The sequence below is a fragment of the Zingiber officinale genome, chromosome 1A, assembly GCF_018446385.1.
Source record: "Zingiber officinale cultivar Zhangliang chromosome 1A, Zo_v1.1, whole genome shotgun sequence".
Lineage (NCBI taxonomy): Eukaryota > Viridiplantae > Streptophyta > Magnoliopsida > Zingiberales > Zingiberaceae > Zingiber > Zingiber officinale.
This window is the reverse complement of record NC_055987.1, coordinates 146,152,523-146,296,701: the sequence shown is the minus strand read 5'-3', so window position 1 is coordinate 146,296,701 and position 144,179 is coordinate 146,152,523. Positions and strand designations below refer to the sequence as shown.

At 37.7% G+C, this 144,179-nt stretch overlaps 8 protein-coding genes, 3 non-coding genes and 1 pseudogene across 12 annotated transcripts; 6 read left to right on the top strand and 6 right to left on the bottom strand.

The window, feature by feature from the left end:
• Window positions 1-2,401: 2,401 nt before the first annotated feature.
• LOC122004709 lies at window positions 2,402-3,614 on the bottom strand. Its single transcript, XM_042559558.1, has 2 exons — window positions 2,979-3,614; window positions 2,402-2,896 (listed from the first exon to the last, which is right to left on the bottom strand). Exons 1-2 carry the CDS (start codon window positions 3,612-3,614, stop codon window positions 2,402-2,404), a joined length of 1,131 nt encoding a protein of 376 aa, XP_042415492.1.
• Window positions 3,615-42,997: 39,383 nt separating this feature from the next.
• Window positions 42,998-50,034, top strand: LOC122037846 (dentin sialophosphoprotein-like). Its single transcript, XM_042597300.1, has 6 exons — window positions 42,998-43,221; window positions 43,299-44,015; window positions 46,321-46,957; window positions 47,561-48,959; window positions 49,064-49,150; window positions 49,690-50,034. The coding sequence occupies exons 2-6, from the start codon at window positions 43,370-43,372 to the stop codon at window positions 50,008-50,010; spliced, it is 3,090 nt and encodes a 1,029-aa protein (XP_042453234.1). The 5' UTR covers window positions 42,998-43,221; window positions 43,299-43,369; the 3' UTR covers window positions 50,011-50,034.
• Window positions 50,035-55,224: 5,190 nt separating this feature from the next.
• LOC122004699 (protein PLASTID MOVEMENT IMPAIRED 1-like) lies at window positions 55,225-56,535 on the bottom strand. The gene has a single exon (XM_042559549.1). The coding sequence runs from the start codon at window positions 56,533-56,535 to the stop codon at window positions 55,225-55,227; it is 1,311 nt and encodes a 436-aa protein (XP_042415483.1).
• A 422-nt stretch (window positions 56,536-56,957) lies between these two features.
• LOC122037837 (protein SPIRAL1-like 3) lies at window positions 56,958-60,019 on the top strand. The gene is made up of 3 exons (XM_042597290.1): window positions 56,958-57,102; window positions 57,767-58,002; window positions 59,712-60,019. Exons 2-3 carry the CDS (start codon window positions 57,781-57,783, stop codon window positions 59,790-59,792), a joined length of 303 nt encoding a protein of 100 aa, XP_042453224.1. The 5' UTR covers window positions 56,958-57,102; window positions 57,767-57,780; the 3' UTR covers window positions 59,793-60,019.
• Window positions 60,020-61,438: 1,419 nt separating this feature from the next.
• Window positions 61,439-61,523, bottom strand: TRNAY-GUA. The gene is given in 2 exon segments: window positions 61,439-61,474; window positions 61,487-61,523. It is a non-coding gene; the product is annotated as a tRNA-Tyr (tRNA).
• Window positions 61,524-61,618: 95 nt separating this feature from the next.
• Window positions 61,619-61,706, bottom strand: TRNAY-GUA. The gene is given in 2 exon segments: window positions 61,619-61,654; window positions 61,670-61,706. It is a non-coding gene; the product is annotated as a tRNA-Tyr (tRNA).
• A 141-nt stretch (window positions 61,707-61,847) lies between these two features.
• Window positions 61,848-61,932, bottom strand: TRNAY-GUA. Its single transcript is given in 2 exon segments — window positions 61,848-61,883; window positions 61,896-61,932. It is a non-coding gene; the product is annotated as a tRNA-Tyr (tRNA).
• A 205-nt stretch (window positions 61,933-62,137) lies between these two features.
• LOC122037830 lies at window positions 62,138-65,989 on the top strand (annotated as a pseudogene).
• On the bottom strand, window positions 65,870-66,714 carry LOC122037819 (photosystem I reaction center subunit VI, chloroplastic-like). The gene is made up of 3 exons (XM_042597272.1): window positions 66,507-66,714; window positions 66,292-66,418; window positions 65,870-66,204 (listed from the first exon to the last, which is right to left on the bottom strand). The coding sequence occupies exons 1-3, from the start codon at window positions 66,632-66,634 to the stop codon at window positions 66,025-66,027; spliced, it is 435 nt and encodes a 144-aa protein (XP_042453206.1). The 5' UTR covers window positions 66,635-66,714; the 3' UTR covers window positions 65,870-66,024.
• A 4,528-nt stretch (window positions 66,715-71,242) lies between these two features.
• LOC122037780 (probable CoA ligase CCL8) lies at window positions 71,243-98,828 on the top strand. Its single transcript, XM_042597236.1, has 17 exons — window positions 71,243-71,467; window positions 72,640-72,818; window positions 73,001-73,198; window positions 73,862-74,063; window positions 74,375-74,463; window positions 80,761-80,830; window positions 81,176-81,228; window positions 82,077-82,184; window positions 83,970-84,068; window positions 86,715-86,807; window positions 86,958-87,035; window positions 87,635-87,739; window positions 95,859-95,949; window positions 96,821-96,894; window positions 97,540-97,719; window positions 98,094-98,147; window positions 98,258-98,828. Exons 1-17 carry the CDS (start codon window positions 71,263-71,265, stop codon window positions 98,300-98,302), a joined length of 1,923 nt encoding a protein of 640 aa, XP_042453170.1. The 5' UTR covers window positions 71,243-71,262; the 3' UTR covers window positions 98,303-98,828.
• A 143-nt stretch (window positions 98,829-98,971) lies between these two features.
• On the top strand, window positions 98,972-101,333 carry LOC122037792 (auxin-responsive protein IAA21-like). Of its 2 annotated transcripts, XM_042597244.1 has the most exons (6): window positions 98,972-99,373; window positions 99,524-99,790; window positions 100,291-100,526; window positions 100,689-100,815; window positions 100,941-101,008; window positions 101,092-101,309. In XM_042597244.1, exons 2-6 carry the CDS (start codon window positions 99,561-99,563, stop codon window positions 101,124-101,126), a joined length of 696 nt encoding a protein of 231 aa, XP_042453178.1. In that variant the 5' UTR covers window positions 98,972-99,373; window positions 99,524-99,560; the 3' UTR covers window positions 101,127-101,309. The 2 variants fall into 2 exon arrangements, with proteins under 2 accessions (XP_042453178.1, XP_042453183.1); XM_042597249.1 differs by having other exon boundaries at window positions 98,972-99,790; window positions 100,941-101,002; window positions 101,092-101,333.
• Window positions 101,334-101,480: 147 nt separating this feature from the next.
• LOC122037808 (aldehyde oxidase GLOX1-like) lies at window positions 101,481-103,366 on the top strand. The gene is made up of 2 exons (XM_042597260.1): window positions 101,481-101,911; window positions 101,990-103,366. The coding sequence occupies exons 1-2, from the start codon at window positions 101,552-101,554 to the stop codon at window positions 103,319-103,321; spliced, it is 1,692 nt and encodes a 563-aa protein (XP_042453194.1). The 5' UTR covers window positions 101,481-101,551; the 3' UTR covers window positions 103,322-103,366.
• The last annotated feature ends 40,813 nt before the right edge of the window (window positions 103,367-144,179 follow it).

The window sequence follows — 144,179 nt, the reverse complement described above, 5'->3', positions numbered from 1 at the left end:
GATTTCCATGCAACTTCTGACCCTCTTGGCATGAAGAAATTATATGCATTTGTAACCCCCCTTCCGTTTCCAATAAACCAATCCATCATCCTCATATTTGCCTCTCCCACGCCACCCGAAGCATCTAGTATTTTGGTTCGGATCTCCAATAGTCTCTTGATTAATATCGAATCTGAGTTTTTCTTTTGCCATGTCCAAAAATCTGCACTTTCAATATAATGTTGACGCACCCACTTTACCCAAAGTGAATCCACATTTGCTTGAATATTCCATAATAATTTAGACAACAAAAGCTTCATTCCATGCTAGGAGGTCCCTAAGGCCATAACCCCCATCATGTTTAGGCAAGCAAATCTTCGACCATGAAATGGGTGGATGCTTTGAGGACCACACAAACGTTCGGCATAGAGCATATATTTTGCCAATCACACCACTAGGAATAGGGAGCATAGAAAGCCAAAAACATTCTATACCTTGAAGAACCGTCCCCACTAATTCCAAGCGCCCGACATAAAATAGAGTGTGCTTAGGCCATGAGTTGATCTTCCTTGTAATAACTTCAAGAAGTGGCCCATAATTCGTAATCCTTAACTTTTCCGCCCCCAAAGGGATGCCCAAATATCTAAAAGGAAATTTCCCTTCTTGAAAATCCAAAAGTTGCAATAATCGGTTCTTCAAGCTTGTGTCCACACCCGCCATATAAACTTGTGTCTTTTGTGGATTTGCTCTTAGGCCCGAGATCCCTCCAAATTGATTCAAGCAATCCACTAGGTGTTGGGTAGATGTCTCATCCGCTCTACAAAATATCATTAAGTCATCGGCATAGACAAGGTGAGTAATACCAACCTCCTTACACATAAGATGAAAATGAAATGAAGATTTCATGGAGATTTCCTTTAGCTTCCTTGAGAGAACCTCTATGCACAAGCTAAATAGAAGGGGGGAGAGTGGATCTCCTTGCCTTAGTCCTCTTTTCCCACCAAAAAACCCATATACTCCGCCATTCAATGATATAGAATATGATACCGTGGAGATGCATAATTTAATCCAATCACAAAATCGTTGGGGAAATCCAAAACCAACGAGTCCGGCTATAAGAAAATCTCAATCAACCATATCAAAAGCATTCTTCAAATCAACTTTGACCATGCATCTAGGAGAGATCCTTTTGCGAGCATACTTCCGAAGCAATTCTTGAATTAGATATATATTATCCCCTATAGAACGTTCCTATGTAACTTCACCCAAGCTTGTGGTTTGTCCCCATCCCTTTTCTTGAGCATAATGATAGCATTTCTCTTGTTGTTTCTCTTTACCACATCATGAAAAAACTTTGTGCACTTGTCCGAACTCCTCAAGTAAACGTTCTTTGCCCTTTGTTGATAAAATTGTCTTTCCGCCTCCATAAGTAGAGTAATTTTCTTTCTCACATGGCTGTACTCTGAGGGAATTGGACCACCATCAAGAATACCCTTTTGTATCTCCACAAGCTCATCTTTTGCTCTTCGAGCTTTCTCCATGATGTGACTAAAATGATTTTTGTTTAACTCCCTCAAGCATTTCTTCAATCGAAACAACTTTGTCTTTAGGATGAATTGGGCATTGCCTATCACCGGAGCTGCCCATGAATCTCCCACAACTTTCAAGAAATCCTTGTGCAACGTCCACATGTTGAGGAATTTGAATGGTCTATTTGGAGCACGGTCCTTGGCTAACGTATGAACAATAGTGCAAGAATGGTCAGAAAGACATCCAAGAGTCGTAAACTCCGCATACGCATCGAAATCTGCCATTAGCCAAAAAGAGTTTACAAGAGCTCTATCCAAGTTACAAGAGACATTACCATTTGACCATATAAGGCAACATCCAACAGACCGAAGATCCACCAAACCACAAGCTTGAGCAAAAATCTGCATGTCTCTCATTTCATGGTTTATAATCGGAGAACCACCTTGCTTTTCATTAATTGATAGGAATGAGTTGAAATCCCCCTTGATCATCCATGCTTCAGAAATAGTATCCCCAAGATCAGAAAGAGCTTCTCACAATGGCCGCCTTGTGACAATAGAGTGAAGACCATAAACAAAGGTCACCAAGAATCCCCTGCTAGAGATACGACAACACACGCGGCAATGTATATATTGTTCGGTGGTCAAGATAATATCCACATCTACCTTGTGCATGTCCCAAAGAAGAAGTATCCTACCATGGTTAGACAAATCAAAATTATGCACATAACCCATACCTGCAAACCTTCGTTGTAATATGGGACTTAAAGAATTTTCATTGAGCTTTGTCTCCATTAAAGTCATAATTTGGATATCTCTCTGTTGGAGGAGGTGTTGCACTCCCCCATGCTTTAGGAGCTTGTGAAAGCCCCTAATATTCCATGCAGCAACCTTCATTGATCCCCTTTGCGGGCTACTCGCGCCCGAAGTTGCCTCCCACAACTTAGTGCCGGTACTGTAACTCCAGCAGTCCCACCTACGCTCGAAGACGTGGTTAACGGTAATGATGAAGTTGACGCCGTAGATGTCGTATTAATTGTTTCACTTGATGCTGTATTGTTTTGTTCGGCTGATAAGGACGAAGAGGAAGAATTACCCAGGCTGGAATGTGCTGAAAGAATAGCATTCTGTTGACGCTCCTTCTCTATTGTCCGTTTTGCCTTCACACCAAGGTGATCCGCATATTTTCTCACATTTTTGTCAACATCTTGTACAGCAACTACATTATCATGTTGGTCAACAATTTGGACTTCCACTTGAGCAGCAACGTTAACATCTACACTCCCATTTTGGTCAACGTGTTTAGCAACAACATCAATGGCTACATTCCCAATTTGGTCAACGTTTTGGACTTCCTCAGGAGTAACAACGTCATGTGCTTTCGTTCCCTCCATCAGCATGAGCCGCAAGATGATCAGTAGGTTCCAGATTAGGATTTATCCCAATGGTCTCCAAGTTATTATGTTCAACCGGTGTTTCCATATTTTGTTTTTGTTGTGCCGGCCTCCATTGTTGCTTCATTCTTGTTCTCCCCCGACCCTTTGTAGATTGTGACCTTGCCCTCCATTGCCGTTGCTCGTCGATACCATTTTGCATATTATCTCTTGAACGATTTGTTTGCTGCCCTACTGATGCATCACTTCTACGACAGGTGTCCAGACGATGTCCTAATCTTTTACATACTTCACAGAAATCTGGTAGACTTTCATAGACGATACGGAGATCAACTTGAACTTCAGTAGGTAAAGTGATTGGAACCTCATACACCCTCTCTCCAATGGTCGGAATTTCCACTAGAAGTCTAGCATACTCCAAACAATCTCTTGTACGTGTCAAGTTATCAGTGTACAACGATTTACCAACCTCAGATCCAACCATACTTAACACCTTCTGCGTCCAACAATCTGGCGGTAGTCCATGGATTTGAATCCAAGCAGGGACGAAGCGACAATCTTCATTAAATAGAAAATGCTTTGGCATAATCTTTAGAAAAATAGGAATACCAAAGATAAAATATGGACCACCCTTCAGAACTTTTTCACTATCTTCTTTAGTATCAAACCGGTAGACCACCCAACCATTTCTTCTATACAATTCATATACCATTTTGATTAGAGATGAGATCCTTTGTCCTGAAAATGTTGTGTCCCCTTGTCCTAACATCGATCGGACGACTATGATATTTTCATGATGTACATTGTATCTTTGAGATGTGATTTAGTTCGTCCGATCGACGCTGAGACACGAGGACATGATATTTTCGGGACAAAGGATCTCATCTCTTTTGATTAGTGAGTTCATCACACACAAAAAAAAGAAATAAATAAATAAAATACCTTAATTCCATATATAAATTATAAGTTTTAAATATTTTTTACCTTATAAATATATTTAATGATGTTTTTTTTTCCAACTTTAATCCTTGAAAAAAAAAACCTCATTAAATATATTTATAAGATGAAAAAATACTAAAAATTATAATTTAGGCATAAAGTTAAGATATTTTAGATTTTTATTTTTTGTATGAATTTATTAAATAAAACGGTATTCTAAGTGGGTAGGAGACTAGAAGAGGGTAGGAGACTAGAAGAGGATTAGTAATTACGGACACTACGCCTTTAATATTACATTAAAATTAGCAAAGTTTAATGAAAGTTATATAAGTTATTTAATTTTATTATTTAGGTATTCTTGGGATTATGGTGCCACAATAAAATATCTAAATTATCATCCACTGACTTCTGGGCTGCCTGTAATTATTATTTTGTAATACTATAATTTAGGTGATATATTTTAAATATTTTTTAAATTTATAAATATCTATAAATAAAAAAATTAATAAAAATAATTTTACTTATTCATATCATTAAAAAAAATATTTCTCTTTTAAAATTATTAAAATAACACTCCATCTTATCCTAAAACACAAAAAGATCTTTTAAATATTAAATTATGAATAAAATATTATTTTAATAATTTTTAAAAGAATCATTTTAATCGTTACAATGTAAATAATTAATAGCGACTTGAAAAATAAGGGTTTGTTTTTAAAATTTTTTGCTCGATTATTTTTTACTTAGATGAAATAGGTGTTGGCGTTACCAGCTTGGAATGCTTCTCGCCGATCTCGTCTCCATGAAGTTACTGCTGCTATAGTAATATAAGGCAATTACAGCTCTTAGTGTACACAAGCAACGCATATAACATCCAGGTTATAAAAGAATTGGAAGAGAAAAAACATAGGGTGTGATTCAGAATAAGGATTTGTTATGTAAAAGTTTGAAGGGCTCTTTGATTTGTTTGTGATTGATCTTCCGTCGGTAAAGCACGAAGAACACGATCTATCGACTGTCATCGATCGATATAAGTGTTTACATTTGATTTCATTTCATGCTTTAAAATATTGTAGCAAAAAGGTGAATACGTTCGTCCTTAGCGTCCCCGCCAATCTGTCTCAGGGTCAACACGGAGGAGGTAAATCACGGATGACTATTAGCCTTTGGAATAGTGACTAGCACATAAGGGAGGTATTTACCTCGGCTTTGCCGAGATTCAAACCCAGACCTCATTGTGGCAATACCTCATGCGCTAGCCACTAAAGCATCCGAGGGGACTAAAACTGTATGGATAAACTTTTTATAGTGATCGACACCACCGCCGAAACGACCCTTTATCAGAAACCTCCGAAGGGATTTTTGGATGAACGGTACCACTTAATTGATAAGAGCCTGCGCAGGGGGTGCTCGAACCTAACACTTCAGTCAAAGGGTACAACATCATAACCAGAGCACCCCTGATTCAGTTGTAAAAGCATGATGAATACCTCTATTTGATGTCGAAATAATTGCCAACGGAGTATTGCTCCGTGGAGTTTTGCCATTGCCGGGCTGGTCAAGGACACCGACGACTACCTAAGATAGCTTGCGATCAATGTCTACGGCCAACAAATGGCAGCAACTGCGTTGAAATGTTGGTGATCAACCGGCCACCGTGTTCATCACGGGAAATATGTCACGGTTAAATCAAACGGAAAATAAATAAATTTACTTCTCTCAAAACACACATCAAAGAATTTTTTTATTGAAAAATTTTAATCGATTAATCAATATGTTTAATTGATTCATTTAATTGAATCGGTTAAATGAAAATCTGATCGATTAAATAGAAGATGAAGTTCTATGAACCCGTTTCATTTGATTGGTCCAAGTAGATCTTGGTCTAGTTTAAACTATTAGTTTGGTCTAGTTTAAACTAATAGTTTGTTTAGCCAGATCAATTAAAATGGTTTAATTAAATGTGCTTAGATTAAAAAAATAACTAAATGTCCAAATTAGATTAGTTTTAATGAGGACAAGAAACTGAACTAATGCTTAAGGTCTTGTTTCTCAATTGATTGGTTCAGTATGTTAGTCAATTAGAACTCCTTAAAGGAAATTTATTTTTCTTATTGTTGAACTATCATTTGTATATATGAATTGAATTAAATCAGTTTTGTTACTAATTTGTTAATTTTGTACTAACATTACTATTTTTAATTCCAGATGCCGAGGATGATATGCACGATGACCCATCGCGATGTACGACAGAATAAGGTACGGGAGGAGATTGAGTATGATCTAGTTTACGGACTCAGAGGATACATTGGACGACTCGATTGACTATTTTGGAAGTTTGAGCAAGAAGAGTTTTCCATCCTCGATAATTATAGAATCTGAGCTTTGATTCGTTAACTGCCAGGGAATCCAAAGGTGGTAGCACACCATATATGGGGTCGCTTAAAAGGGTGTATCTCATATGCAGAATTGTATGTGTAACTACTTCACCATGAGTTCCTAGAAGAGGATTCTGAAGTGTCTAAGGAGGATCTTGAAGAGTCTGAAAATGATCTTGAAGAGTCTAAAGAGGATCCAAAAGAATTTGAGCAAAATCTCGAAGAGTTTGAGGACGATCCAGAACAGGATTCTAATATGGACCAATTCGAGAATCCTGGAACTAATTTGCTTGAGATTGCCTGAGCTAAACCTAGCAAGATAGGACTTGTGATGATTACTACTAAGCTAGTATCTTTCCTAGTTGAAGTAGTAATGTCCTATCAAATACAACAACTAGTGTTAGTCCTAGCGGGAGTAGGGTTAGTTTACCTAGCAAAGTAGAGTTCAATTGTTATTACTGTCACGATCTATGGACAGTATTAAACTCTATTACTAAAATCATATAATAAAAACTGTTGTTATGTATAAACAATGTTATTTTAATGAAAAATTATATTATGTGTTAACGAACTTGAAAAGGAATGTTATGCGTTGACAACCGCAACAGAATGATTAGTTCATTTAACGATACGTTCATTGCATGATTAGTTCATTTAATGATTAGTCCATTTGATGAGATGTGTGTAATAAAACTAATCAATATTGATTAGATTGGAACATACAAATGATGAGTGGAAACATTGTTACTACTTGGTTATGTAAACTAATTCTAATTTACATTGAGTCAATCATTAATTACATGCATATGAATTATACTGAAATAATAAATAATGTGTTTATTTATTGTAAATTATAACAACTAAAAGTATCATAACTGAACTCAATAAGAGAGAAAAATTATGTAGGGATAACTATAAAATCTAGCACTTCAAAATACAATACGTTCTTAGGGACAAGAAGTTCTAGAGGTTGTAAATTAGTTCATCGAAAAAACCTACTGATGGTTCGAAAGCACAATAAAAGTGCGACCTTGATGGCTATAAGACATGGAAAAATGACTCTATTGCGAAGGGAATATTGATTAATTCAATGGTGGATGACTTGGTATTTGAGTATGAGCAGTTGGTGCTGAAAGCACAAGTTAATCTAACTTGAGTTTTGATATTGGCAAAGGTTTAAAATTAAGTTGTGTTGTTGTTATAATAAGTTTAACTAAGTGTGCATGAAAGTCCTAAGTAATTTTAGACAAGGTGAAAATCCTAGTTGAGGCTTGGCAAAGAATCCCTAGTGGACACTAGGCAGGTGGAAAGTCCTAGTTGCAGTTAGGTAACGAAGTCTTGATTCGGGGGACTGGTCAAAGTCTCGGTAGGTCGAGGACGTCGGGTGAAATCCTAGGATGGAGGGCACTAGGTGAAAGTCTTGGGAGTTGCGAACACTAGGTGGAAGACTGGACGGATCGGGGTTCAGATATCCAACGAAAAGTCCTAAGGTTTTGGATGTTGAGCAAAAGTCCAAACGGTCTAAAGAATCGATTTGACAAAAGGTAAACTCTCTTAAGAGGAGTATGTGAGGGTGCGTTACTCGTTGAGGGAACATTATGAATCAGTTCAATTTAGGGTTTTACTAGAAACTTAAAAGTCAGAACTAGACAGTTCGAAGAATGTCAAATATTTTATTTTCATATTATTTGTTATGCTTGTTGGATCAATTACACACGTAATAGGGGGGGGGGGTGAATCACGTGGTTTTAAAAAACTCGTCTTTTTGATTTTCAAATCACGAGTATGCAGCAGAAAAGAACAAGAAAAATAAACACACACCAGAGAACACAAGTAGTTTTATTTGGTTCGAAGCCTTCGACGACTCCTACTCCAAAACCCAGGTTCCGCAGACCTGTCGATGGGTAATCCACTAAAAATCTCTTCCGATACCTCCGGAAAAGAAAATCGAGTACAAAAAAAATTGAACAAGTGCAAGACACAACACTTGTCCTTTTGTAGTAATTAATTTTAAAATACCGACACTTTAAAGATCAAAGTGAGAGTGCTCGTGTCGATGTCGATCTGTCGGCCGTGATCGAAAGTCCTTGGAGTAGTCGTCGGGCACAGCAACTTTGTAGTAGAGTCGTAGCAGGAGTATGGAGCGATCCAAATCTCAAAAGAACTCGTAGTAGCTCGTATGGTAGTTGTTGTAGAATGCCTTCTCAAGATAGCCTTATAAAGGGCATGGAAGGCGCCTTCCATAGCCATGGAAGGTGCCTCCAATGAGGCAAAATCGATCCCTAACATCCTGGTGCTTATCCGCTGCAAAGTCAATACTTCATCCTGCGGAAGGTGTCTTCCATAACCATGGAAGGCGTCTTCTATGAACAGTACGAAGGCGCCATCCTTCGGGCACTGTTCACCCCGAAGGCAATTTTTTGCTCTTTGTCCTGCAAAACAACGTTAGTCCAAAATACTCTGTAAAATAAGTATTAGGATAATTCAATAATAATAAATAGTAGTAATTAGTTTCTGTCCTCCCAGGACTAGGAACTAGTTAAGGTCTCAGTTTAGAGATCCCAAATAGATCTAAACTAGACCAACGCCTATTGTCCCTTCAACCAGGATGCGTCCTCACTTGGTCATTCTCCTCCAGTGACTTACCTTAACTTACCAGTTTTCCATACATTCAGTTAGCTCGTCGATCTGTCTGGACTTCGTGCCAACTATTCGGTCGGTCCGTTGACCTAATTGAAGTTCTTACCAGATATTCGGTCAGCCCATCGACCTATCTGGACTTCGTACTAGCTATCTGATCGGCTCGTCGACCTAGTTGGATTTCGTACCAACTATCCGGTCGGCCCGTCGACCTAACTGAATTTTGTACCAACTATCCGGTCGGCATATTGACCTAGCTAGATTTTTTGCACACTTAATCAAGTGATTAGATCACAACAGAACCTAACTTAACTACTTGTTATTCATCAAAACCTGAGTTAGACCGTTAGTGTAAATTACACCAACAATGCTAACTCTGTTTTACAAGGTATCTTTGTATATTTGGACTAATGTGTTTTGTAGGAGCTAAAACACATAAGTTGGTCTTAGGTAACAATACTCAAGGTGCCTCGGAGCTAGTTGGAGGCACCTCAGACATGCTTGAAGGCACCATGGATGAGCCGGAGGAACCCTTGCATAGATAAACCTTGGGGATAAGGTTTTTGCCACGGGGAGGCACCCTGAAGCGCATGGAAGGTGCCCTCGAAAGGGTAAAAATTGCAAAACGTGGACATTATCGTGATTGAGGCTTTATGGATAAAAATCACAGCCAGAGGCGCCTCAGACGATGTTGGACGTACCTTCAATAGCTTATAAAAGTAGAATTTGGCTAGGGAGAAAGATACAACTTCAATTAACGATCTCTCTCTTGCGCGCCGCTCCAGAGACAAATATACGAAGCCATAACGCTGCTCCGATGATTGAAAGCTCGCAACTTCAACCCTTTAGTCGCCGGTATAATTTTTATTTGTAGCACTTAATCTATTATTCCATTATACTTGTATTTGTCTTTTTAATTCTCCAAATTATTAGTGAATTGTCCACCGAAAGCTATTGTTGATCGTGATCCTTGGAGTAAGAGTCGTCACAGGCTTCGAACCAAGTAAAACTAACTTGTGTCAATTGTCTTTTATTTTTGCTATGTTTATTTTGTGTTTTCCAAAAAATATGAAAAGGTCACGAGCGCTATTCACCCTCCTCGCCCATCCGCTTTAGCGTTTTCGATCCTACAATTAGTATTAGATCGGAGATACTCTGAATTGGATAACTACCATTCAAATAATATTTTCCGTCCATTTTTTGGTAAAAAATATTCTTATGCTTTCTTTTTCATTTTCAAATTTTTACTATAAGTTAGAATTGATATAATAACCTCTCTTGATAAATTTATCAAATTTTCAAATTTTCTCAATATTAGTGTAACACCACTCGAGCTGCTTTTTTTGTCTTTTCTACTACCGCACTACTAATCCATGATTAAATCTTGGAACAAGTTTCATTATTTTTTTTACGAGATCATCACTAAATGACCCATCAAGAAGGATACAGTACAACACACCCATTTCTTTTCTCTGGCGAGGATTTCAGATACTAGAAAGGTCAGATGGAGTACCACCTAAAGACACAAGTGGAGACGTGGATTATAATACAGATCGATTCATAATCTCCACCGAAGCTAGGGTACTTATCCCTTGCGACAAGTGGGATACACCTACAATGAAGAAGATCGATACGGATGCAAAGGCCACTCAGACTTTCCAATGCGACCTGATAAAAGAAGAACTGAATCGAGTCGGTCCGTTGTCAAGTACAAAAGACTATGAGAGAAATTAATCGAACTGTACGAAGGGACCTCCAATGCAAAGGTAGAGACTTGATTTTGAATAAATTATATAATATAAAAATATAGGAAGGTGGATCAACGAGCCAATTTCACACTCACATCCAAGATCTTCTCAATGACCTCCACGCGATCAGACAAAAGGTGTAGAACCGTGACATCATCAGGTACATGATAAATGTCTTTCTGAGAAACACTTTGTGGGCATCAATGGTAGATGCTTACCGAGTATCCAAGGATCTTTCAATTATTAGGTTAGATGAATTATTTTCTCAGTTTGAATTGCATGAACAAACTAATGATACTCCAATCAAGAAAGGTATTGCATTACTTATAGGAAAGCTCACAAACAAGAAGGTGAAGCCCAAGTACCAACCTGAATCTGAATCCGAATCCGAAGATGGATCGGATTCCGAAGATGAAGACAAGATCATCGCTGAGTTAGTCAACCGAGTTCAAAAAATGTTTAAGAAAAAAGAGATCATCCAATCCAAGAGCAAGCAGCCGAGTTTGAATCAAACAACGATGCCCAAATCAGAAGTGACCTACTACATGAATAACCAGAAGGAGCACTATAAGCCGGAATATCCAAACCAGAAGTAAAGAAGAAGGAATGCTTTTAAAGCAACGTGGTATGAGTCCTTGAAAGACTCCGATGAAGAACATGAACAAGAGAGCTTCCTTGCTTTACCAGTATAAGCTCACGTTGCTGAAATCGAGTCCGAGTCCGGAATCGTAGTTGAATCAGAGGCCAAGATTGAGAGAAGCTACAGATCTATATCCATTTCCGAAGGGCCAAACAACATTATAAGTTCTCTTACAAAAGATAATTATATAATTTTATTAATTATTTGATGCATAAATCAGTTAAGCTTAATATCCGGATCAAGTTACACCAAAAGGAGATTGAATCCTTTAAGGAGGAGGCTAACCAAGTCCTTTGACTGAACAAGTTCAAGATGGAACCTCAACTCAAGTCCAACAATTTGAGGAAGGGAATTCTAATTTAAAAACTCAAGTTAAAGAACTCAAGGATTCATTGGAATGGTTTACTTTGGGTTTCAAAAACCTTGATCTAATTATTGGAAAACAAAATGTCATATATAATCGATCCAAACTGGGATATAAGGCTAAACATCAATTTAGATCTTACTTTTCGTTAGTAAACTGAACAAATAGAAACCTAGTCCAAGCATGGATGCCTAAGTCTAACTTGACTAATCCAGCTGGAATTAATCAATATTGAATCCCCAAGAATCAAATCCACTACCTTGATAGATCTTATCGAGGCTATGATCCAGGAGGAGCCAATAGAAAGACCATTTTTATTATTAAATATATTTTCTTAAGTGTATGATTTATCACTTTTTTATTTTTGCTTAGATTAGGATATATAAGGGCTTAGACTTGATCAACACTTGATTAGTTGGACCAAGGTGTTAGTACATTTGACATTAATGATCAAACCTGAGTTTTGATGAATGACAAATGGATTAAAGTTAGATATATTATTGATCTAACCTTGTTACCAAGTGTGCATGGTTGACTAACTTGACAGGTTAAGAGGACATGACACCAGGCAGGAAGTCTAGTCGGGATGTTTGATTCCCGATTGGTGAAGTACAGGTGTGAGATTCTTACAGGAGGTAGGGATGTTCGATTCCTGACGAGAGGAAGTTCGGATGTGCGATTCAGGTAGGATGACCTGGTGGGCCAGATTGAACATCGAGGAGGCAACTTGACACTTGGTAAGTGAAGATAAGTCACTGGAGGAGAGTGACTAGGTGAGAACGCGCCTCAGTTGAAGGGATAGTAAACGTCGATTTAATTTAGGTCAATTTCAGAAACCTAAATTGAGACCCTGACTAGATCTTAGTCCGGAGGGCAAGGTCTAAGTCATAAATTATTCATATTATCATTGTGCTAACCTTGTTTTGTAAGATAAATATTTCTATATTGGATTAACATATTTTACAAGGCAAAGGGCGCACAAAAGAGATTGGGTGAACAATACCCGAGACGCCTTTGGGAGCTTGGAAGGCGCCTTCAGTACTGTTAATGAAAGGCGCTTTTGAGAGCTAGGAAGACACCTTCAGTCAGATAAAATCAAACTTTGGGAGTAGGAGTCACCGAAAGCTCTGAACCAAGTAAAATCGACCGAGTCGTGTTTACTTGTTTTCTATTTTTGTGTTTAAATTTCCCGCTCCGTATACTTTAATTTCAAAACCAAAAAGATAAGTTTTGAAACCCACATGATTCACACCCTCTCCCCTCTCTCATGCGTGCCTCGATCCAACAAGTAGTATCAGAGCAAAGTTCTGCTCTGAATTGGTTTAACCACCAATCAAGCTAGGGGAACTATTTTATTTTTGGATTTTAGCTTTTCATAATTTATTTAACTTGGTAAAATTTACCTCTTCAAATTACTCTTTATCGTTCGAATTCTACTCGAAGTTGGTGCGACACTACTCAAGTTATCAATATTTCTGTTTCTTAAAACTCTGCTAATCTAAGACCTAGTCATGGAATATTTCTCTTCATTTCTTTTTGCAGGATAATTTAAATGGTCCAACTTGAGGGATACAACACCTCTCGTCCTCCTCTCTTCAATGAAAATGACTTCCGTATTGGAAGAAGAGAATGAAGGTTACTCGAAGATAGACATCAAGCAATAGTTCACCATTCGATGAGGGTGCTGGGTGCATATAGATGAAGAAACTAAAGTACCACTCAATTCAGAAAGATGGAATCCAGATGATAAAAAGAAGACCCAGATTGAATCAAAGGCATTGAACACGATTTAGTGCGAACTTACGAAAGAAGAACTCAATCGAGTCGGTCTGGTTAAAAATGCAAAGGAGCTATGGGACAAACTTATCGAATTACACGAAGGAACCAACGATGCCAAGATAACTAAACGAGACATCCTTCTGAATACTTTATTTAATATTAAAATACAGAACAGAGAAATTGTTGGTGCAGGATGCACCAGAATCAAACCTAAGTCTTGATGTTGTCAAAGGTTCAAGTTAAGTCTTGTTGTGGTCTAATAAGTTGACTAAGTGTATAGGTTATTTACTTAACCTGAAGAAAGTCTTAATAGATCATGGAAGCCAGGTATAATGCCCAAGTGGGTCAAGAGGACCTGACACTTAGCAGGGAAGCTCGATAGGTCTGTAGGACCGTAGATCGAGGGAAAGTCCTGGTGAGCCGATCCAATGCTAAGCGGTAAAGTCTAAATAGGTCTGGAGGACCAATGTTTGGCAGGCAAGTTGAGGTAAGCAACTGGAGAACAGCGATAGTGAGGACGTGTTTCGGGAAGGAACAAACTCTAGGTCGCTGATCCAATTGAAGAAATCGGGAAGGTTTCCAAGTTGAGATCAAGACAGTCTTACTGCCTACTCATGCATCTTACTATATTACTTTGCTAAACTTTATTTTACAGGGATATATTGTCTAACTCTGTTTTGTAAGAAATGACTTGATCGGTCGACCGAACCTGAGGATCGGTCGATCGAATAAGGCTAACTCAGACTAGAGACTAGTTCAGACTAAAGCAGAGCAGAGTTCGATCGAAGTCCAGAGGACTTGACACCAGATAGGAAGTCTAGTTGGGATATGTGATTCTCGATTGGCGAAGTTCAGATGTGAGATTCTACTACGAGGTCAGGATGTTCGATTCCCAACTGGAGGAGGTCCGGATGTGCGATTCTGGCAGGAAGACCTGGTGGGTCAGATTGGATGTTGAGGAGATAACTCAACACTTGGTAAGTGAAAATAAGTTACTGAAGGAGAGTGACTAAGTGAGGACACATCTTGGTTGAAGGGATAGTAGACATCGGTCCAATTTAGGTCTATTTCAGAAACCTAAATTGAGACTCTAACTAGATCCTGGACTGGAGGATAGGGTCTAAGTCATAAATTAATCATATTATCATTGTGCTAACCTTGTTTTGTAGGATAAATATTTTTATGTTGAACTAATACATTTTACAAGGTAAAAAGAGCACAAAAGGCCTTGGATGAACAGTACTCAAGGCGCCTTTGGGAGCTTGGAAGGCGCCTTCAGTACTGTTCATGGAAGGCACCTTCAAAAGCTTGAAAGGCACATTCGGTCGGATAAAATCAGACTTCGTAGACTATAAGGAGTAATATTTTTTAGGATAAAACTTTGCCTATGGAAAACGCCTGCAAGGCTATGGAAGGCGCATTTCACACGCCATAAAAGAGCATGTTGACCAAGCCATTGAGGAGACATCTCTCATACAAGATTCTACGAGTCCGATTGGCATTTCGACTGCTCCGGCTTCTTGCTACTGCTTTGCTATGAAACTGCTGCACTCTAATACTACCGAGGAGCTATTCAACACCGAGAAATCCGATCATATTTGAAAGTGCTAGGTAACAAAGTTAAATTTTGTACTTACTTTTTGCAAAAGGAAAAGTGTAGCATGTTATACTTGTTCCTATTCATTTTGTACTCAATCCTATCTTCTGGCGTTTTCAGAATAGACATTTAGTGAATTAGCCATTGATAAGTTCACGAGACCTGAGCCTTAGAGTAGGAGTCACTGAAGGCTCTGAACTAAGTAAAACCGACTGAGTCATGTTTTCTTATTTTTTGTTTTTGTGTTTAAATTTTCCACTGCGTGTACTTTGATTTCGAAACCGAAGAGATAAGTTTTGAAAACCATGTGATTCACCCCCCCTCCCCCCGCGCCTCTCACATGTGTCTCGATCTAACACAAGGATTCTCAAAAAAAAAATTAAATATTCAATTTCCTTGAAAGACTTTGTCTAGAAGTGGTTGTTGTTCTAATATCCAAGAAGGCCTTGTGCCTCGTATAACCTGAAAGTCGATTATCGAAATAGATATTTAATCGACTAACTGTTAAACCTAAGTCTAACTCAAATGTAAATCAATTCTTATATTTTAATTTAAACTAAAGATAAAAATAACCATCTCACAAAACCCATAAGGTTTCCTTTTTGAAAATCTAGAAAAAGTTGACATAAATTTAGGTTAAAATTGAGAATTAGCTTAACCTAAACTTAATTCAATTCTAAACTAATTCACTTAATCAAATGTAATACAAACGTGATTTTAAAATCTTAATTAAAGTTAAAATCTTAATTAATTTTTAAAATCTTAATTAATTTTTAAAATCTTAAATAATTTTTAAAATCTTAATTAATTTTTAAAATCTTAATTAATTTTTAAAATCTTAATTAATTTTTAAAATCTAGATTAATTTCAAAACCTTAATTAATTTTCAAAATCTTAACTAATTTTTAAAACTTAAATTAATTTCAAAACTTAAATTAAATTTTAAAAATCTTAATTGATTTCAAAACATAATTATTTTCTAAAATATTAATTAATTTGAAATTTTAATTAAATTTAAAATCTTAATTAATGTCAAAACTTAATTATTTTCAAAACTTTAATTAAAATTCAAACATAACTATTTTTTTTTTAAAAAAATCAAACTTAACACTTATAAATTTAAAATTGAAACTTAATTATTTTCTAAAATTAAATATTATTCAAACTTAAATATTTTTTTCCAAAATTTTAACCAAACTTTGATTTTATTTTTTTTTATGCTTAGATTCTAGAGTCATAATTTTTTTTATTTTTTTTAAAAAATAAGTTTACCTTAGCTTATGTTTCCCTTAAATTAAGATAATTCCTTAGAATAATTACTTGCTTAAATCATTAAAGCAATTACTTAAAAAAAATATTAATCTAGGGGAGAAATTTTGGGGGGAGGTTTAAAAGTTAAAGTATTTTCAAAAGTTTTGTATTGATTTTTTAAAAGTTTTGTATTAATTTTTTAAAAGTGAAGTCTTTCAAAATCAAGTAATTGTTCAAAATTTAAACTCCAGTTCCTTTTCAAAAAGATTCTTTTTAAAGTTAAGGAATTAGTTAAGTAGTTTTTAAAAGTATAATTTCTTTTCAAACTTAAGTTTTTTTTTAAAAAAAGAAGAAATTAAAAGCTAAATATATATTTTTTTTGAAAAGAACGTTAAGTGAAGAGGAGCTTAAAGTCATTTTTTAAAAAAAAAATAATTAAAAGTTAAGTTGTTAACTTAAATTTTTTAAGTACTTTCAAAGCTAAGTATTTCCCAAAGGAAGTTTTCAAATTTAAGTACTATTTTTACAAGTTAACAATTTTTCTTTCTACTTAGTATTTTTTGATATATGTCAAATGAGGAGAAAAATATGTTAAAGGTAAAGTAAAATATTTTTTATAACATTTAATGAGGAGTAACATTGGCATTCATTTTATTTTTAGACTCAAAAATGTTACTTTATTTGTTTTATAAATCTTACGATATTATTTTGAATGTTTTTACTTAACTTTAAACTAGATTGTTATCAATTAAAAAGGAGGAGATTATTGGTGTTTGAAGCACTAGTTAATCTAACTTGAGTTTTGATATTGTCAAAGGTTCAAAGTTAAGCTGTGTTATTGTTCTAACAAGTTTAACTAAGTGTATAGGAAAGTCCTAGTTGAGGCTAGGTCAAAAAGTCTTAGTTGACATTAGGTAGGTGCAAAGTCCTAGCTGCGGTTAGGCAATAAAGTTCCAGTCCGAGGGACTCGGCAAAGTCTCGATAGGTCGAGGACGTCAGACGAAATCTTAGGGTTGAGGATACTAGGTGACAGTCCTAGGGGTCGTAGACACCAGGCGAAAGACTGGACGGATCGGGGTTCAGATATCCAACGAAAAGTCCTGAGGTCTAGGATATTGAGTAAAAGTCTAAATAATTTAGAGGATTAATTTGGAAAAAGATAAACTCTCCTTAGAGGAGTAGGTGCGAATGAGAAATCTGAAAGCCAGAACCGGATAATCTAAAGACTGTCAAATATTTTATTTCCATATTATTTGTTATGCTTGTTGGTGCAGCGGGGTTGACAATAGGGAGGTGAATTCCTTGTAAAATAAAAACAAAACCTTTCCCTTGATCTTTTAACTGAGATTAGTAGCAAAATTATAATCAAGCAATTGAACAACTAAAAATAAAAGAGGCTAAAAAATTACTTGGTTACAACCTAGGTGGTTGTTAATCCAAAGTAAAAGAAAATACTAAAAAAACTCCTTCTTTAAAGGCGAAGAAGCCTCTTACACTTGTTGGACGCTTAGAAAAATGCTATAAAATGAATACAAGAGGTGTTGAATATTTTATAGCTCCAGGGGTCGTTTTATAGTCATTGGAAAACTCTATCTTCATCTTGAAGGCGCCTTCAAGATGGTCCAAGGTTCCTTCCATTAGCTAAGTTTTATTTGTTGAGGATAAAACTCTATCTGCAGCTAACGACTATTGGAAGACACCTTCAATAGCTGGAAGACACCTTATGTACTCTTCCGCAGCATCTCGTCCCTTGGATGCACCGAGCCCGTCAGCTCCTTTCCGTGCCATCCTTCTCACTAGCCTTCTCGTGTTCTTAAACTCCTGCACACTTAAACACAAGGATCAAACACACACATGACCTAACTTAACTTGGTTGATCACATCAAAACTACCACATGATACTTATAATGCAAACTCTGTTTTGTAGGGTATCTTTATGTATTTAGACTAATGTGTTTTAGGAATAAGGTTTTCGCCGCGAGGAGGTGCCTGGAGAGCATGGAAGGTGCCCTGGATCATTGGAGGAACCATCAAGGTGTTGATACAGTCTGACCTGGATGTTGTTTTGCTGTTGACACTGATTTAAGTTTGTATCAGATATTTAACTCAGATTAATTACTAATCTAGGTTGACTAGGTTGACCTGATTGAGAAAGTCCTAACTGGGATGTTAGGCAGTTGGAAAGTCCTGGTGAGTGAAGCCAGGCAGATTGGAAATCCTGGTGAGTGAAGCCAGGTGAAAACCCTAGTGAGTGAAGCTAGGTGCAAGTCCTGGTGAGTGAATCCAGGCAAGGGAAAATCCAGATGGATCAAGAGTGATCGGACATCGGTGTTGAAAAGTCGAAGGAAGCTTGGCATGCGGTCGAGAGGGCTCGGTGGCTCGTTCTCTAGGACCGGATGAAGTCGGAGAGAGCTAGGGAGCTCGTTCTCCGGACTAGGTCGAGAGGGCTCGACCGGTGGAGTCGAGGCGGATCGGTCGTGACGATCAATGAAACTGGACACTGATCGGTGCCGGCCGATCCGAATGCTCTTGACACCGATCGGTGCGCGACCGATCGAGGATCGTCGATGGCTACGGCGATTCGTCGATCGATGGACCGCATCATCGAATCGATAGCCTCATCGGATTTTCGATCGATGCGGAGACCGATCGAGGAGGGTAAGCGTTTGGGAAGAGCTATCTGATCGGTCTGGACCGATCGATTAATTCTGATCGGTCCGCAAACCGATCGGAAGGCTGTATTGGAAGCAGCGCCATCGATCGGTCCGGGACCGATCAGATTAGTCTGATCGGTCCGGAGGCCGATCAGATCCAGAAAGCGTGGATCGGTCTGCGGACCGGATCCACGGATTTATTTGCATGTACTTTTTCGATTGCCGGTATTTGTCTTCACCATCATTTTTAACCATCTCCGTGAGTCTTTTGAGCTTGCGGGTTGCGTGTCACATTCTCATGGTTGAATTCAAATTGAGCTTCATTAAGAGAAGAAGACAAGTGCTCTTTACATCGTGATTTGCTGCAACAGATGCATTTGAGGAATCAACGTTCACCGGGTTTCGATTGCGATTGGGCTGCGATCTGCTTGACTCCTGGGGATTGGTTCGAGCTCAGAAGACGCCAGTGATGACTGTGATATCATTGGTGTGAGTTCAGAGAACCAGGTAAGGAGGAAGAGGGATTGGCTGCAGCGCTGATTTGCGTAGTTTTGACCAGATCTGTGACAGCAGAGATCAGATTTGAGAAGCAGTAAAAACAGCGAGAGGGGAACAAGAACGAGAAAATGAAAAAAAGCTTGAAAGAAAAGTCTGTGCTGTTGTGTGAAGTTCTTGAGCTCTCGGGTAAACTGCGATCTCTGTTTTCTGCTACTGATACTCGCGTGGTTGTAAGCATTTCTATTCTCCTTTGCCACCGAGTTTCTGTAAGTCTCGTGCTTTAATTTAGATCTTTCTTGAGACTCTGTTGAGAGGTTGCTCCACCGAGAAGGAGACATCTTTAGCCGGAAGTTATCCGGGGTGCGATCTACCGAAGATCAAGGAGTCGTCCACCTTACGGACACGCCGAGGAGTAGGGGCAAGTTATCCCCGAACCTCGTATATCTTTGTGTCTGCTGTGTGTGTGTTTTTCTTCCTTCGTTTTAGTTTTCCACTTCCGCTGTGCTAACTAGTTTTTGTGTAGAACTCTCTGTCTAAGTTTTTTAAGAGGCTATTCACCCCCCTCTAGCCATCTAAGATCCCAACACAAGGCACCCTCGAAAGTATAAAAATCTCAAAACACGGTGATTATTGTGACTGAGGCTTTGGGGAAATCACAGCTGGAGGCACCTCAGGCAGTGTTGGAGGTGTCTTCAACAACTTATAAAAGTAGAATTTGGCTAGGGAGCAAGATACAACTTCAATTAATGATCTCTCTCTTGTGCGCTGCTCCAGAGACAAATCTATGAAGTCGTAATGCTGCTCCGATCATCGAAAGTTGGCAACTTCAACCCTTTAGTTGTTGGTATAATTTTCATTTGTAACACTTAAACTATATTCCATTATGCTTGTATTTACCTTTGTAATTCTCTGAATTATTAGTGAATTGCTTATCGAAAGTGATCGTTGGTTGCGGGCCTTGGAGTAGGAGTCATCATAGGCTCCGAATCAAGTAAAACCAACTTGTGTCAATTGTCCTTTATTTTTGCTATATGTATTCTATATTTTTTGAAAAACATGAAAAAGCTGTTGGTACAGTTTGCACTAATGGTCTAACTCAGGTTTTGATGAATGACAAGCAAGTTAAATCAGGCTTTGTTGTGATCTAACTATTTGATTAAGTGTGCAGGAAATCCAGCTAGGTTAACGGGCCGATCGGATAGCTGGTACAAACTCTAGCTAGGTCGATGGGCCAACCAGATAGCTGGTATGAAATCTAGCTAGGTTGACGAGCCGATCGGATAGTTGGTACGAAATCTAGCTAGGTCAATGGGTCGATCGGATAGTTGGTACGAAGTCCAGATAGGTCGACGGGCTGATCGAATATCTGGCAAGAAGTCCAGCTAGGTCAATGGACCGACCAGATAGCTGGCATGAAGTCCAAACAGGTCGACGGGCTGGCCGGATGTCTAGCAAACTGATAAGTTAAGGTAAGTCATTGGAGGAGAGTGAATAAGTGAGGACACGTCCTGGTTGAAGGGACAGTAGACGTCAGTTCGATAGTTGATGCGGGCTCTTGCTGAGGTTCCAATTGCTCCGGGCTCCTGCTATGACGCTACTGCAAAGCTGCTGCGCCCGATGACTGCTTCGAGGACTTTCGATCATGGGCGGCAGACCAACATCGACACGAGCACTCTCACTTCGACTTTAAAGTGTCGGTAAATTTTTGTAATTAATTACTGTAAATGGACTAGCGTTGCGTGTTGCACTTGTTCAACCTTCATTGTACTCGATTCCCTCTTTCGGAGATACTGGAAGAGGTTTTTAGTGGATTACCCATTTATAGGTCCACGGGACCTGGGTCTTGGAGTAGGAGTCGCCGAAGGCTCCGAACTAAATAAAAACACTCATGTTTTCCTGTGTTGTTCGCTCTTATTTTCGCTGCGCATACTCGTGATTTGAAAACAGAAAAGGTGAGTTTTTGAAAACTATGTGATTCACCCCCCTCTCACGTGCGTATTGATCCAACAAGTGGTATCAGAGCAGTTTATGCTCTGAATTAATGCAAACACCAATCAAGCCAGGGGGATTTTTTTTCTTTTCGGATTTTAATTTTTCACATTCTATTTGAATTGGTAAAACTTTACCTATTCAGATAATTTTTCCGTTCGATTTTAATTTGAGATTGGTGCAACGCCTCTCAAAAATTTTTTTTTCTTAAATATATCTCAAACACTGCTAATCCAAGACCAAGTCTTGGTACCTCACTTCAGTTTTTTTTCTACAGCTATGAAATGACACAACTTGAAGGGTACATCACCATTCGTCCTCCCCTATTCAACGAGGATGACTTCTCGTACTGGAAGAAGCGGATGGAGGTATACCTAAAGACTGACTTCGACCAGTGGTTTAACATCACCAAAGGCTACAAGGCTCTTGTCGACAACGCCTGAATTCCAATGGACTTAGAACATTGGAATCCGGAAACGAAGAAAAACGCTAACAAAAGAAGAGTTGAACTGCGTCGACCCACACGAAAACGCAAAAGAACTGTGGGATAAGCTCATAGAACTACACGAGGGAACCAACGACGCTAAGGTAACAAAGAGATATTTATTCTTAAATAAATTATTTAATGTCAAAATGTAGGAAGGTGAGACTGCTAGTCAACTGCACATGAGGATAAAGGACATCCTCAACGGATTCCACACAATCGGCCACCAATTAGAGAACCGGGATCTCATAAGGTATGCCTTAAACGTATTTCCTCAAAATGCACTATGGGCATCCATCGTGGATGCTTATAAGATTTCGAGGAACTTGTCAAAATTAAAACTAGATGAATTATTCTGTGAACTAGAACTGCACAAGCAGACTAACGCCAAAATCGAGAAAGGTATTGCTCTTATAGTAGGGTCATCAAAAGACAAGTCAAAATCCAAGCCAGAACCTGAAGTCGAGCCTGACCCAGACTCAGATGATGAAGAACACCTGGTGAGCCTGGTAAGAAAAATATTCATCAGGAGAAAGAAGAACTTTACCAATAAAGACTTATAGAAGATCAACACTAACAGTAGGAATGTAACCTGTTTTGGATGGAAGAAGAAGGGGCACTACAAAACCGACTGCCCGAATCTGAAGAAGAAGAAGGCCCTTAAAGAGACATGGGACGAATCATCCGAGGAATATTCAGACAGCGAAAAACTGAAGCACTCCAACTACCTCACACTGATGGCGTACGAACCAGAATCGGGAAGTGAATCGGAAGACGGGTCCGACCCCAAATCAAGCCATGAGTCCGTACATGTTTCTGAAGGTTCCGATGAGGTATATTTTAGTTTAAATAAAAAGTTATTTAAAATCATTGCATGCTTAAATAAGAAATTAACTACTTATGAAAATAAAAAAATGAACTAACAAAAGAAAATGGTAAAATTAATGAACAATTAAAATTGAACATAACAACTGAACCAATTCAAACTGAGATCCCAACTCAAGTTACAAAACTTGAGGAGGATAATTTCAGACTGAAAAATGAAATAGTTAAACTAAAGGAATTACTTGAAAAATTCACAACAAGATCCAAGTATTTTGACATGATATTAGGATCACAAAGAGTTTTGTACAACAAGTCCGGGCTTAGATATAAGCCCAGCTCAACCAATAAATCATTTATATCTTTAGTTAATCAAAATAAAAATCAAAGTAAAGCTTGGGTTTCGAAAGCGTGTCTAACCATGCAACTAAGACCCAATCAATATTACATACGTAAAGATAAAATTAATTATACAAATCAAAATAAATCAAAAGACTCTCCCTTAAACTCTAAAGTTAAATCTTCAAAAATAAATACAAAATAAAAGAAAAACTCTAAGTTATTTAAACCTAACTTAAATAAAAACAATATAAACAAAAACTATACCCAAGTATATTACTACTATAAAACTAATCGACGTAAACTCAAAACTTAACCCAAAAGATTCAATAATTCAGGGGGAGACTCCAAATTAGTTGGCACCTCCAAAATAATAATTTCCTCGGTAGGGTAATTAGTGTTGGAACCCCAAGGTTGTTTTGATATGATCAACAAGTTAAGTTAGGTCCTGTGGTGTTTTAACCTTGTGTTTAAGTGTGCAGGAGTTTAGGAACATAAGAAGTCGAGCAAAAGATGCAACTAGCGAGATAGACGGCACGGGAGAGAGCCGATGGGCTTGGTGTGTCCGAGTGATGAGGTGCTGCGGAAGAGTATGTGGGTGGACGAGAAGGAAGTGAGCGGCGTTTCCGTAAGACGAGAAGCCGGAGCGGAAGGTTGCTCCAGAAGGCCGGAAGTTGGGTTTGGGTGAGCCTTATTCCGGATGGCCGAGATCACTCAAGCGAGCGGAGCCAAAGCGAAAGAGTCGGACCAAAGCGAGCGGAGCCAAAGATGGAGGCTTGGAGAAAAAGTCAACAAAATGTTGACTTTTTCATTCGGGGCGCCCGTACAAGTCCCGGCGCCCGAAACCCTGTTTTTATCCACAATGACGTGGATTTTGACCGTTGCGTCGGGGATAACTTTTTATCCCACTCCTGGAGCCTGGAACCCTTCCAGGCACCCCGACCAAGGCTATAAATGCAGTTTTGGTCCAGAAGCTTTTCAATTCAACAAGCAATTAGCAATACAACACTTGTGCGCTTTCCTGTTTTATTTAGCTTCTCTTTTCTATGCTTTCACTATTGTAAGAGGTTTCTCCGCCTGAAGGAGAATTTAGTGCGACTATCTTCCTTGAATTAACAACCTCCTCGGTTGTAACCAAGTCAACTCTGTGAGCCTCATCTTTTCAGTTTCGTTCTTTATTTAATTTATGCAAGTGTTACTTTAAAAGTCTGAGAAGGGTGTTTTTAATTTGTGCAGGGCTATTCAACCCCCCTTCTAGCCGGCCAACCAAGGTCCAACAAGTGGTATCAAAGCCAGGATGCTTTAGGAGGATTAACCGCCGATCGAAGCAAAGACGATGGTTGGACCAAGCATATACCCGCCGAAGTTCGAGGGGGAATTCGCTAGCTAGAAAAAGCGAATGCAGGTATTTTTCAAAACGGATTTCAATTAATTTTTGATAATGGAGTTCGATTTTACAGCACTGGAAGGGAAAGAAAAATACCATTGGACGAAAAAGGAGCAAGTCGACTATGTGGCAAATGGCAAAGCAGAGTTCCATCTGCTGAGCGCCCTTCTACCACAAGAAGTCAACCGGATCGACAACTACGACTCAACAAAGGAACTGTGAGAGAAGTTCCTTGAGCTACACAAGGGGGCGTCCGAAGCCAAGCTCGCGAGACAAGACTTACTTCACAACTAGCTCACCAATCTACGACTTGAAGAAGACGAAACAATTACACATCTGCACTCAAGAATTAAGGAGCTCATCACCGAACTTTCGAATCTCGGAGAAAAGGTAAGTAACCGAGATTCGCTAAGGTACACACTCAATGCATTCCCTAGGAATATGAAATGGGCATCACTAGTAGATGCCTTCTATATTTCTAAAGACTTAGAAACAATTACTTTGGAAGAATTATTTTCGACATTTGAAGTGCATGAATCGAGATGTGCAGGTACGAAGGAGCCAAAGCACAACATCACTCTCAAAGCATTGAGAGACAAACCTGAGTCAGAGTCTTCTCTCGACAACGAGGAAATGGTAATGATGGTAAGACATTTTAAGAAATTATGCAAATAAAGAAAAACTAACCATCCGTAGGTAGAAAGAGAAGGACGATCAGATGCTACCACTACGACAAAGAAGGGCACGTCAAAGACAGTTGCCTGACCCCAAGCTAAGGAACAATGACAAGGACAAAGGAAAGAAGCCTGTCCACAAGAATAAACACAAGACTCTGAAGGTGACGTCGGACAATACATTGTCCGAATCGGAAGTCGAGGCCTTCTCCGGATTTGCATTAATGGCAAGTCATCAAGACGAGGACTACGATTCAAGCTCGCCCGAAATGAATATCGAGAGTATCGATGAAGGGGGAGCTACGTAGGAAGAAAGCAGTAGTTCAGAGGGAGCTACGCATAACGAGATCGACAAGGTAAGTCAGGTACGATATCTCCCACTTGATAAATTATTTAAGTTTATAAAATTATTAACCAAAGATTGTTGTAAATTGGAAAAGGAAATTAAAAAATTTAAAATTAATTCTTGAAAAATCATGCCCATTAGAAGAGTTTGACAAAGTTAAATTGGAAAATGAGCTTTTGCAAAAAGAAATAAGTAAATTAAAAAATCATGTATGTTCACATAATACAAATTTTAGAAAATACAACAATCTAAATTGGTATTTTAGATATCACAAGGGACAAATTAGGAATATTTCAAAAAGGTATGTCCCTAAGAAATTCTTAGTTAATCCAGTTGGTTAGAACCTATATTGGGTTCCAAAATCTTGTTTAAACTAAATTTTAATTAGACTTAGCGCTTTCTGTAAAAAAATTAAACGGTTAATTTTTTATGAGGTTTTGCCTAAAAAAATGGTTGTTGCTCCAATAACCAAGAAGGCCTAGTGCCTTGCTACTGTTTGGAAGACAAAATATTGAAATAAAATGTTTAATTAACTTACTGATAAAGCATTAAAATTGGAATTAGATAATGCTTTAAGAAATTTTTTAAACATTAAAAAAATTCTTTAAAATTTTTTTCTATCCGTAGAATTTTTTTTAGCTTAGAAAATTTTCTTGTTTAAAATTTTTACTTAGAAAATTCTCAAAAATAATTTTGCTTGCAAAAACTTAGAACAATTTCTAAAAAAATTCTTTAAAGCATTTTTACTTAGAAATTTTTTTCTAAAATTATTGTAAATTTTTAGTAATATCAAAGTTTTCAAAATTATTATCCTTAGATTTTTCTTGGAACCCCGTTTTTTATGTGATCAAAGGAGGAGAAGGAAAAGTATAAGTCTAGGGGGAGGTAGACCACAATTTTTATCTTTTTTTGCACTTTATTGTAATATTATTTATTTTACTTTTATGTCTATTTACCCTAGCTTAACTTGTGTTGCTCACATCAAAAAGGGTGAGATTGTTGGGACCCCAAGGTTGTTTTGATGTGATCAACAAGTTAAATTAGGTCCTGTGGTGTTTTAACCTTGTGTCTAAGTGTGCAGGAGCTTAGGAACATAAGAAGTCGAGCAAAAGAAGCAGCTAGCGAGAAGGACAGCACAGGAGAGAGCAGACGGGCTCGGTGCGTCTGAGGGACGAGGGCTGCGGAAGAGTATGGGGGCAGATGAGAAGGAAGCGCGCGACGTTTTCAAGGGACGATACGCCGGAGCGGGAGGTTGCTCGAGAAGGCAGGAAGTTGGGTTCGGGTGAGCTCTATTCCGGATGGCCGAGATCACCCAAGCGAGCGGAGCCGGAGCGAAAGACTCGGACAGAAGCGAGCGGAGCCGAAGATGGTGGCCTGGAGAAAAGTGAACAAAATGTTGACTTTTTCATTCGGGGCGCCCGGAACAGTTCGGGGCGCCCGGACTGGCCCGGACCAGTCCGGGCGCCCAGAGCGATTCCGAGCGCCCAAAACCCTGTTTTTATCCACAATGACATGGATTTTGACCGTTGCTTCGGAGATAACATTTTATCCCACTCCATGCGGTTGGAACCCTTCCAAGCACCCCGACCTAGGCTATAAATACAGCCTTGGTCCAGAAGCTTTTCAATTCAACAATCAATTAGCAATACAACACTTGTGCACTTTCCTATTTTGTTTAGCTTCTCTTTTCTGTGCTTTCACTGCTGTAAGAGGCTTCTCCATCTGAAAGATAATTTAGTGCGATTATCTTCCTTGGATTAATAACCTCCTCGGTTGTAACCAAGTCAAGTCTGTGAGCCTCATCTTTTTAATTTCGTTCTTTATTTAATTTATGCAAGTGTTACTTTAAAAGTCTGAGAAGGGTCTTTTTAATTTATGCAGGGCTATTCAACCCCCCTTCTAGTCAGACAACCGAGGTCCAACAATTAGGATTAGCTAAAATAAGACAACTATTTAACTTGACAAAAGTACTGGTGAAGTTTTAGATGATAGTAGATTAGGGATGTTGGTACAATATCCCCTGGGTAAAGGTTGACCAGGTTGACTAGGCTTGAGTTGGCTCAAGCCTGAGTCTTGATGTTTTGGGTTTCGATGTTTAACAATACATGGAGATTGCGGATGCAATCGTCCGACCGGGGAGATTGCTGGTGTAATTCTCCTCTGGTCAGGGTTGGACTAGATTGGTGTGAAGAAGAGTCAAGTAGGTCAAGGTTGATCGGATACTTGACTGGAAAAGTCCTAACTGGATGTTAGGAAAGAGAAATCCTGGTAAGTGAAGCCAGGTGAAAATCCTAGTGAGTGAAGCTAAGTGAAGGTCCTGGTGAGTGAAGCTAGGTAGGTGAAAGTCCCGGTGAGTGAAGCTGGGTAGTGGGAAAATCCTGGTAAGTGAAGCCAGGTGAAAACCCTAGTGAGTGAAGCTAGGTGAAAGTCCTGGTAAGTGAAGCCAGGCATATATGAAGTCCTGGTGAGTAAAGTCAAGTGAAAGACCTAGTGAGTGAAGCTAGGTAGTTGAAAAATCCTAGTGAGTGAAGCTAGGTGAAAGTCCTGGTGAGTGAAGCCAGGCAGGTGAAAATCCCTGTGAGTGAAGCCAGACAGTGGGGAAATCCTAGTGAGTGAAGCTAGGTGAAAGTCCTCGTGAGTGAAGCTAGGCAGATAAAAATCCTGGTGAATGAAGACAGGTGAAAATCTTAGTGAGTGAAGCTAGGTGAAAGTCCTGGTGAGTGAAGCCAGGCAGATGGAAAGTCCTGGTGAGTGAAGCCAGACAGATAGAAAGACTTGGTAAGTGAAGCCAGACATGTGAAAATCCAGGTGAGTCAAGGGTGACCAGACATCTGGTAGAAGTTTAAGTGGGTCATGGAGGACTAGACACTTAGCATGAGATGGTAAGTCCAAGTGGGTCAAGGGTGACCGGATATTTGGCACAAGGAGAAAAGTCCAAGTGGGTCAAAAGGATTGACCAGACACTTGGTGAAGAAGCCTTAGCAGGTCAAGGGTAACCGGATACTAGGCATGATGTCCCAACAGGTTATGGTTGATCGGATGTTGGGTTTGGGGACCTTGGACTTGATTTAGGCAAGTCAAAAGTGGGTCAATTGATCAACCGATCGATTGATCCATACTCTAATCGATTAGTTAATTGATTGGATGTGTACCGCTAAGAAGGTTTGGCCCAATCAATCGGTCAATCGATTGGGAGCAATTGTCGCGAGCATAGAACCTTTCCGAAATGATCAGTCGATCGATTCGACATCTCCAATCAATCGGTCGATCGATTGGAGACTGGATTTCTCGCACGCAAACATGAGAAAGGCTGGATCGATTAGTCGATCAATTCAGCCATTTCCAGCAGAGCACAGAGGTGCTCTGAATCGATCAGTCGATCGATTCAAAGCCTCCCTAATCGATTGAGACTCATTCAATCGATTGGAATCCGACCGTTGCGTAGGTTATAGCTATTAGCGAGCGTTCTCCTCAGGAATTCCTCTCCAGCGACTATAGTGCTATTTCAGCGATGATTCACGAGCTTCTCCACACTTTCACAGCCAGTTCTTGAAGGCTCTTGGAGACAAGTGTAGTTACACTTCCAAGGTTGAAGAGGCAACAAGTAAGCAAGAAAAAAGAGTTTCCATTTGTATCTTTTGTATTTTCTTCTTATGAGTGTTATATATTGTTGTGTGATTTTGTACGAGGTTTCTCTGCCTCCGGCTGCGACCGAGAAGGAGTGTTTTTATTAGTAGAGAGTGTGTCGTGTGTGGATCTTTAAATTAGTCACTTCTTCTTGAGGTGGATACCAAGTAAATTCTTTGTGTTATAAGTTTGCTTCGAGTTCATTTCCCTGCATATCATCATCAAAGAAGCAAGCAATCAAGTGAGACGAGCTATTCATCCCCCCTCTAGCATATTTCGACCCTAACAAGGGAAACTATGTCTATGCATGCCTAGGAAAATATGGCTTCGACCTGGTGCATTTGGCTTAGTGGAACTAACTGAAGCTTCCCCTTACAGATCCTAACTAGTTAGACCAATTTTTTGTATTAAGTTCAGTGGACTATTTGGAAAACCTCGAAGGCATGATTGCACTAATGATGTCCAAGTGACTCACCATATCTCAGAAGTTTATCGAATGAATGTCTATTTGTTGAGCACAAAGCTAAATTTGAATCTAACACAAAGTTAAACCCAATGGTAAAATTGAATTTAATTCATCTCATAAAATCATAGGATTCCATGATTGAAAAAATAGATTGGGTGAGATTACTAAGAAATTTAAATTTAAATTTAAATTTAATATTAATATTAATATTAAAATTTAAAATTAAAATTAAACTTAAACTTAAAATTAAAATTTAAAATTAAATATCTAAATTAAAATTTAAAATTAATTATCTTAAAATTAAAATTAAAATTAAATATTAATATTAAAATTAAACTTAAACTTAAAATTAAACTTAAACTTAAAATTAAAATTAAACATAAAACTTAAAATTAAAATTAAACATAAAACTTAAAATTTAAATATAAAATCTAATTTGATATTAGCTCCTACCTATTATAGGAAACTAAGTGGATATTGGACAGTGGTTATTCCAAACACATGACAGGGGATCACACCAAGTACACCCAATTAACATATAAAAGCTTAGGAATAGTTGTCTTTAGAAACAACGACAAACTCAAGCTGACTTTACTATTAAGAAAGTGTTACTTGTTGAAAATCTCAAATACAACTTTCTTAGTATTAGTCAATTGTGTGATTCTGGATATAAGGTTAGATTTCTATCCTCTGAATGTCTAATTAAGCACTTGGATAACCCTTCATAAGTTTAAAAGGGTTTAGAAAAGATAATATGTATACAATTAACCTAACCACTTCCTCACATACGTGTTATTTAACACAAAAGAAAGAAATTTGGTTATGGTATAAAAGAATGCCATACACGAACTTTAGAAGTTTAAGTAAATTAAATGGATTAGTTAGAGGTTTACCAAAATTACCTAACTTAGACTCAACAATTTGTAATACCTGTCAACAAGAAAAACAAACAAAGTCTACTCACAAATCAACTAATCAACTTCAAACAAATTCAATACTAGAACTATTGCATTTAGACCTATTTAACTCCCATGGGATCAAATCAATAAATATAAGTCTATATTGCCTAGTTATAATAGATGATTACTCTAGATTTACTTGGGTAAAATTCTTAAAAAATAAAGATGAAACATTTGAAATCTTTAGTAATTTTTGCAAACAAATTGAAAATGAAAAAGGCTAAAAAAATTAAAAGAATCAGAAGTGACAACGAAAGCGAATTTAGAAATCACAACTTTAATCAATTCTGCCATGAAAATGGTTATCATCATGAATATCCTTGCCCTAAGACACTCTAACAAAATGGAATAGTAGAAAGAAAGAATAGAACTCTACATGAAGTCTCTAGGACAATGCTAAATAAGTATAACCTGCCAAAATACTTTGGGGCAGAAGCTGTTAGCACAACCTGCTATGTACAAAATAGGATCAATATAAACAAAACTCATAATAAAATATCGTTTGAACTCTATTATAATAAACAATCCAATATTAAATACTTTAAAGTATTTGGATGCCCAGTCTATATACTAAATACCAGAGAATACTTAGGAAAATTTACCTCACAAATAGAAAATAGAATCTTTTTAGGCTACTAGCTAAATAGTAGAGGTTACAGAGTATATAACAAAGTTACACTAAGAATTGAAGAAAGCTCAAATGTAAAATTTGAAGAGTCCAACCAAAACCTAGAACAACCCCAGAATTAAACAATCGAACTTGTTCGAGGTACCACTAGTCAAGGGGGAGCCAGTAAAAACCTAAGTCATGAAGAAAACATCAACTTCAACTGAATGAACCTACTAAAACCATAAGAATAAATCCAAATCATCCAATTGACCAAATAATTGGTGACCCAGACCTAAAGAGTTCATACTAGGTCATCCTTTAGAAATTTAAGTCAAATATCCTTGATCTCAAAAATTAAAACCAAAATGATAGAAAAATCCTTACATTACCCAGACTGGATCATAGTCATATAGGAAGAACTAATCCAATTTGAAAGAAATAAAGATTGGGACCTAGTACCACCACCTAACAATAAAAAAGTAATAGAAACAAAATGCGTTTTCACAAATAAACTAAGTGAAAATGGGGAAATTATTAGAAATAAGGCTAGGCTAGTGGCTAAAGGGTTTAATCAAGTTGAGGGACTTGACTATGATAAAATCTATGCCCCAGTAGCTAGACTTGAATATATTAGAATGATACTTAGCTATGCAGCCCATAAAGGATTTAAACTTTATCAAATGGATATTAAATCTGTCTTTTTAAATGGCTAATAAAACAAGAAGTATATATAGATCAACCACCTGGATTTGAGAGTCTAGATCATCCTACCTATGTCTTTAAGCTTAAAAAGGCCTTGTATCATTTTAAGCAAGCACCTAGAGCCTGGTATCAACAGTTGACCTCCTATCTAATTTCCAAAGGATTTAGTCAAGGATAAATTGACGCAACCTTATTTGTAAAGTCAATTAAATAAGATATATTTATAGCTCAAGTATATATAGACGACATAATCTTTAGTTCAACTAATTCAGAATTCTTATAAGAATTCATAACCTTAATGGAACAAGAATTTGAAATGAGCTTAGTAGGTAAACTAACTTACTTTTTAGGTCTATAAATTAAACAAACTAATGAAGAAAATTATGTCTACCAACAAAAATATATTAAGGAAGTACTTAAAAAATTTGGAATGGAAAACACCAAAGAAATAAAAACTCCAATGACAACTAACACAATCTTAGATAATGGCCCAACTGGAAAATGATTTGACCTAAAATAATATAGAAGTGTCGTAGGTAGCCTTCTATACTTAACTGCAAGTCGACCTAACATTTTATTTGCCTTAAAAACTTTTTTGAAAGTTTCCTTGAAAATATTTTGAAATACTCTTTAACAATGTTATTCTATGTAAAATTACTCTTAAAATGTTAGAAAAAATTACGTTGAAGAATTTTTAAAAATCTTCATTAGAAAGTTTTTTAAAATTACTTTACAAATAATTTCCAACAAAAAGTACATGTTAAAAATTATTTTAAAGTTTCTTAACAGCTATTTTGTCAAACTCCTCCGATTATACTGAAATTTTTACTATTGCTAAAATGTCCCTATTTTTTCAACCAGTGGTATCAACAAGTTTTAACAAATTTTTTTTGCACTGTCTTATTTACTCCTTTTTTTTTATGAACGCCAAAGGGGGAGGATTAAAGAATTAAGTTGAAACAAACAAATCGAAATCCGAACAACTTAAACAATAACCATATCATTTGTCTATGCTTATTTTTTTTCCTAACTTAATCCAGATTGTCATTGCATCAAAAAGGGAGAGATTGTTAGTACAATTTGTATTAACGGTCTAACTCAGGTTTTGATGAATAACAAGCAAGTTAAGTTAGACTTTGTTGTGATCTAACCACTTGATTAAGTGTGCAGAAAATCTAGGTAGGTCAACGGGCCGACCAAATAGTTGGTACAGAATCTAGCTAGGCGACGGGTCGACCGGATAGTTGGTATGAAATTCAGCTAGGTCGACGGGTCAACCAGATAGCTGGTACAAAATCCAACTAGGTTGACGGACCAATCGGATAGCTGGTATGAAGTCCATATAGGTCGACGGGCTAACCAAATATCTTGCAAGAAGTCCAGCTAGGTCAACGGACTGACCGGATAGCTGGCACGAAGTCCAACTAGGTCAACGGACTGACCGAATAGCTAGTATGAAGTCCAGACAAGTTGACGGGCTGACCAGATGTCTGGTAAATTGGTAAGTTAAGGTAAGTCACTGGAGGAGAGTGACCATGTGAGGACGCATCCCGGTTGAAGGGACAGTAAGCGTCGGTTCAGTTTAGGTCCATTTGGGATCCCTAAGTTGAGACCTTAACTAATTCCTAGTCTTGGGAGGACAAGAATTAGTTAATACTACTCTTTAATTATGCTAACACTTATCTTACAGGTTTATTAGACTAACATTATTTTGCAGGACAAAAGAAGAAAATTTACCTTCAGGTGAACAATGTCCGAAGGCGCCTTCCATGGCTATGGAAGGCGCCTTCACACTGTTCATAGAAGACATTTTCTATGACCATGGAAGGCACCTTCCGTTGGATAAACTTGGACGTTATCACAGATAAGAGTTGAACCATTCAGGATAAAGTTTGACCAGTTGAAGGGGTCTTCCACGCTTATGGAAGGCGCCTTCCACAACCTATATAAGGCAGGATCGACTAAACAATCAAGATCAACTACCATACGAGCTACTACGCATTCTTCTGAGGTTCTGATTGCTGCGGGCTCCTGCTATGACGCTATTGCAAAGCTGCTATGCCCGACGACTACTTAGAGGACTTTCGATCACGACCGACAGACCGACATCGACACAAGCACTCTCACTTCAACCTTTAAAGTGTCGGTAAGTTTTTGTAATTAATTACTGCAAAAGGACATGTGCAGTGTATTGTACTTGTTCAACCTTTATTGTACTTGATTCCCTCTTCCGAAGGTACCAAAAATTTTTTTTAGTGGATTATCCATCGATAGGTCCGTGGGACCTGAGTCTTGAAGTAGGAGTCATTGAAGGCTCCAAACCAAGTAAAATCACTCGTGTTTTCCTGTGTTATTCGCTCTTATTTTCCGCTGCGCATACTTGTGATTTGAAAATAGAAAAGATGAGTTTTTGAAGACCACGTGATTCACCCCTCCCCCTCTCACATGCATATCGATCTAACAAAAGTCACGAGTGCTATTCACCCCTCCTCTAGCGCTTTCGATCCTACATGAGCCATTACCATCGGCTGATGCTGTCTTGGCAGCTCTTAGAGAGAAGTACAATGGAGTAAGTCTCGATAAGCTTCGTTTGCTGATAATTAAGTTTGATAGCTATAAAAAGTGCTCGAATGTTACTATGACCCAACATCTAAGGGAAATTGCTAATATGATTCGAGAGCTTAAGGTTGTTGGTCATGAATTAACTAATGAATAATAGATTCAAGCAGTAATTCGTTCCTTTTCTGATTCTTGGGAGACGATGAAATAGAACCTTATACACAGTGAAAGTATCAAAACTTTCATTGATGTCTCATGCCATATAGAACTTGAGGTAGAGAGAATATAATCAGTAAGGATTTCTGGTCAAGTTTTTGTAGTTAAAGGTTCTAATTCTAAGAATAAGAAAAGATGGTTTAAGAGAAGAAAGGGAAAGGGAAAAGAAATTAGTACTATTACTGGGCAAGACCAAATCAAGAGGAAAGGAAAGAAATATGGACAAGAACCTAAGAGCAAGCTGACTTGCTATAATTGTGGTAATAAGAGACATTTTGCTCAAGATTGCACTAAGCCCAAAAAGGTAGATCCATGTTTATCTTCTTTCCATGAGCATTATGTTGCGAGTTCAGTGATATTTGCTTATTCATATCGTCTGTGGATTATAAATTCAGGAGCAACGAACGATGTAACTTATGATCGAGCTGCATATGTGGAGTATCATCGGGTACTAGCTGGCAACAAATGGATATATGTGGAAAATAATGCAAGGAGTATCGTCGGGTTTAGTGCAAGGTAGATCCATGTTTATCTTATTTCCATGAGCATTATGTTGCGAGTTCAGTGATATTTGCTTATTCATATCCTCTGTGGATTATAAATTCAGGAGCAACGAACGATGTAACTTATGATCGAGTTGCATATGTGGAGTATCGTCGGGTATCAGCTGGCAACAAATGGATATATGTGGAAAATAATGCAAGGATTGAAGTAAAAGGAATTGACACTTACAAATTCAACATACATGGTAGGTACCTTATTTTAACATGATGTTTTGTATACTCCTGAGATTCGACGAAATCTGATTTCTGTTACTAGTCTTCTTGATTAAGGTTATTATATAAACTTTTATAGTCGTTGCGTGGAACTTTGGATTAACTTTGTGTTAATTGAGTATGATTAGATAAGAAATGGTTTCATGATTCTTAATGTAGAACCAAATAATAATTATGAAATGATGGTTGTTTTTAAAGCATTGCTCTTACTAGTGATATTGATATTAATGATGAAGTTTGACATGCTAGATTAGGACATATAGGACAAGAACGAATGAATAGATTAGTTAATGAAGACCTTTTAGGTGCTAATGCTAAGATTAACTTATCTGTATATGAGCATTGTCTTGCTGGAAAAATAACTAGAAAACCATTTAGTAAAACTATTAGAGCTGAGTCAACATTGCAATTAATTCATTCGGATATTTATGCTTCAATGAATGTGAAGGCTAGAAATAGAAGTTCATATTTTATTACATTTATTGATGATTTCACACAATTTTGTCATGTGCATTGGATTTCTCATAAATTTGAAGCATTAGATTGCTTTAATCATTACTTGAATAAAGTTGAGAATCAATTGAAAAATAAGGTCAAAACTTTACGAACTGAATGTAGAGGTGAATATTTATCTGATTAATTCAAGATAATATGTAATGATAAAAAGATTATTAAATAGCTCACTATCCTTAGAACTCTACAGTAAATTAGGTTGTTGAAAGAAGAAATCAAACTCTTCTAGATATGATTATGTCTATGATGCCTCAAGTTAATTTGCCTATTTCCTATTGGAAAGATACATTATTAGCTACAACCTATATACTTAACCGAGTGTCTTCTAAATCTATTTCATCTACTCCATATGAACATTGGACAGGTGGAAAATTAGATTTGAGTAACCTGAGACCTTAGGGGTCAGCTGCCTACATTCATGATAAGACTTACAAATAAAGAAAATTAGGATCCAGAGGTAAGAATTGTATCTTTATAAGATATTCTGAGACTTCTAAGAGTTATATATTTATTGGTGATTGACCAGATGAACCCATCTATGAAATAAAGTCAAGAGATACTACTTTCTTGAAATTGAGTTTCTAACATGAGGTGTAATTGATAAAGTGATTCCTCTATTGATAATATTCCTTTATCAATAAATTAAGTATCACGAGAGATGCCTGAATTTAGTCAACCTAGTGGGAGTGATTTGCCAATGAATGAGTCAGTTTCTCAATAGTCTAACCTACAAAGAACTAGTCGTCAGATCATTCCTCGGAGAAGGTTTGACATTAAGAATAAGACATTGATAATTCTTCCAGTTGATGATGAAGAACCTCGAATGGTTATGGAAGCTTTTGAGATGCTCAGTTAAAGAAGAAAGGAAAATTACAATGCATGAGGAAATGAAGTCTATGAGAAAGAATCAATTTTGAGATTTAGTTGATCTTCCTTCGGGCCGAAAGGTTATCGAGTATAAGTAGATTCTCAAAATCAGGAGAAAAATAGAAGCATTGATTAATCGATACAAAATTTATTTAGTTGCAAAAGGATATATCTAAATAGAGGGAATTGATTTTGAAGAGACATTTCTCCAGTTGTTATGTTTGTATCAATACATGTCATTCCAGCTATAGTATCACAAGTTGACATGGAATTACATCAGATGAATGTGAAACTAACTTTCTTTAATGGTAATCTTGACGAGGAAATTATATAGTACAACTCGAAAGTTACATTACTGAAGGCCAAGAGAATAGAGTATATAGACTTGAAAAGTCTATATATGGGCTAAAACAAACATCAAGATAATGGAATATAAGATTTAATGAATTCATTTTGTCTTATGATTTTGCAATGATCAATGAGGATCATTATGTTTATCTAAGAAAGGAAAAAAAGAAAAGTTTGTCATCTTATCATTATATATTGATGATATGCTAATAGCTAGAAGTGACATAAAGTGTGTGATAGAAGTCAAATCATGGCTTTAATCACAACTTGACATAATAGATATAGGAGAAGCTGAGTACATCTTAACAGTGAAGATCAATAGAGATTGATCAAAAAGACTTTTGGGTTTGTCTCAAGAGCCTTATATCACTAAGATGCTACAACACTTCAGTATGTCAGATTGTAACATTGAACAAACACTTGCAGCGAAAGGTACTGTTCTGAGCAAAAGTATATGTCCCAAGACTTCTGAAGAAATAGCCGATTGAACAAACATTTACAGCGAAAGGTACTATTCTGAGCAAAAGTATATATCCCAAGACTTCTGAAGAAATAGCCGAAATGAAGAAAAAACTATATACCAATGTTATTGGTAGTTTAATATGCACTATGTTGTATACTCGTCCTGATACAAGCTATGTTGTTGGCTTAGTTAGTCATTTTCAGGCAAACCCAGGATCGAGACACTGGAAAGCGATGAAGAGGATATTTAGATATCTCAAAGGGACAACAGATTATTGTCTCTATTTTCAAGGATCAAATATGAGTATGAGTGTTTACACAGATGTAGATTGGATGAGAGACTTTGATGATATAATATCCATATCTAGCTATACCTTCTTGCTAAATGGTGGTGCCATCTCAAGGAATACAAGAAACAGACTTGTGTAGCACTGTCGACAATGGAAGCTAAGTATATGACTTATGCAACAATTGTGCAAAAGACTATCTGGTTAAGAAGGTTCCTGAAGTACCTGAAAATTGTTGAGGGTAGTGGGAGTCATATTACAATGTATTGTGACAGTCAAACTGCTATATTTTTTTTCCAAAGATCTCAAATATCACAGTAAGACAAACAAATAGAAATGAAGTATAATTTTGTAATAGATATTATTGACAAAAAAAGGATAGTTTTTTAGTACATCTTTACATGTAATATGCTTACAGATTATTTTACTAAGTCATTGACTAAAGAGTCATTTCAAGGATATGTGAAGTCTTTAGGACTTCGATGAATGTAATATATTGTAAATACAATTAGATATATGAAAATGACATGATCTATTCAGTGTATATGTGTTTGTTACATTTGAATAAAGTCTCTATAAATATGTTGGCAGGTGGAGATTGGTTCATTTATATGGACAATCATATCTTTTTATTAAGTATAAATAGAGGTAAGACCATTACTAATGTGATAGCTTATCTAGCTATGATTAGAGGTACACCCATAAGTTAAGGTCACCTTGATAATTGTGTTAAGATGAGATCATTTATGTAATGATCAGAGTAAATGAACCCACCATTTACTAAATCTGCCTAAGGCTAGATTGGAATTCATATGTTGAATTTAGGATTAGATATTATGTATATCTAGATCGAAATCTATATAATGTTAAATTTTAAGAAAAAATGTGCTCTTTTTAGTAAAGATAAAAATATCGTACCATGTGATTCATACCATATGTGCTATGACGATAATAAGAGTAGTAGGAGAATGGATCTCTACTTCTCTACTATGTGAGATCTTTGAGATTATAAGTTAATCTTAATCTTACACTAAGTGACTATTTAACTGTCTACTTGAAGTTCTGATCAGTATCTGCTACTTTAACATGTTTTCTATTGGTTATGGATGATTCAGTTTATGGAGCATAAATAGGAAAGTGACTAATTAAAATAAATATGTTCTAGCTAAAAAGAAAAATTAATATTGATTTATATTTTTAATATTTATTCATTAGTTGACTAGTTACATTTTTCGTAGAATACTTAAAATGTGATTGTGATTGTGATTGATTATATAATTGGAGATGTTAAACATACTCTTGATATAATAGTCATTATGATGAATTAGAGATCTTCATATTGATGTAATAATCAAATCTAGGGTAAAAGTAAGATATTAATGTCTCAGATTCGTTCTACAGAGAGTAGCTAAGTTAAGTGTAATAACTTTCTTAGTCATAATTACTAAATATGTTTGTTGTCATACGAATCATTTTCCCTGAAGTATGAATTGAATATTTTTCTATAGTCTTTGTAAATAAACGACTTTTATGATTTAACTTGGACGAGTAGGAGATGTTGAAGTTACCTTGTGCTTAGAACGCTTCTTGCCGAGCTCGCCTCCATGAAGTTACTGCTGCGGCAGTCATGTAACGCAACTACAACCTTTTATTGTATGCAAGTAACACATATAACATTCAAGTTATAAAAGGATCGGAAGAAGAAGGACACGGTGTGATTCAAAATCAGGATTTGATTTGTGAAAATTTGAAGAGCTCTTCAATTCACCTGTGATTACTATTTCGTTGGTAAAATAGGAAGAACACTATTTGTCGGCTATCCATCGATGTAATTATTTATATTAAATTTCATATCGAACATACTCCAATAGACACCTTTAAAAGGTCAAAAGGAAAGTGACACGTGCATAAATGAATGCCATCAATTTTGTATTGTTTCTGTCTTCTCACTTTCCATTCAAGTAAACGAACTGTGTCGGGGATTGTGGGCCCAATTCTCCTATCGCCTGTGGCCGCGCCATGAAAACTCACAAGAAACATTGCTAGGAATAATATAAAATAATAGGGCATAATAGGAAGAATACTAGGATTTACTGATAATCAAACTCTTCAAATAATTTTTAAGGATGCATTTCGTTATCGTATATAATTTTAATTATGAGTAATACAATATAATTTAATATTATTTTGTTGAAACTTTGGAATACTTAGGGGTGGGATAGGGTCGGGACCCGTCCCGTAACCCCCTTACCCAATACCCGTCCCGATAAGAATTGAGAATTTTTTTTTCTTCCGATCCCGTACCCGAAAAGTGTCGGGACCCGAATGTTCGGGATCCCGAATATTCGGGATCGGGTAGGGACCTGTAAGAATATTCCGAAAAATATTTAAAAAAAAAATCTATAGAGACTCAAATAATTTTTTAGTACAATACAAATAAATTAAAACGATTTCGTGGTACTTAACCATTAAAAGCTAAAATATCTTCCTAGGACATCATAAATATATTAAAACTAATAAAAAAAAACTAAAACTACTACTTAGTTTATACTTTATACCTAATACAAGAAAATCTAAAAATAAAAATTGTCATGTCAACCATTGTATCAATAATGAATTGATGATATGATGACCTTAGTCTTTAGAAATGCTTGGATTCAACTTACAGAAAAAAGATCATAAAAATTATTCTTTATATCATTTTATTAGTTTTCATATGCTAAAATAAATTAATTGATTATCTTCTTCACACATTGCCAATAAATTATTTAGAAACAAAATTATGATAAAGTATGAGAAAAATGAAGAGAAAAAAAATAAACATAATAGTTAGTTGCTTAAAATATAAAAAAAATAATATAAAAAATAATATTTTTAATATAAAAAAATAATATTTTTAATATAAAAAATAATATTATAATATAATCGGGTCGGGACAGGATTTCCGTCAGGAGAAAAAAATTCCCGATCCCTTTCCCGATAGTGATTGGGACGGGAAAAATCCTGAACCTTCGGGTCGGGAAAATGTCGGGTCAGGATATTTTCGGGTCGGAAATGGGATGGGATTCGGGAAGGGTCAGGATTTTCGGGAATTTGTCCAATCCTAGGAATACTTATGTTGAGAATAATATTTAGACAATAAATTTTTATTTTTATTTACTTTGGAATCACATAAAACCTCATCATCTTTTTAGAGTGTGTTTAATTTAAGTTATCATGTATAACTTTAGATATATGATTATCTAATAATCACATAATTAAAATTATGAGAAATAAAATATAATTTAATATTATTTGATTCAATATAGATAATATAGTAAAAATTTATTATTTAAAGATTTTAATTTATAATATAATTTAATATTTTACTATATTACTCTTTGTTATAAAACGATACATATTATTATTATTATTTTTTCTTTTAACTTACTTTTTTTAATTTGAAATTTTTTAGTATTATATATATATATATATAAACCAACCTTATATTTGAAAATAAAATATCACATTTTTTATTTTTATTTAATTTTTATAATTTAAAATAAATTTTTCATTATAAAATTTTAGGGATATTTTTATCCCAAAGTATAAATATCGGATGATATTTTTGGTTAAAAAATTTTATTAATCTCGGAATTAAGAAAAACCTAATTTTTTTGATATTTTTTGATATTTTCTGATTTTGGATTGCATACCCCGTTTGTTGACATGTCAGACATGAATTATTACTCAGAAATCGTCGATTACCTAAACTAAATAAGATTTTCGTTCATAATCTTAGATAAATAATTAAAATTATAAAGAATAATCTCCAACCAAATTTACCTTATAATCACATTCCTATCTGCTCTATTACTTAGAATTACTAATATTAAATAATATAATTTTAAATAGTTAATTAATAATAATAATAATAATCTTCAACTAAATATACCCCAAAAGTGATGTTATAAGTTTGCTCAAAGGAATTTTTTTTTATGACTATGATTGAAAGACAAATTGCATGTTAATTAAATGATGAATAATAATTTTTAACAATAAAATATATATATTTTCTGTGAATATTTTGGATGAGACTTCGATAACTACATGTAGTGTGCTGCGGGCGTGACCAAGAAAGTAATAGTTTGATGCCTCAAATGCGCAAGCAAGTGTGGTAACTAAGGCGTTGACTTATGGTCCCCTCGAAGTGATGTGATGATTAAGATATGGAATATTATCATATAAAGTTTTGAGATCGAAATTCGGTGTGACCGAGGTCCGAGTATAATCTCCCTCATGTCTTATTCATTTACACTAATGGCTAGTAGTCATCCGTGATTTACCTCATCCATATTAATCTAGAGACGGGTTGACAGGAGGGCGCTGGAAGCGAACGAATCACTTTTTTACCACATAAAGTGTTGAGTACTTATTACTCTAAGCTATTAATTAATTTAGCAAATAGTAAAGTATCGTGCCTAATTTAATTAATCTTAAGGGATAATTAGACGGTTTGATAAATTACCATTTTTTTCTTCTTTCCTTTTAGCAAAACACAATTTGGAAAACATTCTTCAATTTTTTTTTCTTTTTTTTCTTCTCAACTTATTTACTTTTAACAAATTTCTCCAAAACCACTAAACTTGAACCAACTTATGTTTTCGTATTAAAAAATTATTAATGAAAAAAAAATTTCTTAGAAAATATTTTCCACTTTCCGAGTTAAATATTTTTTAATCAATTTATTCCTGACAGGCATCATTATTTGGAAACTAAATTAATTGAAATTTGAAGGTTCTTTTTTCTTAACAATATATATAACAATAAAGTTGGCAAGCTTTTACTAATTCATTTGTTTGTAATTGTCATACGTCCAGTCAAACCTACAGCACGGCCATCTCCGACACGGTCCGTTTGGGTACGAATGGTCTACCTAATAAACTGACGGGTTTCAATTTGGGTACGTTTTTCGAGTATGTTAAAATTACGACATTCAGTTACCACCGTGTCTCTTAGCGGATCCACCGCAAAGCAAAGCAGTTAAATCGACGTTTACAAATATGCCCTTACAGTTGTTTCTTTGTTACCAGGAGAGGAGTGTGAGAAGTCATCGCGCATAGCGATTAGGGAACGTGAGGGTGTTTTTGTCATTTAAGGTGTCTATTACCCGAACCCCATTTCTTCGCCTTCCTTGTCGCCCCCTCTTTTCACTTCTCCTCCTCGTCCTCCTCTCTCTCCCTGCCGCCGCCGCCGCCACTGCGGCCTCCTCCCCTCAATTTTTTTTCCTTCTCGATCGCCTGCCTCCCTAGCATGGGATTATAGTTCTTTTCCTCTTCGATCGCTCTGCGTCGACGTCTTGGAGACCGTCGATTCTCTCGCTCGCTCGCTCGCTGCCCTCGCTTTGGGAGACATCTCGGTTAATCCAGTTCCCGGTGGATTGGTTGAAGTTTCTCGGCGGAGGTTTTCTGTAACGTGTTTGTTTACTTTTTGTAGGTTCCCGGTCGGTTGGTCGCTCGCTCGATAGGGCGTTTTTGAGAAATTAGGGTTTTGGGTGATTCTTGAAGATGCCGAGAAATTCACGACACAGGTCGCACCGGTCGCGTAAGCTCTCGAGGGGCTGTTCCGACTCCGAGGAGGAGGAGAGCCTGCGGGAGAGGAGGACCAGGGAGGAGGAGACTACGGGAGGCAGGGTTTCTAGGGATCTGATGCCGGAGAAACAGAGATCCTCGCATGAGCATGTTGGGAAAGAGATGGTGAGCAGTAGCAATGGCGATGTATCCAGTGAGAAGAAGCGGAAAACAAGAGGGGATGAGGAGGTGGTGGTTGCTGATCGGTGGAATGGTGGCATGGAAAACGACGGGAAAAAGTTAAAAAGTGAGGATTTTGGTCCCATGGAGCCGGATAAAAGTTCAAAAGCAAAGACTAATGATACCAAGAATAGGTCAAGCAGAAGAGATGATGGTTCTAATGAAAGGAATGAGGATCGTGGGGGAAGGAATGACTCCATGAAGGGAAAGTCTGAGAAAGATTCAAACCAGAGAGAACGAAGTTATCACTACAAGGATGGAAAGGAGAGGGTCAATAATAAGGACAGGGAGGTTCAAGATTCCAGGCACGAGAAATCTGAAGACCAGTACAACAGGAAAAATGGTTCTAAAACTCTCTCAAACAATGAAGAATATTGCCTGAAGAAAAATGCAAAAATCAATGGTAAGGAAGACACATCATTTTGCTAATTAATGATATGATGGTCTAATACTTTGCTAATTTAATGATATAGTATTCTAATACTTTTACATTTAACTAACTGATCCAGTAGAAACGTTTTTTTTTTTTAATCTTGGCAACATTGTAGACTGGTAGTAATAATAGTTATAGAGCATGTTTCTTGAGGCTTTACCGATAGTGTGATCCTTGCCTGATCTTAAACAGTTAATTATTACCACAACTATGAGCATTGGAGAAGTTTTCTGACATACAATGAGAATGTTAAGCAAGTTCTGGATTTCCAATCCATATATTCAGTTGAGATTAGTAGAAACTAACGTGAGATAATATATATGAGATAAATTATGCTATTTTTTCTTCTCTATCAAAAGAAAATTTAATATGACCTACCAATCATTGTGGATGTTGGCTAGCACATCATGGACACATTCTTTATATACCATTCGTAGTCATCTTATTGCTGATATAAGGTTTTTGGTTTGTTACACACTGTATGGAACTAGAACAGCATGTTGTTGTCTTGGGAGTTGTTTGTTTAATGGATTCACCAAATAAAAGTCATCACCAACTTAATTTAATTTGGGCAAATGGGCCTGAAAATGTACTTGCATTCTCAAATGCATGCATGCCTATATATCTGGAAGATATTAAATGCATCATACATTTTGTGTCTTGCAACAGTGTCTTTGTCCTAATGTTGCTGCTGAAAATATTAAAATCCAAATTTCTTATGTTTAGAGGTTACTCAGAAATATATTTCTCAAATCAGAGGCTAATCAGCTTTGATTGGAATTTGTTATAACAGTTACACTGGTATATGATAGTGCGGCTGAAAAGAATTCTATATTACATTATCATAAAAAGATGAAAGCTTCTTGTAGTTCCAGTAAGTTTAAATGGATGGCTGACGATTATTGGAGTAGTGGTAAAAATACTGTTATATCATTCATTTATTTTCCCCTTTATCTTGCCTTGTGGATCAGGTTGTCAATGGTTAGATAATGTAAAAATTAAAATCAAAATTTTATGAACAAAGATACAGAGTCTGAGGTTGATTTTGTGGAGGTGGAAGTTGAACATAGTTAGTATAGAATATGCATGAGAGAGGAAGAAAGAAAGTTTGGCTCAAATGATGACTTTGCTATCCTTATTTATTAATGGTGAAAATTTTGTGTACCCCATCATATTTATGCCTCATATCGATATAAAAGAAACCCAGCAATTGGATTGTTGAAAGTTCTCTAACAAAATTTCTTGTACGAACAGCATCATTATTTTCTTCACTATTTTCTTGTATGAAACAAAATTTGTATTGGTTGATTTTGGCTTTGCTGTTTCATTTCAAGATTTGATTTGATGTTTGGTAGTAGAAAAGGCGGTTAAGGATTCAAGTTTATTTGGATTTTCTACAGGCACTTACTCATCATAACCCGACATTGACACGTTTAATTTTTTTCTTGAACTATGATGTCATTTGTGTGAAATATTGTTTCTTGCCCAAGCAAGTTATTAGTTGCTATGAAGCTTGAGGAACATATTTGGTAAATCTTTATATTTTATAAACCCCAATTACATATATTGCATTTAAAGTGCCACGGTGGCTCTTGAGGATATGGTATGTTCCCAACTGGGAAGTTTGAGGTGTTCCTTGGATGTATTTTCATCTTGTTCTATGGGCTTTAGAATTAATTATTCTATTTTAGGATCCTCTTATGATTTGTGTAATGGTTAATCATAGTTCAGTTGCATCAAGAATGAGCTGTAATGATTGCTCATCTCCACCACGTTTCCCACTAAGAATTAAGAAAAACAAGCACCTTCTGATAGCTTCACTGAACTTGCATGGTGGCTTAATTATGTTTCCGTGCCTTTGCACATTGCTTTTATATGGGCTACATGAAAATGATTTGAGATGTCATTTAAATAGAAAAGGTTTTCTGCAGTATTACTCTGTTTATCTTATCAGTGTATATCATTTGCACTTTTTTTTTTCTCTGCGGAAATTCTTTCATAACTGATTTTTCTGTTTGAAAGTCAAATAGAGTCATTTTCATTTTTTCTTATCTTTGGATTTTAATGCTTGCATTTGAAATGATCTTCTTCAATGGGCTTTTAACTATTTTTTTAATCACCTGCCTTGTGGATGCTTATTCCTTTTTTGATGTTTATAATAATGTTCTGTATTGTGGTTTAGTACTTTTTATATGCATACTTATTCCTTTTTTGATCTTAGTGGTTTGTCACCTTTGTCGTCTCATATTTTTGCTTGTATTTTCAATTTATTCAGCTACAGAAAGTCAAGTTCAGGATTTGCTGGCTGGTGCTGAGACAGAGAAAGGGTCTCAGAAACACACAAGAAGGGATGACAATGAAGACAAGGACAAACGATTGGAGGATAGTAGGGACGCTGATGGTAGAAGACTATCTTCACGAGATCATAGCAGAAGCCGAAGCCATAAAGATGAAAGGCATGAAAACACCAAGTACAAAGGTAAATACAAGAATGAAAATGATAGAGATCAAAATCACCATGATGACAAGAACCAAGATGAGCGACTATCTAAAGATCGCTCGAGTGATAAATCTGACAGATTCCATCTTAGAGATGAAAACAAATCTTTGGATGGTTATAGGAAAATTAAACTTCAGGACACTAATCAGGATGATACTTATGTTGATGCTCGTGACACCAAACTGAAAGATAGGAGGAGACGGTATTCCAATGATGATCCTGGTGACTCAAAGCCGAGAGGTACAAAACTACAACAGGAAGCTGAGAAAAATGCATCAAGTGCCAGTAGGACTACTTACAACGATAAACCTAGATCAGTATATCGAACAGAGAAGAGTGAATCAAGTCCAAAGAATAAACAATTTAAAGGCTTTGCCAGCTCCATCAATCATACTGGTAATGATATTAACAGGTACTCATTTTTTATCTAACCTCTCATATACTTTTTAGCTATTTCCTTGGTAATGGTAGCTAACAGTGGGCTATGTCTTCATCCATTTCACCTTCTTTATGAACAGCAATGTTGCACCTAAATGAACAATGATTGCAATTAAAATGTGACATCTATCTATGATTTCAACTGTCTTCATTGTTTTTTTTTTCTTTTGAATTTCTTCTTTACTTGAAAGCGCATAAGTTTTATTTCTAGGTTACTGGTTGACTGGTGATAGATCTTGGGCTTACTTTGAAACTGACAATAATTGATGTGTGTATGTGTGTGTTTAATTTCATTTTTGGTTAAGATATTGATTTGACAGTAGTTTCATAGGCTTGTTAGTTCCATTTCTTACTGAGCTATGCATTATGACTGTCTATTGCCTCTTTCTCTTCGTGGGCATGTAGTTGAGCAAATAGTTGAACCTTTGTTGATAGTTCTGTTTGGTGGAAAGTGATGCATATAGGCTAGTTCTGTTGTCTACAATTACATCATTTAGTATTTGAGGCTTTTTCGCTGGGAATTTGATCTTGGTCTCAGTTAACCTGTTCAATTTTTACTAATCTTTCTTCTTTGCAGGGACATGAGGTATGAAGACTCGGGTCATAGAGTATTGTCACCTGAAGAAAGACGTCCCAACACAATTGCTAAAGGAGATTCTATGACTTCTTCAGGATTTCGTGACAGAAACACTGTACCACGATCTGGGAAACTAACTACGAAGGATGACATCCATTCAGGTGAACTATTGGTAGAAACTGTTGCTTCTTTAAAGTATGATAGGGCTTCAAGATCAGATGATTGTAGCTCACCGAATCAGTCAAAGGGAAGATCTTCAACTAAAAGTAGTCATCGAATTTATGAAAGATCGCCATCTAAATATGAACGAGCTTATAGACAAAGCCTTGACACTGAAATTATACAAAGGAATGCTAGCTATAATGAGGGAGACAGAGGAGTGTACGATTCAGAAAAGCCAATTCCAGATGATATGTCCCAGGCTATTGGTAGTGCTAGGGAAACAACACCTCTTGGGTCATCATCTATCTACAGAAGTAGTAATATTTCAGACCGTTCACCTAATCACCTACGTCCTCCATCATCTTCAAGGGTTGGGATTGACAGCCCTTCTGTCTTGGGTCCATATCAAGAGGATAATAAAGCTCATAGTAATGACCGCAGATCTTATGGTCGTTACAAACGCACAAGTGAACTTGGATTTGAAAGGGGACATGGAAATGCCCGGAAAGGTGCTCCTAATTGGTCTGCCCCAGCAACAAATGTTTTTATGCCTTTACAACATGGACCACCTCCTGGATTTCATCCAGCAATGCCCCACTTTCCACCTCCACCCTTGTTTGGAGTTAGACCTATGGATTTGGCACATGGCGGTGTTTCGTATCACATGCATGAGATGGCCGAGAGATTTTCTGGACATGGACGGCCATTTGGTTGGCATAATTCTGTTGAACAATTATGCCATCCTCAGATGCAGATGTGGGATAGAACCAATGGTATATTTGGTAATGAAACCCATATATATGGGAGGCAAGAATGGGATGAGAATGGACAACTAATGGGCAGTAGAGGTTGGGAAATGGGTTCTGAGATGTGGAAGGATCACAATGTCAACAATATGGATTCAGCATTGAGGAAAGAACAGTCTTCAACACAATCTTTGACAGATGAACTAGTCCAATCAAAGTGTTTGCCAACTGAAAGCATTGGTGGAAAGCAATCAAGTGACACAACCACTTCTAAGAATGATATGGAGTCTCCCCACAAGGCTGTAACCAAGAAAACATTCAAGTCCTCTCACATGTTGGAGAATAAAGTGAATTATGTTGCTAATTACCTTTCCAGGATTGATATCTCATCTGATCTTGCTGGTTTGGAGTTGTATGAAAGATGCACATCCCAAGTGGGAGTATTGAATACTAAAAATATCTGCAGTTTGACTAATTCTGGATGCTTTCAGGTATATAGTGTACCCGATATTGACAAAAAAAAAAAAAATAGAAATATGGCTTACTTGGTTATGTTGTATGTACCATAACTTGCAATATTTTTTTTATTTTTCAGATGAAGAAAGATGACAAGATAGAAAAAATGGACACGCGCTCTATTTTGAAATCATTCTATGCCACTGCCAAAGATGATGTATTCAAGGTATATTCTTATTTCATAAATTTTCGCACCATTAATTCAGTGGGACATTCCAATCGTTTTTTCTTTTTCCGGACAAACCTAATTCTTTCTTCATTTTAGAAGTCATTCTGTCATGCTATTTCCTAGGATTAGGAATTATATGAATTTTTTTTGCTTATTTCATAAATAATTGTAAATGATACATTGGGCTGATTTACATTGGATTTATGTTTGGTATACAACTCAAAATTATCTGATCATGCATTGGACAACTCAAATGTGATTTTACACAACACCCCATGGTAGAGGTGTCATATGAATCATGATGCACAAATTGCCCAGGTCAGCACTATATGACATAGTCTGTGTTAAATACAATCCATCCAACCATGCCATGCTTGGCCAGATGCAACTCTCAGCCACGGTGCATGCTTGATACATGAAATCAGGCTATGCCTACATTTTTAAGTTTGCACCGGCTGCCCTTTATATGCTTGTGACTATGATGGTTCCGTTTCTGGATGGACTAATTATACATTTATGATTTTTATTCCTTGCAGAAAGCTATGTCCCTTTATCGTAAACAAACCACAAGATATGTGAAACCCGTGGCCACAGAAACGGTTTGTTCTGAAGAAACCAAAATATCGGTTTCAGCAGCTTCAGAAAATGAGGTAGTCCAGGATGGCTGTCACTCGGCTTCCCTGGAGAAGCCACGTCCTTTTCCTGATGATCCTGCTGAAGACAACCTGCAGGTAGAGAATGATCTGGAAAGTGACCATGTTGTATCTGATGTGGTTTCTTGTGCTGTTGCTCATGATGCAGTAGAGAGTATCGCAAATTTAACTCGAATACCTAATTCTGATGAAAATACACATTGAACAATTATAATTCTGTTTGCTAAAGCCATCTGCTCGTGTTTTTTTTTTTCAAAAAAAATATTTTTATCCCTTATCTTTTTCTTAAAGATGCAGTTAAATGATGTGTCAGAAAATCTAGGAAATCAGTATTTTCAAAATTAGACCAGATTAACTTCAGGCTGAACCAAATTGAATTCAGTTTAGTTGGGGAAAAAAAAAGGAAACTGAGGGTTCATCGGTTTATCAGTTAGTATGGTTTACTTGAAACACTGGAGAGAAATCAGAACAAAAACAGGAGCAAACAACATTACACAAATGGGAACTCCAATGCACCCCAGTAACCCTACATTTAGCGAGGCAGTTAATTGGAAATGCTGGCATTGCTGTGGTTAGGGCTGTAAACACTGGAGAGAAATCAGAACAAAAACAGGAGCAAAAAACATTACACAAATGGGAACTCCAATGCACCCCAGTAACCCTACATTTAGCGAGGCAGTTAATTGGAAATGCTGGCATTGCTGTGGTTAGGGCTGTAAACAAGTTGAGCCAAGTCAAATTTTAGAGTGTTTAAATTTATTTGATAAGATAGTCAATCCAAGCCTAAAATGAACTAAATCATTAAAATGATTGTTCAAGCTTGATTTGATTTTTTTTTTATGAGTTTGAGCTTGACTTGAGTTTGATTTATTTATATGTTATCGAATTCTTAATTCAAGATTGTTTGATTGTTCGAAATTTATTTGATTAATTATTGAGCTTAATAATATAAATTTATTTGTTCATTTTAAATTTTTTTTTTATTTAGTGTTAGAAATGTGAATGAAAAAGAGGTGGAAAGGAAGAGAAAAGAAATCCTGTGAATGCGATTTTAGTCTCATATTGGGAGTTTTAAGATATATTGGGAATTTATTTAGTCTCTTCTCCCTCCTCTTCATTCTCCTCGTGGTGCAAGCATCGACCATCACTTACTCCAGCAAGGAATTGACGCTAGAGGACTTGTTGAAGAGGATCATGGAAGGCGGTTTTGGTTACAATTTATGATTATTATTTATGATTAAAATATTTATTCGGGTCAAAATAAAAATATATTTTTCATAAAAAAAAATTCATTGATCTAATTTTTTCTATTCTAGTTTAAACGTGCTCCATTTAGGAGGAATTATATCTCATTTTAGACTTTTTTTACCCAAAAAATGGTAGCAATTAGATAAATCATTGTGCATCAGGAAGTTGGAAGGGAGTTGAAATAAAGAAAAGTTTGTATGTAGGGAATAAGAATAAATTTTTTCTGACATAGAGACTGTATACAATTTTAACTTTGCTATTAGGGATTTAGGACTATCTACGGTTCTTTTGTTCACATTTTCTTTCTTTTCCCTGAACCAATCAAAGAAAAAAACAAGATACCCACCGGAAAAAGGCAACATGTGCAAGAGTGGATGGGATCCTCTGGACGCGTACCCCTGGTCCATTCCTGGACCAGGGTATCTCATTGGTGGGATTTCCTGGATCTCACTTGTATAACAGGTGGGATCCAAGGGATTCAACCAATGAATAGAGTGGTCCATCTTCTAGATCGCAAAGTTTGATCCATATGATTCGTCCTCATTCAAGAGGTAGACCCAACCTCAGGTCGGGTTTGGCTCGGACTCGACTCGGGCTCGTAACCGGGTCAACGGGCCGGTTGCCCATTGACCCGGTTCGCCGGGTCGAACCGGAATCGACACGACAAGTTGTCGGGCCGGTTCCGATTCAACTGCTATAAAACCAGCGAACCACTAGTTAACCGACGGTTCAACCCGCCTGTTCAGCCGTAATTTTTTTTTTAACGACTTGAACCGCCGGTTAACCGGCGGTTCATAGCCGTTGGAATCGTCGGTTAACCGGCAATTCATAACCGTTGGGGATTTTTTTTTTTGGTATTTTTTTCAATGGTTAGGATCATCTGATCATTTTTTTATCAATGACTATGATTTAGTGTCTGTTACTATCAAAACTCTATAAATAGAGAGTTCATTTCATCATTTTCACACATATCTTCTCTACTCTTACTCTTAATCTCAATTTTGTATTCTCTACACGCTTTCGTTTCCAATTTTCAATTACAATGCAAGGAGGCCGCGGAGGTGCATCATCTCGACCTCGGAAGGGAAAGCAAATAATGAATCTGCGGGAGGAGGACCCCAACATTCAATCTACCGATGATGAGATCGAGCATCTTCTGAATCGGACACCTGAAACACAAGAAATTACCGATGCAATTACTTCTAAGGTTTGAGAACTTCTTCCTCTAAAGTCATCTATTTTCACTAAACATTTTGAGAAGGTCACTCTTCCGTAGGGAGAAATGCATGCAAAATGTAAGCACTGCAATGTTTCTTACAAATTCCAAGCCGACGACGGCTATGGGTCATTGAAACGACATGTAGAAACGAAGCACCCGACGGAATATGGGCTCGACCGTTCTCAAACACAATTATCAAGATTTTCTTCAACTAGCGATAGTATCGATTCTGATTTATTTTTATATTCGGATAATAAATTAAGAGAATCATTAGCTAAATTTATTTCCGTAAAACATCTTTCTTTTAGTTTTGGATCTAAATGCACATTTGAAGATTTTTGTAAAGAATCTCTTAATCCATGTGCTAAACATGTTCCTAGGACTACACTTACTCAAACAATTAAAAAATTAGTAAAATAAGGAAAAAAGAATTTAATTGATGAATTTAGTAAATTAGATAATAAAATTTCTTTATGTTCTGTTATTTTGAGTGATCATTGGCAAACACATTCGTATATGGGTGTGACTTGCCATTGAATCGATAACTCTTGGAATCTCCAAAAAAGATTGTTAGCTTATAGAGTTTTTGATGAATCACATAATGCTCATAACATCGCACAATTATTATGTTTAATTTTAGAAGAATATGACTTAACTCATAAAATATTTTCAATATCATTAGATAATGCTAATTCCAATACTGCTTGTATAGATGTTCTAAAATTTGTTTGTCAACCTATTATTGACGGTTTACTTTTTCATATTCGTTATGTATGCCATGTTTTAAATTTATGTGTTCAAGATGATTTAAAAATTTTAGAAAGTTATATTAAATAAATTAGAATTGCAATTTCTTATTTATGGTCTCATCCATCTATAATGAAACAATAGGGTAGGTTTTGTAAAATTAATGGAATGAGACCTAAACAATTTCCACGTGATGTACCAACACGTTGGAATTTAGCATATCAATTATTACAAGATTCATTTCAATATAAAGAATTATTATGTTCATTTTTTTTGCACAAAATATTAATACTAATATATATTTATTTTCACAACAATGGAATATTTGAGTAGTATTTGTGAAATTTTAAAAGTATTTAATGATGCAATCGAACAACTTTCCGGTGTTTATTATCTCACTGCTCAATTAGTTTTAGAAAATTTTTCTAATATAGTATTAGTTTTAAATGAACATATTAATAATGAATCTTTATCTCCTTGCATCTTAACTATGAAAATTAAATGGGGAAAATATTTTTATTTAATTCCTAAAATTTATTTAATTACATTTGCTTTAGATCCTAAATTTAAATTAGAAGTTTTACAAGAAATGTTAACTTTATATTAGGACGCTTTAATTTCAATTAAAGATTCTTCTTCCTTGATCCAGTTAATATTATATATAATGTTAGAATTTATTTTTATGATATTTATAATCAATATTATGTAAAATATAGAATACAAATTAATATTTCTGAAATATAATAAACTACTAGTAGTAATTTAAAACTTACAAAAACACAACTCTTATTAAAAAACGGACAAAACGTCCACGAGGATCCTCAAGTTCCATACAAGAACTTGAGAATTATTTACGACTTCTTTTGATTTTAATGAAACAGATAATGAAAATTTCGATATCTTAAAGTGGTGATCACAGAATGCTCAAAGCTTTCCCGTCTTCTCCGTGATCGCCAAAGAAATATTAGCTTGTCTAGTGTCAATTGTTGCTGTGGAGCAGACGTTCAGTGTCAGCGGCAACATATTAGATGAACGACGATCAACTTTGTCTCCTGACTCATTGGAAGCCGAAATATTACTAGACAATTGGACCAGAGCGGAGAAAAGAATCCAAGGAATGCAACTTCTAAATGACGAAGTTGAAGATTTTGATACTGAAGGAACAAATACGACAAGAACAGGAAATGGAAGTGAGTGAAAATGTAAAAGGATAAAAATGTAAAAGAACTACGTGGGCTTTGATTCCCCTAAAGGGATACGTAGACAACTTAAATAAGTGCAAGTTCTTTTTTCCAATAAATTTTAATTTCTAATTTCTAATTTCTAATTTGTAATGTTTAATTTTTAATTTTTAATTTTAAATTTTTTTAACATAATAATCTTGAACCATGGTGAATCGTGAACCGAACCGTGAACTGGCGGTTTCGAACCGTGAAGTGTAATCATTTTGGACGGTTAAGATTAAGGATCGACCTATTTAAAATCGTCGTACCGATGATTCTAAATTATCGAATCGTCGATTTCGAACATCTGGTCTAGATCAGTACAAGTCTTCTGCTATCGGGATTTAAAAATCTACCAGTATCTAGTGAGCTTCTAAGTATACATTTCAATACTTTGCGACTTACATTGGCAGATCGAGACATCGAGTCAAAAGTACTATAGTGAATAACACTATATATCCCTTGTATTTAGAAATTTATCGTTGTATTTGACCGGCCTATAAAAAGAGCTGAAAAGCTCGAGCCGAGCCGAGCCGAGCCGAGCCGGCGCAGTGCGCATGAAATGCGAAATCTCATGGATTTTTTTGGGGGAAATACATTATTACGTCCCTATTATTTCTGAGTTTTCCCACTTATGTCCCTCAAATGTTTTCGTTCCCATTTATGTCCCTCATAAATCGTTTTTGTTCCCATTTATGTCCCTGCCGTTAACTGGTCCATGAATTTGAGACGGAATCGACACGTGATCTGCAAATCGTCAGCTGAGTTATGTGTTGTTCATCATATTGACAACTAGAGATGCTGATGCCAAACATTGCTGTATCCTATGCCCATGTTCTGTCTCGTTATTTGCAGACATAATATTATTTATTCATTATTGTTATTGTTGTTGAATCGTCGAATTTTCCATTATTAATAAAACGAAGTAGATGGAAAGAGTCTTCAAACATGCATGAGTTTTACTCAGTCATAGGACATTCATTACGAGGAAACTGTGATTAAATTTGGGTTTCTGACGTGCTTCAGCCATGCACTAGCCATGAAACTCGAAGAAATGCTCCACATGAAATCTTGGTTCCTCTTGGCTTGCTGCTTCCTCGTCCTTCTCCCACCTCCTGCCTTCCCTGCTCCATTCTCCACTAGCCATTGCTTGGCCGTCAACCTCTGCTTCTCTCCATCCCATGCAGTCGCCTTACTGTTGGAGCCCAACTTGAGCCCTCCCACATGAACACTCTCCAACTTGAAGCTCCTCTCCTCCTCCACTACTTCACCCAGCTGATCCTCTGCCAAGGCTTGCACCATGGCTATCATGGGAGCTCCCACTGCCTCGTACCCCCTCAATGGAGCTCTCAGTTGAATCACCACTACAATTGTAGCTCTGCTGCAGTTCATGCAGCAATCCTCATGTTTAAGGACCAAATTTAGAGTGTTATCGGAAGGTGGAGCTTCCATGGGAGCTTCTTCATCGCTCATGTCAGCCTGGATTTTGAGGGCGTCCACGGCCATGGCCTCCATCTTATGCAGGGCAACGAACAAGACTTCATCCAGAGTCATCGCTTCCTCACTCGAAGCTCTCTCTTTTCTTCCCTTGTTCATCGCTACAGCCATCTTTTTGACCGCCGCGATCGACCTGGCGGCCATGCTGGAGCTCGCTCCTTCCTTGTTCCGGCCACTTATTATGGCAGATGCGATGCCCTCGAACGCCATCTGCTCTGCTGTCTTGCCCGTCAGATCCTCCATGGCTGTCAAGGAACACAGTTCTTCTGGTCCCAACAGGGCCAGCCTCTGGAACACTTGGAACCCAGTCGCCGACTTGTCGTCTCCGACGATCAACTCTCTAGAAATTTGCATGGCAAGCTTAGGGGTATCTGTTTTTGACACCGGCGCGTGGAAAGGATTCATCGACGCTAAGTAGCCCCCGTCGCTTGTTTGAACTATGCAACCCAAGTTCTTTCCGAGATCTGGAATGAGGTCATCGGTTGGACTAAGATCGGCGAGGTTGTGCTCGCCGTTCTTGAGCTCCTTCTTGTCGTCTCCAATCTCGAGCAGATGGAAGAATTCCTTCGTGATTGATTCATCCTCCGTGTCTAATCTCTGGGGCTTTGGTTGTTGAGTCATTTTTCTGGTCTCCGGAGCATCCGCCATTATCAACATCTCGAGCTCTTTAATCTCCCTAGCGATCAGATGAAGCTCCTTCGCTCTGCTTCTTTGAGCGCAGTCATGCACCACCTCTTTGACGACCTCGCTCGAGGCACTTGAGGTCCTCTCGCTGTCGTTCTCCGACGCTACCATCTCTACTCCCTTGTCGACGACATCGTAATCTGGCAGGTCAAGATCTTGTTCTCGATCAAAGATCGGTTTGCGTCGGATGAACGAGGAATCAGGATTTTTTTGGGATTTTTACGAGCACGTGCAGATCACGTGCCGATTCAGTCTCATATTCACGGATGAGTTAACGGCAGGGACATAAATGAGAACAAAAACGATTTACGAGGGACATAAATGGGAACGAAAACATTTGAGGGACATAAGTGGAAAAACTCAGAAACAATAGGGACGTAATAATGTATTCCCCCATTTTTTTTTGTATCTCATAAATAGCAAACATCGCGTTCCTCACTCAGCCTACCCAAGTTCGTAGTCTTGCTTTTATTGGACTATGTCCGGAAAACAGAGCGGGGCCCGAATTTCCCTGTGTAGACTTTGGGTTTTTTAGGCGGGCTAGAGATTACGCTATCAGAACATTTTTTTTCCCTCTATAAATAGAGCAGAAAAGGAAGTCGAACTGAGGGCCAGTTCATTTATTCTCCACCTGCCGAGCGATCGAAGCCCCGTTAGATCGGAGTCGGCGAGGAAGAGGTCAGAAGCCCTAATTTTTGTTTCTTGTTTAATTTTTCGCATTTTGTTTTCCTTTTCCTTTTTTTTTTGGGCGTTTTGATAGCCTTCCAGATCGTGAAGCAAGAGGAATGGAGCTCTAGTTTAGATATATTAATCCACCTCTCGGATTTGTCGCTGTTGCCTCTCTTTTTTGTTGCATGTGGATCTTGATTTCTCTCGGATACCTTCTAAATCGTTCTTTTGGGCTTTTCTGCTCGCCGTTGTGGTAGGGTAATCGGTCATCAGCTAAAATGTTGGTTCCTTTGGATGGATTTTTGGTACTTTCTTCTGCAACACTATGATTGTCTAAAAAGATTAAGGTCCTATAGTGCTGGCCTTGGTCGTTCGTGCTGTATGAATTTCGAGATTGAAGCGAAAGGGCCAGATTCATATGCATTTTTCAAAGAGGAAAAACTCGCATTTGTTTGATTTTTTATTTTTTTTTAAACATTTTTTTGGGAATTTGGGACTATCCATCCGATTGTATGGTTGTCACGAAGTTGTGGCATAAATAACATTATCTTAGTTCATATGAAGTTACTAGGTTTGCACGGTTCTGAGTATTCTTTTAAAACAGATAACTTTGATGAAAGCTGAGCATTATTTGCCATTGTTTTACGGAAATGGGATCCTCTTAAATCTGCAGATTGCAAGGTAAAAATGCATCGTGGAGTAAGCTGTGGAGGTGGTCAAAGTTCTTTGGGCTACCTATTTGGTAGTGGTGAAGCTCCTAAGTCTTCTGCTGAGCGTGCTGCTGAACCAGTTCAGAAACTAGCTCCTCCAACAGAGGCTGATGACAAGAAAATTCCTGCCGGTATCCATGGGAACCTAGCTAACAATTACCATAGAGCTGATGGGCAGAACTCTGGAAACTTCATCACTGTAAGCATCCTATGCTTTATTTGCTCTTATTATGAGTTATGAGATTCTTAATTCTATCTTCTTTTATAGACTTTATTGGATTTTTTTGTATATTTATAAGCTATGATAGCTGGTTTAATGTGTGCTTTCTTGTCAATATTTTACTTTCCTGTGCTTGAACCTATTGTAATTGTTACTCTTCATTTTTCATTTTTACCTTAGTTTAATTAACTATTTTTAAATGGAAATGTTAGTAGGCTAAAGTATCATTTATCATAGTACTAAAATCTATGTTTTTGTATTGAATCAATTTGAGTTTAAGATATGAGAAGTAATGGTAGATCAAAGAAAGTTGAAGTTAACATGGGTGGAATTGACTTAAGAATCTAAATATTAGTAGTGATATCAAGATATCAATGAAGGGAAAAGATCCTTGTTATGACCTCAAATATTGGGGCTAACATGGTTTTGGCTTTATGCTGGATTATTTTACCATATGCAGTGTCAATAGCAGTTAGTTACTAGTTTGACTTGCTGATATGGATTGGCTAACTGATTAGTCGCACCAGTTAATTTGAATCTAAGCTTATTCCATACTAATACAAACATGACCTTCAAGTCAGACATCTGTAACCCCGTTCCTTCAACTTGCGATGCTCAGTAGTCAGCATTTGAGTTCTGCAGGACAACACAGTAACGGATAGTCTATTTCACATCTGTTCTTGAAATCAGAATTGACCATGGCCATTCCCGTGAGGCGAACAAGGAGTTCAAGGTGTGTCATACCATGTAACTTGTAGACCAAGTAAGCATTGATTGAGCTCCTGTTGTGGGCTTGGATGTGAGCCATTAACTATTTCAGAGCATCTTTTAGGGCACCTTTACTTGGAGAAATGGGAGGGAAAAGCTAACTATTCCTGACAAGTTATTTTTTTATCATCCCTAATTTCTTTCTTCCCATTTCTCTCCAAGCTCGAACTTATCATGGGCAAATTCCTCAGTTCTAAATCCACTTTCGCCTACATGGGAATTTGCTTCCATATGCAGTTTATTTACAAGAAAAAGAGAGGAGTGGATGTGAGAGAAAATGGGTGCCAGTGGAGATGGTTGCATAGATGATGCCATTGGTGATTTGGATGGAGATTGTGGTGGAGGGGTTATATTGAGGATGGTGAGAGTGGTGGATAGGAAGCTAGGGGAGTTACAAGGGAGGAGCTATAAAACTTGCTTAGCTAGTCAGTTCAGGAGGGTCTGAGGAGAATGATGCTTACTTTTATTTTTGTAACTGTATGCCAGTGTTAGATGAACTTAGGTTAATTTATATTGCAATTATTAACTTTTGACTAGGACTGTTGCTCCCTCTTGCCCAACTTCAAATAGGCTATGCAGGATTCCATCAATAACTGAAATTTCATTGCTGTGCAATGAAGAACACAATTAATCTGTACTATATTGGTGTTCCACACTCAAACCGATTAAAGTAGCTACAACAAGTCACATGTAGAACAATGCAAGTAAAACCATATTCCAGATGGAGGGAGTGGTATTGCAGTTAGCTGAACAATAGGCTACAACAACCTCATATTTTTGCATTAAGTTTTAATGTCATGATCTTCAATAATCATAATGTAACAGAAACACAGTAGTGACTGGCTAATTACACTTGGTTGATGTATCACATGCTGTTCCATCTACATTTTGGAGCTATTTGTGAATTCCTACCTGTGCAGGAACGACCTTCAACTAAAGTGCAAGCTGCTCCCGGAGGAGGTTCATCCCTGGGATTTCTGTTTGGGGATGGTCACAAGTGAGCTTCTGGAAGAGCAAGTGGCATTGACTGCTTGCAGTCTGCATCTAAGGCATAAAAGACATGGCTATGTATTATGTACCTCCATCGTGAAAATGTCTCAGTTGATGTGTCGTTGTTACTCGCTGCTTCTTGGACTATAAGCACTAAACAGAATGTCGTTGGCTTTGTTGGCTCCCGGGGTTTAGTTGCGATTTCTTAAGCTTAAATTGAAATAGTTGATTTCTATTATCCTTTCTATTTACTTCACTATTTTGAGCCAAGGATCAATCGCCGTGAAGGAGTGCTCAAGAACAATTATGCTACCTCAAGATATGTCTTTGGATGGAAGGATCAATCCACAACAAGCTTGCATCTGACTGTGCGATATGGTCATTTGCTGCTTTTAAAACAAAATCCACTTAGTTCCTTATTGAACATCGTTGAATTTCACTGCACTTTTGCCTGTGTACTTCATGATCAGTTTACTTATGAGAGCGGAAATTAAAATTTTAAAAAAATCATAAAATTTAAGAAAAATAATTTGTAGTGGAAAAAGTTTTTATTGTTTACTTTATTAAAATTTTTAGATGAAAGATAAACATAATTCATCAACGGTTGATTTTAGAGTTAAAATTTATCATCTCAAAATCAAATGAAAAGTCGTAGATGAAAAAAAAATGATATATGTATTTTTTTCATTTATAAAATCATATTATATACTAAAAAAATATATAATGTATGTACTCTTTTTAATTCATACAAAAAAAAAAATATTTTTTCATCCTTTCTCTTTTCTTTTTTGATAATTTTTCCTATAAATTTTTTTTTGCTTCTTATTCATGCTTCAGAGTAAACAGAGATTTAGAGTCAAAATTAAGGCATGGGAATCTTAAATTTGGGCCTACATTATTCACTAATATGATCCTTTACTATTTTTTTTTTCATATTTACTAGTCTACAAGTATCATACTTAAAATCCTGACATTCATATCTCTGACCAAGTTGGCACCAATGCCCATGCTTTTATTCCATGAAGGTAGGCCAAGCTGATAATCTCACGGTTTAATCCATCATTCTAATATTTTTTATATTTTAGTTTTTCACTCATTCCAGATATTAACATACCAGTCTATTCTAATATAGTTTATGTATATTCCTATTGAATCAGTTAATTAAGAAAACTAATTTTCAACACAAATGAATCATGTATTTGACCTGTTTGAAATTTGTGTGATAATTTAATGGTATTTATAATTTAAACTCTAGCATTTTTTATTCGGTAAATTGTCATAAAATCTTCATGCAAAATTTTAATTTTGATATCAGTCTCTCTATATCAGAGAATATTTATTGAAGTTACTAATCCATATTAATTTATTTAATTCACTATATATGCATAATTTTATATAACTATGTTCAATTAAATTACATATATACTTGATTTCAAATATTGTGTCCAATTAAACTACATATATTTCTAAATTATATATATATAAAATTCCTATTATTAGATGGACTGGGAAACATTTCATAATGTATTTCTGTCGATGAGTACTTTTAAATTTACGCTAGAATTATGCCGGAAGCAGGAAGTTTTTTTATAATTCGAACTGAATACCCGATTTTAAAAAACTGTTTTTTACATAACTTTTAAACCAATTTTAAAAATCCGACCTACCGGATTTGAATCAGCGACCTAAGGATTAGCTGCAACCACTACAGTCCTCCGCTCTACCAACTGAGCTAAGGTCGGTTTGCGAAATAGTAACGGTAGAAGCCCATTTAATTAAAAAACCCGCGCACATTTTTTCAATATAATAGTAACATATTAAAAAACAATTTTAGAATTCCGACCTGCCGGATTCGAACCAGCGACCTAAGGATCATCTGCAAATACTACTACAGTCCTCCGCTCTACCAACTGAGCTAAGGTCGGTTTGCGAAATAGCAACGGTAGAAGCCAACTTAATTAAATTACCCGCGCACGTTTTTTAAATGTAATTTTCCGAAAAGAATTATGAGAAAATTCCTGAAACTATTGATATAATAGTAACATATAAAAAAGTAATTTTAGAAATCCGACCTGCCGGATTCGAACCAGCGACCTAAGGATTATCTGCATCCACTACAGTCCTCCGCTCTACCAACTGAGCTAAGGTCGGTTTACGAAATGTTATCGGTAGAAGCCTATTTAATTAAAAACCCTCGCACGTTTTTTCAATGTAATTTTCCGAAAATAATTATGAGAAAATTCCTGAAACTAAGCAAGCATGGAAAGTTACGACAACAAATACGATTATTATTTGTTTTAAAAAATGAAAACGAAAACAAATGCAATATTTAATTCGGTTTGCTTCGGTTATTTAAATAAAATTCATTCATTAGTCTCCAAGAATAACAAATGCTCTTCTGCCAACATTCTCCTCTACTAATATTCGAATAATCTAAAAAGACCACAATCTCTCTACCAATCCATGTTTTCAGGAGAAATTCTCATCCTCAAGTTCTTGAGACAACGATGTTAGCCATCCACCTAATCCCCCTCTCTTCTATTTTATACCTCCCCTGACCAATCTTCCTCTCATGAACATGTGCCCCGGTTCCTAGCATTACCCAACCTCCATTCCCTTCAACTTCCTCTTCTTCCTTGATTCCGTTGCAGGTCGACTTGAGCTCCCAATCCCCATTTCAATCTCTTTCTGTCATCAGAGGGGTGAGCTAGTTTCCCTTCCTCTTTACTCCAATTGGAAGGTAAAAACTAGCTCGCCTCTCTTAATTGGCCTAGAAAGAGATCTGTCACAGCTTCTCTGTCACCTGATCATAATCTTGTGAGCTCAACGTACCATTGCATTGTAGAAGGGGAGAACATACAGCCTTCGTAGGTTCACATAACGTGAGACAATGTTTGACAGAATAAAGCGTAGAGCTCATAGCTTAATTCTAGACGGGGAAGATGGCAATGCTAATTTCAAAGAGGAGAATGGGCTCTTCAAGAGTCCTGGACAGAGTAAGGGTCCAAGTCCAGGACCAAGTCGGGGGCCGAGTCCAGGACCGAGTCCAGGACCGAGTCCACTGCCGAGTCCACTACCGAGTCCAGGAGGACTGAGTCCTGAGCCGAAAAGCCACAACGATGGCCAGCAAACCAGCACGACCTTCAACTATGACGAAGGACCCAAGTCGAAGCCAAGGGAGAAAGGTGGTCCGCCATCTGGTAATTAAGAAAAAATATATATATAGATGCATTTGTTCATGAATGAGATGATGTTGTGCAGTTATCTAAGATTGATGATTGCACCATGCATGGCAGAAATGGAGATGATGAAGGAGAAGTTTGCAAAACTTCTGTTGGGTGAAGACATGTCAGGGCATGGAACTGGAGTTTCATCTTCTCTAGCTCTCTCTAATGCCATCACCAATCTTGCAGGTTCTATCTAATATTTATCAAATAATTCATCTATAAAATGGGCACCTACAACTTCATTCAAATAATCTATTGATATTTTCTGTGATGGCTACATTCACCATTTGTTGTTGTTCAGCTTCTGTTTTCGGAGAGCAATATCGCTTAGAACCCATGTCGGCAGAAAGAAAGGGGAGGTGGAGAAGAGAAGTTGATTGGTTATTATGTGTCACTGATCATATTGTAGAATTTGTCCCCTCCAAACAAGTATTAGAAGATGGAAGAACAATGGAGGTAATACTTAAATCCTCTACCTAGTTATTCCATGCCAAGTTGAATCTAGTCAAGTGATGAGCATTTTTACAATTCTCTTTATAGGTGATGACAAATCAACAACGAAAAGATCTGCGCATGAACATTCCTGCTTTAAGGAAGCTTGATGCCATGCTTATCGTAAGAAAGATCATATGGTTTGCAAGAAAAAAAAAAGCTTGAATCAGTTCTGATACTATGATTAATGATACAGGAATATCTAGACAACTTTAAGGAAAAGAATGAGTTCTGGTATGTATCCAGAGATGCTGATGAATCTGAGAAGGGCAATGCAAAGAGGACTGATCATAAGTGGTGGCTTCCGACCGTGAGAGTACCGGATAATGGATTATCAGACCAATCAAGAAAATGGATCCAGCATCAGAAAGAACTAGTAAATCAAGTGCTCAAAGCAGCTATGGCCATCAATGCTAATGTTATTATGGAAATGGAAATTCCAGAAGACTATATTGAGAACCTTCCCAAGGTAGACATTAGTATTATTTCTTTGGTCACTAACTAGTTCAAGAAAGCAAATGAAATGACACATAATTAAGAAACATAACAATGATTCCACACTAGCCAGTGTTCAACAACCATATTTTGCAACACTGACACTTGTGATGCTCTTATCGAAACACTTAAATCTTTTGGAAGCAATATCTTTGTTTGAATATCAACCTCTTCCCTCTATTTGACCTTGCCATTGGCATTAATTATTCTCATGATAGAATGGAAGGTCAAGCCTTGGAGAATCCCACTATAAAAACATCACAGATGATGATTTTGATGCTGAGGGATTCCTCTCATCCATTGATTTATCAAATGAACACAAGATTCTAGAGCTCAAAGACAGAATCGAAGCATCTGTTGTCATTTGGAGGAGAAAGATGATTAATAAAGATTCCAAATCATCATGGAGTTCAGGTATTAGCATGGAGAAACGAGAACAGTTTGAAGATAGAGCAGAGACTATATTGCTCATTATGAAGCATAGATTTCCTGGTATTCCTCAATCTTCTTTGGATATCAGTAAAATCCAAGATAACAAGGTATCAATGACAAACTAACTACTGCTTGGAAAAACTATGTCCAACTACTGCTTGGAAAATATACTGAAATTTCTTATTCACTGATGAATTTTCGCTTTCTCTATTAGGATGTGGGATTTGCTATCTTGGAGAGCTACTCTAGAGTGCTAGAAAGTTTAGCTTTCACCGTCATGTCCCGGATAGAAGATGTACTCCGTGCAGATGCTCTTGCTAGAGGTCCGCCTTCAACAATAGATTCAACACAATCCGAAGTCGACAAGGGCAACACATCGGAAGCAAACAATGCCATGACACTTTCAGATTTCATGGGCTGGCAAATGGATCAAGATAAGAAGGAAGATACAATTGATGGTGAGAAAGTGTCAAAGTCAGACGACCAAAAATTCATGAGGAAGCCTCTTAACATTATGGTCAACAAGAAATTTATCAGCATATTCAAACTTGAGACATGTGAGGCTTAAGCACCTCAGAAGGAACAAATATGGAGGACTAACAAACGAAGATATAGTAGTTGTTTTGTAATTACTTACACATTTCATACTGTTGCGACATGCAATTTTGGATTATTGAATGAACTCTAGCCAAAGCTATAGAATTTTTGTATAATGACCATAATGACTGACAATGAGAATACAAACATCAATTCCTTATTTCATAAAGATCACTTTATGTACATGTGTTTTCCTTTCTTTTATAGGTTCTTTTGCATCAAAAAACTCCATCGAAATTGCAAGTCAAGTTCAATGAAATAATGCAAGGATATTTTGTTTAGAAAAAAGTAATTAAACTAATACAGTGGCATATATGTATTTGAACACACACACATATATATATATGAACATTTGCTCAGAGAATGTTAAGATGATGGAATAATAGATAATCTTCTTATGATGAACTTAACTATTTTAACCCGTAGCTCACTGAGGAACTTATTATAGAAGTAAGCAAAAACCAATTGATCAGTAACTGCTTTGTTAAATTAAACCTGAGAGATATCATACAAGTACATAAACCAAGGAGGCAATTTCCTTAACTAATGTGGCTATATTGTTTTGACACAGTAACAATTAAAAGATGCAGCACAGGTTGATTCTCGCGAATACTTCAACTGTGAACTCAATTGATCAAACAAGAAATGCTTTGTTAAGATAGATTGCATAAATAAACTTGGAAGTTGAATCACCAATGTTTCATATATTGACAAGAACACAACAGATTAGTAGTCAACCAACTAAAATCAAATTCAGGCAATCATAGTTTCTTAAATAAAAAAGGAGAAACAGAGGAGAAAAACTAATAGGTGAGACCTAGAAGAGGTAATCAGAGTATAGGAACTGAACAAAAAAAGAAGTCATGTTTAAGATCAACTTCAATTCTATGCATCATACTTGTATAATCACACATGCCAATAGATTACAGAGATAATTAAGTAGGTATAAGCAATAGAAACGAGAAAATAACTAAACTTGATTTATGTTTACAGCGACCACTTAAATCTTGTCACGAGGGCCTATTGTTGGTGGTAGCTGAGGGCCTTTCTTGATGGGAAGCAGGTCGCCCGAGGCAGTGGAACCCAGGTACGCTATCGTGAAGGCACCACCTAGAAGCAAGAACTTTAGCAACAGACCTCTCTTGGTGAAAGGAGCTGCAAACGTCTCGAAGAACTTGCTCTGCAATTTATCAGACACTTCGCCGGCATTAATGGAAGAGCTAACGAGCAAACAGTAAGGACAATATCCAGCTCGCTTTGGACCTACCTGAAGAGAGTTGTAAGGCGAGGAGGCATCGGTTCCGTAGACGTCCCACTGCCCGGTGGTGTTGCCAATGTCATCGAGGTCAAAGTACACGCTGTTCTCGCCGTACTTGGCTACCACCGCGCCGGACCTATGAAGAACGGCACTTGATCACACCCTGTTCGTCCCGCAGATGCAGGAGGCGGATTCGACAAGAAAATGAGAGAATTTGCAGTCACCTGAGGTTGGCGCGAGAGGGGGCGAGGCGGGAGGGCTTGACGGCGAGCCGCTTGCCGCCGAAGGAGCTCCCGGCGAGGCCCTTCACGGTCGCCGGTTGCACGGCTGCTACGGCAGTGAGGGAGGCCATTGCTGCTGCTTCGCTAAGCGGAGGGGCGGCTGCGAGCCTTGCGTCGCTTCACGCTGCCGCGAGAATCTTTATCCGCGATTTCTCCGACCCAAAAACAAAGCTGTGTGGCATCCGAGTGTCCTGGATGGCGCGCCACGACCAAACAACCACTGACGAAGTGCCATGTGTTCCGCGGTACGATTGGCTTATCCATTGCGGATAGATATTTAAAAAAAAAAATTGAAGTATTTTGGATAAAAGGATGCTTTTGAGGATTTAAAAAGTCGGAGGAGGTTTATTTTACGAATTTGAAAATATTTAGAGTGGCAGATTCATTAAAAGACGTTTTGAAAATAAGACAAAAACAAATTATTACCTTTTTTTAATCATCAGCGCCCTCTCTTAGATGTTTTTTTTTATCACAAGAGCACTGCAACATACTCCTCGTGCAATAATAACACACTTAACCTCGAGTATACGTTCGGCCTCTTTTTATTTGTTGACATGTTAATTTTAAGTTTAAACCTTAAGTTAGTCAGACTTAGTCTATTCAACAATATTCATATTACAGTAATTATAATTTTATAATTATTATATTTTGTAAATAAAATCATAATTATTATAATATAAATTTGACATAATCATATTATATTCACATTGTAACAATTACGTTTTTATAATTATTATAATATAGATTTATTTTATTCAACAATATTTACATTGTAGCAATTATAAAATTATAATTACGATACCAATTACGAGATCATAACTACTATATAACATTTGTAGTAGTTATAATTTTTTAGCTAGTATTATATTCATCCTATTCATACAACTAGTTAATCAGTTCAAAATTTAATAAGTATGATAAGAGATAGTAATGTTGAATAATATATTTTAGAACAATTGATACGGAACAGCTTAGTTCAACGTATAATATATTAAATTAAAATTTATTCATAGATTTATTGTTAATAAAAATACGGCCCTTTTGATTTTCATACCGGAAAGGAGCTTGATTTATTTCAAAAAGGTATCTGAGCTAATTAGAAAAAGCATCACCCACTATTTGCTGACTCATTTTACAAAACCGTAAGAGAAAATATGAACCTCCTTTAAGTCAGCCTTAGCCCATGAATTTGAATTCGCCTTTTATGCTTCCTCTCTTTCTCACTTTCACTGTTATTCATTTAAAATGAAACTCAATCGAATTGAACTTAGTATATTTAAAATGTTAGACTTTTAATTATTTCGAATAATTTTTGTGTATTTTAAAAATTTAAATGTATTCAATCTAGACTTTTATAGAATTTTAAAAAATCATGTGATATTCAAACCAATGAAAAATTTCCAAAATACTTAGTACAATTTTAAAAATAAAATAAAAAGTCTTCTCCTCACCATTGAAATTTCTATAGACTTTCAAATTATCTTAATTTTTTATGAATAAGTCGTTTCTCTCTCCGCTTCTCAATTTTGATTATTTTTTTATCTTAAAAAATTGATTTATATCATTCGTGCTCCGTCAACTCACAACCTGTACTATGGCTGACCCTGATAATCCATAAGCTTGGATATTTCATTTTGAGTTTCTCTTTTTTTTTTTCTCTTTATGTGTGTTTTTCTTTTTGGGTCATCTCATTTGAATTTCATTATTTATGTTTATCTATTAATCTATTAATTTGAATTAATATGAATGCAACCCTCGAAGCTTCACCTCCACGTCTGAAGATGAAACTGATGTGGATACAACTTATTCTGAATCTTTGGCAACAATATTATTGCTAGATCAATCACAATTAAAGTCAGAAAAAAGACAAATATGGAACTTATGGATGATTTTCTACAGATGAAGAAATTAGCTTGTTTGACATCTCGACCCAAAGGACATGAGGGCCACAACTAGTTCCCACGAGTTTAATACAATGGAAACTCAAAATGCTGATGTTGGTACATTAGATGCCCAAAAAGATAATACTAAAACAGAACCATGCTAATGTCAGGGAAAAGAGAAAATGGTCAGAATGAACCTAAGACTTGAATCTGCTCTACGATTTGAACTTGGCTTTCAAGGAGTTGCATTAGTGTTGGCAGAGTTGCATGTTGTTGATGGACGCCATAAAGATGTCATCTCCTACTTGAAAGATATGTTAAAGAGGCTACTGAGTTCATCGAAAAGATCACTTAGCCAAACTGCAAGGCTTGGGGTGCGCTGCTCAATGGAGCAACGATACATGATATATGAAGCCCATATCTCTTGGTCCAAAAAAAAAAAGATCATGAACCATTTGTAATTGTGGTCAGATCGTGGTTGCGATCTGACCTTAATTGATTGTGATCCCTTTATGCTTTCATCGTCTCCTAAATTATAGTTTGGGTCGAGACGGATGGTCGAAGGCCACCCAAAGGCAGCCCCTTGGGCCTGGGGTGCACTGCTCGACGCCAGGCCACTCCTTTGCCCACCGCTGGTAACCTCTGGCCACCCGTCCCGACCCAAACTATAACCTGGGGGAGAACGATGAACCCAGGGAGAGATCACAACCAATTACGACTGAATCGCAGTCACGATCTGGCCGGAATTGCAAGTGGTTCATCTCCCGATCTACTTTTTTGTGGACCAGAGAATCTACCCCCTACATAGTGATGTTGAGCTCGGGTGGCTTGCCTTTGAACACCTGTTAGAGAGTGAGCTTGAGTGCACCTTCTCATGGTGAATTTGTACTCCAAGGTTGGGAGATGAGAAGTGAGGGAGCCAGTGGAGAAGTGCTTGAGGGTTGCGAAGATGGACAAGAGCAACATCTACAATGTCATGATCATCAGTGGATCGATGAGGAATCCCAAAGTTAAACAGCTGCCAACAATAGATTTTATCGAGTTAATGTCACATGTGACTATCATCTTATGTTATTCTAAATTTGAGGGCGAATTTCTCCATCATGGGGAGTATGATACGGAACAGAAGAGTAATTTTAGTATTTTATTATTATTATATTATTTTTATTATATTTGTCGAGTTAGATTTTGAGGATATTTTAGTCTTTTACATATTTAGTGTGGGAGTCTATATATGCATCATGTTTAGTTATTTTGAAGAGAGTTTTTTTTTAATTCTATTTTGAGTTGTTGTCTCTTTCTTGGAACTAGGTATTTTTTTTCTATTGCCTAGTATTCTCTTTGTAGAACTATCAATTTCGGTATTTATGTGTTAATCAACGAAGTCGATAGTATCCACTACATCAGTTGGTATCAAATTTTGGTATTCAAGCGTGAATCAACAGAGTTAATAGTATCCACCGCGTCAAGAATACAGTTTCTATGAAGTTTACAAATGTTTGTAAAAATCATGCAAAAAAAGTCTATAGAGTTCGATGGAATTCTTTTCACAACTATATATGTGAGACTCTATAAAAGTTAATAAAAATCTATCAACTCCACAAAAATTTATCATTTTAAAAAACTCAATAAAAGTCATTCAATTTCTTAATTGAATATACCCCTTATATTTTTATAATTGTTATAACACAGATTTATCTTGTCCAACAATATTTATGTTGTATTAGTTACAAAACTGTAACTACTATAATCATAATAACAGCTATGAAATAATAACTGCTATACAACATTTATAGTAACTATAATTTCTTAGATGTTATAATGCGAATTCATCCTATTCATACAACTAATTAATCAGTTCAAAATTTAATACATGTGATAGGAGATAGTAATATTAAATAATATATTTTTGAACAATTGATATGGAACAATATAATCCAAGCATATAATATATTAAATTAAAATTTATTCATAGATTTATTGTTAATAAAAATACGGCTCTTTTAATTTCTATATAGGAAAGGAGCCTGATTTATTTCTAAAAAGTATCAGCGTTGATTAGAAAAATTATCATCCACTGTCCATAGGCCCATTTTGTAAAATCGTAATGTCTTCTTGGATGGGTCTAGTTGTTAGTGTATGAGGTGTTGTTATAATGAGGTTTGAAGTTCGAATCTCGGTAAAATCGAGATAAATATCTCCTTTATGTGCTAGTCATTATTCTGACGGAGACGCTGAGAGCGAGCGTATTCACTTTTTGTCACAATTTTATAAAACCGTAAGAGAAAATATGAACTTCTTAAATTCGGATTAGTCTATGAATTTGAATTTGCCTTTTATGCTTCCTCTCTTCTTGTTTATTCATTTAAAATGGAATTCAATCGAATTGAACTTGATTTGTTTATACTAATCGAATGGATTAATTTTTAAAAAATAATTGAATAAATTAAATCGATAAAATATTAATTAATTTAGTAAAATCAAATTAATCCAATTAATTAAAAATTTTTAATTATGCCTGAAAATTCAGTTTTATTTAATAAAATTCAATTAAAAAAATAAAATCTAAAAATTCAGTTTGACTTAAAAATTTAATTTATTCAGTCTAGAAAATTCAATCTAATTAATTATTATTATTATTTTTTTAAGAAAGCTAAAATTCTCACTTTGCTTCCCAATCCGCTGGAACCCAAGAACCAGGACGCAACCTGACGTGACGAACACGCGGCGCGTGGACAAATGTCGCCGTAGCTCGTTTTTGTTTTACCTCGTCTGTCATGTTCTTCGTTACGTCTGTTTAATGCAACGGCGGAGGGATGGTAGTGTTTTTTGTATTTGGTGAACAAACCATAAATGGGTGGAAAAGTAGGTGGTGGACGATTACTGCGCCAGCTTCGATAGGATGCGTTTTGAGCTTGGCTTCCAACCGTGCCTCTCCTCTCCCGTGTCACCGCGCCAGCTTGCTCTGCTTGCGATCTGGAATCGCTTCGCCTTGCCTCTCTCGGCCTCGCCTCTTCTCCGGTGCGCATTCACACTCGATCAGCTTTTTCCCTTAGGGTTGCGAGCTTCTTAATTCTGATTAGGGATTGTTTTGTTGGATGTTTCGTCTTTCCCTGCTTTGTTCGAGATGGAGTTAATGATATATTGGCGTTTAAGAAATTTGTGATTTTTGTTCGAGAAGCATTTGGATTGGTCTTTTTATGTGATCGCTTATTGATTTTATGTCACAATGCAGTAAAAGAACACATTTTTAAGACCAAGAAAGCGAACTTCTCTACTGATCAGATACTTACTCGTTTCTGAAATATGCGATATGCGATAGGATTCTCGATTATGCAAATTGAGAAAAGAAGTTCAATTTTAATCTTGTAGAGGAACTTCCTTATCATAGGCTTACGGTGTTGCATTTACTAGACAGTTGAGGTGAATAAATGAGAGGAAAAAATAAGTGGTGGGCGATTACTGTCAGCTGTTGCTGCAATTTCCCAGTTGCTATTAAGCTGTTACTGAAGCTTCTTTGTTGTAGGGTTACGTCATTTAGTCAGCAGACAATTTTGGTGAAAAAAGTGAGCGGAACAGTACAAAGCCTCCAGCCATATCTCTCTTCTCTCTTTATACTCACTTTCCTTGCAACCTAGAAACCTCTTTCCGTTGCTCTCCACTCGTGCTGTTCTCTGTCTCTAAGCTACTTTGTTCTTGATTAGGTTAGTGCTTCATTTTGCACAGTTTGCATGATCCTGTCGGGCTGGAGATGGAACTTTTGGATTAGTTTTTATTCATTGCAACTGTTGTTGGAGTTTTATATCTAATAGATAGAGTTTGAGCGGCTAAAGAAATATGCATGCAATTAGTCGTTTTATAGGTCAATTTATATCATAAACCACTAGAAAGAAGCACCGTGTTTTAAACATATGGAGTGAAATCCTCATCTTCCCTTAAATTTACTCAATTGGTCCAGTTTTATTTTAGTTTTCTTCCACACCAGAGTACAATGTTTGTCATATCTCTTTTCTTTTCTTATTCTTCTTCTTCTTTTTTTTTTGTAAAAAAGGAAAATATTTCTATATCTGATGTATTACTCTTAATTTTGTAGAAGGTAACTTAGAGATGATTAACCATCAATTTTACTAACCATATGATAATATATCCTCATAAATGTCATAATTCTAAGGTTTATAATGTCCTTTGTGTAGTTCAAGCTACTAAACCATCTCGTACATTCATGGAGGCTGTTAAAGCAGTTCTTACCTATGGCTCTGCAACTCAAGAACGTGCTGCTATAAGGGCTGAGCAGAAAAATTATAGCCATGTTCAACTCATTGCTTCTGCTTTAAACATCTCAAACTTATTGCTTGATGCAGATGCCATAAATGTAAGTGTCATGTTATGAATTGTTCCTATGCTGCCTTGCATAAATCATTAAGGTTTCTATTTCATCTCCTGACATGGATGACAGCCTATGGATACTGAATCCGTTTAAATGAGATCAAATGTTTTTTGAAATGCTGGTTGTTGATCTACAAAATCTTTGCTAAAGTTTAGCCATTGATATAGGTGAAAGAAGAGCGTGGAAAAACAATTGGACCTGTTAATGGTCCAAAATGTCTTCATGGTGCTCGGGTGGGGATTGTGGCTAAACCTTCTGCTGAATTTGTTGCAGCAATCTTTGGTACATGGATTAGTGGAGGAGTTGCAGTTCCTCTAGCACTCAGCTATCCAGAATCAGAGATTTTGCATGTGATGAATGATTCAGTATGTTTCATACCCTTCTTTTTTGTACATATGAATTAGTACCTGGTTAAAAAAGTTTCATTTCTCTGCCAGTTAAAAGTTGGAAGAAACAATAAGTTTACTGAAAGTTCATTTATCTATTATTTTAATTTAGTTTGAGATGGGACTACTATTCCTGTTACAATAGAAGCCATCATATCTTTTTTTCCCCTCCCTTTATCCTGTATTTGTGTCTATTTTTTCTGTTATATGTCAATCACTTTTATTCTATAAATATTTTACATTAATTCTGTGAGTGGCTTGTAAACTATAAACCAATAATATTTAATTTATATTTATGTGTCTCTGAAAGTCCAAGATGGACATCTTGGTTGCATGATCTCTGACTTGCAACCTGTAGTGCTGTGAATCTGTGATGTTAGTGCAATAGCTAGTTATTAATAACACTAATGAAGAAGAATTGTCTGCTAAAAGTAGACCTACTTATGCTCAAAACCTCAAGTGAGCTAAAATCTTAGAGTACTTATTATTCTTGAATGACTTCATGCAAATTTCTCCTTATGTAGGTAAACTATGTGAATCTCACATTCTCTTCTCTCTCTCGCTCAATCTCTCTCCTTTTTTTTGTATGACTTGTTGCATATTGATGGCACCATAAGAGATTTAACTTGTTCTACTTTTCAGGACATATCCATGATACTTAGCACTCAAGACCATCAAGAAATCATGGAGAATGTGGCTGCTAAGTGCTTTGCTAAGCTTTCCCTACTTCCGACACTTACCGGTATGCCATTAAGAGATAGTTTGAATGAACATTCAGGGGAAAGGGCTGCTGATTTGGTTGCTAAGGTGATCAGAAAAATTGAGGATTCAAACAAGCTGAAAGGTAATACATTTCTTGCTGTCCATCCTTTTTGTTTATTTGTCTTCACCATGATGTAGTCATCTGAAGATTCCGTTTATGTTTTTGTTTTTTGGGGTATATTTTGTTAAAACTATCTAATATATTTTATCTAGATGATTATGTATTTTTACTGCTGTTTTTTTTCAGTCTTTTGGACAATTGCTAATATGCTTTCTAATAAATTTTTTTTATCGATTATCCCACATCAATAGATCTTATTAAACATCTGATGTAGATAGCTTCTAGACTCTTTTCTCTTAATTCTCCATGTTCACTTGACTCTTATTACTCAGGAGATGATCCTGCTCTGATTCTTTATACAAGTGGCACAACTGGTAAACCTAAAGGTGTTGTCCACACTCACAACAGCATAACTTCTCAAGTAAGGATTTTGCTTTCATATGTAAATGTTGATTTTTAAGGAATCCAACTGTTAGATATAAATGTGGCATATGGAAGTCATGAAGCAGAATAACTGATTTTATTTTTTCAGAAGTAATAGAGAGGTTGTTTTTACTAACTAGGGAGTTTAGTTAAGTTCCACAGTTCAGACTTCTTTAGCTCCATTGCCTGTTAATATTATTTATTGATGTGCTATTTGTGATCTTAATTCATTTTTGCTGCTTCAAAAATTCTAATTTGTGAGCTAAATATGTTTATGATATTTTTAAGTATTATTATTTGTAAACCAAAGTCTAGTGGCTAAATTTGTTTCCTACCAACATTTCCTTGCCTTATTTGTTGGGTCTCTGCTCCCCTTTCTTTGATTGACTCCCAACTTCCATGGGCATACAATGTTAGGCTCCTCACCACAACAATGGTAGCAAGATATGTTTGCGATGGCTAATCTGAAATATTAGGAAAAATATCCATTTTTCCATATCTACTTCACTAAATGAAGCCGCAATTTTGTTTGTAGAGGCTAAGTTTTACTCTACATGCCATAGCATTGGCGCTGTCTTACCATTCAAAACTTTGCTTCTTGTCAATTATTAAATGAATTTTTTCCATTTCAAAAATTGTTGGAAATTTAATGTGAATGAGAACTTAAATCTAGATCGTTGGATCAAGATTAACAAATCTTGTTCATCCAACTTGAAAGCTTTAAGTGCCTCTTCATTGGTTCAATCTGAACCATTGATTTCAAAAAAGAAGGCATCTAATAAGGAGGTATTGCGTCCCTTGGAAAAAGATGCAATCTAGACCATCTAATTCAAGTTAGATGGATAAAATATAATTGAACCAAGAGATTCTTATACCCTTTTATTTGGTATAAATAAGATCCCTCACATTCTCATTTTTCATTTCAATTCAAAGTAAAACAGCATTGCAATCCATATTTGCATTTAGAGAATTTGAGAAGCTTCTTCTGGAGGTCTTGCAATTTGCAATACTGCTATTGCAAGATAAAGTTATATCTTGGGAGATGATTGCTGTGTTCCGTGAGAACCGTGTGTGCGGTAAATTGGTCTTAAAGAGATAGAGTTCAACTCTAGTCACGAATTCGTTAAAGCGGTGCTATACCGTTATTCTGCCCGCATTTAGATTACACCACCATCGGACCCAACAATTTTAAGACGAACCTTTTCTGTGCAATCTTGATAGATTTATCATCGACGACTCCTGTTCCACCGGCGCATGATGAAAAATTGGAGATGGCAGCAAACGATGCTGTTTTACCTAACCACATTAAACTTTGCGAGGCTCTTACGTGAAGATGTCCCCTCGATATCTCAAGGTGAGACTGATAAAGAAAAGAGAGCGACATATGATGCTTGGGGCCATAATGACTTCTTATATCGAAATTATGTCCTTAATAGCTTGGACAACACGTTATACAACATGTATAGTCTAATGTCAACTGCAAATGAGTTATGAGAGTCTCTCGAAAGGAAGTACAAAACAGAAGATACCAGATTGAATAAATTCATTGTCGACAAATTCTTAGACTTCAAGATAATTGATTCCAAAACTGTGACAACTCAAGTCCAAGAGTTGCAATTGATCCTGCATAATCTGCATGCCGAGGGCATGACAATGAATGAGTCCTTTCAAGTTGCCACGATAATCGAGAAACTTCCACCTTTGTGGAGGGAATTTAAAAATTATCTAAAGCTAAAGTGAAAGGAGATGAAACTTGAGGATCTGATTGTAAGACTGTGGATTGAAGAAGACAATCATAAACAATCAAAATCAACAAAAATGCCTATATTTGCAAAGACAAATTTGATGAAACCAAACATGGGCAAGAAGAGAAAGTATCCTGGCAAAGGGCAGAGCCAAGGGAGGGCCAAGAAGTTCCAAGGAACATGTCACAAGCAAATCGAATCATAAGGCCAAAGACTGCCAATGTCCAAAAAAAAGCCACTCAAGTGCACATGACTGAAGATAAGTTAGTGCCAATAGACATGCCAAAATTAGAAGCCAACTTGGTGGACAATCTAAGGAGCGGTGGGTTGATACTGGTGCCACACAACACATTTACTCTGGCAAGGTCCAATTTTCAACTTATACACCTGTTAATGAGAGAAAACTAATCATGGGTAATTCTGCAACTTCCAACATTGTTGGTATTAGCAAAGTGGTATTGAAGATGATGTCAGGCAAAGAAGTGATACTAATCGATGTGCTTCATATTCCCAACATCCGAAAGAATCTAGTGTCAGGGTTAACTCTTGTCAAAGTTGGTTTCATGTCAGTGTTTGAGTCAAATAAGTATGTATTGACAAAAAATGGTCAATTCATAAGTAGAGGGTTCATGGAGAATGATTTATTTAAAATGAATGTAATGGTTGTACACCGTGAATTTAATGACAATACAATTATAAATTCTGCTTATTTGGTTGAGTGTTCTAATTTATGGCATGTTAGACTTGAACATGTAAATTATAATACTTTACGACAAATTGTGAATTTAAATTTATTGCTAACATTTAATGTTGATCTAACACATAAATGTTAAATATGTGTTGAAGCTAAATTGACAAAGTTATCTTTCTATTCAGTGGAAAGGAGCACGACCCCTTTAGTATTAATTCACAGTGACATATGTGATTTAAAATTTGTGCAACTAGAGAAGGCAAAAAGTACTTTGTTACTCATTGATGACTGCATTAGATAATATTATGTGTATCTATTGAAAGACAAAGATGTAGCCTTAGAAACATTCAAAAATTATAAGAATGAAGTTGATAATCAAATTGGTCAATGAATTAAAAGAATTTGAAGTGATTGAGGAGGAGAATATAATGGTCCATTTACTGAATTTGCGGAATCTGGCATTGTTCATCAAACGATAGCTCCTTACTCTCCTCAATCAAATGAGATTATCGAACGTAAAAATCAAACTCTTAAAGAAATGATGAATGCTATGTTGATAAGTTTGGGCTTACCCCAGAATTTGTGGGGGAAGTTATTTTATCGGCAAACCGTATTCTAAATAAAATCCCTCATAAAAGGAAAGATAAAACTTCTTAGGAGTTATGGAAGGGTTATAAGCCTTCTTATAAATATCTGAAAGTGTGAGGGTGTTTGGTTAAGGTGGAAGTACCTAAGCTAAAGTAAACCAAAATATGACCAAAGATAATTGATTGCATTTTTATTGGATATGCCAATAATAGTAGCGCATATCGATTTTTGGTACATAAATCAACAGTTCTTGATGTACATATTGGAACAACAATTGAATCAATGAATGCTATATTTTTTGAAAATATCTTTCTTTTCAAAGATAGGAAGGAAGAAAGTTTAAATAAAAGAACTTATGAAACTACAAATATGGATAATCTTGGAAATAATGAAGAACCAAGACACAGTAAGAGAACCAAAATAGTAAATTCATTTGGTCCTGATTTCATAACTTATATGTTGGAAAATGAACCAAGGACAATAAGTGAAGCCTTATTAAGTCCCAAAGCTCCCTTTTGGAAAGAAGTCATTAATAGTGAAATAAATTCCATTGCTATGCTTGGGAATTGGTGGATATTCTACTTGAAATCAAGCCTTTAGGATGTAAATAGATCCTAAAGAAGAAATATAAGGTTGATGGAACTATTGAAAAGTACAAGGCAAGACTAGTGGCAAAGGAATTCGAACAAAAGGAAGACTTTGACTTCTTTGATACCTATTCACCAACAATAAGGATCACATCCATTTGAGAACTCATTGCTATTGCTACAATACATATCCTTGAGATACATTAAATGGATGTGAAAATAACCTTTCTAAATGGTGAATTAGAAGAAGAAATATATATGGAGCAACCTGAAGAGTTTGTGATTCTAAGACAAGAAAATAAGGTGTGTAGACTCGTGAAGTCACTATATGGGCTAAAACAAGCATCGAAATAGTGGTACGAAAAATTTGACAAAACTATGATGTCAAATGGATTTAAAATAAACGAGTGCTATAAATGCATATATATCAAAGACACACCTAACTCGTTAGATGATATGCTTATCATGGGTAGTAATCATGATATAATCATGATTACTAAGAAGATGTTGACTAAGAACTTTGATATAAAAGATATGAGTATAGCGGACGTTATACTCGGAATTAAGATCGATAAGACATTAGATGAAATTATTCTTTCATAGTTTTATTATATTGAGATAGTATTAAGGAAATTTAATGCATAGGATCTTTCTTCTGTAAAAATACCAATGGATTTAAGCTTGCATTTGGCATGGTGAACCTGTATCCCAATTGGAATATTCAAGGATAATTGGCAGCTTGATGTATATCACTAATTGCACATGTCCGGATATTGTCTATGCGGTCAACAAATTAAGTAGTTTTATAAGTAATCCAAATGATGACCATTGGAAGACATTAATAAGGGTTCTTAAATATTTAAGGTACACCTAAGAGTATGGATTATATTATATGAGATATCCAGTGGTACTAGAAGGCTATTGTGATGCAAATTGGATATCTAATACAAAAGATACTAAATCCATCAATGGATATGTATTTACCATTGGTGGTGGAGCATGTCATGGAAATCCACGAAACAAACGTGCATAGCTCGATCAACCATGAAATATGAGTTTATAGCCTTAGATAAAGATGCAGAAGAAGCTGAATGGCTTCGTAATCTCTTAGAAGATATCCTATGTTTGGAAAAGCAGTTGCAGTGATGAAACATTGTGATAATCAATCGGCAATTGCAAGTGCATAAAATAACATGTATAATGGTAAGTCACAACATATTCATCGACGATACAATATCATTAGACAGTTGATTTTTAATGAAGTTATCTCTGTCGATTATGTCAAATCAAAAGATAATTTGGCAGATCCATTTACAAAAGGTTTGAATAGAGATCAAATCTACTGCACATCAAGAGGAATGAGAATAAAAATCTACAAATAAGAACATTCATATCGTAATCCAACCTTGTTGATTGGAGATCCCAAGATCTTGGTTCAATGAGACAACGAAATTATAAAAGTTTGTGCAAGCATTTGAACTAGTTCCCCTCTCATTCCTAGGATGGAAAAGTGCTACCTACAATCTATAGTGAGGTTAAGTTATAAACTTTTAATGGATTTTATACTGGAAAAAGTAGAGTATGGTATGATACTCTTTATAGGAGGTCACCTATATAAGTGTGAACACGGGCTGCTTCAATGAAATACTTATGAATCCAAGATGTTGTCCATAGCCAAAACGGCCAAAAGAGTGAAAACTATAAAGAAGTGAGCAATGTTTTTGTGTAGGTACTATTGTCTTAGTTTACACGAACAACTAAATAGTTCAAGACATCACATTCACTAAGCAGCCTAGTAAATCTGATGATACTCTACTATGGAAGGTATAAAGCCACAAGCTATCTCTCCTAATGCAATATTTTTTTTATTGAACTCTCCTTAGGTGATAACATGCATGTATTAATTTTCATTCATGTGGGGGATTGTTGGAAATTTAATATGAATGAGAAATTAAATCTAGGTCGTTGGATAAAGATTGAAAAATCGTGTTCATCCATCTTGAAAGGTTTAAGTGCCTCTTCATTGGTTCAATCTGAACCATTGATTTCAAAAAAAGAAGGCATCTAATGAAGAGGTATTGTGTCTCTTGGGAAGGGATGCAATCTAGACTATCCAATTCAAGTTGGATGGATGAGATCTAATTGAACCAAGAGGTTCTTATACCCTTTCATTTGGTATAAATAAGATCCCTCACATTTTCATTTTTCATTCCAATTCAAAGCAAAACAAGCATTGTATTCCATACTTGCATTTTGAGAGTTCGAGAAGTTTCTTCGGTTCGAAGGTCTTGGGATTTGCAGTGCTGCTATCGCAAGATAAAGTCATTGTATCTTGGGAGACGATTGTTGTATTCTGAGCGCAGAGTGATGGGCAAATTCATCTTAAAGAGATAGAGTCCAACTCTAGCCTTGACTTCGCCAAAACGGTGTTATACCATCATTCTGCCCGCACTTAGATTGCACCACCACCAGACCCAACAAAAATAGCACCAATGCTTTTACTACCCATTCTCTAATTCTGTGATTTACTTTTCTATTGTTGATTGTTCTCTTTCTAGAAGATTTTTTTCTCGCACAATTTTCTGAACTAGTTTAATGATGTGATCGTTATGTGGTCAATTATGTTCTATCTTTCTATTTCTATGACATGACAAAATGAACTGCTGCCTTTTGTTTTTTTTCAGGTTCAAATTCTGACTGAAGCTTGGGAGTACACATGTCATGATCGCTTTATGCATTGCCTGCCATTGCACCATATCCAAATTTGTCTACTTTTTGTTGATATAATATGAAACTTTGTTTGAAATTTTGTTCATTAAATTCCAGCTTAGTCTTGTATACAAAAGCATCAAGCATATGCTCTTTATTATTTCCTAATATCCACGATGCATCAAAGGGGAGTCTTGGTGCAATAGAAAAGTTGTTGTCGTGTGACCTTGTGTGACCTAATGTGGTTTGATCCTTCCATGAGATCTCGTATTGGTGGGAGTTTCGTGCACCGGCTTCCCTTTTATCCATGATGCATCAAATTATGAGTATACCATGTTGATTCATTACTTTGTGCACACCATTCTATTTCTTCCTTAACCTGTAGTTTACATGTGCATGGCCTCTTCAATGCTTTATTTGCACCTCTTTATGCGGGATCAGTGGTAGGTGTCTACTCGATAATCCTTTCTGTCATTACAATGGTCTCTAGATTCTGCATTTCATTATATTAGGTTGACATTTAAATTAGGGGTGAGCAGTCAATCCGCCAAACCGACCAACCCGCTTATACCGACCCGAACTGAACTGAAAAAAAATAATCCGCCGGATATAGGGCCGGATGTAGGGTCCTAATATTGCATTATCTAATCTAGTAGGGCCAGATAGTTTTTTATCCCAATAACTGAACCAATCCGATCCGATCACCCCTACTTGTAGCAACTAATGTTGATAAGCTGTTACACGTTGTAGCAACTACTGTCGATAAGCTGCTACACGTTGTAATAGTTATTTCCGATTAGTTGTTATAACGTGTAATGAGTAATGTTTATTATTATTTTAAAAAATTTTATTTTTTTTGTTATATTTATATTTATATTTTATATTTCATTGGATATAGGGTCGGATATCCAAATAACTGACAACCCGTCGGATATCTGAAACATAAGAACCGTCGGATATAAGGCCGGATGTAGGTCCCGATTTTGCATTATCTGATCTAGTAGGGCCGGATAGTTTTTTACCCCAATAACCGAACCAACCCGATCCGTGATCACCCCTAATTCAAATCCAACATTTCTGTAGTTTAAACTGTAGTCTTAAACAATTTCATCTGTTAATGGTAGTGTCATAACTTGCACAATATGATCTAGACACTAGATGCAGTGACAAAGATTAGTAAGAACTCTTTGTAATGGATGCTATCTTTTTTCTTTGGAAATCTAGGTTAAAAAATGTGTGTTGATCATCTTATCTTGTTGAAATGCTTTTCTTATTAATATCCAATTTACAGGTTGAGTTTATGCCAAAATTTAGCGTCCGAGGTGTGTGGCAAAGATGGTGTGATTCAGACCCTAAAGATGGAAGCAAAGCAGAAGATGCCATTACTGTCTTTACCGGTGTAAGTGTACTGTGTACATAACTAGTTGCAAATTTAAAAAAAGTACGATTAAACAAAGTTACAATTTGCAGATTCTTGTAAAAATAACAGAACTAATATATTCGATGGATTAAATTTTACTGAGAGCAACACAATTTGATTGAAGTTAAGTAAAGCAACCTTAAAGATGAAATAGTCACTGCCCTCGAAGAGCAACAGGTTCTTGGGCTTATATTGTTTTTGTAATTTTGGTTCAATTACATGATCAGACATGTAAATGAACTTCGTAACTTAAGTATCAGATTGTTGATTGCCATCTAAAGTAGTTTGACGTCGGTCAACTTTCATTAAGCAGTACTTACCCAACGGAAACTCTTATGCTCTTTGTATAATTATTCTCATGAAATCAATGATTGTTTTTTTTTGTAAAGTGAAGAAAAGAAGTGCTACTAGGTTCTTATTGTGCAAACTTTTTGTCCCCTCAATAAGTTATGGAAAGTGCATAGATGCAAAGAGTCCTGTTTGGTCAGACTGTCTAATACACTATTAAGGATTTGATCTTTCATCTGTTGGACTTGTGCCCTCCACAGTCACCTCTTCTACTGTCTTCATAGCAACCTCCAAGTGAACCTCAAGATATGGTACCAGTCTTATTGATGGATGAATATTTCTGGCTTCTCAAGAGTGTTTCCTTTCTTATAGGACAGAATGTAAAGCTGACTGATGGCTCTGGTGCTTTGAGATTGAGGAGCTATTCTAGTGCAATCATGCCATAAAAACAAAGAATAAGAAAAGGACATATTCCCCATTTCTGTTGTTTATAGAAATAACTACTGAATGAATTAGTCAGTCATTCTAAAAGCATTAGGCACAGGTACTTCACATAATTTATTCGTTTACTGTTTTTACATATTTTATACCAAAGGTTTCTCATAATTGCCAAGATTAGTAAGTAGTAATGCTTTAGGAATGTGTTTGTATTGTGTTACTACAAAAATGTGATTGTGAACAGTGATTTTGGGTATCTCTAAACAGAAATATTAGGTATGTGCCACGAAAACAAAGTTGCAAACTGGTTGCTTGAGTACAGTATGGAAATCTTGACTATAGAAGTGAAATCTCTATAACTTTCCTTCAGACATTTTATTTATAGCAAAAAGTTGAATTGGGAGATAGTAAATCATTGACACAATTACCAGATTGGATGAACAAATTGTTTCGTGTCAAAGATCTTGAATAATTCTACATTTTTATAATTTTGGCATTCTGAACAAATGTGGGTTACTTCCTTTTTTTCTTTATATATGCACATCCAATATCCTTAAGCTTGATATGCTAGTTAATGAAAGGAAAACATACTTTTTCAACAATCTTGTGATGGATAAGTTCAAGCATCTAGAAAGGTTCCTGACCTTTTTTGTTTCCAACTTCAACACCACAAGTTTATAATATCCCAGAAAATAAAAGATCCTATTTTGGCCTGCAATCTGAAACATTCAATTTTTACTACAAGCTCATTATCTTCAGTCCTACTATCTTCAGTACTATAACTTTAGCAACCAAAAGGGCCTAAGAAATAAGAATAACTTGTAAAATTCTGTATGTGAACATAATGTAAGGTAGAATTTGTCCTTTAACAGAATGTACAGTTTCTTGAGTTAAAGTGTCTAACTTTATTTTAATCTCTTCTTTTTTTTTAAAAAAAAATCAATCAACTTGTTGTGTGAATTAAAATGTGTTTGTGGCAGTTCTGAACTCAGAATCTGTCTTTTACTGATCAAGTTCATGTGCATTGTGAAATTTCAGGTTCCAACTATGTACGTCAGGCTACTGCAAGGATATAAAACTATGGATCCTGATCAGCAAAAGGCAGCTGCTTCTGCGGCTAAACAACTGCGTTTAATGGTAATTGTTTTTTTTCTTCTTATTTTTTGTATATGTACAAAGCAAAACCTAAAATCTCGTGTGTATTTAGGAACCACGAGTTAGACCTTTATATAGAGAAGAAGAAATACACCAAAAGATCAAACTACCCCTATACTTATTCTAACACTCCCCCTCAAACTTGAGAATATAGATCATATACACCAAGCTTGTTACATATGTAGTCAATCCGAGGACCTCTAAGTGATTTAGTGAATATATCTGCTAGCTGATCATTTGAGTTGACAAAACTAGTAAATATTTCTCCAGATATGACTCTCTCTGACAAAGTGACAGTCAACTTCAATATGCTTTGTTCTCTCATGGAAGACTGGATTTGAGGCAATATGCATAGCGGCCTGGTTGTCACATATGAGTGACATTTGTGTAACCTCTCCAAACCTTAGTTCCTGAAGCAACTGTTTTAACCATATAAGTTCTTGGCTAGCAATAGCCATAGCTCGATATTCTGCCTCTGCATTGGATCTTGCCACAACATTCTGTTTTTTGCTTTTCCAAGAAACAAGGTTACCTCCGACAAATATACAAAATCCAGAAGTGGATTTTCTATCAGAGGGAGATCCTACCCAATCTGCATCAGAATATTCCACGACTTGAGTATGTGCTTTGTCTTCATATAGAAGACCTTTTCTTGGTGCACCCCTGATATATCGAACAATGCGAGTTACTGCATCCCAATGTTCTTTGCATGGAGAGCTAAGAAACTGACTTACTACACTCACTGCAAATGAGATATCCGGACGAGTGATAGTAAGGTAGCTTAGTTTCCCTACCAATCGCCTGTACCATTCAGGATCTGAAAAAGGCTCCCCCTGATTTGGTAGGAGCTTAACATTAGGATCCATGGGATTGTAGACTATCTTTGAGTTTAACATTCCTGTTTCTTCTAGAATATCCATTGCATACTTCCTTTGGGATATAATGATCCCATCTTTAGACTGTGCCACTTCTATCCCTAGAAAATATTTGAGTTTGCCAAGATCCTTTGTCTGGAAATGTTTGAAAAGATGTTGTTTTACTTGTGAAATCCCAAGATGATCATTACCTGTGATGACAATATCATCAACATAAACCACTACATAGATGCAACCAGTAGATGAGTGGCGATAAAAAACAGAATGATCAGCCTCGCTTCGAGTCATGCCAAACTGCTGAATTACGGTACTAAATCTACTGAACCATGCTCTGAGTGACTGCTTGAGACCATATAAAGATTTCCGCAAGCGACATACAAGACCAGAAGACTCCCCCTGAGCAACAAAACACGGAGGTTGCTCCATGTAGACTTCCTCGAGCAGGTCACCATGTAAAAATGCATTTTTGATGTCCAACTGATGAAGGGGCCAATGGCGAATTGTAGCAATAGACAGAAAAAGACGCACAGAAAACATCTTGGCAATAGGAGAAAAGGTGTCTCCATAATCCAATCCAAATACCTGAGTATAGCCTTTAGCGACAAGATGAGCCTTAAGCCAATCAACCGTGCCGTCTACACCAACTTTTACCGTAAACACCCATCGACAACCAACCACTGACTTCCCAGGAGGTAGAGGAACGAGGTCCCAAGTCCCACTGCTCTGTAAGGTACTCATTTCATCAAGCATAGCCTGTTTCCATCCTGGATGGGCAAAGGCATCACCTGCAGTCTTTGGAAGAGAAACAGAAGACAGGCAATAATAATAGGATGGGGAAAGACGATGATAGCTCAAAGAAACATAGTGAGGAGAAGGATTACGAGTGGAGCGCATACCCTTTCGAAGTGCAATAGGAATATCAGAGTCAGGAAATGGGACCGGAGGAAACGGCGAAGGACTTGGCTCCAAAGATATGCCCACAGCAGTGTCAGTGTTGGTCGGCGGCAAAGCAGAACGAGTACGACGTTGATAAACCTGCAAAGGAGGAGGCGAGGCTGGAGAAGATAGAGGCGCCTCCGGAGGACAAAAGATAGTCACTGGTGCAGGTGGAAAGGGAGAAACCTCGACCTGTGAAGCGGAAGGAGCAAAAAAAGAAACCGACTCAAAGAATGTGACATCAGCAGAGATGAAGTACCGACGAAGGGTAGGAGAATAACACTTGTACCCTTTCTGAAACCGTGGGTACCCAAGGAAAACACACTTATGAGACCGGGGAGAGAGTTTGTCAACGCCGGGATCAAGAGCATGAGCAAAACATATAGAACCTATACTTATTCTAACAGTATACAATTTCTAAATGAAATTACTGAACTTGATAGTTTGTGAAAAATACATAATTGTTCCCAACTGAAAAAATGCAAGAAAAAATTATGAATCTGCCAAAAGTAACTCATATGCGTACAAAAATTTAAAGTAAAAAAGTTGTGTTTATTGATTGGATTCTAAAAGAAAGAATAGACTGTGGAGATTATAACAGCTTAGTTCATTTTGTGTTTGCAGTACATTGTATGATTGCCTTGTTTTTTTTTTGTTTTTTTTGTTTTAATTTGGATGTATTTCAGGTAGGCTTGCTCTTTGAAGATACATGACTCCAAGATTAAGTTTTTTCCATTTCTATGTTCACATGTTTATTTTAAATCAGAATAAAAACATTAAATCTATTAATAGAGAATTTACACAAGTTTTCATCTAGATGTGCGGTTCTTCAGCTCTTCCATATCCTGTTATGAAACAATGGGAAGATATTACAGGTCATCGCCTGCTAGAACGCTACGGAATGACTGAGGTTTCCTCCATATTCATTCTCCCTTTGTGTTTTCCAGCCTACTATTTGACTCCTTAAAAGATGGTTTTTAATCTATATCAGTTGCACTAACCTTATAAATGCCAACAAGTGTAAACTATGGTTTGTACTGATTATTATGGTACTTTGTAGTTTGTTATGGCACTATCCAATCCTTTGCATGGTGCACGAAAGGCAGGCACTGTTGGGAAACCCCTTCCTCGGGTCGAGGTATGTGAAGTATTAGGTTGGACATGGAAGTAGTTCATGTTTCTCTGTATTACAAGAATGTCATGCATGAGTTGAGGTATGTGAAGTATTAGGTTGGACATGGAAGTAGTTCATGTTTCTCTGTATTACAAGAATGTCATGCATGTTTTATTATGGTGATAGTCTTACTTATTGTTGAGCCAGAATTGGAATTCTTTGTTTACTGCAATGGAAAAAATGGTCTAACTTAATTTGATGTAAATTTGTATGAGTACTATCTTTGGCACAAAGTTTGAGCAGAATTCTAATTTTTAAAGTTGTTCGAAATTAGAAGTAGAATCCTCTAGCAGTTGGAGATATTACTTTACATGTACTTTTTTGTCTTATCTTTCAATTCAATCTCTTTTATGTGATTGTCTGGATTATGCTTCCCTCTGGATTTTAGTTGGTTCCTCGTTGTGGTCTCCAAGGAAAACCACTAACATATGTAACACTTTGTTGCTTAATCAGCTTTTGCCTAACTGCTGAGGACATATTGCTTAATCTTAGGGTAGTACTGTAATTTTTTAGAAAAATGTATATCAAACAATTTGAACATAACTCTGGCTGCTCCTGTCTAGGTCAAGATTCTTGCAGAAGATGGTAGTCCTGTTGGTGCAAATGGAGTGGGAGAGCTTTGTGTAAGAAGTCCCTCTTTATTCAAGGAATACTGGAAAAAACCTGAGGTTTGTTGAGTTTTAGCTCTTGTTTTGATGACAGTTATATATTGGTTTTTCATGCTTGCTGATGTAGATGCAGTTCCACTATAAGCAATTGCTAGTTATTTGCTTTGTCCATACTCTGATAATTAATATAGTTATCATGGAGTATCCGTGATTGCCTATTGTGGCAAAAGGCGAATACGTTTGCCCCAGCGCCCCCGCCAACCCGTCCCACCGCTAACACGGATGAGGTAAATCACGGGCGGCTACTAGCCTTTGGAATAGTAACTAGCACATAAGGGAGGTATTTACCTCGACTTTGCCGAGATTCGAACCTCAGACCTCATTGTGGCAACACCTCATGCACTAGCCTCTAGACCCATCCGAGGGGATATCCGTGATTGCCTATTGTCATATGAGCTGGTGGTTATTATGAATACCATATTTTAAGTTATTGAAATTTGCCCTTTGCCCACTTTTTGATTTTGTATTTGTTCCCAGCAAGTATTATGATGCAGGAGGATTCATTAGATATTTTTTTATTATTTTTAGTAAATTATTTTTATAATTTTTGGATTTTCTTTGCTATTTTTGATAATTTCTATCTTTTACATTTTGAATTTTTAGTCCGTTTAGGGATTTTAGAATTGTGAGTCTGTTAAGAATTTTTTCATTTTTTGTTAGGATTTCTTTTCTTTTTTGTATCTTATGAATTGAGGGTTTATATGTTAAGATTTATTTCCTTTTTTATGTCTTAGGGTTTGGAGTCTATATAAACAATTGTCTGGGTTGATATAAGGGAAGTTTTTGGATTAATAATATTTTCGGCAGTGTCGTTTATTTTTCTATTTTTTGGTATTCCTCTTCGAATCAATAGGTGGTAGAAAATTGCTTTCGATATTCATGCGCAAATTAACAGATTCAATAGCCCTCGGGATAATCGTTATCCCCCTCGACGTTGATTGGTATTAGAGCTCTTTTATTTTTTTTGATGAAAGGTAAATTATATATCATCAAGAAAAGTGTACAATCTACATGCCCTAGGATGTCCAGCCGGTTCTGACGAAGTGTCAGATCCTACTGGCAATCTGAGGTATGGACTCTGAAGTATTAGAGCTCTTTTAGATTCCATGGATGATCGTCGTAGTTGTGATCGTGATGTGCAGGTTCTGACTGAGGAAGCATCACACCGTGATCATAGAACCCAAGACGAGATACTTGAAGATCTATAGAGACAACTCACGGAGTTATCCTAGCATAGCGGCGCAAGATCTTGAAGATCATGATGTACGTGGTCAAGGTTGTGACAGGCAAGTTCCAACCTCACACTGTGATCGTTGTGCTCGAGATCTTAAAGGTCGTAAGTTGTTTTATTTTAATTTGGATAAAAATTTTCTTGAGAAAGATGTGCACAACAAGATCGAAATAGTTGGTGATCAAATTTATGATGAGAGACCGAGTCAACTAGTGAGCTAGTTTATAGCGATGATGAGGTGGATGAAATTATCGATAAGTTGTTGATGGAGAAGAATCATATCAAACTTTTTCTAGAGTGATTGATAGAGAATGCAAATGCCATAATGGCTACTTATGAGGATGCCCTTCTCGGTGATGTCCAAGTTTACCCAGAAAAGGGAATAGTTGCCTTTTCTGCTGGATTGCATGGTTGGGCTTTCACTTTGACTAACTTTGCTGAGATGTACGCAACTAAGTTTGGAGTTGACGAGACCGAGATGATGGAGAGGCTTTGGGGTGAGAACTTCTTTGACCTGGCCACTAAGAAATGGACTAGTAAGAGTAGTGGGTCTCCCCCATGTAAACGTGGATTCATTCAATTCTTTTACGAGCAAATTAAGCAGATTATTGCCACCTGCATGAATGATCAAAAGGATAAATTATAGCCAATGTTGCAAAAGCTTGGTGTCACCATGAAGTCTGATGAGAAAGAGTTGATTGGAAAGACATTAATAAAGAGGGCAGACTTAGTTGCCGGCAAGTAGCACCATTCATGAAATGACGATCTTCCAGCTTCCTTCTCCTTCCAAGGCACAGAAGTATCATGTGGAGAACTTGTACGAAGGTCCACTTGATGATATTTATGCAAATGCAATCAGAAATTGTGATCCAAAGGGTCCTCTTATGTTGTATGTCTCAAAGATTATTCTAGCTTCTGACAAGGGTAGGTTCTTTGCTTTTGGTCAAGTTTTCTCAGGAATGTTTCAACGGGTATGAAAGTAAGGATTATGGGACCCAACTATGTTCCAGGTCAAAAGAAAGATTTGTGCGTTAAGCAACCTATTAAAATACTGTTCCGTGCCATCAGCATAGACAGATTTTACCGTTCCACCCCCGGAGCAAAACCGTCACAGGAGGCGGGGTAATTTCGTGCGTCATGGACAGATCATAGAACTTAGAAGACAGAAGAATCGCGTCACGAATCACGTCACGTTGCACGATCGCACGTCGCAAACGGAAGGAATCGCGACAAAAGGGGAGGCAATGGCGAGGTGAGGTGAACTGGTATGATTTCAATTTAACCTAAACCAGGGGCGGGGTCAGCGGTCACCCCCCTCGGAACAGAAAAAAAATTTGGGGCTGTAAAAAACTCTTCCCAGCTGCCGAAGAAAAAAATAACAAAGACAGAAAGACAGTTTCACTTTTTTAATTTTGAACCAAAGTTACATAAATAAATTAGATTCCCCCCACCCCTTTTCTCTCTCCTTTTTGCTTTCCATCACTCACGAAGAAAAAGTCTGCCCTTTTTTTTCTTTTATCGACCAAAGGTGAAGTCATGAAGCCACCTTTCTGCTACGATGCCGCCACCCACCTCCTGCCGACCAGCAACTCTTGTTGGCTAGCAGGATCTCCGACCAAACCCCGCCGCTTGACGTAAGGGAGTCGGTGGATAGAAACTGTTCGCCGCCGCCAGCAGGCTATTGTGTCGCCGCAGCACCGCCGCAGTGCCACCACCTCCTAGCTGCTATACGGCCACACGCATCGCTGCAGCTTCAGGTAAGTGGGTTTTATTTTATTTTATTTTTAATTTTTTGATTGCTTCTTATCGTATATACAATTAGCAATTGAAAAGTTTAATTGTTTAAATGTTTAGTTGCTTTTGTATATTTGATTGTTGGATTATTGAAAATTTAGATTTTGTATATTTGATTGTTGGATAATTTGTAATTTAGTTTTTGTATAAACTTTGAATCTCTGATGTAATTAAATTTTTTTATTAGTTGTTAGTTAATTGTGATTTGTGAATATTGATAATTTATGCTAAACTAATTTTATTTTTTTAAAAGAATTGTGTCGATGAATGATGCTAAATAATTTAATTGTGTTATTGTTAAATTGTTCACATTAAGTTTAGTAAAATAATACTTTATGTTGATAATTTTTTCTCATATATTATAATTTGTAGAAAATGTTGAAATATTTTATAAAGAGGCCTAGGAGTTCAATTGAAACGTCTAGTGTTCCCGATGAAGAGTCTACTCCACCACAACCACCACCTCCTTCTCCTCCGCAAATTTTATTTGAAAATATTGGAAATATGAGTAGTGAAGTAGAAATTGTTACTAATCTTGGTTTACGAAAACTGATTGAAGGGTATGATGTTGGTGTTAGAGATTATATTAAAAAAGAATACGTTGCTATGAGTCCTTGTTAACCTTGAGGCCATAATTTTCCAAGAAAAAAATGAATAAAGACAATAGATGTTTCAGAGAGGTTTGGTTTAAAGACTATGATTGGTTGGAGTATAGTGTTTCAAAGGATGCAGTCTTTTGTTTCTGGTGTTATCTTTTTAGACCTAGTAATATAGGGTTTGGAGGAGATGATGTGTTTACGAGATCTGGTTTCGTAAATTGGAAAAAACCAATTGAAAAATTCAATGAGCATGTAGGTGGAGTTGATAGTGCGTACAATGAGGCAAGAATATAGTTTGAGGGTTTCAAGAATTAAAGACAAAGTGTGGAGTATTCATTTTCATCAGGGAAACATGAGATTAAAGTTGCTTATCGCAAATGCCGGACTGCTATTTTAAAAGTAATTTGATTTTTGTTGCTACAAGGATTGCCTTTTCGGGGCATGATGAGTCTTCAACATATCATCTGATAGAGGCAATTTTTTAGAATTGCTCAAATAGTATAGCTCAGAGTGTCCAGAAGTTGCGGCAGTTGTTGGAATAAATGCACCTTGAAATAATCAAATGATTGCCCCAAAAATTCAAAAGCAACTGGTGAATGCTTGTGTAGTTGAGACCACAAATGTTATTCTAGCTGATCTGGGAGATAGGTGGTTCACTTTACTACTTGATGAGGCTCATAAAGAGCAAATGACAGTTGTTATTAAATATGTGAACAAACATGGAGAGATGATTGAACGATTTATGGTTGTAGTTCATGTTGCAACAACTACAGCTGCTTGTTTGAAGGAGGCAATCGACTCTTTATTTGCTAAGTATGGTTTGTCAGTGGCGAGAATGAGGGGTCAAGGATACGATGGTGCTTCAAATATGTCTGGAGAATTTAATGGCTTAAAGTCACTGATAATGAAAGAAAATCCGTATACAAGGTATGTTCATTGTTTTGCTCGTCAACTCCAGCTAGTGGTTGTAGCTGTTACTCAAGCAAATCAATATGTTTGTGATTTCATGTGGATTGTTGGTTCGATTGTGAGCACATCTGCATCATCTTGCAAAAGGGCCGACAAACTTCGATAACTTGAATATGATAGAAAAGTTGAACTTCTTGAAAGATGAGAGATTAGTTCTGGTAGAGGACTAAACCAAGAAACTAGTCTAGCTAGACCTGGAGATACACGATGGGGGTCTCATCATTCAACTTTATGTCGTATTGAACAAATGTGGCCATCTGTTATAGAGGTTCTTCAAAATTTGATTGATGATGGTAATCGTTCTTCTAAGGGTTTAAGTAGAAGTTTGGTTGAAAGAATGGAGAGGTATGAATTTGTGTTTATTCTACTATTGATGAAACGTATATTGGCAATCACAAATCATTTGTCAACAGTTCTACAAGAGAAAGATCAAAATATTGTGAATGCGATGCGTTTGCAAAAGTTGAGAGATTTTGGATGAGATTTTTACTTGAGGATGTGAAGAAGTTTTGTAACACTCATTCCATTGAAATAATTAATATGACATATATCATCAACAACCATAGTCATTTGAAGAGAGATGGAAAAAATGTTAATTTTTATCACTATTACCATGTTGAAATCTTTGTGAGGTAACTTCATAATTCTTTTTTTTATTTACAGTCAATTAAATTCTTTTAAACAGTAACATATTTATTAATTTTTACTTTTGTAGTTTGGTTTTTAAATTGTAGGTTATCGATATTATTCTACAGGAGATGGATAGTCGTTTCTCTGAAACAACTACAGATTTGTTGATTTATATGTCATGCCTTAACTCTAGGAACTCATTGTCTAGATTTGATGTACAGAAGTTAGTGCGTCTGACTCATTTTTATGAGGATGGTTTTTCTTGGAATGAGCGTATGTTGGTTGAATAAGAGCTTGAAACATAAATTAATGACGTCAGATCAGATGAACGGTTTGAAGGCATTGCAGATTTAGGAGCTCTTGCAAAGAAAATGATTGAAACAATGGAGAACCATGTGCATCCTTTTGTTTATCGGATGATTGAGCTAGCCTTACTTCTTCTTGTTGCTATTGTAACGGTTGACAGCATGTTTTCTGCAATGAATATTGTCAAAATAGATTTGCGAAACAAGATTATAGATGAATGGATGAATGACAGTTTGGTAGTCTATATCGAGAAAGATGTTTTTAATACGGTCGACAATGAGCCAATTTTGCAGCGTTTTTGGAACATGGAATTTCGAAGAACGCAATTGTCATGTATTCGTTAGTAGACTGCTTTAATATTATTGTACGGGTTTTTTCATAATATTGTACCTTTTTCTCTTGTATGCCAAGTTATTTAAAAAATATTTTTTTAATTACATATAATTTATTAACCGTTCAAAAAAAAAAAAAATGGCCATGCTTAGCTCAGATTGCGATCACTCCTCTATGCTTGAATTCTTGGATCTGCCACTGACCTAAACGAGTAGGCAACTTATCGGAGGCGATGGAGGCGTACTGGAGGCTTCGGAGATGTCACGGGACTCCTTCGGAGCCGCCGAAGCGTTGGGACCAAGTGTCTCGAAGGCACCTTTGATCGCGAAAGCCACGGAGTCGTGGCATTGCAGGCGCCACAGTAGGAGACGCAGGACGCCTCCGGCACCGCCAGAAGTGTAGCCGGACGCCTCCGATGCCACTGAACACAACGTGGGATGCCTCCTGTGTTGCATGTTCGCGTTTCTGTTCAGCGAAAAAACACAAAAGATTTAAATAATTCAAACATTTTCCAACTAGGTGTGATATTTCGAAGAGACTTTTATAAACCCTAATTAAATTATCCCCAAAAAATATAAAAATATATTTAAAATTTTAAAAATTAAATAAATTTTATTAATTAATATTTTGAAAATTATTTTTACTATTTTAAATTTTATTTAAAATTTTCAAAAAATTAAAAAAAAATCACATTTATATTCTGATAATTTATTATTATTATTTTTAAAATTAAAATTTACAAATATATTAAAAAAATAATTTAAAATTTAAAATTATTTTATAATTATTTTTATATTTTTAAATTTAGTTTGGAATTTTAAGAATTAATATTTTTTTAAAAGTATTTTTATAAAATTTTAGTAGGCATTATCTTATGCGAAAATATTAAAATATACAACATCTCAAAATATAAAATATCTTTAATATTCAAATATTAATATATATTTATATTTAAAAAATACTGAAACTATATTGACACGACACGAGATGATACCAAAACGTATCATTTTAATCCGGGACTGAAACCTCGGCTCGGGTCGAGATTTTAAATCTTGACATTAAGTGTGTGAGGAAAATTGTTATCTGGATGAGCAAGAATCAAGAGTCCGAGGAGAATGTTCCTTGTGGAAATACGGTGGTCGTGGTTTGTTTGGACCAATTTATTATGAAGACTACTATTTTGACGATTGCCAAGTTGATTATGAAGAATGCTATTTTGAAGATTGTCACGTGGATGCCATCTTCCTCTTGGGCTACCACTTGATACTATTCGAAATTCTAGGATGAGTTTTTATTTCAACTGGGGACGACTGATGCAGGAGGATTCATTGGATCTTTTTTATTTTTTTAGTAAATTATTCTTTTTTGTAATTTTTGGGTTTTGGTATTTTAGGTATTTTTGATAATTTCTATCTTTTAGATTTTTAGATTTTGAGTCCATTTAGGGATTTTAGGATTGTGAGTCTGTTAATAATTTTTCCACCTAGTGGGAAAAGACTTGGTTGTTGTTGTTGTTGTTGAGTCTGTTAATAATTTTTCCTTTATATTAGGATTTCTTTCTTTTTTCTTTTTGCATCTTATGAATTGAGGTCTTAGGATTTCTCTCCTTTTTCAATGTCTTAAGATTTGTAATCTATATAAATAATTATCTGTTGATGTAAGGAAAGTTTTTGGATTAATAATACTTTCGACAGTGCTGTTTATTTTCTTATTTCTTGGTATTCCTCTTTGAATTAATGTGTGGTAGAAGATTACTTCTGGTATTCATTCACGAATCAACAGATTTAATAGTCCGTAATAATCGCTATCCCATCCGGTGTCATATTATGAACCGCTTAATGTCTTCCCTCTAAATATTATTATCTATTTTACATGAATAATCAAATAGTATTAACAGCATGAACCTGCTTTCTTTCGCTAACCATAGTTTGAGGGGATTCCGTACAGCATTTTGTGGTTGGTTTCTTTTGCCTTGGAATCACTCTATTCTTTCTCTTCTGTCCTCTCTCTTTCACTGTCAGAGTTTATCTTCCATTGATGGCTGTGCTATAAGTTCTCCTCTGCTTAACATACACTATGACCATGTTAAGCCAAGGAGATTTTTGAACTTGTAGATTGAGTTTACTTAAAAATGACTAATCTTGTAGGAGTTTTGAATAAAGCAGGTAATAAGTTTGACTAAAAGTTTTTAGATACTTTACCTGTAATTGACTTTACCCTTCTTTTCTCATCTTTTGATTCTTCTATTTTGATTTAGGCAAATAAGGATTCATTTATTGATGATGGATTCTTCAAAACTGGAGATACAGTCACAGTGGATGAAGATGGATATTACATAATTTTGGGACGTAAGAAGTTCTTTTGATGGTTCACTCATTTAATTGTGTTGGTTACTTTTTTATTTCTCGAATGATCATTGCTTAACACAAGAAAGGATTGGCAAAGAATCTAGATATTCCATGATGTGAATGAGTTTCTCTTGGCCTTTTGTTATGTGGCCATGCTACACTAGCAGCATAAGTTGAGAAAAAACCTAGTCAATGAAAATTTAGCAGTGCACTGTTTCCACTTCTTCATCAATTTAATTCAGCGATGATTTTTCTTCATTTCCACTATAATTCTCGAAACTAAGGATCATGATACCATGCTTTGTCAAATGCCAACTGAAATTGTCTCACTGTATTTTAATTGAGAATAATCCATATGAATATCAAGAAACACTATTTTATACCAAACATAAAACAATTTTGCTAGAACCTAACCTTAATTGCACATTTCAAAATTCACTGTGCATGAAAAGAAAGTTGAAATAATTCTGAATTGCATTCTAAACGCTGCATTTGCCAATATACAAATGCTACATGCTTGACACATAAACCATAAAAAATCTTTGGACGTCACCTCATCAATGGTGATAGATAGTCTCTATACCTGATATTTTCATCCTGTTTCCACTTGTTAATTTGCTTTATTCTCATTAAGATTGTAGATGTGTGTCATATTCAAAAGAAGATTTTCCTGTCAAGCACTTTGAGCAATGCAAAGCAGTAACTTTTGTTAGTCTTGACAAAAATGTTATAGGAAAAACTCATTTTTTTCTTCTCCATATTGATAACAACGACATGCAAGTCAAGTCCTAAGTGTTATAGCATATTTCTAAGAGAAGCTCTAAGCCTACTCTGCAAAGATCATGATGGCATCCGTTTTTACTCTTTCCAGGTACTAATGCTGATATTATGAAAGTTGGTGGTTACAAGTTATCAGCACTAGAAATCGAAGCAGTTCTGTTAGAGGCAAGTAAATCACACATATCTTGAATAACAATAGTTTGCTACATTTGGAACATACATAAACCATCTTCCAGTTAGTGCACTGTGCATTTCCAATCATCTTGTTCTTTTTGCACTTCAAATCATCAAAATGTTACCTTGCTATTGTGTTTATATGATTGGCTACAGATGAGAGGGCTAAAATTATATCATTGCAATCAGAGAAGAACATAACGCTCATATATATGGTTTTCAAATAGAACCAAATAACATAATAATATATATGAAGCTCGGCACTGAAAATCTTGGTATGTGGTTGAATGCTTCTTAAACATTGGCATTTCTGGTTTTTGGCACTTTTCAAATGTCTTTCCAGTGCCCTCCTGCCTCCTTCGCCTTGAGGGAGTTGAACACACAAAGAGAGAGAATGCTATTTCAAAACTTTGGCTTCCAAATTTGCAATCACTCTAGCCTCTCTTTCTTGAGGGAATTTAATTTTTTTTTAATCTGATTCATCCTATTTTGTACTTTCTTTGTAAAAAAGTGCTCTTTTCCGTTTTTAGGTAAAGTTACCTATTCATCCAAAGATGTGTTCATTGGACAAATGTTTATCTAGCTGTTATGATTTTGTATTGTTGCTCTGACATTAATGTTTTGCTCTGTCTCCAGCATGAGGCTGTGTTAGAGTGTTGTGTTCTGGGCTTACCTGATGAGGATTATGGGGAAGTTGTGAGTGTGGTAATTGTGCCTCACACAGATGCAAAGAGAAGCGCAGAGCTAGAACTAAAGCCAATTATTACACTAGAAGATCTACGTAATTGGGCCAAGGAGAAACTTGCTCCATATAAGGTACTTGTTCTTCAGTAATGCATCGTTTAGGATTTTTTTTTTTCTACTCTGTCATAAGCTTTGAGCAGGTGCTTACAGATAAAAGATATTTTGAATACATATATGCTGTAAAATTCATTTTCACCATTCATTTGTTCCTCTGTCCAAATATTATTCCATAAGCTTTGCGTAGCACCAAACACGGCCAGTCTTGTTTTCTTTCTGGTGTTAGTCATATAAAGATTAATTGATAATACTTAGCCAATTATACTTAATCATATCTGTCAATATAATTTAATCCATAGTAGAACAGTAGGAGTGATTAGTGTTTGAGCTTATGATTTTAAACAGTGAAGCCTATTTCTTATTGGTTTATATTATTTGCATTCATTCAGCTACCAACAAAGCTCTTCTTATGGGATTCTCTTCCTCGAAATGCTATGGGAAAGGTTAACATTCTCCCTATTGAGTTCCTTGTGTGCGTGTGTTTTGCGTGAATATCCACAATAAGCTCTTCGCTTGTGTTCTTTTGCTTTTTGGTTCCTCCAAAATTCTCCAGGTAAACAAGAAGGACATGAGGAAATTACTAGAACAACGACTATGATCAGATTGACTCATCAGCGGCAGCCGATGCTGGAGCATATCACAAGTATACTCACGAAGATTACTCGCTTGCTCCATCAACTTATCTAGCTAGCATTTTCTTTAATAAATCTTGTTTAGCCTCTCGCAGTTAGACATTTGAAGAGAACCATCTATTCTTTTATATTTATTACAGTAATTGCGGTCTGTCCTTTTCGAAATAAAGGAAAAATTGCTAAAACGGGTGTCGTTTTCCCTTGCATGTAAATTGACTTGCAGATTTTTGTGAAGGTCAAAAGCCTACATAACCTTCAGATGCGTTGGCACTCAAGAAGGACTCAGGTCTCTGAATCCTACAATATGAAAAGGAAAAGCATATCATATTTGTGCAATGTGGAACACTATTATCGACCATTTTCACATGATGATGCTTACTTTCTATATAATCTGTTTCAACAATTGGAATTGGAACTTTTGCCTGGGCATGGACATAAGGCCTTGGAATTAAAGAGACAACTTATGGTGGGCATGTCGTCCCATCACTCTCACTCACATTTGTCCGTGACTTACTGATGCGTCCTCCTTGTGTGTTTTTGTTTGATTTAACTTTGATATGCATACATAGAATCTTTGCTGACTTTATTCTGCGAGTGTTGCAGAACAGGAAAACAAATAGGAAGAGAACCAATAGAACTGTACCTGAAGCCTGAAGGGCGTCGCCAGACACCACGCTCTGCTGCCTGAAACCAAGACAAACCGCATCGATGACTTGACTAAAAACAGGTCAAGCAAGGATGTAGACTGCTCTTCACTACCTGGATTGGACTTATTGGTTGACTCGATAAACTGCCGTAGCCTGTGCTCAAAGACAAGTTGATGAATGCCTGCAGCATCTAATTTTTAATCCCTCGGTGCCCACAGGAGACTCGATCCTTCTTCAATTTTGTTCATGCCCATAGAGATTAATCTGTCGATTGGAGGTGAAAAAAAAATAATGTATCTGTCAGATTCTGAAAGAGGGGAAGAAAAGCAGCTGAGAAATATTTAGTTGGGAGTTGTCTGGTACCTTGTCGGGAAATTAGATTCCTTGTCGGTAGGTGTGCGTATTCTCTTTTTCCAACACTCAACTGCTCTCAACATTTCATCTAAATTTCACAACGAGTGCATTCATAATATGTAGTGTACCGGCCTCTGGTTTCCTCCTACTCGATCCCTTCACCATTATTCTCCATCTCTGTCTCAGGCAGCTGTCTCTAATCTCCCTTGTATAGTTTCATTCGATGACGCCGCCAATGGAGCACGACTACATGGGTGCTAAGGATACTGAGCTCCGGCTCGGCCTGCCTGGCTCCGATGGCCGGTTGGTCGACGAATGCGCCACCGTGGGCCTCACACTGGGCGGCATGAAAAGGGTTTTCTCCGATGTCATTCACGGGGATTCTTTCTCGGAGGTAGGGGACGGCGCCGGTGGAGCAACCAAAACGCCGCCGCCACTACCTCCTGCGGCGAAGTAAGTCATTCCCTTTTTGGTACTAGTTTTGGCTGCAAATTGTTTGGAAAATGCGTAAAAAAATAATGCTTATCGAGATTAGTTTTTAATAATTTTTGTTACTTTTGGCGTTTAGCTCACGTATTGTTAATTCTATTACGATTCTTGATTTGATTTTTCATCTCTTTGAGGATTGGTTCATGCTGTTATTTCTATGAAGACATCAATTCTAACTGTAATTTCAAGCTATATATATATATATATATATATATATATATATATATATATATAAATTAATTATCCTTAAAAAATATACCAAATGAGAGCTTAGAAAGAAGAATAGAAGTGGAATGTAGGAGTGTGCTTAAAGATGTCTAATTGAAGAAAACTTGCTTGGGTTAAAAATTTGGCAATGTTGACTACTTGATGTCTTAGATGTATCATATGTTCATGGATTTCAAAATATGGAATCATTGCCCACTTGCTCATAAATTAACTTCTGAAATTAATTTATATGATAGGACACAGATTGTTGGTTGGCCACCGATCCATAGTTACCGAAAAAATACAATCGCATCAAATACTTCAAAGAACAATGATGAAGATGACGCCGATAGGAAGCAAGGGAATGAATGCCACTATGTGAAGGTCAGCATGGATGGAGCTCCCTATTTGAGAAAAGTTAACCTTAATATGTACTCCAACTACAAGGAGCTGTCACTAGCACTGGAGGAGATGTTTACTAGCTTCACCATTGGTGAGTTCTTTTCTATCGACATTTCATTCAGCGAATGCTTGTATTTTCTATGAGATTGATGATTTTAGAAAAAAGATTGAGACTAGGACACACTAATGTTGCTTGTCATTCTTTCTTTCATTTCATCAAATGACTTCACTAGTCTTTCTTTGTTATTTTCAGGCCAGTGTGGTTCAAATGGAATGAGTGCTAGAGAGACGATTACTGAGCTTCTTCAAGGATCTGAACATGTTCTTACCTACGAGGACAAAGACGGGGATTGGATGCTCGTTGGCGATGTTCCGTGGCTGTAAGTGAAAATCTCAGAGTGGCTCTTTCTCTGATTGCTCCTGATCATTTGAATTGTTTCTATGCAACTCCACAGTTTGCACAAAATTTTTTTCTTTTCAGACTCGCTATTCTTTTCCATTGCAGTATGTTTGCTGACTCCTGTAGGAGGCTGAGGATTATGAAAGGTTCAGATACTGTTGGAATTGGTAAAAGTAGTCAGAATTTCTCTGAAGAACATTCAGATTTATTTTATTTTATTTGTATGCTAATTAATGTGTTTGTAAATGTGTTGCAGCTCCAAAGGCCATCGGGTCCAAGATCAGGAACTAAGAGCAAGATGATGAACCATGAAAGAAGAATCAAGTGTGAACTTGTTATTAACGGACTAGCGTGTTCATTGTATTTCCGATGCTACTTACTGATCCCGTAGCAGTTGTGGTAGTAGCGTGTTCAAGATTTGATCTATGCTCCGATTTGTATAGAAAGTCTAAGTTTGGTATTGTCTGCGTTTATAGAAGATTTAGTGAATCTAAATTGTCTCCCAAATTTTAGCAAATTCTATTTTAAGCTCGACGACGACGATCGTAGCTAACAACAGCTCGACCCTCTAAATTTAGCATGCGTCACTAAAATAGCCATAGCCGCGGCGGCATGAATAGGAGGGGGAGAGGAATCGGCAAGAGCAAGCAAGTTAGTCTCTACGGAGGAGGGGAGACGGCAGGAGGCATTGCGTCGAGCATCTCCTCATCATCGCCATGGCGAAGGCTCGCCACCTTGTCCTACGCCTCGCCTTCCTCCTCTTCCTCGTAGCCTCCTCCGCCGCCGGCCAGTCTCTGTTCGGCGACTTGTTCTGGCAGAAGCCGGACTTCGAGACTAACTACGGCGGCGAGTGGAAGCTGGTGACCCCCAACGCGGGAGTGTCGGCCATGCACCTCGCCATCACCCGCAACAACAAGGCCATCATGTTCGACTCCACCATCATGAATGTTCCCCCGCTCCAGCTCCCCGCCGGCCGTTGCCGCTCTGCCCCCGCCAAGAATAATCCCAACGCCCTCGACTGCAGCGTCCACGCCGTCGAATTCGATTTCGAAACCGCGAAGAGCCGCCCTCTCAGAGTACTCGATCTGTTCCGCCATTCAATTCGATCGTTCTTTTCTCTTGATTCTCTGATGCGAACGAAGTGCATCGCGTAGGTGTTGACGGACACGTGGTGTTCGTCGGGGGGCTTCGACGCCGACGGCAATCTCGTCCAATCCGGTGGATTTATGGACGGAGCTCGCGCCGTGAGATTGTACAAGTTGTGCGATACCTGCGATTGGGAAGAGCACCCCAAGAGTTTCTCCGTCGATCGATGGTACGCTACTCAGGCGACGCTACCGGACGGCGGGTTTATTACCGTAGGCGGCCGCCACCAGTTCAGCTATGAATTCATCCCCAAAGCAGGGAAAACCAACCCCAAGGCCTTCCGCCTCCAGTTCCTCGTCGACACCACTGACAACGTTGAGAACAATCTCTACCCTTTCGTCCATCTCTCCACCGACGGCAACCTCTTCATCTTCGCCAACAACCGCGCCATCCTTCTCGACTACAAGAACGACAAAGTCGTTCGCAAGTTCCCTGTTCTCGCCGGAGGCTCCCGGAACTACCCCGCCTCCGGCATGTCCGCGCTGCTCCCCATTGCTTCGCCGGCGGTGGGCCGCAATGGCCCCGTCCCCGCGGAGGTCATCGTCTGCGGCGGTAGCACCAAGGACGCCTTCTCGAAGGCAGAGAAGGGCGTGTTCCAGCCGGCGGAGGCAAGCTGCGGACGGCTGGTCATCACCGATCGCAACGCCAAGTGGAAGATGGAGAAGATGCCGATTCCGCGCATTATGGGCGACATGCTCATCCTCCCCACCGCCGACTTGCTCATCATCAACGGCGCCAAGAAGGGGTGCTCCGCGTGGTGGTTCGCCCGCGAGCCGGCGCTGGAGCCGGTGCTCTACCGCCTCAGCGCGCCGAAGAAGAGAAGGTTCCAGGTGCTGGAGGGCAGCAACACGCCGCGAATGTACCACTCCAGCAGCGCCGTGCTCCCCGACACCAGCATCCTCGTCTCCGGCAGTAACCCCAACGACGGCTACAAGTACGCCAAGGTGATGTTCCGGACTGAGGTGAGCGTGGAGAAGTTCTACCCGCCCTACTTCGACCCTCTGCTGGTGATGCACCGGCCGCGGATCGTGGAAGACTCGGTGCGCGGAATCAGCTACGGCCAGCCGTTCGACATGGAATTCTCCCTCTTCGACATGCTGGTGGTCGAGACGGACATCAGGGTGACCCTGTACGCGCCTCCCTTCACCACGCACGGCTTCTCTATGAACCAGAGGATGCTGGTGCTTAACGTCGAGAACTTCTTCGTCAATGGTATCGGAAGGTACCGCTTGGTGGTGGCTGCGCCGCCGTCGGGTGTGTTTGCTCCCCCCGGGTACTACTTGTTGTTCGTGGTGAACCGCGGCGTGCCCAGCTATGGCGTCTGGGTGCAGGTCAACTAAGCCGGCCGCCGGCGTCCAACATCAAACTAACTTGTTTCAGATGAAAGATCAATCAATCTAATTGCAGTGACTTCTACATTAAAACAAACTTGTTTCACTTGTCACTGATTTCTTTAAACGAGCATCGACAAGATCAAAGATGATGAAGTTAAATGTTTGATCTCAAATCTCATCCATTGAATAATCAAGAAGAATCTAACCAACTGAACTAGTCGACAGATGACATCTTGTCTTAATTGAACACTCGAACAACTGAGAATCTGAAATTCAAAATTAGCTCATTTAGAATTATGTTCAATTTTAACACTCACCGCGTTGATTGACCAATGCAGTTGGCAGAGCCAGACTTGCTCCGCTCTGTCGTCTCCGAGCTGCTCCGCACCTTTCTCTTTGTCTTCGTCAGCGTTTCGGCTGCCGCGACTGTGGGTGAGTGATTAGTTAACAGCAGCTGCTTTCGATTTCAAGAGCCTTGGTTAGATTCGATCGGTGATGGTGGCAGAGAAGGCGGCGAGTGAGAAGGAACCGATCATAGGGCTTGTGGAGACGGTGGCGGCGCAGGCGATGTTGGAGGCGATGATGACGGTCGTCGGCCTTGATGTGTCGGCCGGGCACATGAATCCGGTCGTGGCGATTGGGCTTGCGGCCGGAGGGCGCGTAATGGTAGTCCAGTGCGTCGTTTACGTGATCGTACAGCTGCTAGGTTCCTCCGCGTCCTGCCTCCTCTGGTGTGTAGGGGTATATAAATTAGGGGCGAATGATGGGCAACAACATGACCGCTCGTTTCAACGTAAACAAACATCTTTCACCCTTCTAATATGAAATTCTTGGTTTCATCGTGCACCGATGGACTAGTGACTATGAATCACAGAATTTGATTTATTACGATTCATATTAATAATGTTAGATATTACCCTCTTCGTATGAGCTTATTTGTAGGGTATGCGATCCCCGGGGTTATGATATTGTCATAGGACATCATCCCCAGAGTTAATTAATGAGACTAGCTGAGATTATTATTTTTTTATTTGTAAGTTATGCGTCCCCGGGGCTATGGTGCCGCGGTAGGACATTCAGATTGTCATCCAGACATCGATGGTTCGAACCCCAACTATGACGTATTTGTAGAAATTTTTCCTCTAGATGGGGGACGTAACCAAAAGATGCTGGGTTTCTGGGCTAGCGCTTCCTGAATTACCCTAGTGACCAGTGGGAAACTTCCGTAGGGTCGAGCCGGTCACCCGGATAGTCAATGAGGCTAACTGGGATTATCATTTTTTTTTTATTTGTAAGTTATGCAGGATATCCAGGTTGTCACCCAGACACTCACGATTCGAACCCAGCTACGACGTATTTGTAGAAAATTTTCCTCCAAATGGGAGGGCGTAACCAAAGGATGTTGGACTTCTGGACTAACCACCACGTGCGCTTCCCGATTTACCCTGGTGGTTGATGAGAAACTTCCATGGAGTCGGGTTGGTCACCCCAAGGATAGTCAATGAGGTTAACTGGGATCATCATTTTTTTTATTTGTAAGTTATGCAAAAAAAAAAAAAATACATTTGTAAGTTTATTACACTCTTGGTTTCGTGGGACTAGACCGGTCACCCAAGAAATAGTCAATGAGACTAACTGAGATTATCATTTTTTTTCATTATTGGTAAACTATGCATATGAATGCGAATCAAATTCGGTTAAGTGATATAACTTAAAGTTATTAGATTTGAGATTATTAGATGTGAGTTAATATATAGAACTTTTTATCCTGATCTATTATTATCTATAAACTGATAACGGATTTGCTATCTTATATGAGGAGAGGTCCCAAGGATTTAAAGAATCATCTTGACAAAACCTTTATTTCCCATTAATGAGAGTTTGCGGCATTGCCAACACTAACACCCATGGAAGGTTTCTCCTATTACTTCCGCTTCATCTTCTTCCATAAGGATCGCTGATGATACTAAAAGACAAGGACCATGACTCTTCAATCATGTTCCTTATGGTTGGTTTATGCTTTTACGTTTGATGTGGTGATAAAGGGGGCCCACTAAGTGCGGGTTAAAGGATGGATAGAGCAGCCGATGTGGAGGGCAAAGTTAAGGTGGTCATCGACAAAGGGTCACTCCAAGCGAAGCACCCGTTTAGCCAAGACCATCAGACGGTCGTCACAGAGCAGAGGAGCATGCGTATGACCGGAGCGTTTATCCGATCGGGCGGAAACTAACTACCGAGACCTGTCGCCTATAGAGGCCGAGCGGAGGTCGACTATATTAGCCAGTTGGGCCAGATTATGTCCGATCGGCAACGGACCTGTCCGAGCTGACTACTCGTCTAGCTTGGAACAATATGATAAGATCGCTAGACGCTCAGTACGGAGCGACAGAACGCCAAGGAGACCAGAGCGCTTGCCCGAGCGGAAGGAGACAAGCTACTTTACCCAATCACCACAAGGAAGAACAGCCGAGGTCGATCGAGTGGAAGAGTATCAGCCCAACGGCTTCCTCGCTTGGCCGATCAGAGGGATCATTGACGTGTCTCGGGATATCCTTTTGGGAGCGCTGACACAAGACATTGTCAACAGACGGATCGTACGATGATAAATTGGAGGGCGTGCCCATGACCAATTGGAGAACGTGTCCATGACCACGTGTCTAGAACCAATTTGAGAACGTGTCTGTGACCAATGGGAGAACATGCTCATGTCTCAAAAAGCGCGCACATCACCCACTAGGGCATTATATAAAGGGGGTTCGTACATCGGCGTAGGTACACATTATTCACTGTTTATGCTTGTGCTACTATTTTTTCGTCTTCTTCTTCGTGCCGATGATTGACTTGAGCATCGGAGGACCAACGCCGGGGACCCCTTCACTAGCTTGGCACTGACTTTTCTTATGCTTGCAGATCGGAGCGTGGTTTACATCTAGTCAAGGTAGCAGTTATATTTCCAGCTTTTTGTCTCCATGATTTTTGGACAGGATCATATTAGCACCATTTGTGGGAACATAGCCTGAATCCGAAATGAGAAGATGGAGGACGCTGGATGACTTACCACAATTACTTTAACAAAGGAGGGCTTGGATATGCTAATACAAGCCCGAACAGCAAAAAATGTGGAATAACAACAGCAACATACGCTAGCCGATCACTAGTTACAGGAGCACACAGTCTTAACAGCGGGTCATCAAGTCGGATATGGAGACCAAGCGGATCATGTATCTGTTCGGGGACAGAGTAAGAAGCCGATTGGCACCTGCGGAGACGTGCCCCACGCGCCGATCCTCTTCCATCAAGTACTGTTCCACACTCTAGTAGAGGAGCTAGGCCGAGCGGATAAGGAACGAGGATCCTCCTCGGATGACGTGCCTATTCGAGACACGTGTAAAGGGAAAGAATCAAGGAATGATGATTCGCTCGAGCAAATTAATTAATAGTTCTCTCGGGGAATCTTGGACGACCCTCTGCCGAAGTACTACACCCCATTGATGATCGATGAGTACAACGAAATTATCGATCCGGATGACCACCTGACCCAGTTTGATAATGCGGCCACACTTCATTAGTACATCGACGGGGTGAAATGTTGAGTCTTCCTCACTACACTTTCCGGGTCCGCGTAGCGCTGGTTCAGACGAATGCCGATCGGCTCGAGTCATAGCTTCAAAGACTTCCGAGCGGCATTCTTACAGCACTTTGCTAGTAGCCGCTGCTATCAGAAGACGAACGTTAACCTATTCTCCTTGAAGCAAGGATCCAAGGAGACACTAAGGACCTACATCAAGCGCTTCAACCAGATGGTCTTGGATATTCTATCGATCTCCTCGGAAATATTAGTGAACGCCTTTGCCAGGGGCTTACCGAAGGAGAGTTCTTCCGCTCACTCATCCGGAGGCCGCGGAAGGACTTCAACCACCTATTCAAGAGGGCCATGAAATACATAAACGTGGAAGAAGTCCAAGCATCAAGAAGAAAGGAGGCGTCGGTCGAGCCCACATTAGCGCTCGAGCGGTGACCACCGAGCAGCCATCAACCACCCAAGGGGCTCCGAGCGGGAGGAGCACAGCAATACCAGGAGCCTAGAACGCACACCGTACATCATGTAGCAGTCGATCGCCAAAAGTTGCAAAAGGCAAGTTATGGACGTCAATGTTCTGCTCGTTCCATCAGTCGACAACGCACAACACATGTGATTGCTACGATTTGATGCCAATTGCGAGCCAATTGGCTCCTCGAGGATATCGCCGTCGATCACCATCATCTGATTAGTATAAGAGTCGCCGATCAGTGGGGTGGCAAGATGACAATCGAGTGGCATCTGAGTGGCATCATATCAGCCTCAAAAGAGAAACAACGCGAGTCCCGCTTGAGCTTTTGTTGAACGGAGCCGACCCTCTACTTGAGAAGAAGAGAATAAAAAAAACGTTGCTCGGGAGAGATTTGAATGATCGTCGATGGGTCGACCGACAGTGACTGAAACCGAGCAAGGAAGTCGCACGCTCGACACCTAGAAATACATACTGTTGGATGTAGTAAGGAAAAAGCTGAGAGGCTTGAGATCAGTTTCGACCCTTGAGACCTAGAGGGAGTGGAGATCCCTCACGACGATGCCCTGATCATCTGAGCAGTAATAGCTAATTATACTATTCATCGAACCTTTGTTGATACAGAAAGCTCAGTGAATATTATATTCAAGAAGGCGTTCGACCAACTACAAATTGATCGAAGCGATTTGCAGCTAATGACGACCCCACTCTATGGGTTCACAGGCAATGAATTACTGTCGATCGGCTAGATTCGGTTGGCCATTTCGCTCGAAGAAGAGCCGCTCAAGAGGACAAGGACCACAAAATTCATTGTGGTGGACGCGTCTTCCACCTACAATGCTATATTAGGTTGACCTGTCCTTAATGAGTTCCGAGCGGTAGTGTTCACTTTCTGCCAGAAGATCAAGTTTCCTGTGGACAACAAGGTGGGTGAAGTTAAAGGTGATCAGCTGACCGCTTGGCGGTGCTAGGTCGAGATAATCAAGTTTGAAGCAAGAGCCGCGTAGAAGGCCCTGCGATTCAAAGTGAACACCATCAGGGAAGAATCTCCCACGCTGGTCTACGAAGAAAAGGAAGAAGTTCAGATTCATCTCAGTCGATCGGAGGCCATCACCTTCAGAATCTCTGCTCAGGAACCTACTACTTACAGGACGAAGATGGGAGAAAGCTTGAGCAGCCTTGGAGCACGAACCTTCTCCAGCCATATATGCTCGGGTGAGAGGTGCGTGGTTAAATCTAAATGTACTTGTGTAAGTGTATGCCTTGTGAATGCAGAAAGACAATGAATAAAAAACCTAAGTGTTCCAGACTCTTGTGTCATTCAACCAAGTAAAAAGTTGAGTGGCGACTATAAACCCTAGTCTTCACCAATAGTCGAGTGGCGACTATAAACCCCTATCCACGTCAACAGTCGAGTGGCGACTATAAACCCCCGTCTACATCAACAGTCGAGCGGCGACTATAAATCCTAGTCTTTACCAATAGTCAAGCGATAACTTTAAACCCTTGTCTACGTCAATAGTCGAGCTACGACTATAAACCCTTATCTATGTCAACAGTCGAGCGGCAACTATAAACCTTTATCTACATCAATAGTCAAGGGACGACTATAAACCCTAGTCTTCACCAATAGTTGAGCGACGACTTTAAACCCTTGTCTAAGTCAACAGTCGAGCAGCGACTATAAACCCTTGTTTACGTCAACAGTCAAGTGGTGACTTTAAACCCTAGTTTACATCAACAGTCGAGCAATAACTATAAACCCTGTCTTCATTAGCATCCAAGCAACGACTATAAACTCGAGACTATGATGAATAACAGCCGAGCAACGACTATGAAACTGAGTCGATGATGAACAAGGTTGAGTGACTTCCTAGAGTCATAAAGTAAAGTTAACAAGTCGAGTAGTGATAGAAGCAGGGTCGCGTCGCTATGATACAACCGTTCGGCTTATACTGGAATGAGCATGAGAAAATCTTTGAGAGTATCTACACTGACGATCGAAAAAGCGAGGAATTATACTTCGAAAAATAATTGTAGTCGTCAACCATCCTAAGCAGCACAGATATTTGATTATCACATAGTTGAATGGCCGATTCACATCAGCCTTATGAGGTATGTCCCGAGCGGCAACGACAATCCCAGGACAACAAAATGAAGCTGAACGACGAAGATATGTAAGTTAATCAGAAACTCGAGGACACAGATGGTCCGATCAGATGTGGAGGTCACGAAGACCTTACTTGTATAGTCAGTCAGACAAAACTTGCAGTCTCCTTCAACTGGACTTGAGGGAAAGACTTGTAATACAATGATAAAAGGTATTCCACTAAGTGCGGGTCAAAGGATGGATAGGGAAGTCGATGTGGAGGTCAAAGTCAAGGTGGTCATCGGCAAAGAGTCGATCCAAGCGAAGCGCCCATTCAGCCAAGACCATTATACGGTCGTCACAAAGCAGAGGAGTGTGCGTATGATAGGAGCGTTAGTCCGGTTGGGCGAAAACTAACTACCGAGACCTGTCACCTATGGAGGCCGAGCTGAGATCAACTACAATGGTCGATCGAGACAGATTATGTCTGATCGGTAACAGGCCTGTCTGAGCTGACCGCCCATCCAGCTCAAAACAATATGGTAAGATCTCCAAACACTCAGTATGGAGCGGTAGAATGCCAAGGAGACCGGAGCGCTTGCCCGAGCGGAAGGAGACAAGATACTATACCCAATCACCATAAGGAATTACAGTAGAGGTCAACCGAGCGGAAGAGTATCAACCGAGCGGCTTCCTCACTCAGCCGATCAGAGAGATCATTGACATGTCTCGAGATATCCTTTTTGGAGCGCCGACACAGGGCATGGTCAACAGGTGGATTGTACGACGATAAATCTGAGGGCATGACCTTGACTAATTGGAGAATGTGTCCATGACCACGTGTCCAGGACCAATTGGAGAACTTGTCCGCGAACAATGGGAGAACATGCTTATGCCTCAAAAAGTGCATATATCGTCCACTTCGTACATCGCGCAGGTACGCATTATTCACTATTTATGCTTGTGCTACTGTTGTTCCGTCTTCTTCTTCGTGCTGGTGATTGACTTAAGCGTCGGAGGGCCAATGTCGGAGATCCATTCTCTGGCTTGACACTGACATTTCTTGTGATTGTAGATCGAAGCGTGGTCTACATCCAGTCAACGTAGCAACCACATCCCTAACTTTCCGTTTCCATGATTTTCAGACAAGATCAACGTTGTTATGCCATATTTTCAATGAAACTAGATCTTTATGTATAGGATTATTTTCTCTGTAGAATTCCTTTTGTTCCTAGAATTCATGTAGTTAGAAGAAACTGTTGGTGCGGTTAGCACTAACGGTCTAACCCAGATTTTGATGAATGACAAAATATGTTAAGTTAGTTTGTTGTTGATCTAACACTCTGACCGAGTGTGCAGGAGAAGTCCAGACAGGTCGACGGGCTGACCTGATGTCTGGCATGAAGCCCAGCTAGGTCAACGGGCTGACTGGACAACTGGCACGAAGTCCAAACAGGTCGACGGGCTGACCGGATAGCTGGCACGAAGTCCAACTAGGTCGAAGGGCTGACCGGACGTCTGGCAGGTAAGTAAATGTAAGTCACTGGAGGGGAGTGACTGTGAGGACGCGTTCTCAGGAAGGGAACTTAGGCGTCGATCCAACTTAGATCCATTTCTGAAATCTAAGTTGACATCGTGACTAGATTCCGGTCTTGGAAAGATGGAATCTAAGTCATACTCATTTATGTTAAACAAAGAATTGTGATAATAATCTGTTTTGCAGGGTATAATTGTCTCGGACTAACGTATTTCTTGCAGGAAGGAGTCTGCTGGAAAACTTGGGTCCAGGCGCCCGGGAGGTACCCAGGCGCCCGGACCTCCGGTCGCCCGGGAGGCACCCGGGCGCCCGGAGGCACCCGGGCGCCCGGAGGCAAAGTTTTATCCCCTTCGCGTTAACACCACATGGAAGCTCCTGATTGGGTCAGCTACGTCACACCGGGGCGCCCTGAAGGTTCTAGACGCCCCGAACCTCCTATATAAGGAGGGTCAAGGTTGAAGCTCCAATACAACTTAGAATTCGCTCTCCTGTGCTCCTGTGACGCTACGAAGCTCCGACAAACTCACTGCTCTTTTTAGTCTCTTACTTTATCGGTATTGCTTTAATTTTTCATTGGAATTTCTCTGTACTTAGTTTGTAATAACTTTCGAACTACTAGTGAATTGCCCATCAAAAGCACCATTGTGTGCGGGCCTTGGAGTAGAAGTCGACACAGGCTCCGAACCAAGTAAATCGACCTGTGTTAGCATTGTTTTTACTTTTTCGCTGCGTACTTTACTCGACAATTTTTTTGTTATCGATATTCACCCCCCCTCTATCGACGATCACGATCCAACAAGTGGTATCAGAGCAGGTACCGCTCTGATTTGGTGCAACCACCAGTCAGACAAGAGGTGACATTTTTTTTCAGCTTTTCAATTTTTCGCATAATTCCAAACTGGTATTATTATCTTTTTGGAAATATTTTCTCGTTGCAGTTAATCTAAATTGGTGCAACACCAATTTAGTTGTTCTCTATTATTTCTATTTCCTCCCACACTACTAATCCAAGACCAAGTCTTGGGACTTTGCGTGTCTATCTACTCTCTTGTGTGCAGGATGTCTCAGATCGAAGGCTTCAGTACGGTTCGTCCTCCGCTATTCAACGGGGACGATTTTCCGTACTGGAAGAAAAGGATGGAGGTCTACCTGAAGACAGACTTCGACCAATGGCTCAGCGTCACAAAAGCCTACAAACCGCCAGTTGACAACTCCGGAAATCTTCTTGATCCAGAACAATGGACGTCAGATATAAAGAAGAAAGCGCCAACGGAGAACAAGGCGATCAACACGTTATAATGCAGATTGACAAGGGAAGAGCTAAATCGGGTAGGACCGCACCAGAACGCTAAAGAGCTATGAGACAAGTTGATCGAGCTGCACGAAGGGACCATTGACGCAAAGGTAATGAAACGAGATTTACTATTAAATAGAATATTTAATATAAAAATGCAGGAAGGAGAAACGGCGAGTCAGCTTCACGCGAGGATCAAGGACATCCTCAACGGGCTCCACGCGATAGGCCACCAGATGAATAACAGAGACTTGATAAGGTACGCGTTAAACGCATTTCCACGCAATAGTTTGTGGGCATCCATCGTGGATGCCTACAAGATTTCTAAAAACTTATCTAAACTAAAATTAGATGAACTTTTTTGTTTTTATTAGAACTACACAAACAAACTAATGCTAGATCTGAGAAAGGTATAGCTTTGTTTGTAGGTTCCTCCAAGGAAAAGAAGAACAAGCCTGAACCTGAAGAAGATTCTGACCAGAACTCCGAAGATGAAGAGCACCTGGTGAACCTGGTAAGGAAGATGTTCACCAGGAAGAAAAGGAGCTTCAACAAGAATGATCTTCAAAAGATCAACACTCCAACCGAATCGAGGAACGTGACGTGCTTCAAATGCAACAAAAAGGGGCACTACAAGAATGAGTGTCCGAGATCGAAGAACGATAAAACGAAGCCGACCAAAAAGAAGGTCCTCAAAGCAACGTGGGACGACTCGTTTTCGGAAGAATCAGAGGACAAAGATCAGAAGAACCAGAGTTACCTCGCGCTGATGGCCCGCGAAGCAGAGTCGGAGGACGAATCGGAAGACGGGTCTGAATCCGAATCGAGCCACGAGTCCGTACTCGTTTCTAAAGGTTCCGAAGAGGTATACTTTAATTTGAACAAAAAGTTTTTTAAAATTATTTCGTGTCTAAATAATAAATTAATGAAAATTGAAAAAGAAAATAAATTGCTCCTTGAGGAAAATCAAAACCTCAAGGAACAAATCACAAATAACAAACCAACTCAAGATCTAACACTTGAGGAGGAGAATTCATCATTAAAATTAGAAATTAACAATTTAAAAGGTATGTTAGAAAAATTTACTACAAGATCAAAAAATTTAGACTTAATCTTAAATAATCAAAAAGCAAGTTACAACAAAACCAGACTTGGCTATAAGTCAAGTTCAAATAAAACATTTAAGTCATTAATAACCCAACATAAACCAACAAGAAAAGCTTGGGTTCCGAAAGCGTGTTTAACCACGCAAGTAGGACTTAATCAATATTATATATCTAAAAATAAAATATATTACGTAAAGTCAAATAAACCAAATAAAAAATTAGAATACAAACCTAGACAAAAAAACTCAAAATCTAAATATTCTAAAACTCACCAAAACTTAGACTATCATCGAGTAAATTATAACTATAAAAGAAATAGACATAAACCTAGAACGAAAAATTAAATTAAAGGCCAATAATTCAGGGGGAGGCTCCAGAATAGCTGACACCTCCAAAACTAACGTACCCGGAAGGGTAACCCAAACTAATCTACCCGGTAGAGTACTTAGGACCAATTCGGAAGGGGACTCAAGTTTAACTTGAAAAATGGTACTGGTGAAGTTTTGGATGATAGTACGTTAGGGAAGCTTAGTCTATGTATGTCTATGAAGATATGACTTCGACCTGGTGCATTTGGCTAAGTGGAACTGACCGAAGCTACCCTTTATGGATCCTAACCAGTTAGACCAAGGTTTTGTACTAAGTCCAGTGGATAGGACTATTTGGAAAACCTCGAAAGCATGATTACTTTAATGATGTCCAAGTGACTCACCATAACCCAGAAGTTTATCCAGAGAATGCCTATCTGTTGAACCCAAATTTAAACCTAAATCTAACACAAGTTAAAAACAAAACCCTAAAATTGAACCTAATTCATCTCACAAAATTATAGGATTCCCTGATTGAAAACGTAGATCAGGTGAGATGACTAAGGACCCAATTAAAATTAAATTAAATCAAATCAAATTAAAATTAAATTAAATTAAATCGAATTAAAATTCAAATTAAATTAAATCGAAATAAAATAAAATTAAATTAAATCAAATTAAAAATCAAATTAAATTAAATCAAAATTAAATTAAATTAAATTGAAATGAAATGAAATGAAATTAAATTAAATTGAGTCAAAGAAAATTAAATTAAAGTAAACTTAATTTTATTTTTAAAACTTAAATTTATTTTTTAAAATTTAAACTTAATTTTTTTAATCTTTCTTTAAAATTAAAAATTTATTAAACTTAGTTTTTTTGACTTATTTTAAAATTAAACTTAAATTTTTTTTAACTTAAAAATTTATTTTAAAATTAAACTTAACTTTTTTTAACTTAAAAACTTATTTTAAAATTAAACTTAATGTTTTTTAACTTAAAAATTTATTTTAAAATTAAACTTAATTTTTTTAAACTTATTTTAAAATTAAACTTAATTTTTTTTTAACTTAAAAATTTTAAAATTAAACTTAAACCTTTTAACTTAAAAATTTATCTTAAAATTAAACTTTAATTCTGTTTGTTTGAAAATTAACTCAAATTTTCACATAAAGTGACCAACCTTGAAAATAATCTTAAAAGAATAAAATTAGATCAACTTTAACTCCTACCCATTGTAGGAAATCAGGTGGATTTTGGACAGTGGTTGCTCCAAGCATATGACTGGAGATCACACCAAGTTCACCCAACTTACTTACAAGAGTCTAGAAACAGTTGCCTTTAGAAATAATGGCAAACTCAAGATAATTGACGTATGTAATATTGAATTAAAAATAGATTTTATTATTGCAAATGTTTTACTTGTTGGAAACTTTAAATATAATCTCCTAAGTATAAGTCAATTGTGTGACACTAGGTATAAGGTTAAATTCTTATCTATAGGATGCTTAATCAAACATCTAGATAATCCTGCTATAAGTCTAAAAGGCTTTAGAAAAGACAACATCTATGCAATTAACTTAACCACTTCTTCAGTTAAGTGTTATTTAACACAAAAAAGAAGAAACTTGATTATGGCATAGAAGGATGTCACGCATAAATTTTAGAAATATAAGCAAGTTAAATGGATTAGTTAGAGGCTTACCAAAGTTACCTAACTTAGACTCAACCATATGTAATGCTTGTCAACAAGGTAAACAGACAAAATCTACTCACAAACTAACTAATCAATCACAAACCAACTCAATATTAGAACTTCTACACCTAGATCTATTTGACTCCCATGGAGTCAAATCAATAAATGAAAGTTTATATTGTCTAGTTATAATAGATGACTATTCAAGGTTCACTTGGGTCAAATTCTTTAAAAATAAAGATGAAACTTTTGAAATATTTACAAACTTTTGCAAACAAGTTGAAAATGAAAAAGACCTTAAAATCAAAAGAATTAGAAGTGACAATGGGGGGGGGGGATTTAAAAATCATAACTTTAATAAATTTTGTCTCGAAAACGGCTATCATCACGAATTCTCGTGTCCCAAAACTCCCCAACAAAATAGAATTGTAGAAAGGAAAAATAAAACCTTACTTGAAGCATCTAGAACAATGCTGAACAAATACAACCTACCTAAGTACTTTTGGGCAGAAGCTATTAGTACAGCCTGCTACGTACAAAATAGAACAACACTAAGAAAAACACATAATAAAATATGCTTTGAAATCTATTATAATAAACAACCCAATATAAAATACTTTAAAGTATTTAGGTGCCCAGCCTTCATTTTAAATACAAGAGAACACTTAGGAAAATTCACATCTAAAGTAGAAAATGAAATCTTTGTAGGATACTCCCTAAATAGTAGAGGTTATAGAGTTTATAATAAGGTTACCTTAACAATTGAAGAAACTACTAATGTAAAATTTGAAGAATCCAAACAAAACCAAGAACAAACCCAACCTCAACCAATTGAATTTGTTCAAGAAAATACCAGTTCTGAAGGAACCAATCAATCTCTAAATCACGAAGAGGAAGAAGAACCTCAAGAGAGTCAACCTCCTAGAACTATTAGAGTCAACCCAAATCATCCAACTAGTCAAATAATTGGTGATCCAGAACTAAGGGTTCAGACTAGGTCATCCTTTAGAAACCTAAATCAAATTTCATTAATTTCAAAAATTGAACCTAAAACAGGTTGAGTCGCTACTTGACCCAGACTGGGTAATTGCTATGCAAGAAGAACTAGCTCAATTTGAAAGAAATGAAGTTTGGGATTTAGTTCCACCACCCAAAAATAAAAAGATAATAGAAACAAAATGGGTATTTAGAAATAAATTAAGTGAAACTGGGGGAATCACAAGAAATAAAATTAGACTAGTTGCTAAAGGATTCAGTCAAGTAGAAGGACTTGACTACGATGAAACTTATGCCCCAGTGGCTAGACTAGAGTCCATTAGAATGTTACTTAGTTATGCAGCCCACAAAGGGTTTAGACTATACCAAATGGACGTTAAGTCAGCCTTCCTAAATGGATTGATAAAAGAAGAAGTCTATGTAGGACAACCACCTGACTTTGAAAATCTAGAACACCCTGATTATGTCTTTAGATTAAAGAAGACTTTATATCGACTTAAGCAAGCCCCTAGAGCATGGTATGAAAGACTCACTTTGTACCTAATTTCTAAAGGATTCAACCAAGGTCAAATTGACCCAACCCTTTTCGTTAAGTTAATACAAAAGGATATTTTCATAGCCCAAATCTATGTAGATAATATCATCTTTGGGTCAACAAATTCAGAATTTTTAGATGAATTCACAAGTCTAATGGAACAAAAATTTGAAATGAGTTTAGTAGGGAAACTAACTTATTTCTTAGGATTATAAATCAAACAAACAAATGAAGGAAACTATATTTATCAACAAAAATACACTAAAGAATTACTTAAAAAATTTGGAATGGAAAATACTAAAGAAATAAAAACGCCTATGGCTGTGAATACAATCCTAGATAATGACCCAAATGGAAAACCTGTTGACCTAAAATATTATAGGACTGCCATAGGTAGCCTATTGTACTTAACTGCAAGTCGACCCGATATTTTATTTGCAGTTAGTATGTGTGCTAGATACCAAACCTGCGCTAAGGAATCACATTTAACTCAGGTTAAAAGAATCTTTAGATACCTTAAAGGAACAATAAATGTAGGTATTTGGTACCTTAGAACTAATAATTTTGAATTAATAGGGTATTCTGACTCCGATTATGCTGGGTGCAAATTAGACTGCAAAAGTACAAGTGGTGGTTGTCAACTTCTAAGTCCATCACTTGTTAGCTGGTTAAGTAGAAAGCAACACTATAATGCGCTATCTACAACTGAGTCAGAATATATATCCATAGGAGAATGCGTTGCACAATTATTATGGATGATGCACACTTTAAAAGATTTTAACTTAAACCTTACAAATGTAAAAGTATTAATTGTTGGTGCAGGAAGCATCCGACGATCGAACCTTAGTTTTGATAAAGGCAAAGGATTCAAAGTTAAGTTAGTGTGTGACCTAACATGTTTAATGAGTGTTTCAGGAAAGTCATAGCTGCGGCTAGGCAGGTGAAAAACCCTAAGGGGTGGTAACCTTAGGTCCTAGGGGGCGGTAACCCTAGGTGAGGGAAAATCCTAAGGGGCGGTAACCTTAGGTCCTAGGGGGTGGTAACCCTAGGTGGAGAAAAACCCTAGGGGGCGGTAACCCTAGGTCCTAGGGGGTGGTAACCCTAGGCGGAAAGTCCAGTCGGTCTGGAGGACCGGACTGGCATCAGGTAATCTCTCCTGAGAGGAGTAGGTGAGGACGCGCTCCCCGTAGAGGGAACAGTAGGCGTCGGGTCGACCTATTTCCGGTTAGGAAATCCGAAGTCAGACCCGGACAGTCAGAAGACTGTCATTTATTCTTTACTATGTTTTATCAGATTCTAACGCTGTCTTGCAGGGTATTTTGCTCGGACTAACCTTGTTTTGCAGGTGAAGAACCTGCTGGAAAAAGGGAGGTCCGGGCGCCCGGGACCAAGTTTTATCCCCTGCACGACTTCGCCACGTGGAGCATCCTGGTTGGTTGGCCACGTCACACTCCAGGCGCCCGGAAGGGATCCAGGCGCCCGGAATGTCATATAAAAAGAGGGTCGAGGGAGAAAACAACAATCTTCTAAGCTTTCTTTTGTAAAGTGCTGCCTACGAGACGACCTTGAAGTGCTACTACTCGACGTCGACAACCCAAAGCTCAGACTCTTCGATCTGTTGTTGTCGGTATTAGTTTACTTATTGCTTTAATTGTAATTCAGATTGTAACTTTTACGAATTATAGTTGTTGCCCACCGGAAGCGATCAAGGATCGCGGGCCTTCGAGTAGGAGTCGCCATAGGCTCCGAACGAAGTAAAACACCTGCGTCTCTGTGTGTTTGATTTTACTTTCCGCTGCGTTTCTATTCTATGTTTTAAATCGTTAAAATAGCCACGAGCGCTATTCACCCCCTCTAGCGCTTTCGATCCATCAATTGGTATCAGAGCGGGGTCATTTTGAATCGGTGCAACCACCATTCAAAATAATTTTTCGTGGTATTTTTATTTTGGGGTCGATTAGAATTTAGCCTCATAGCTATATTCTAATTCTTTTTCGCTCGAATCGGTTTTTCTCGGAATTGGTGCAACACCATCCGAGTTCGTGGTCCATTTTTTTATTACCGCACTACTAATCCAGGACCAAGTCCTGGGACATTTCTTTTGTTATTTTTCGCTCTAGGTAAAACCGAAATGACCCTTCAAGAAGGTTACAGTACTGCCCGCCCTCCACTATTCACCGGAGACGACTTCGGGTACTGGAAAGGTCGGATGGAGGCATATCTCCAGACTCACTTTAAAGTCTGGATGATTGTCAAAACCGGATTCAAACTGCCAACTGACACCACCGGTAAACCACTACCGTACGAGGACTGGGATGCATCCTTGATCAAGAAAGTGGAAGCTAATGCAAAGGCAACCTGCACCCTCCAGTGTGGCCTGTCAAAGGAAGAACTCAACCGCGTCGGCCCCTTCAACAGCGCCAAAGAATTATGGGAGAAACTAATTGAACTTCACGAAGGGACATCCGACACCAAGGTAAGTAAAAGAGATCTGATTTTTAATAAATTATTTAACATCAAATTGTAGGAAGGTGAAACAGCTGCACAACTCCATGCCCGAATTCAAGATCTGCTCAATGGTCTTCATGCGATTGGACAGAAGGTAGACAACCGGGACATCATAAGGTATTCTCTAAACGCTTTCCCAAGGAACACCTTGTGGGCATCCATGGTAGATGCCTACAAGGTCTCCAAGGACTTGTCTACCATTAAATTAGATGAACTGTTTGCAGAATTCAAACTTCACGAACAGACTAATGCACGCCCGACCGAGAAAGGGTTGGCTTTGGTTGCAGGAACAGGTAGATCTCGTGAATCAAGAATCAAGCGGAGAACTGAACCTGAATCAGAAGAAGAACCAGATTCAGAAGACGACGATGAACTTACAACCGAGATAGTCAACTTAGTTAAGAAGCTCTGCAAAAAGAAGGGCTTCAACAAGAAGGATCTTAGAAAGGCCATCCAGTCTAAAGAAGCCCAACCAAGCTCGAAGGTTAAATTCGAAGTGACCTGCTACGGATGCAATCAGAAGGGTCACATCAAGGCAAATTGCCTGAACCAGAAGGATTCAAAGAAACTCAAAAGAAAGAAGGCATTGAAGGCAACATGGGACGAGTTTTCTTCCGAGGAATCCGACGACGAAGAACAAGAACAGACGAACTTTCTTGCCTTGACAGCCCGAGACTTCACCAACGGATCCGGAAGTGAGGACGAATCGGAAGCCGAGTCCGAGAGAAGCCACGGATCCGCATCCGTTTCCGAAGGGCCGAACCCCTCTGTAAGTAAAAGTCGTTTATACAGTTTAATCAATTATTTAATGCATAAAGTAGCAAAGTCCAAGATTCGAATTAAAGCGCTTCTGAAGGAGGTAACACTTCTTAAAGAAACGCATAACAACCAATCTTTAACTGATCAAGTTCAGATTGGAACCTCAACTCAAGTCCAAAAACTTGAGAAAGAGAATTCCAATCTGAAAAGTCAAGTAAAGGATTTAAAAACTACCCTAGAACGATTTTCCTTAGGATCCAAGAATATTGACTTGATTCTTGGAACATAAAGGGCAATCAACAATCGAACTGGACTAGGATATAAAAAGAAATATAAATCTTACCTATCCTTAATAAACAAACCAAATAGAAAAGTGGTCCAAGCATGGGTTGCCAAATCCAACCTGATCAATCAAGTTGGACTTGGACAATATTGGGTCCCTAAAGATCAAATACATTACCTCAATAGACCTTATCGAGGCTATGATCCAGGGGGAGCTAAAATAATTAAAATTCAAAATTAATTATCAAACTTAAAAACTCGAAATTAATATTAAACTTAAAATTAAAATTCAAAATTCAACTCAAAATTAAATTCGAAATTAAATTCAAAATTCTTAAATTCAAAATTCAAAATTAAACTCAAAATTAAAATTTAAAATTCAACTCAAAATTAAATTCGAAATTAAATTCAAAATTCTAAATTCAAAATTCAAGATTAAATTCAAAATTCAAAATTAAACTCAAAATTAAAATTTAAAATTAAACTCAAAATTAAATTCGAAAGCAAATTCAAAATTCTAAATTCGAAATTAAATTCAAATTTCTAAATTCAAAATTCGAAATTAAATTCAAAATTCTATATTCAAAATTCGAAATTAAATTCAAAATTCAAAATTCGAAATTAAATTCAAAATTCTAATTCAAAATTCGTAATTAAAATTTAAAATTCAAAAATCAAATAGAAGGAGGGTCCAGAATAGCTGGCAACTCCGAAATCTATTTACCCGACAGGGTAACCGAACTTAATCTACCCGAAATGGGTAAATAAGGATAGATTAAAAAGGGTTAAAGCTTAACTTGAAGCACAGTACTGGTGAAATTTTTGGATGATAGTACGTTGGGAAAACTTGGGCATCGCATGTCTAGGAAGATATGGCTTCGACCTGGTGCATTTGACCAAGTGGAACTAACCGAAGCTACCCTTAAATGGATCCTAACTAGTTAGACCAAGGTTTAATATTAAGCTCAATGGGTAGGACTATTTGGGAAACCTCGAAGGCATGGTTACTTTAATGAGCTCCTTGTGACTCACCATAGCCCAGAAGTTTATCCAAAGAATGCTTACTTGTTGAACCCAAAGCTAAACCCGAATCTAACATAAAGTTAAACAAAATCCTATAAATTGAACTAATTCATCTCACAGAATAATAGGAGCCCCTGATTGAAAACATACATCGGGTGAGATGACTAAGCAAAATTAAAATTAAAAAAAAATTCTCCAAAATTACTTAAACTAAATTTTAATTCAAATTAACTTAACCAAATTAATTTAAAAATAATTCTCAATTAAACATCAAATCACCAAACAAACCCCCATAAAATTAACAAAGATTAGGTAAGATGCTAAATTAGAGATTTACTTCAATCAAACTGTCTTTTGATCCATCAACCACTTTATGTGTAGGAATTGGATCAATGGATGTTAGACAGTGGGTGTTCCAGACATATGACTGGAGATCGATTGAAGTTCACTAAGTTAAAACTAAAGAACCTAGGATCAGTTGCATTCGACAACGATGGAAAACTGAAAGTAATTGGAAAAGGTAACATCGAACTTAACTCTGATTTTATTATTCGAAAAGTACTGTTAGTTGAAAATTTTAATTTCAATTTATTAAGCATAAGTCAACTATGCGATACTGGTTATTCATTCAATTTTACCAAGTCTGAATGTATAGTCAAACATGTCGATAATCCAAAAATCACACTTAAGGGCACTAGGAAAGATAATGTTTACACCATTCATCTACCGTCGTCCTCAATAAAATATTTTCTAACACAACAAGAGGAAACTGAGTTATGGCACAGACGACTCGGTCACACTCACACAAGACTCATTTCAAAAATGAGTCAAAATGGACTAGTTAGAGGGTTGCCCAAATTAAAAGTTATTAAAAACTCAATCTGTAATGCATGTCAACAAGGAAAACAAACCAAGTCCACCCACAAGTCAACCAATACGGGTAGAACTACCCATCTACTTGAGCTCCTTCACTTAGATCTATTTGATTCACATGGAGCCAAGTCACTAAGTAAGAACCAATATTGCTTAGTCATAATTGATGACTACTCCAGGTTCACCTGGGTAAAATTTCTAAAAACAAAAGATGAAACCTTTGAAATATTTAGTAATTTTTGCAAATTAACAGAAAATGAAAAAGATACTAAAATTAAAAGGATAAGAAGTGATCATGGAGGAGAATTTGAGAATCACAACTTCACTGAATTGTGTGAATTAAATGGGTACAAACATGAATTCTCCTGCCCTAGAACCCCCCAACAAAATGGTTTAGTAGAACGTAAAAACAGAACCTTACAAGAAGCTGCTAGAACCATGTTAAACGAATATAATCTCTCCAATCAATTCTGGGCTGAAGCAATTAGTACAGCATGCTACATTCAAAATAGGATCTTAATTAACAAATTTCAAAATAAAACCCCCTATGAAATCTTTTATAATAAAATTCCTAACTTAAACTATTTAAAGGTATTTGGGGTGTAAAGTCTTTATTTTAAACACTAAAGATTACTTAGGAAAATTTACATCAAAAACAACCCCAGGAATATTTTTAGGATACTCAACCACTAGTAGAGCATATAGAGTATATAACAAGAATACATTAAAAGTAGAAGAAACAACAAATATAAAATTTGATGAAGACACTATAGATGAAACTGAAAATACAGAAAATACTAATCCAATAAACAGAGAAGATGACGAAACTCAAACTGAACCTATTGAATCTGAAGAACAAATCACTAATTCAAGTGACATACGACCAACCAGAACAAGCACAAATCACCCACCTGACCAAATATTGGGTGATCCAACTGTAGGAGTAAGAACTAGGTCATCCTATAGAAACCAGAGTCAAATAGCCCTAATTTCAAAAATTGAACCCAAAACCATAGAAGAGGCCTTACCAGACCCAGATTGGACTATAGCAATGCAAGAAGAACTGGCCCAATTTGAAAGAAATCAAGTATGGGAATTAGTGCCTAAACCCATTGACAAAACCATAATTGATACTAAATGGGTTTTTAGAAACAAGTTAAATGATCAAGGTGAAATAGTAAGAAATAAAGCCAGGTTAGTAGCCAAAGGGTTCAATCAAATAGAAGGGCTTGACTATGATGAGACCTATGCTCCTGTAGCAAGACTTGAATCCATTAGGATGCTGTTGGCCTATGCAGCACACAAAGGATTCAAGCTATTTCAAATGGATGTAAAATCCGCATTCTTAAACGGATTTATTAAAGAAGAAGTATACGTAGGTCAACCCCCAGGATTTGAGGACATAGAACATCCAAATTATGTCTTCAAATTAAAAAAGGCCCTGTACGGACTAAAACAAGCACCTAGGGCTTGGTATGAACGACTGTCCAACTATCTAATATCAAAAGAGTTCAACCAAGGTCAAATAGACCCAACCCTTTTTGTAAAAACCTTTGAAAACGACATCTTTATAGCACAAATTTACGTCGACGATATAATTTTTGGATCAACCAACTCAAAATTTTTAAAAGAATTCACCAAACTAATGGAAAATGAATTTGAAATGAGTCTAGTAGGTGAACTCAATTTCTTTTTAGGTTTACAAATTAAGCAAACAAAGGATGGAATTTATATCTATCAAACTAAATATGCTAAGGAATTAATTAGTAAATTTGGAATGGAAAATTCAAAAATCATTAATACACCAATGACTACTAATGTTAAAATTGACTCAGACTTAGAAGGAAAACCAGTAGACTTGAAATACTATCGAAGTGCGATAGGAAGTCTACTGTACCTAACTGCAAGTCGGCCAGACATCATCTTTGCAGTAGGTATGTGTGCAAGATACCAATCTTGTGCAAGAGAGTCTCACTTAATATTAGTAAAAAGAATCCTTAGGTATGTTAAGGGAACCCTAAACGTAGGACTTTGGTACCCTAGATCATGCACCCTTGATCTAACTGGCTACTCTGACTCTGACTATGCCGGGTGCAAGCTAGATAGAAAAAGCACAAGTGGCAGTTGCCAATTTTTAGGGCACTGCCTAGTAAGTTGGTCAAGTAGAAAGCAACACTGTGTTGCCTTATCTACCACTGAAGCTGAATATATAGCACTAGGTGAATGCACATCTCAGTTACTATGGATGATGCATACCCTTAAAAATTATCAACTTGAATATCAAAAAACAAAAATCTCAATTGATAACATAAGTTCAATAAACCTAACAAAAAACCCAATTCATCACTCAAGGACTAAACATATAGAAGTAAAGTACCACTTTGTAAGGGATCATGTAGCTAAGGGTGATATTGTACTCAACTATGTTGAGTCCAAATCAAACCTAGCTGACATCTTTACAAAACTCTTACCTGAACTTGAGTTCAGTACACTTAGAAGACAAATAGGAATGTATTGGGTAGAATAAATACCTTCAATTCAGTCTTTTTAATGTTTTTTTACTTCTAGGCAAAACTGCTTTTCCAAAATCCCCACTTTACTAGACTTTCGAAGGTTGGATTTAGCCTAGGATTTTCCCCTAGAAATCATGTTCCCCCAGGACTCAGCCAGAGCATCTCACAAACACCTAGGTTTACCTTGATTGTGTTTGTAAAACATAGAACGGTGTGAGATGCATAGGGTACAGCCTGGACTCAAGAATGCTTATTTCTGTGCATCAATATGAGTCTGGGCGTTAAATACAGGACTAACAGTAATCAAATCAAGTCTTCCAGCCTTAGTCAAATCTAACTGGATCAATTGACTTGACTTGACTAACCAAGCGAACACTGTTGCCCTCTAGGCAATCAGTAAGTAGCTAAATGGTTAGACAGTTGGTGAAGGAAATAATAAGTTTAAGCATGTCTGTACTTAAGGAATTTGATATCTGATCAAAAAAAATCTTTACTCATGCTTGGCCTTTAGGGCTCTGATACCTTACTAAAACTTAATAACAAGCTGTTAAGAAATAACGTTATCGCTTCTCCCTTGCCTTAAGTATTTTTGAAATACATTTCAAAAACATTCCTTAAGCAGCTTTCTCAAAAATCTTCTCCAAATTTAAAACTTTCAAGTATTACTTTTAAGTTAAAAATTTCTAAACCAGTATTATTTAAAATTTTAAATTTTTTTTTCCTTGGAAATTTTCTTTAAACCTGATTATTTTCTTTCAAGAAAATTGTTGAAATTGAAAATCTTGTTAGAAAATTTCTAAATTTGAAAATTTTGTTTGAAAATTTTTGAAGTTGAGAATCTTGCTATAAAATTTCTAAATTTGAAAATTTAGTTTGAAAATTTTCTGAAGTTAAACTTGAAGTTTAAAAAATTGAAAAGTCAAGTTTTTTTTCAAAACTAGCTTATTTTTGATATATGGCAAAGGGGGAGAGTAGAGAAATTCAAAGAAAGGAATAAAAATAGAAATTCAAATTCAAAGAAAGAGTAGAGAAATTATTTTAAAGGGAGCTTGTATTAAGGGGGAGCAATGTTTATGCTTATTTTGCTATCACGCCTATCTGGTTTCTTGTGCTTATATATAACTGCATATTTTTACTTAACATTGAATTTCGGTTGCCATTATCAAAAAGGGGGAGATTGTTGGTGCAGGAAGCATCCGACGATTGAACCTTAGTTTTGATAAAGGCAAAGGATTCAAAGTTAAATTAGTGTGTGACCTAACATGTTTAATGAGTGTTTCAGGAAAGTCCTAGCTGCGGCTAGGCAGGTGAAAAACCCTAAGGGGTGGTAACCTTAGGTCCTAGGGGGCGGTAACCCTAGGTGAGGGAAAACCCTAAGGGGCGGTAACCTTAGGTCCTAGGGGGTGGTAACCCTAGGTGGAGAAAAACCCTAGGGGGCGGTAACCCTGGGTCCTAGGGGGTGGTAACCCTAGGTGGAAAGTCCAGTCGGTCTGGAGGACCGGACTGGCATCAGGTAATCTCTCCTGAGAGGAGTAGGTGAGGACGCGTTCCCCGTAGAGGGAACAGTAGGCGTCGGGTCGACCTAGGGTTTCCGGTTAGGAAATCCGAAGTCAGACCCGGACAGTCCGAAGACTGTCATTTATTCTTTACTATGTTTTATCAGATTCTAACACTGTCTTGCAGGGTATTTTGCTCGGACTAACCTTGTTTTGCAGGTGAAGAACCTGCTGGAAAAAGGGAGGTCCGGGCGCCCGGGACCAAGTTTTATCCCCTGCACGACTTCGCCACGTGGAGCATCCTGGTTGGTTGGCCACGTCACACTCCAGGCGCCCGGAAAGGATCCAGGCGCCCTGAATGTCATATAAAAAGAGGGTCGAGGTGCAGCTTCAAAACAACAATCTTCTAAGCTTTCTTTTGTGAAGTGCTGCCTACGAGACGACCTTGAAGTGCTACTACTCGACGTCGACAACCCAAAGCTCAGACTCTTCGATCTGTTGTTGTCGGTATTAGTTTACTTATTGCTTTAATTGTAATTCAGATTGTAACTTTTACGAATTATAGTTGTTGCCCACCGGAAGCGATCAAGGATCGCGGGCCTTCGAGTAGGAGTCGATCAAGGCTCCGAACGAAGTAAATCCACTGTGTTCATCTGCTTGTGTTTCTTTCATTTCCGCTGCGTTTTTACTCGAGTGTTTTATGACTTCGATAAACGTATAAAATAGCCACGAGCGCTATTCACCCCCCTCTAGCGCTTTCGATCCATCATTAATTGATAATATTAGTTCAATTAATTTAACAAAAAATCCAGTGCATCATTCCAGAACCAAACACATTGAAATTAGGCATCACTTTATCAGGGATCATGTCACTAAAGGAGACATTGAACTCAAGTACATTGAGTCAAAGTCTAATTTAGTTGATGATCCTGTCCGAATCGCCGAACCAAAGGACGTTGGGCACGTGGCGCACTCCTAGTCGATGGTGTAGGCCTCCGTCGGGTCGCACGAATCTCCGGCGAACCTGCACAGAAGTCGGGCCGGGAAGGGGTTCCCAGCGGCGACCCTCCGACGCTCAAGTCAGGTAAGCGGACAACAAAAGGTGGCTCCGAATATCCAAGAATGCGTACCTCCGGCGAAGGAAGAGACTCTTTATATAGAGCGGTGAAAGAATTAATGCACGTCCACCGAGGCGCCTACGTGTCCGCAGCCCATACCCCGGTATGTACCTGTCAGAGAGCTTACCTGACACCATACTGCTACAGTTCAATCACGTCTTCGATGGGACAACAGAACACCTTGTTGTCAGACTTAGAGTATGGCATAGTCATAGGATTTGACGGTTGTTAGAAGATGTTCCTATCCTTCGCCCACCGCTCGGCCAGGACGTCCGTCCGGCCGGCCGACGCGAAGAGCGTCGTCCGGACGGCCTTAATTCCCGGCGCCAGCCGGCCGGCGCGCCCATTATGTCCTGCCTTCTCTCAGGCCTTCCGCTTGGTCATTTACTACTTCATTGAGCGTCGGAACCCCGACCCCTGTCAGGGCGTCTTTCACTATCAGACGTGTACGGGCAGGCCGATCGGCCTGCCCTTTTGTCATACGTCCGGTCGGCTCACCCTTCTCCGACGGACCACCTGGCCCTCTGACCTCCACGTGGCATTGACCCCTCGTTAGGGGGTCCCGGGCTCTTACCACCGGATCACTTGCCTCCCCCTCGAGTCTAGTCGAAGGAGGCGAAGTTCGACTGACTGGACTGCTGATCTGATTGAGCAATGATTGCTGCATTGGGCCGATCGGCCAGGTGTAAGGATGCTCATCCGTTCGGCAGTATCTTGTCCATGCCTTGTGTTTTCTTGGCATCCATGTCCGATGCTCTCCCCTATTACCCATCACGTGCGCTGCGCACGGTAAGGGGAGTTCATTAAATGCGGCCAGTATCCTGCTAACACGTGGCGATCGTGCATTTGTCAGCGTATGGCAGTGGCGTCACTTCCGATGGGACAGCCGCCGTTTGAAATGAACGGCTGGATGATGACCTCGTTATCAACGACCTGGATCGGACGGTGGAGGTTGCTCCCGGGCGGCGATATAAAGCCCACGACTCCGTTTCCGCCGCATTGTTGGTTCCTCCTCCTCCGGCGCTCCTCTGCCCGTTTTTTTCTCCGGCGACCCTGTGTTTCGGCTTTCCGGCGACCCTGCAGCTTCTTCAGACCATTTTCCTTGCTCGTAAGACCCTTTTTCTCGCTCCCAACGTTTTCTTCTTTCTGTTAATCATTTCCTTCAGTCGGTTTCCACCCATTCCTTGCTTGAACCTTCCCCTTTTGTCCCGCATTCTTGTCTTTCGACCATGACTAGCACCTCGCAGTCTACCGGTGGTGCTCCGGGTCTATGGTACTCGACCATGGAAAGCCGTTTTGACGAGGAGGACGCGTTGCGTCTCGCTCGGACTTACGACATTCCTTCCGACCACCAAATAGTATTAGCCACACCAGCCGATCGGCCTCATGAACCGCCGATCGGCACAGTTCTTTTTTTCCGAGACCAATTTCTGGCCGGACTACGCTTCCCACCCCATGAATTTTTCCTGCAAGTCTGCAATTACTTCCGCATTCTGCTCGGCCAGGTAGTTCCCAACTCTATTAGGCTGCTGAGCGGAGTAATAGTTTTGTTCAAACTGAACGGCATCCCCTTAGACCCAAAAATTTTCCACTACTTCTACTATCCCAAGCAGGCCGAGTGGGGAACTTTTGTTTTTCAATCTAGGATAGGTTTCATCCTCTTCGACGGCATGCCGAGCTCCAACAAACATTGGAAGGAGCACTTTTTCTATATACGTTTTCCCGAGCGGCCAACTTTTCGTACCAAGTGGCAGACGACGATGCCAGCGCAAGAGGCGACGCGGCCTACCTTCATGCAGCCGAACGGCTGGTTGGTCAGCGTTATCATATTGACAAGCTGCTCCTTCCGGGAGTAATGCACATATTTGGCTTGTCCTCTACCCCAGCCGATCTGCCCTGCAGTATGAGTAAGTTCCCTTATCTTCCCGTTTGTTTTGTTCTAACTGATTTATTTTTTGCTTCTGCAGCTGAAGTCATGTGGCGCGCCAAGGCGACTGAGAAGCTCAAGTTGAAAGCCGCTCAGATTGAGGCGGTGACGAACAAAGAGGTCGCCGAGCGGGGCCTTGGTCTAGCTGATCCGACCGGCGAAGCAAGTGAGGGGACTCAGAATGCCCCTGAAGCCGTGGCAGCTACTACCTCCCACGAGGAGAACCTCCTACCCCAGCCGAGGTGGAGGGTCGTTCGGCCGACGATGTTCCGCTAGTCACTCGGAAGCGCCGCCGACCGGAATCTGCGTCTGCCTCCACTCCACTTGATGAGCCACCACCCGAGCGGGGCGCGGATGCTCCGATGTTGTCCGGGACGGTTTCCCTCGAGAGTACTCCGACCCCACATGGCTCTCCGAGGGCCAGCTCTGAGGTGCCGCCATCCAGCCCTTCTAGAACTCTGCGCCGTATCAGGCGTTTGGGCGACCTTCCCTCCTCGTCCACCGGTAAGGCCGCTGCCTCTCAGAGCGAGCCGAGCGGCTCAAATTTAATTAAGACCGTTCTGCGCCTCCCCTCAGAGAAATACATGGCTGGTACTGATCGGCCAGTGGTCCCCGAGCAGCAGATCACCTTGACGAGCTTGGGAGGACGCTCAGCGTCGCATAAAAGCGATGACTCTTGGGCAGCTCGGCGACAGCAACCTCCAATAGGCCACCGGGGTATGCTCTTCTTCTTTATTCGTGTAGTTGAATTAAGTTTTTAACCTATTCACCTTTGCTCGTAGAACTGGGTGGAGCAGATTGCCATTAGCAATCGGTTGGCCGAGCTGGAGGATGAACTGAGAAAACTTAAAGCCGCCGGGGACAACCAACAATCGACGACCGCTCTGGAGAAGGCCAAAAAATCACTGGAAGCCGAACGGAAAAGGGCTTCCGATCTGGCGAGAAAGGTCGTTCGGCTTGAGGCGATGATCAAGCAACGAGATAAGGAGATCAAGACGGCGAGCATCCGGAAGCTCCAGGCCATCGAGGATATGGACCAGATGAAGGTGGAGATCCGAGGGCTGGAGCAACGCATCAAGGATCTGGATGCTCTGCTGGCTACCGAGAAGGAGATCCGCTCGGTCGATCTCCAAAGATTTGATGGAGACTTGAAGGATCTCCAAACTGCTAGCGACGCTGCCCACGCCGCGCTCAAAGAATATCAAGAGGGGGGAGTCGGCCCGTTCTGACGAAGTGAGGAAGGCGTATCTCCGCTCGGAAGATTTTGGAGAGAAGTTTACCGACAAGATATCCCTCACTTTCGAAGAAGCGATCAAGGCGGCGGTGGATTACCTGAAGACCAAGGGCCACCTGCCCGCCGAGCTGGCCATCCCCCCCGAGGACCTCGCGACCGTGATGAGTGCCATCCCCGACACTCTTTTTGACTTTGACGCGTGATAAGCGTTTTTCCGGTGTATGAACTTTTTTGTATTCCAGCCGTTCGGCCCAACTTTTTTGGTTCACCCAGTGTATAATAGATAATCCTTTCTGTTCCTTCAACTTCTGTTTTGGCAAGAAATTTTTCTCTCTTCACGACTGAAGTGTTCTTTAAAACTCTTCCGCTCGGCACCAGGCTCGGCATCACGCTCTACCAGACAAGTCGATTGTTTTTAATGTCTTTTATCATGCGACTGAGCAGCCGCTCGGCGTTTACACGCTAATATCCTTTAACTTCTACTGACCAACTTTTGCTCTGTGCCTTACCCCCAAAGGGGTTTACCGTACACATTTGATAAGCGAGCCGCTCAGCCGTATGTTGGTCTTGACGACCAGGCTGTCGTTGATCGTATCATGTGAATGGCTATCCGCTCGGATGTTTATAGACGCCGGCTCGTCTCTCGATATTTAACGTCGGAGCTCGACGGTCTTCCGCTCGGACGTTTATAGACGCCGGCTCGTCTCTCGATATTTAACGTCGGAGCTCGACGGTCTTCCGCTCGGACGTTTATAGACGCCGGCTCGTCTCTCGATATTTAACGTCGGAGCTCGACGGTCTTCCGCTCGGATGTTTTGCCGGCTCGCGTCTCGATATTTAACGACGGAGCTCGATGGCCTTCCGATCGGACGGTTTATAGACGCCGGCTCGTCTCGATATTTAACGTCCGGAGCTCGACGGCCTTCCGCCGGAGTCGACGCGGCTCTCGATATTTAACGCCGGAGCTCGACGGCCTTCCGCCGGACGTTTATAGACGCGGCTCGTCTCTCTATATTTAACGCCGGAGCTCAACGGCCTTCCACTCGGACGCTTATGGACGCCGGCTCGCCTCTCGATATTTAACGCCGAGCTCGACGGCCTTCCGCCGGACATTTATAGACGCCGGCTCGTCTCGATATTTAACGTCGGAGCTCGACGACCTTCCGCTCGGACGTTTATAGATGCCGGCTCCTCTCGATATTTAACGCCGGAGCTCGGCGACCTTCCGCCGGACGTTTATAGACGCCGCTCGTCTCGATATTTAACGCCGGAGCTCGGCGGTCTTCCGCCCGACGCTTATAGACGCCGGCTCGCCTCTAGATATTTAACGCCGGAGCTCGACGGTCTTCCTTCGGTATATATGATCGGCGCGTCTCTCGATATTTAACGCCGGAGCTCGGCGGTCTTCCGCCGGATGTTTATGACGCCGGCTCGTCTCTCGATATTTAACGCCGGAGCTCGACGGCCTTCCGCCGGACGGTTTATAGACGCCGCTCGTCTCTCGATATCTCGAGCTCGGCGGCCTTCGGACGTTTAGACGCCGGCTCGTCTCTCGATATTTAACGTCGGAGCTCGACGGTCTTCCGCTCGGATGTTTATAGACGCCGGCTCGTCTCTCGATATTTAACGTCGGAGCTCGACGGTCTTCCGCTCGGACGTCTATAAACATCCGAGCGGAAGACCGTCGAGCTCCGACGTTAAATATCTAGAGACGAGCCGACGTCTATAAACGTCCGAGCGGAAGACCGTCGAGCTCCGATGTTAAATATCGAGAGACGAGCCGGCGTCTATAAACGTCCGAGCGGAAGGCCGTCGAGCTCCGACGTTAAATATCGAGAGACGAGCAATGTCCAAATCGCCGAACCAAAGGACGCTGGGCACGTGGCGCACTCCTAGTCGATGGTGTAGGCCTCCGTCGGGTCGCACGAATCTCCGGCGAACCTGCACAGAAGTCGGGCCGGGAAGGGGTTCCCGGTGGCGACCCTCCGACGCTCAAGTCAGGTAAGCGGACAACAAAAGGTGGCTCCGAATATCCAAGAACGCGTACCTCCGGCGAAGGAAGAGGCTCTTTATATAGAGCGGTGAAAGAATTAATGCACGTCCACCGAGGCACCTACGTGTCCGCAGCCCATACCCCGGTATGTACCTGTCAGAGAGCTTACCTGACACCATACTGCTACAGTTCAATCACGTCTTCGATGGGACAACAGAACACCTTGTTGTCAGACTTAGAGTATGGCCTAGCCATAGGACTTGACGGCTGTCAGAAGATGTTCCTATCCTTCGCCCACCGCCCGGCCAGGACGTCCGGCCGGCCGGCCGGCGCGAAGAGCGTCGTCCGGACGACCTTAATTCCCGGCGCGCCCCTTATGTCCTGCCTTCTCTTAGGCCTTCCGCTCGGTCATTTACTACTTCATTGAGCGTCGGAACCCCGACCCCTGTCAGGGCGTCTTTCACTATCAGACGTGTACGGGCAGGTCGATCAGCCTGCCCTTTTGTCATACGTCCGGTCGGCTCACCCTTCTCCGACGGACCACCTGGCCCTCTGACCTCCACGTGGCATTGACCCCTCGTTAGGGGGTCCCGGGCTCTTACCACCGGATCAGTTGACATATTCACTAAACCCCTCACTGAAAGTGAATTTAGTAATCTACGTAGAAAATTAGGGATGTGCTTAATAGATTAGGAATTTTAAAATTGTCTTCAAAAATAAGCATTTTCAAATTCTAAGGTAAAATGATTTTATGATTTCAAAACCTCCTATTTTTTAGAATTTCTAAAAGGTTTTAGCCTTAGACTAGAATAATTCCTTAGAAATCATGTTCCCCTAGGACTTGTATTTGAGCATCTCACCAACACCCTAGGATTCCCTTGTTTGTGATTGCCAAACATAGAAAGGGGTGAGATGCATAGGCAGATTGCCTGGACTTAAGATGCTTATTTCAGTGCATCGACATAAGTCTGGGCGTTAAATACCAAGCAGATATTAATCAAATTAAGTCATTCAATGTAGTTAAACACTAATTGATACTTAGGCTTAACTTAACTAACCAAGTGAAAGATGCTATCCTCTGAATAGTTAGTAAGTAACTAACTGGTTAGACAGATTTTGTATATCAGGTTCAGGGGGAGAAATCATTTTTTTTTAAAAAAAAATTCTTAAAAACATTTTGAAACTAACTTTTACAAAACGTAGCTCATTTTTTTAATCTTAAAAGTTTTTTTTTGTTTTAAAAAATTAAACTTGAAAATTGGATCTAACTTAGTTAAATTTTGTGTTGAAAATTAAATTTTACGAACTAAGTTTTTGGAAATTGAAATTTAGAGATTACTTTTAACTTAGTGTTTGAAAATTGGAATTGAAAATAGAGTTTACTTAATATTGAAAATTTTACAAAGTTAGTTTTTTTTTTTAAAAAAAATTCTTTTAAAAATTAGATCTTTCAAAACCTGATTTTACTTAGTTGGATTTTGTAAACTTGAGTTTAAATTTACAAACTAAGTTTTCCTTCAAAACTAGATTCGTGTCAACCTACAAAATTATTTTGAAATTTGATTTTTATAAAACTCATGTTTTAAAGGTTTTGAAAATTTGGTTAACTTTTTAAGTTTTATCTTATATATATATATTATAAAAAGTTACTAAATTATCCTTTTCACTTAACCATTTTTTTTTCAAATCTAGCTATTTTGAAAAGCTTGTTAAAAGTTATTCTTTCAAAGCTATTTTTTTTCTAACTTAACATTTTTTTAAAAACTTAACTATTTTTGAAAAGGTTAAGAGATATTTTTAGAATAAAATATTTAATTAAATTCCTCTGAGTCAATCTGATTTGTGATTGCATTTCTTTTGTAAAATTTTTGCATTTATGTTTATTTGATCCATGTTTACATTTGATGAATGCCAAAGGGGGAGGGTTAGGTGGTTAAGTTAGCTAAAACAAATTGAAAATGAAAACTAACTTAAAAACCTGTTAATTCTTGTTTTAACTTGTATTTTACACTAACTTAACCAAGTTGTCATTCCATAAAAAAGGGAGAGATTGTTGGTACGGTTAGCACTAACGGTCTAACCCAGGTTTTGATGAATGACAAAATAAGTCAAGTTAGTTTTGTTGTTGATCTAACACTCTGACCGAGTGTGCAGTAGAAGTCTAGACAGGTCGACGGGCTGACCTGATGTCTGGCACGGAGCCTAGCTAGGTCAACGGGCCGACCGGATAGTTGACACAAAGTCCAAACGGGTCGACGGGCTGACTGGACATTTGGTACGAAGTCCAAACGGGTCGACGGACTGACCGGACGTTTGGTACGAAGTCCAGCTAGGTTGACGGGCTGACCGAATAGCTGGCGCGAAGTCCAGACGGGTCGAAGGGCTGACCGGACGTCTGGCAGGTAAGTAAAGGTAAGTCACTGGAGGGGAGTGACTGTGAGGACGCGTTCCCGGGAAGGGAACTTAGGCATCGATCCAACTTAGATCCATTTCAGAAATCTAAGTTGAGATTGTGACTAGATTCCGGTCTCGGAAAGACGAAATCTAAGTCATACTCATTTCTGTTAAACAATGAATTGTGCTAATAATCTGTTTTGTAGGGTATAATTGTCTCAGATCGGACTAACGTGTTTCTTGCAGGAAGGAGTATGCTGGAAAACTTAGGTCCGGGCGCCCGGGAGGTACCCGGGTGCCCGGAGGCAAAGTTTTATCCCCTTCGCGTCAACGCCACATGGAGGCTCCTGATTGGGTCAGCTACGTCACATTGGGGCGCCTTGAAGGTTCCAGGCGCCCCGAACCTCCTATATAAGGAGGGTCAAGGCTGAAGCTCCAATACAACTTAGAATTCGCTCTCCTGTGCTCCTGCGACGCTACGAAGCTCCGACAAACGCGCTGCTCTTTTTAGTCTCTTACTTTGTCGGTATTGCTTTAATTTTTCATTGGCATTTCTCTGTACTTAGCTTGTAATAACTTTCGAACTGCTAGTGAATTGCCCATCGAAAGCACCCTTGTGTGCGGGCCTTGGAGTAGGAGTCGACACATGCTCCGAACCAAGTAAATAGACCTGTGTTAGCATTGTTTTTACTTTTCCGCTGCGTACTTTACTCAACAATTTTTTTGTTATTGACATTCACCACCCCCCCCCCCCTCTATCGACGATCACGATCCAACAGAAACAAATTCCTTTCAATTGATATCAGAGCCACTACTCTGTTTCTTCAATTTTATGACAATACTATTTGTTTTTCATAGATCTTTGTTTACATGCTAGATTAAGCTTGTTAGTATTTGATTGTCAAAAATCTTGTGTAAGAAAACCTAAGAAATGCTTGTTTTCCAAGTTTTTAGTGATTGTCATGAAGAACATGAAGAAAAGGAGTGAACTACCACTGTTTTCAGGAAGAACTATCACGTTTAACCTAATTTAGATCAAATCGTGATAGCTCAATCGATTGACTTGGTCGACCAATTGATTATCAAATCTGAAATTGCAAATAGAACTAAGCTGAATTGATTACTCAATCGATTCAGTTGACACCAATTGATTGGTGAATTTCTCTAATCTATTAACATGACTGGATTGAATATGAGATCAATTTTAATTAATTAGGTCAATTGATTCCATGTTACCAATTGATTGGCAATTTTTGTCAATTTATTAACAACTTAAAATTACGACAAATCAATTGGAATTGATTAGCTTAATGGATTGATACCATCAATGGATTAGAAATTTTATCTAATCGATTAATAGAAGAAAATCATGATAAAATCAATTGGATCGATCAACCTAATCGATTGAAATCAATCAATCTAATCGATTGATGATATTAATCAATTGAAAAAATTTTCAATCGATTAACAATCTTAAATTTATGGAAAAAAAAATAATTATCAATTGATTAGAATTATTCCCATCAATTAACAATTACTTTCTACATGAAATAGTACTTGGCATTAAACAATTGTAACAATTGCTGCCTGAGAAGATTACTCGACTTGAACCTTAAACTTGTGACAAAATTAATTATCAATCTATCAGAATTATTCACATCGATTAACAATTGCTTTCTATGTGAAATGATAATGGCAGTTAAATGACATTAATCAATTAAAGCAATTGTAGCATGAGAATGATAATTAATTGGCATTAAACAATTGTAACAATTATTGCATGAGAATGATAATTACATACAGTAGACTGTCAAATTACTTATAATAATTGATATGGTAAAATCAATCGATTATTATATGATATCAATTAATTAATAAATCTAATTTTAAAATATTAAAATTAATTAAGTAATTATATGTTTATTAAAGTTCTTAAGGTTTCTTGGATTTATCTACACATATGCTATTAAATTAGACTAATGTGTCAGTTCAAAGAAAAACATTTTAGGTAGGTTTAGTACATTTTATATCAGTAGATGTATATCTATGTTTAAAATAATTGACTCAAAGAAAAATTACTTTTATACCAGATATATGTTTCTAGGTAGCTTACAACTATAGAATAGTTTTTTTTTTAGCTCATGTATAAAATATATCGGTCTAAAGGAAAGCATATTGTGTGGTAAATTAAAAAGGTAGATCCGCTACCTTAGTGACCCCCCTAGTGCCGGCCCCACAGATATGGAGGGAGGTTCATGCAGGTACACAGGCCATAGGCGCATGGCGGGGTAAACCCCAGGTCGTTAGTTCCTGAGAATCGACCCCTGGCCATTACGCTAGAGATACCATGCGCCCACCATCTGTGCTACTCCCTGGGGGCATGTGAACCAATTTATAACTCATATAAAGTATCGAATTATGCACATAATGAGTCCACCCAAAGGAAGACTCATTATGTGATCAATTAAAGGTTGAGTTATATTAGAAAACACCACTAATAAATTTTATTTTAGTCCACAGAGTAAAATACAATGTTATATTTGATATTTCATAAAGAACTCATTTATATATATTTAAAATTTTATTTTATTTACATAATCTTATGTTTTACTTATTCATGTTCTTAGCTTTAATTAAATCGTGAACTTACACAATCTATACTTTTTTTAATTTCAGTACAATCAATCTGTTACTACTAGTATGAATAACATCCTCATACTAACTGGTTTAAATTTTGTTAAGTGGAAAGAATACGTTCTTGTAGTCTTAGGCTGCATGGACTTGGACTATGTATTGAGACATGATTGTTTGACACCCTTACCAGTGCTAGCACTATAGAGCAAAAGACTGAATTTGAAAAGTGGGAGCTATCAAACTATATGTGTCTAAGTATCATGAGACTTTCTATTCTAGTACCAATTAAAGACTCAATAACTGAGGGAGAGGATGATAGGAGTTTCCTTAGCCAATTAGCAAACTACTTCATAGCAAATGAAAAGTTTTAGACTACCACACTTCTTTCAAAGTTAGTAACTATGCGGTATAACGACAAAGGAACATAAGGGAGTATATTGTAGAGATGTCCAATATCGCCACAAGTCTGAAAGCACTTAAACTCGATATGTCTGAATCTATGTTAGTGCATTTCTTCTTTATGTCTCTTCTACATGGTTCACCACTTTTAAAATTCATATAATACTTAAAAGGAAAAGTGAATATTGAATGAGCTTATAGCTTAGTGTGTGCAAGAGGAGGAAAGACTGAGGCGTGAGACACCTGAAAGTGTTCAACTAGCATCTAGTTTTCAAGGTTTGGGGAAAAAAAGAAAGAGGATCAATAAAGGAAAGGGAAAGCAAACTATAGATTCTAGGGATTTTGGCCATAAGAAGCAAAAGGTAGGATAAGGAGTACACGTATTTCTTCTACAAGAAGAAATGCCATATGAAGAAAGATTGCCCCAAATATACCAACTAGCATGTAAAGAAAGATATACTTTTTAATTTTGTTAGTTTAGAAGTCAATTTGGCTATTGTATCCTCTAACACTTGGTGGATAGATATCAGTACTACTATTTACATAAATGTCACTATACAAAGTTGTCTCAAGAGCTGACTTATGCTTGATGGTAATAAGCTTTCTAAATTAAATACCATAACTCTTATGGTTGACAATATGATTATTCATAATATAGGTACGAAATACAAATTGACTGACTAGAATTAGTCCATGTTGCGGCACAGGTATTTAGGACATACATCCAAACAACGCGTAGAAAGGATAATATCATATGAAATCTTTGATTCTCTTGACATGTCAGACTTTGATGTTTGTATAGAATGTGTTAAGGGGAAAATAACTAACAAAATGAATAAGGGAGCAAATCAATGTAGTGACATATTAGAGCGAATACATACGAATATTTATGGATCATTCCCTAATGCATCTTGGAATGATCAAACATATTTTATTAGCTTCATAGACGGTTACTCTCGATTCAACTATCTATACCTTATTCACGAGAAGTCACAATCGTTGGACATGCTCAAAATTTTTAAAGCTAAAGTTAAAAATCAACTAGGTAAGAAAATTAAAGTCATTTGATCCAACCGTGGAAATGAATATTATGGTCGATATGATGGATCAGGTGAACAACATTCATAACCTTTTGCAAACTACCTTGCTGAGTGTGAGATTGTGCCTCAATATACTATGTTTGATACACCTAGTCATAATGTGTAGCTGAGCATCATAATGAAATTCTAAAATACATGGTGAGAAGTATGTTGACCTTTACTTCTCTACCGGAATTTTAATGGAGTGAGACACTCAAGACTATAGTTCACCTACTCAATAGAGTATCTAGTAAGGTAGAAATCAAAACCTCATTCGAGATGTAGACGAATAGATAGCCTAGCATTAGACATTTACATGTTTGGAGTTGTCCAGCTGAGGCTAGGCTTTATAGGCCTATCGAAAGGAAACTAGATTCAAGAACAATTAATTATAGTTTTATAAGTTACTCTGAGAAATCAAGGGGTATAAATTTTACAATCCCTCTAAGAGATCCTTCTTCAAAATGAAAAATGTCAAATTTATTGAGGATAATGGGAGTGATAATAGTCAGGGAAGTATCTTTTGAGGAAAGCGTTAGTGATCCTCCTGTTATTGATACTATGCAATTAGTAGCAATATGATTTTCATATTGTACATTTTGGATATTGCATATCAGTGGGAGTAGTGAGTCAAGATATTCTTGTGTTATCTCTAATGTAATTGGAGGAGTAAAACAAACCAAATCAACTCACAAACCAACAAACCTAAATCAAACCAACTTAATACTTGAACTCTTACATTTAGACCTTTTTTATTCACACGGAGCTATGTCACTAAGCAGAAACTAATACTATTTAGTAATAATTGATGACTACTCAAGATTTATATAGGTAAAATTTTTAAAAACTAAAGATGAAACCTTTAAAATTTTCAACAATTTCTATAAATTAATAGAAAATGAAAAAGATATAAAAATTAAAAGAATAAGAAGTGATGGGGGGGGGGGGGGGGGATTTGAAAATCATAGGTTTACCAAAATTTTCCAAATAAATGGATATCACCATCAATTTTCATGCCTTAGAACCCCTCAACAAAATGGACTAGTGGAAAGAAAAATAGGACATTACAAGGAGCTACTAGAATCATGTTAAATGAATATAACTTAAGTAATCAATTTTGGGCGGAAGCAATAAATATAACATGTTATATTTAAAATAGAATTTTCTTTAATAAATTTTACAAGAAACCCCCTTATGAAATGTATTATAATAAAATACCCAACTTAAGTTATCTAAAAGTATTTGGGTGTAAAGTATACATATTAAACACTAAAGATTACTTAGATAAATTTACATCTAAATCAACAACTGGTATTTTCCCAGGGTACTCCATAACTAGTAGGACCTATAAAGTTTACAATAAAGCCCCCAAGGCGTAGCGTAGATGGTGGACGCATGACATCTATGACATAATGATCAGGGGTTAACATTAGGTTTACCTCACCATGCGTCTAATGCTTGTGTTCCTATATTTACCTCTCTCCATATCAATGGGGTTAACATTAGGGGTTGTAAAGGTACCGAATCCACCTTTTTTATAGAGTCTGCAATAAAAGCACCCTAAAAGTTGAAGAAACAACTAATATAATCTTTGATGAAGAAAATAATCTATCTAACTTAATTAATGTAAATAATCGAAATACTAGAAACATAGAAGATGACACAATTTGACTTGACTCAAGTAAATCAGAAGAACCAATTTCTAACTCTAACAAAAGAACACCTAGGGTAAGATCCAACAACCCACTTGACTAAATTTTGGGTGACCCAAACCTAAGAGTTTGAACACGGTCATCCTATAAAAATTTAAGTTAAATATCCCTTATTTTCAAGATTGAACCCAAGACTATAGAAAAAGCTCTACCTAACTTGGATTGGACAATTATAATGCAGTAATTTAGGAGGAGTTCTTTACATTTCTTTATAAATTATTTTTGATATATGTCAAAGGGAGAGAAAAAAAGATTAAAAGTTAAGTTGCTAGTTTAAAACTAAGTATTTTTCAAAAAGAAAAGAAGTTTATCAAAATTAAGTACTATTTTTTAGGAGAGCTTAAAGTTATTTTTGGGGGGAATTCTATACTTAGAAATTTTAAACTTTGAAAAAGCAATTTAAAATTCTTACTTGTATAGGTCTTCATGTATTCTTAACTAGTTATGCTTTATTTAACCTTGAATTATGTTATCATAATCAAAAAGGAGGAGATTGTTGGTGCAGAAAGTATTAGATGATCAAACTTAAGTTTTGATAATGGAAAAAGTTCAAAGTTAAGGGTTATTATGGGTTCTAATAAGTCTGACTAAGTGTGCAGGAAAGTCCTAAGTGAGTTTAAGAAAGCATGTGGAAAGCCCTAGTTGCGGCTAGACAAGGAAGTTATGGTTCAAAGGACTGGACAGAAGTCTTAGAAGATTGAGGACATCAGATGAAAAATCCTACATGTCGAGGATTGTAGATGGAAGCCCTAGGTGTCGCGGACACTAGGCGAAAGTCTGGACAGGTCAGGGATCTGACGTTCAACTGAAGCTCCAAGTCAAGATTGCTAAGAAAAGTCAAAATAGTCTAAAGGACCAGTTTGACATCAGGTAAACTCTCCTAAGAGGAGTAGTTGAGGATGCGTTCCCCAAAGAGAGAACAGTAGGTATCTGTTCGACTTAGGATTTCATGGAAATATGATTTTGTAGCAATCTTGGACAAAGACCCCTAAACCCCAAAGACCAACAAAGAACTGAAAAGAATACTCATGGACAAAGAAAGAACAAACCAATTTCGTGGCGAACAACGAAGCAGAGTTCCATATGTTGAACATTCTTCTACACCAGGAGATCAATCAGATCGACAGCTATGACCAGGGGCGGATCCAATCAACATCGGCCCCCTAAAACCCCTAGCATTATGGGGTTCCACTACATGCTAGAATTTCTGGAACTTCCATTGGCTATGACTCCGCCAAAGAGCTTTGAGAGAAATTCCTAGAACTACATGAAGACACTTCGGAAGCCAAGTTAGCAAGATGGGGCATCCTCCGAACCCAACTAACGAACCTCTAGATTAACAAGGGAGAGAAGGTAGCTCAACTCCAATCAAGGATCAAAGAACTTATCACTCAGCTCAGCAATCTCAAAGAATCGGTAACGAATCTTGATTCTATCCGATACGCGCTCAACGCTTTTCCGAGAACTCCTGAATGATCATCTTTAGTAGATGCATACTACATCTCTAAGAATTTCGAAGTAAGTACACTAGAAAACTTGTTTTCAACTTTCAAACTTCACAAAACTCGATGTGTAAATCCCAAAAAACCTAGAAGTCGAACGACAATCTTGCCCTGAAAGCCCAAAAGGACGAACAAGACTTCGAAGCATCAATCGATGAAGAAGAAGTGACCCTAATGGTAAGAAAATTTAGTAAGTTTATTAAATCTAATAAATTTAATAAGTCGCAGGTGAAAAAACACTTTCAGAGTAAAAGGAAGGTTCGATGTTACAATTGTCAAGAAGAAGGACACATCAAGGACAACTGCCCGAAATTGAAGAAGAAAAAGGAGAAAGACAAGGGCAAAAGACCAATAAGATCGAAGTACAAGAATTTGAAGGCAATGAAGGATAAATCTTCATCTTCTGAGTCTGAGATCGAGGCGTACGCCAGACTAGCCCTGTTGGCAGACCACTAGAGGGACGCCGAAAGTTTCTTATAGATAAGCATCGATGAAGGGGAAGGATCTTTAGAGGAAAGTAGTGATGAAGGGGGAGGAACAAACTATGAGGTAAGTGAGATATACGTACTATCTCCCAAGCAGTCTTTTGAATTTATTAAAATACTTTAAAAAAATATAGTACAACTAGAAAAAGATAATGTTAAGTTAAAATTAAACTTAGCAAATTCATACCCTTAGATATGTTAGATAATTTAAAAATAAAAAATAAAAAATTTAAAGTATAAATAGAAAAATTAAAAAATGACCATGCATGTTCAAACAATTTTCAAAAATTAAAATTTAGAAAGTATAGTAGAATCAACTAGTACATTAGAAATCACCAGAGACAGATCAGGAAAATCCCTAGGAATTATGTACTACCAAAATTTTTAGTGAATCCGAACCTATATTGGGTTCAAAATCCTTTTTAGATTAAATTTCTTAATTTTTAATTTATTAGGATAGAAATTATTTAAAATATAAAAATAATTTATAAGTAATTTTTCTGTTGATATTCTTTGCTAAAAATTTTATTTGTGCAAAATGAAAATATGATCTACAAACAGAAATATTTTAAAATCTTTTTTGACCGTTGAGTTATTTTCTATAAAATTATTAACAAATAGTATATTTTAAAATTTAAAATTATTCCTTAGACTTATTTTTAAAAAATTTTATTTTTATGTGATAGAATATAATATTCTCTGTCAAAATAAATATTTTTATAATTTTCTGACCATTAAGTTATTTTTTTATGAATTTATTAATAAAAATAGTATTTTAAAAATTAAAAATATTTTACAGAATATTTTTCAAAACTTTTATTTTTTTTCTGATGAATCATGATGTTCTTTATCATAAGAAAAATGTTTGACTTTTTTAAAATTTTATCTGAATTATTAAAAATTATTTTATAAAAAGTAAATTTTTAATATTAAAAATTTAACAAAATAAAAATTTGGAAACTTTGATTTTTTGACATTAAATTATCTATTCTACATATCCAAGAAAATTAACAGATTTTTTTGAGTTGAAAATATATTTTTCAAATTTTAATTTTAAAAATTAGGTTGTTCTACTAAAAAAATAATTTTGTTTGATTAAAATAATATTTTACTGTGAAAATTTTACTATAAATATAGATTATTCTGTTTACATTTAACACAAATTTTTAAGATTTTTTGAAAATAAAAAATAATTTTTAAATTATTTTTATCAAAATAGACAATTAATTAGTAAAAATAGAGTATTTTTGAAAATTCTTTTATAAAACTATTAGCATATTGGCAATTCTTGTTATGTACCCCTAGAAAAATATTTTAAACTTT

Excerpts from the sequence above, each read along its gene's own strand:
- LOC122004709 (XM_042559558.1), bottom strand. The coding sequence starts at position 3,614 with ATGGTATATGAATTGTATAGAAGAAATGGTTGGGTGGTCTACCGGTTT. Across the intron at positions 2,897-2,978 it reads AACAAAATATGGAAACACCG|GGAACGAAAGCACATGACGT; the intron begins GTTGAACATAAT and ends ATGCTGATGGAG.
- LOC122037846 (XM_042597300.1), top strand. The coding sequence starts at position 43,370 with ATGCCGAGAAATTCACGACACAGGTCGCACCGGTCGCGTAAGCTCTCG. Across the intron at positions 44,016-46,320 it reads GAAAAATGCAAAAATCAATG|CTACAGAAAGTCAAGTTCAG; the intron begins GTAAGGAAGACA and ends CAATTTATTCAG. Across the intron at positions 49,151-49,689 it reads CCAAAGATGATGTATTCAAG|AAAGCTATGTCCCTTTATCG; the intron begins GTATATTCTTAT and ends TATTCCTTGCAG.
- LOC122004699 (XM_042559549.1), bottom strand. The coding sequence starts at position 56,535 with ATGGTAGCGTCGGAGAACGACAGCGAGAGGACCTCAAGTGCCTCGAGC.
- LOC122037837 (XM_042597290.1), top strand. The coding sequence starts at position 57,781 with ATGCATCGTGGAGTAAGCTGTGGAGGTGGTCAAAGTTCTTTGGGCTAC. Across the intron at positions 58,003-59,711 it reads ACTCTGGAAACTTCATCACT|GAACGACCTTCAACTAAAGT; the intron begins GTAAGCATCCTA and ends CTACCTGTGCAG.
- LOC122037819 (XM_042597272.1), bottom strand. The coding sequence starts at position 66,634 with ATGGCCTCCCTCACTGCCGTAGCAGCCGTGCAACCGGCGACCGTGAAG. Across the intron at positions 66,419-66,506 it reads CCCTCTCGCGCCAACCTCAG|GTCCGGCGCGGTGGTAGCCA; the intron begins GTGACTGCAAAT and ends CGTTCTTCATAG. Across the intron at positions 66,205-66,291 it reads CGCCTTACAACTCTCTTCAG|AGCAAGTTCTTCGAGACGTT; the intron begins GTAGGTCCAAAG and ends GATAAATTGCAG.
- LOC122037780 (XM_042597236.1), top strand. The coding sequence starts at position 71,263 with ATGGTAGTGTTTTTTGTATTTGGTGAACAAACCATAAATGGGTGGAAA. Across the intron at positions 74,064-74,374 it reads GGATTCAAACAAGCTGAAAG|GAGATGATCCTGCTCTGATT; the intron begins GTAATACATTTC and ends CTTATTACTCAG. Across the intron at positions 84,069-86,714 it reads CTAAACAACTGCGTTTAATG|ATGTGCGGTTCTTCAGCTCT; the intron begins GTAATTGTTTTT and ends GTTTTCATCTAG.
- LOC122037792 (XM_042597244.1), top strand. The coding sequence starts at position 99,561 with ATGACGCCGCCAATGGAGCACGACTACATGGGTGCTAAGGATACTGAG. Across the intron at positions 100,527-100,688 it reads GTTTACTAGCTTCACCATTG|GCCAGTGTGGTTCAAATGGA; the intron begins GTGAGTTCTTTT and ends TGTTATTTTCAG. Across the intron at positions 101,009-101,091 it reads TACTGTTGGAATTGGTAAAA|CTCCAAAGGCCATCGGGTCC; the intron begins GTAGTCAGAATT and ends AATGTGTTGCAG.
- LOC122037808 (XM_042597260.1), top strand. The coding sequence starts at position 101,552 with ATGGCGAAGGCTCGCCACCTTGTCCTACGCCTCGCCTTCCTCCTCTTC. Across the intron at positions 101,912-101,989 it reads CGAAGAGCCGCCCTCTCAGA|GTGTTGACGGACACGTGGTG; the intron begins GTACTCGATCTG and ends TGCATCGCGTAG.